Genomic DNA, 144,179 nt, shown 5'->3' on the forward strand with positions numbered 1-144,179 from the left:
GTCTTGTTTCATACGTCTGTGTGCAGAAATCCAGTTTTTCCAGCTCTATTTATTGAAGATTCTGTACTTGATCCAGAAATTGATTTTAGCTCCTTTGTCAAGTATTAGTTGGTTACAGACGCATGAATTGATTTCTGGAGATTCTATTCGATTGCATTGGTTTACCTGTCTATTTTTGTGCCAATACCAGGCTGTTTTGATTATAACTGCCCTGTAGTATGTCTTGAAATGTGGTATTGTGATGTCTTGGCTTTGTTTTTTTTGTATAAGAAAGCTTTAGCTATTCAGGGTCTCTTGTTTTCATATGAATTTTAACATCATTTTTCTAATCTAAGAAAGTTGCCATTGGTATTTTGATTGAAATACATATATATGTATATATATGTATTTGTTTCATACTTTTAAAAAATCACTCAATTAAAAGCAATCTGAAAATAAGAATTCTATCTGTTTCATTTACTGTTATTATGCTAGGTTTCAGAACAGTCCTTGGCACATAGTAGGCAGACAAGAAATATTTGTTGAATGAGTGAGTTAATTAGTGGATCAAGTCACACCCAGTGATATGTAACTATTTGTATATCTGTCATCATTTGGCCTGCAGAGTTATCAAGCATTCCCTTGTTCCCTGCTTGAATCCCTGCTTGCTTCATTCTTGGAAGAAGTTAATGAGACTATAACTGAATAAGCAGAACCATCCACTGGGCTGACATTAGTCCCTTTTTCGTCTGCTCTGTTGAGATACATGCTAGCTAAATAGACTCTAGTTTTTATCTGGAAGAATCAGTAATCCTGGTAACCAATAAACCATTTGACCAAGTGGTCATGTTCCAGCTGTGATATACACTTATAGCTTGATTTACTCTGAGGCTCCTAGAATACAATTTGATAGATTTTTATTAAAAACATCTTACAGGAACTTAAGGAGTCTTTCACAAGCCCAGAAGTTCCTTCATTTGTAAAACAGTAGTCAGGAAATGCAACTAACGAAACGTACAAGAGTACTAAAGCTCACAAAGGCAAGATCAGAGTTTGATGGGAAGGATATAAATGAACTTTATAGGTATGGTTTTGAAAACCATATGTTGGCACAGCACGCTCTTGGGTACTCCAAAATGAGAGTAAATCATTTAACCACAGTAGCATAATTAGCCTGGCTTCAGAGAACCTATAAGCTAATAACCATCTCTGACACCAGACGGTAAGCCAAGCAATATGTGTTTTCCCTTCATTCTCTCTTTAATGCAGGTGCATGAAAAAGGTAACTTAACTTAATGGTGCTTTGCAGTACTAATTATTTGGTAATAATCAAAAGACTTCATGATCTGAAAAAGTTGTTTCAGTACAGCCCATTAAACAAAATGAAGAGCTATTATTCCATCACACTGCCTACCTGCCACTCAGGTGTTCATTTGCCAGATGCTTTCTAATTAAGAGCATATCAAATGAGAATAACATGAAATGCACAATCAGGTGAGCTTATCAAGTCCAATTTCAGTGCCAGTAACAAATATTATCTTTTTTTAGTTTTCCAAGATAGTTACTTCTTAATCTTCGTATTGCTACTATTCTATGTCACAAAAAAATTCCTCTGATCCCAATTGACAGTGTGAATTATGGAGATGAATGATCCTTCTTAACTTGAGATAAATAACAGCATAAATTTCTATTCTTATGATGTACGGAGTTATTTAAAATTTGTATTAAAGTCATTTATAATAAATCAATTTTCTGATGGAAAATATAATCTCATGATTACTTGATCATGTACTTATGTTTGCTGTGGACCAGGAGTCTTTTTAACATCTGTAAGTCAGAAAAACAGCGATGGAGTGGGGGTGGAAAGAGGGAGGAGAAGGGAGAGAGAACAGAGAGAAGCTAAAAAGAGAAAAGAAATAGATATTGAAGTTGTTGCCCAAAGATATTTTCTTATTTCCTCTCTTTTACTATCCTTTTACAGTTGAGAAATTGATTTTGGACTTGTTCCAAAGTTGTTAGAAAAAAAGTAAATTATCTTTCCCTTGGTTTCTCTGATGCAGGGAGTTAGTAACTCAAAATTGTTAGGAGAATGCATACCTTTTGCTCATTGTTAGAATGTATTTCTGAAGCCAGAGCTTAAAACAACTTTGTACAGGTGCAGAAGTAAGTTGTTAAGAAAATAGCTATCAATTCCATTACATGCTGTATAACAGTTTGAATGTCACCAAGTAAATACTTGAAAACCAACATTTTTTGCCATGTAGGTACAAAAGCACCACCTTGGTTTAAATATTGTGCTGTGGCTTCTGTCCAAAACACTGCTGTTTGTTAAGGCAGATATATTTTTATTATTTTGGAGAACACATTCCTGAATGCTAGGAATGTATTGAATAGTGTAAGGGAGATAATTTCAAGAGGCAGCATTGTGTAGAGGCTGTGATCCTGTCTGCATAGGCTGGAAATCTGGCTACCACCTGGGACCCTCTCTTTTGCTTCATGTGTGTCTGTGTCCTCATCTATAAAATGTAATTAGCAGTTGGCCATTTGCATGTATTTGTATGGAATTATCTATAAAAATCCTTTTGTGCTGTCTTTTTATTATTGACTTGCAATAGTTATAGTTAGTTATATACTCTAGGTACAAATCATGTACCAGATGCAAATCCAGTTTTCCCCCTCCTAGACTGCTGTGAAGATTAGATGATTTATAACCTGCAGAGTGCCCAGGATCAGATTGAGCATGCAGTATGTACGAAGGAAGCTATTATTATGAACCTTGAACTAGACTCACTTAGTACTCTTAAAGGCTTCTCTTCTGATATCAGAATGATTTTTATCTATTAAAGAACAATTGGTATGTCATAGATCCCAGGAGTTTAAAACATAATTTTCTCAGAAGAAAACAAAGAAAGAAGAACATTATAGTTAAAGATGTGATGCCTGTTCCATCACAGGAAGCCACATTAGCCACAACGAAACTGCCCATGTACCTTTACCCTCATCTCTCTGCTGTAATTGCCAAATAGCCATACTGTTTTCGTACACTTTCTTTCTATTGACTTAAGTAAATTTAGTTTAAAATGAACTTGCATCATTTTATTCTTTCAACTTGAACATATATCAAATCTGTTTTTTTTTTTTTTTGCCATCTTTTAATTTGATATGCATACATTGTCTACATTATTTGACCACTAAGAAAAGAGTTTCTTTAACTGCCAATTGGGCCAGAAGGTTGATAGTCATTAATTGAAGCTAAGTATCTGAAAAATTTTTCTTAAGATATTTATTTGAAAGTTAAAGTTACAGAAAGAGAGGGAGAGCCAGACACACACACACACAGAGAAAGAGAGAGAGAATGAGAGAGATATCTATCTTCCATTCTCTGGTTCATCCTTCAAATGGATGCAAGAGCCGGGACTGGGCCAGACCGAAGCCAGAAATCAGGAGCTTTATCCAGGTCTCCCATGCAGCTATCATGGGCCCAAACAGTAGGGTTATCTTCCACTGCTTTCCCCAGGCCACCAGCAGGGAGCTGTATTGGAAGTGAAAGATCTGGGTCATGAAGCGGTGCCCTTATGGGATGCGGTGTTGCCAGTGGCAGCTTTACCCGCTATGCCACGATGTTGGCTCCTGAAACAATTTCCATGATCACTTTCAAACAGAGGAACTTTCAGAAGTAGAAAGCACCACGATTATTAGATGCAAATTAATATTTATTAATCCAGATAGTAATTTGTTGATAGTTTAAAGCTAAACACAGGGAATATGATACTGATGAAACTTGTGTCATATCAGGGATATTTACAAGGTTTTTTTTTTATCTACAAAGGCATGGTATTCTTTTTTTCTATCAACATAAAAGTGAACAATAAAACTAGCAGGCTAGATACTCCCAATTCTTAGGAATAATCAGAACTGGGTTATTTGGGGGGATCGTTAAAGGGGATTACCTACTTCAACAAGCTTTTAATAAGATGAACTTAGTCTATCTGGTAAAACAGACTCATAGAAGAATTTGTGTGAGGAACGGTCAGAAAAGCTTGGTTTTTAATACTTTACAAGACTCAGAAGCCTAAATCCCTTTTAGTATCTTCAAGCTTATAAAACTACTAGACACTGAACGGCCTTTCCAATGTAGAAGAGCTTACACAGTAATGCTTTGTCATCTGTTAAGCTGAAATCCAAGACGTGTTCTTCAATATAACTTACAAGGAAATGGCCTTTTTTCCTTCCAGGGATGATTCTTCCCTACTGAAGATTAGCTTTTGGCCCCAAGTTACTTACTCTGTACTCTGCAGAAAATTATTCTTTTATTTTGAAAGGTTGGGAGGAGGGACACACATTTGAACTTTTAAAATCAAACCTCAGGTGTGAGAAATGGATTACAAATTAATCTTAACCATTGGTGCATGACATTCTAGTCATTGGCCCGTAGATGGCCTGCTTTCATTTAACAGCTTATTTGTAATAATTAAATAAGCACCTGTGAGTACACTATGAAAACAAAAGTGAGGGCCTAGACCTTTACCTTGCATTTTACTGTAACATTTGCTGTAACCCGAGCCCAACTGCCCCACCACTTCTCCTCATCCTGCAATAGATTTCCCCATTCCATTGCTTTCCTTTCGTATGTAGTGTTAGTGCATCCAGATGCATTCCCAAAATATATGTTGTTAAGTATTAGGGATTTTTGTTTAACTTTAGAAAGTATATCATGATATATATATATATATATATATATATATATAATCTAGAAAACCTTCTGTTTGAAATAATATGTATCCTTAACTTGAATGCTATCAAGTATTTCATTTTGAGAATAAAATGTTTGTTGATTTACTTTTTTATGGTTGGGCACTTGAATTTGTTCTAGGGCTCTGCTATTTTGAACAACACCTCTATGACCATTTCTATGCTTATTTGTTATAGTGTATGCAAACAATTTTTGGGTTGCATAAATTACTGTGTCTTAGCATATAGAAATGTGAATCCATAGAACTTCTACATTTACATTAAAGGAGTACAAAATACTGTTGCCCTGTTGTCTTGATTTGCATTTTACTGATTGCATATTATTAGTTACGTTTTTCTCCAGGGACATCCACTTTTCCATTTGTGATTTTTCTGAATAATTTATGGAGTTCTGTAAATATACTTGATATTAATCCAGTTTTCTGTACCAAGAATATCTATGGGGCTGACACTGGTGTAGTGGGTAAAGCTGCCACCTGCAGTGCTGGGATCCCATATTGGTGCTGGTTCAAATCCCAGTTGCTCCTTTTCTGATCCAGCTCTCAGCTATGGCCTGAGAAAGCAGTAGAAGATGGCCCAGATACTTGGGCCCCTGCACACACTTGGGAGCCACAGAAGAAGCTCCTGGCTCCTGGCTCGTGGCTTTGGATTGGCCCAGCTCCAGCGGTAGCAGCTATTTGCATAGCAAATCAGCAGATGGAAGACTTCTCTCTCTCTGCCTCTGTCTTTCTATAACTCTTTCAAGTAAGTAAATAAATCTTAAAAAAATTCTTTTGTCTTTCTTTTATTAAAGTGTCCATTTGTGAATATTTGTTCTTAATTTGCATAATATATTTTTAAAGATTTATTTGTATTTACTTGAAAGACAGAGTTACAGAGAGAGGTAAAGAGAGAGACAGAGACAGAGAGGGCTTCCATCCACTAGTTCACTCCCCAGATGGCCGCAATGGCTGGAGCTGAGCCAATCTGAAGCCAGGAGCCAGGAGCTGCTTCTGGGCCTCCCACATGGGTGCAGGGGCCCAAGGACTTGGGCCGTCTTCTACTGCTATCCCAGGCCACAGTAGAGAGCTGGGTCAGAAGAGGAGAAGCCAGGACTAGAACTGGTGCCCATATGGGATGCCAGCGCTTCAAGCCAGGGCTTTAACCCAATGCGCCACAACACTGGCACTTGCATAATATATTTTAATTCAATTTTATAACACCGTATTATTCAAGTTTTGTACCTTATTTAAGAAATATTTCTCGGGGGCTGGTGCTGTGGTGCAGTGGGTTAAAGCCCTGCCTGAAGTGCTGGCACTGGTTCAAGTCCCAGCTTCTCCTCTTCTGTTCTTTTTGAGAATTTCAAAGTTACTGAATTTCTCTCCTTTTCCTCTACTTTTTCATATTTTTTTCTAATTTGTCCTATTTTTGAAATGGAGCTGGAAATATGAATCTAATTTTGTCTTTATTCTTATAGGTGACAATGTTTTCCAGTTTTATTTATTGAAGAGTTTATCTTTCCCCACCTATATCTATATCAAAGTTCCATAAATGACTGACTGCAGCTTTTCTATGATATTCCAAGAACAACTGCTTTTTCTACCAATATCCCACTCTACCACAAATATTTTAACTTCATAATAGGTACTGGCAGTTGACTGGGCAAGTCCTTATTATTTGGCCTTAAGGTCGAGAATCTTAGGCCCAGAGAATCAGCCACTCATTTCTCAGTCTATGAAATAAATCAAAAGGTTGGAACTGTACTCTTGGATTTCCAAGGAGAGGCCCTTAGATACTTCTCAGATTATGACCCATCTGCCTTGGGGCTTTGGAGGGGAGGGATTGGAAAGAAGATGTGAGAGAAGAATTAATGTGTTCTCCCTTTGATAGGATCTTTGTACACAGGTATTCATCTCAAGATATAGATGGAGTGACAGTGACTTGATCAGCCCTTGTCCTGACTGTTGATGAAGAACTTAATACTTTATCCCTTTTGGTATTTTTTTTTTTTTGGTCCTACTTAATACTATTGGTTGAACTCTACAATTAACACACAATTATTCTTAGGTGTTTAAATTTAACTGAAAAGTGACCTCTGTTAAATATAAGAGTGTGAATAAGAGAGGGAGGAGATGTACAATTTGGGACATGCTCAATCTGACTTGCTCCAAATGGTAGAGTTAGAAATGTGCCAGGGGATTCCAATTCAATCCCATCAAGGCGGAATGTACCAATGCCATCTCACTAGTCCCAGTGATCAATTTCAGTTCACATTTGATCCTACTGATAGGTCTAAGAGTCAAAGGGATCACATAAACAAGAATAGTGTCTGCAAATACTAGCTGATAGGATAAAAAAAGGGAGAGAACGATCCAACATGGGAAGCGGGATACACAGCAGACTCATAGAAGGGCAGATGTCCTAAGCAGCACTCTGGCCTCAGAATCAGCCCTTAGGGCATTTGGATCTGGCTAAAAAGCCCATGAGAGTATTTCAGGGATGGAAAGCCAAGACACTCTGGCAAAAAAAAAAAAAAAAAAAAAAAAACAACAAAAAACAAAACAAAACAAAAAAACACCTATATGAAAGATCTCTGTGAGTGAGATCCCAGTGGAAAGAACGGGCCATCAAAGAAGGAGGTACCTTTCTCTGAAGGGAGGAGAGAACTTCCACTTTGACCATGGCCTTGTCTAAATAAGATCGGAGTCAGCGAACTCATAAGGCTTCCATAATCTTGGCAACTCATGACAAGAGCCTAGGGTGATTACTGATGTCATAAACAAGAGCGTCAATTGTTAATTCAACAACAGGATTCACTGTGCACTTACCCCCCATGTAGGATCTCTGTCCTTAATGTGTTGAACAATGTGAATTAATGCTATAACTAGTACTGAAACAATATTTTACACTTTGTGTTTCTGTGTGGGTGTAAACTGTTGAAATCTTTACTTTGAAATCTTTACTTACTATATACTAAACTGATCTTCTGTATATAAAGAGAATTGAAAATGAATCTTGATGTGAATGGAATGGGAGAGGAAGCGGGAGATGGGAGGGGTACGGGTAGGAGGGAAGTTATGGGGGGGAGCCATTGTAATCCATAAACTGTACTTTGGAAATTTATATTTATTAAATAAAAATTAAAAAAATATTTCATTACAGTAAAAAAAAAAAAAGGTATAGAGGAAGGAAGATAAGAATGACCTCCAAAGCATAATTGACTTCCTTCTATCCTGCCTTTGAGTCTCTCCCATGTCTGAAGTTAAAGTTATCACCTTAACCAATAATTTCAAAATGCCTTGTCCATATACTTCTCCTTATACTAACGTTCCCTCATAGCTTTCTTGGTACTTTTTGTCATTAATTCTGCCAAGATTCATCTTGGACGAGGGAGTCAGTAGTAGCTTCTAGGAACATATTCTGAAATTTTAAACTAAAAAAGGTCACAATTTAAAACTTTAGGTGAATTTGGATTTTATACCTAAAAATTAAAGTTCAATAAGAAAAAATACACACAAGGTAACTGGCATGCCTACATAAATCGCTGATTAAATCATATCCCGACACATTTAGGCTATAAGCTTCTAAAACACCTCTGCCTACTTAGCTCTTCGAATTGTGCAGGCAAGTTCAATATCTCCTTTCCAAAAGTCTTTGGTTACATAATATGCATGTGTAAGGGTTCCATTTGAGTTAGAGAAATATTTGATTGATTTTATAATGTTAGAGGAACCCTAAGAGAAGCAAAAGTACATTGAGCCACAGAAAGTTCTGTTCATGATTACAGAAGGAATAGAAATAAATAGCTGATTGGAAATCAGTGCAACATTGATATCTGACAGAAACTAGGCATAACAAATATACTTTCAGCTAAATATAACTTATACGTAATGTATAGATCCACACTGGAAACTGATAGTCACCTTATTCCTGAGAACTAGTTTGCTGTGTAATTTTACAAAGCGTTCATCCTAAGTAGGATGTTCTATGAATATATTTAAGTCCTGTTTGTCTACTTTTTGGCTATTGAAGAAATTCATGCATTTATGCATGTGCTGAAAATGTGGCAGTCATAGCTAATGAAACTGCAACTGGATGGGAAAAGGAGGTGATTTGCTAAATGCTTCGTAGCAGTTGCATCAAGTCAATTTGCACAAGTTGACAAGAGTCAAATGTCTGATGGAAAATCACCACTTTTTCATGTAAGATGCTGACAGGAGAGAAGCCAGGAGCTACTTGCTATTTTAATGGCGCTATCCAAGTAAGCAGACTATGCTGTTTACAGTTAATGAATATTGAATAAATATATATATATAAAACAGTTCTTCGACTTATTTTTTAGTGCTTAGGGAGAAGAGTATTGATTTCATGATCTGTGGACATTATTAAAATTTGAAATGATTATGATCAAGAATAATCATTAACTTACTCCTCTAACGTCACATGGACTAACATAACACAAAAATATTGTCTCAGTTGGCAGTTCTTGAGCATTCATACATAAGCTGTGTTTTGGCCTTTACAAAAAGAAAATGGTTATATCTGGTCATGCTGGTCTAGGTATTGAAATCTCCAAAATATCTGTATATTATGCCTTATCCTAGACACTAGCTCTAGATAAATAATTGTCAGTGTACTCTAGTGTTCTTTCTTGAAAAGAAAGATATGTTTTGTCTTCTCTTAAAACTTTAGAAGGTTGCAAAATTTTAGTAGATATCATGTACAATTGACAAATTGCTACTATCTCTGGATGAAAAAAGTAATTTCCATATGCACTTGATTAAAAATATTAGGAACTACTTGTGCTTTGCCTTCATTAATGGATCTTTTGATATTTAACTTATTAGCTCATCCAGATCCCACATTTGGCTTTGAAAAACATGATATGTAAACTAAGAACTCAAAACACTAAACAGGCTAAAAAAAAAGTGAGAAGTTATAAAAGGAAATATTCCATCGTTGACAAATTTTTCTTTCTGGAAACAAAACTGACACTCTGTTTGTGTATCACACTCATGGTTAAGAAACAAGTCCTGAACTGGGCACTCGGCACAGTAGCTGAGATGCTGCTTGTAATGCCTGTATACCATATCAGGGTACCTGGGTTCCAGTCCCAGGAATGCTTCCTATTCTACTTTCCTGCTAATGTACACCCTCGGAAACAGCCAGTCATGGCTCAAGTAGTTGAGTCTCTCTACACAGGAGATCCAGACCAATTTCCTAGATCCTGGCTTCAACATGGCCAGGCCTGTCAATCAACAAATAGAAAATCTCTTTCTGTCTGTATGTCTCTCTCTATCTCTGTTTCTCTGCATTTCAAATGAAATAAAGGAAGCAAGGGAAGGAGGGAGGGGGGCAGGGAGGGAGGGAGGGAAGGAGGGAGGGAGAGAGGAAGGAAGGAAGGAAGGAAGGAAGGAAGGAAGGAAGGAAGGAAGGAAGGAAGGAAGGAAAAAAATAAAAGAAACAAATCCACAGTTTCAATAAACTGAAACAAACAAAAATGTGCCTAGGTCCATCATGAGCAGCACTGCTGGTAAGTCAGACAGCTTCCACGGATTGCAAAGTGGTAGATTTGTCTTCCCACCCTGTTTATTAATGGTGTGGAAAGATACTCTCAAAGGTCTGAGTAAGAGTAAATGTGCACATTCCCATACCGACAGCACAGATGAGTTGTCTGTAGGAGACAAGCCCAGTCTCAGAGTTCGCAGTCTGAGCTCTGGAACCGGCTTTCCTGGATCAATATCCTGTGACACCACTCATTGGCTCTATGACACTGAGCAATTTTCCTAAGTTCTCTGTGGCTATAATTAGGAGGCTCTTAGGAACTACTTGAGATAACCTTTGTTAAACACTTTAGTAAATGTCTTTTACAAACCTAGCACTTGATAATTTCATGGTCTTCATGGTTCAAGTCAAGGGAAACAGCGTTACATTAAATCCCACCAAGAAGTATGGTGTTGAGGAATGGACTTGGAGAGAGGCAGCCAGAGGCAATGGTGCTAAGAACTTTCACTCTGCTCTTGTGAGACAGCGCCACCCTTACAGCTGTCTATCATTCAGAACGATCGCATGTGATAAAAACTGGGGATGCCACTCTAGAGGATGAAACAAATGCATTGCTTTTTTTTTTTTTTTTTGGACAGGCAGAGTGGACAGTGAGAGAGAGAGACTGAGAGAAAGGTCTTCCTTTGCCGTTGGTTCACCCTCCAATGGCCGCCGCGGCTGGCATGCTGCGGCCGGCGCACCGCGCTGATCCGAAGGCAGGAGCCAGGTGCTTCTCCTGGTCTCCCATGGGGTGCAGGGCCCAAGGACTTGGGCCATCCTCCACTGCACTCCCGGGCCACAGCAGAGAGCTGGCCTGGAAGAGGGGCAACCGGGACAGAATCCGGCGCCCCGACCGGGACTAGAACCTGGTGTATCGGTGCTGCTAGGCAGAGGATTAGCCTATTGAGCCGTGGCGCCGGCCCGCATTGCTTTTTTTATACCCTAACAAAACACTATTGGTCACCACAGTGTGTGTGGAGTTTCCCCTCCACTGCTGTGCAGACACTGGTTGGGTGTCCTATAATTTAACTCAGTCCTGACACTAGTCATCTGGAGACAGCATCAGACTAGAGGTTAAGGGCTTAGTCCCAAGACTGACCCTACTTCAGGTGTCAGTTACATGCCGGGGTTGTCACCCCTGCCTCTGAGCGATCAGCTGTCAATCAGTGTTCAGAGGTTCCCACAACCCCTACTCAAAATTGCGATTATGTTCTAGAGCAGCTCACAGAGCTCTGGCAAGCAGTTTGTTTATTATGGTCTGTTTATCACAAAAGGGTAGAACTCAGGAACAGTCAGATGAAAGGGAAGCATAGGGTGAGGCATGGGGAAGAGGAATGGGGTTTCTGTGCCCTCTGCAGGTGCATCACTTTCCCAGAATCTCCACCTGATCGGCAACCTAGAGCTCTCCAGTACCTGTCCTTTAGGGTTTTGTGGAGGTTTCATTGTGACTGACTAAATCGTTAGCCATTGGTGACTGCTTCAGATCAGACCTCTCCACTCCCTCTGAAGATCAGAGGGTGTGGCTAAAAGTTCCATCCCTCTAATCACAGTTGTTCCACCATCACCCAGTCCCATCCTGAGCCTATCAAGGAGCCCCCAGTCAACAGTCATTTCATTAGCATAAAAAAGACACTTACCAAGTCAGAAATTCCCAGCGTTTTAAGAGCTGTGCTTTTTAGGAGTCAGGAAGCTGGAAGACACAACAAAATATGTTAAATATGTTAAATCCAAGACAACTTCATAGCTACATACATGATTCTCTAGAGTAGTTCTGAAGAAAGGATGCAAGCCCATAAGCGATAGTATGTACTGGGTTTTAAATCAAGAGCTAGTGGTGCTGAGGAAGAAGAGTTTCTAGACACCTGTGTGGCTGTGACTGTTCTCACTCTGGACTCCTGGCGGTGCTAGCCATGGTGCTGGACTTGTTTCCGATGTAGGTTTGCTGATGCTGTAGCACAAAAAATAATCTGTGACACTGGTCTTCTGGGAAAAGAAACATTTTATCTGTGCGACTGACCAACATGGAAACAGAATCTGTCCCTTCAACTGGGATTCCAGAGAAAGCTTTATGAGGTCAGGAAAAAGAAGTCTACATGGACACCTCAGCAGGGCAATTTCATAGGGTCAGTATGGGAAGGATGTGAAGGTCTTCTGGGTCCCTGGAAATAAAGAAACCCCCAGGAAAACTTCCCAGCAGTAAGGAAATCAATGACAGAAAAAACCCTCGCCAGCAGCACTCTTCCTGAGATACCTACCTCCAGATTACAATCCTGGTGGCAGCATTTTCAGCTTCCACCTTTCCTGCTTGCCTGCTGCTTCCTTGCTGTGTACTTTAATAAATCTAACTCTTTTCATTGTGTCTCACTGCTGGTGAATTCCTCCACCACCTGCCATGCTGGTCTTAATTGGTTGCTTCCCATGGCAGGAATCTGATGAGGGGAGGTTGTAATTTTCTGACCCCTCACTTCTAAAGCCATCTGGCTCTATTATTTCTGTTCATTCTCTAATTTTTGGTTACTTGAGCAGAGAGGGGTGTATTTGGTCCTGGGTGTCATCTGTTGGTCACAATTCTCCTTTTCTCTTAAAAGAAAAACTTATTTGAAACCCACACTCACACACAGAGACAGAGACACAGAAAGCTTCCATCTTTCTATACACTGGTTCACTCCCCAAATGCCAAAAACAGCTGAGGCTGGGCAAGGCTAGAGCTGGGAGCTGGGAATACAATCCAGTCCCCACTGTGAGTGGCAGAATCATTCACTTGAATCATCAGTGCTTCCTCCCAAGATCTGCATGAACAGAAAGCTGGAGTTAGAAGCCAGAGCCCAAAATTGAACCCATACATATTGTCAGAAGGGCTGCCACAGAAGAAGAAACAGAGTTAATCTTATGTGTATAAAGTTAATTGAAAATAGACCTTAGTTAAAAAAAAAAAAAAAGAATGGGAATAGGAGAGGGAGGAGGAAGAGAGGTGGGAGTGCGGGTAGGAGGGCGGGTATGGTGGGAGGAATCACTGTTTCTAAAGTTATATTTATGAAACGCATGAAGTTTGTATTAAAAAAAAAAAACGGATTGCCCCCTCTTGGCTTAGACTGGGGTTTTATGAGTATGGAGCGAACTTCGTGCTGCCATTTTTCCTCCCTCTGTCTCTTCTGGCATATTGCAGGGAGGAAGGCCAGCAGGAGGACCCACCCCCCCGCCAGGGGGTGTTACTGAGCAGTGTTATTGGACACACAGGCCTCAGGGTGCTGGGCCCAGAAGAGTCCCCTGGGATTGGGGTCGGGGAGGATGGGGGGAGACGATGGGAGGGGCAGACCTGCAGTGTTATTGAACTGGGTGCAGGAACTCACCCACAACATTGACGGGTTACAGATGTGCAGTTCCTTTCAAGGCATCTAGGTCCCTGTTCTCTTCCCTCATTCAACTGCATGAACGTCTTGGTTTTAGACAGACACCACACACACACACACACACACACACACACACACACAGAGGCTCCTGTCTTCGTGCCTAACAGACCCAGTCATCTCACCTGCCAGGCCAAACACCAGCCCCTGGGATCCTCCTTTGTGTTCAGATTCAGCCCCCAACTAGTTGAAATTGATGTAGACTACAAGGTGGTGGTGCTTGTAAAAACTACTTAAAAACAGTGATTTAGTGACCTTGTAAGGCTAGAACCTATTGTTAAAGAGCAGGTGTGGGAGGCTTTGCTTGGGAGTAAATGGGGACACAGCCAGGGGCTTTTGTGCTTCTGAGCTGTCAAGCCGACAAAGGGAGAGCCCGCTGGTTTCAGGGTCACCACCCCGGTGGGCAGCTCCCAAGCAACCAGATTCAGAACTCAGCTGTCTCCTCCCAGTGGGGAGTCTCGGGAACTGCCTCTTTCTGCCTGGGGAGAGTCCAGGGCTCTGCCCGTGCCCCGGGCTTGCACAAGCCATCTATTATCCTTTCACTGTGCTTCTTTTCTGCTGCAGACAGTCAGCCAGAGACGGCTTCTTTTTATGTGCCATGAAGCCCTGACTGCTAGGACTTACTGACGCTCTCTCCACCACGGCATATTAATTGTCTACTTGGAAAAGACCATTTTGAAAGTATGCCTCTACTGTGTATAAAGTGGTAGTTCACGAAGTCATTTTCAGCAATACTTTCAGAGCTGGTTACACAAGTGTAACCTGGCTATTCTAAAATGAGATAATGTACAATAGGGATAAGCAGAGGAACACACACACATGTAAAATTCCCTCATCAAGAGAAAAATAATGTTAAGAGTAATCTTTCCAAAATTTTCTGTACATATGTATATGTATTTGGAACCTGAAATTTTTGTTTTGGATTTTTCAGGATTTTCAATTTTTTCATATTTGAAATATTTGCACATCTGTAATGAGGTATCTTAGAGAGGGAACATAATTATAAATGTGAAGTTCACCTATGTATCATACACACCTTATATGCACAGTTTGAATAAAGTCTTAGTTTGTGGAATTTTCCAAGTATGTCATCTTGATACTTAAAAACTTTGGATTTTAGAGCATTTTGATTCAGAATCATTAAATTTTGTGTGTGTGCTACTTTTTTTATTTACAAAGTATTAAGAATGTCTTTTAGTTTCAGGTATAAGCTTAAATCAAGATTTTCATGCTTGTTGTCTAGGCTTTGTGTTAGATACAGTATATAAACAATGCTGAAATATTATTGGGAATGTATTGTCTTCAATAATGTGATATTTTAAGTACTATACTGACAATCCCTCGTGGACTTTTACAAAATGTATTTGCCCTATTATTTTCTAATAGCAGAATATGTGAAAGAATCAGTGAAGGTCCATCTGTGAAAAAGAAAAACAGAGGTGTATTTTGCCTCTTACTGGTAAAAATTCCCTCTTTAATTGTGCTGTGCAAGACAATTTCTGCCACGATGGAGATGTTTTATATCTACGCTGGTCCACATAGCAGTCACTAACCAAACACGGCTCTCCATCACTTGAAATGGTGCTAGTGTGACTGAGGAAACAACTTTTAATTTTAATTAACTTTAACTTAAATGCCCACAGATAGCCAGGAGCTGCCATGCGGAGCAATGCATCTCTACAACCTCTAGGATTTCCCTTTAGATTAGACATCCTGTTTTAAAAACATGATGAGGCAGTCTCTGTTTATGGATTGTTTTTCCTTTGGTTTGCTGTTATAGTTGTGCATGATATCCCTTACTGTTTCTTTTTGTAATGCTTTTCTGACTTTCACATCCTGTACACTTAATTTCCCACAGAGAAGTGGGGAATAACTTCTACTAAATAAGAAAATTGAAAATAACTGAATAACTCAATTACCTTTATGATTTTCCATGGTAATCATTAGCCCATATTTCTGAAACATGTTAATACCAAGAGTGTCAAAAATGACAGCATCTTTAAGGTAAATCTATTTTAAACATAGCATTTGGCACATTTTTATTGCTTCTTTTCATTGTTCCTTAGCCACCAGATTTTTAGTCTTTGAGTGTTTTAATTCAGAAACATTTTATTTTATTTAAAACTTCTTCCTAGAAAACTTTTTAACATTTGCCGTTAGTTTTATAATGAAGTATAAAAGAGGAATTTAAATATATGCCTTTAATCTCCATTAATGTCATATCTCTCTCATTCCTGTGCTTTCATTTATTTTTAATTTTTGTCTTTGTTTTTTTTTTTTGACAGCAGAAGTACTAGCATGCATACAAATTAATTGAGTTATAAGGTTTACCTTCAAAACTCCTTAGATCTTGTTCTACTGTCTTCTGGATTTTAAGGTTGCATTATTGGAACATGACACGAGTTGTTTTGAGGTTTTTCTGAAACCTGTTTTACCTTGGATTAATATTCTTGAGAATTTTATTTGTGCTTTTTCGTAAGCTAGTTTTAGGAACATCTTCATGCAAATGAACACTATATATTTGTCATTTTTTCAAATATTTATTTATTATTTATTTGAAAGGCAAGGCCATGGGGGTTTGGGCAGGGGAAGAGATTCATCTTCTGGTTCACTCTGAAAAGGCCTACAATAGTTGGGGCTGGGTCATACCAAAGCCAGGAGCTAGGAATTCCATCCGGGTCTCCCACATGGGTAGCAGAAATCCAAGCAACCTGAATTATCATCTGCTATTTCCTAGGTGCATCAGTAGGTGGCTGGATTGGAAGTAGAGGCAGAGGTGAGATTCCATCCCAGGTACTCCTATATGGGATGTGGGCATCCAGTGACTTAACCTGCTATGCCACAATGCTGGCCCCCTACCATCTTATTATTATTTTAGTCTCATTTTTCCCCCTTTGCATTTGGGAAACAGTATTAAAGTAGTATTCCACATCAATATTAACTTTCCATTCTTTACTGCCAGTAAGTGTGAATTTCCATTTTAATATTGCTTTTCTTAATTCTTATTGACTTCATGTATTCCATCCTTGTGTTCTGTTCTATAACCCACTAGTCCCTTTTGTTCATTTTTATTTCCTTTAATCCTCTCCACCTAAATTTCTGCCTCTCTTCAGAAGAGGGTGTGTCTTTATTATGAAGATACTCAAATTTTTCTGGAATTTTTGAAACAGATATTGGAGGAGGTCAGTTTTAGAGTCTTCTCTTCCCTGGAGTCGCAGAAAAGGTTAGGCTCTCCTCCTTATTCTGCAGTTATTTTAGCAGCCTTCCCTTGGTTGCTGTCACTGGCCTCTGGGCAGATGAGAACCCTCTGGATGCAGAGAGAGCGCCTTGTCCTCCGTGCTTATTCTGCTTCCCACCCAGGCGTTTGGAAATAAGCGCAGGTCTGCAGAGCAGACCGCTGCTGTTCGCAGGTTCTTGTTTTTAATAAGCTTTGTCCTAATCTCTCTTCTCCAGTTCTCTGGTGTGGGGAGCAACTCGGACTATACTGTTACTGGAATTAAGACTTATTCTATGCATCTGCTCTCCCACAATATGGCGCTGGGAGAGAAGAAAACAGCTTCTACACAGCTGCCTCCAGTTCAGCCAATAGACTGTAGGACTTGCTCCTGATTGGAGGAGAGCAGCGTACTCGGCGTGTAGGCAGCCGAGTTGGGATTGGCGGAGGAGGACTATAAAGGAGGAGAGAGACGGCATGCACCAGGAACATCTAAGAGGAACATCTAAGGGGAACATCTAAGGGGAACATCTAAGGGAACACCTGTGCAGCCCCCGAGAGAGCCAGCCGGCGGTGTGCCGCTCCCCCGCGGAAGTGGGGAATGTGGCAGGGGGAACCGCCCTTCCACGGAGGTGGAAGGGACAGTAGCCAACCCGGGAAGAACCAGCAGCAAACCCGGGGAGGGCCGAGCAGACGAAAGAACAGCGCAGGGTCCTGTGTTGTTCCTCCACGAAGACGGGGAGCGACATAATGGTGCCGTGACTCGGATATGAAGCCTAGGCAGGGTTCTGTGTCGTTCCTCCATGAAGACGGGGAGCGACACTCTGGTACCTAACTGGCCTAAGCACAGAAAAAATAATTTCCCAGCATGCCCTTCTCCCCCATCTGCAGTTCTCAGATACACTGCTGCAGCACTGTTCCTACTTCCTTCCCGAGTAATTTCCTACGACTGTGACATTTCTCACAAGATGAAAACTAATACAGAGAGACACGTGGGAAAGAGGAAATAGTGCCTACCTGCTTCACTTGTGTGAAAAGTGAAAGAAAATTATAATGAAAGCAACATCAGAATGGAGTTGGGAGGACATTAGGAAACCGTGCTTGTGCGCAATCCCAGCTGCTACCTAGGAATGAGAACTTTGGTCACCTCTTCCCTTTGACCACAGGTATTGGAATGACCTGAAGGACTGCCACTCCCATGAGAGACCTGGTTTGAGTCCCTTGCTCCTGGCTTCACCTGGCTCAATGGTAGCTGCTGTGGTTTATGGGTAAATGGGGAGGGAAACAGTGGATGGAAAGACTTTATCTGTCTCTGTCTCTCTACCTTTCAAATAAAATGAAAATAAAAATTTAAAAAGATGCATAGCAAGAAATTCTCATTGAATTATTATTTTCATTAAAATAAGAATTTAGTCTGTTAGTCTCTGCTTTAAATTCTTCAATTGCTTTCTATTCCACTTGGAAAAAATACCAAAATCTTACACAAATCCTCAGGATTCTGTCCAAATTTTAGATATCCACTGGAACTTACATAATAGCTTTGTTCTCACCTGAATATTCTGCTTGTAGACATGCTTAGAAGGGAACAGGATTCATTCTTATTGTTCAAATAATGTACCTCACCATTGTGTTTTGTTAATTCCTAGTACAGCTTTGTGTGACGCCTGCTAGCCTTTCAGGCTTAGGTGGAGTATCACATTCTCAGGGAAGCGGTCCCACAAATGTCAGGTCACAATCACGCGAGTGTTTCCTTTTCTCAGAGCACTTAGCTTGTCGGTATACATTCATTAGTGTAATCATCTGATGGAAGTTTATCTTGCAACTTCAGGGCAGCAGGGACCATGTGTGCTTTTACTTACTTGTGTGTCTGGTACACAGTAGGCCATCACTATATAGTTGTTAAATGAACAAATAGTAAATGGAGGAATTAATCCAACTGGTATCTATTGAATTATTTCTAGTGAGCAAATGATTTTATGATTCCAAAAGAAAGCTGCTTGTTGCTAATAAACTAACAGACCAGTTAGAAGGGTTAGAAGTATGCAGAAATGTATGGGACAGGAGACTGCAAGTTAGAAATGAATAAAGATATTTAAAAAGGGCAAACACAAGAACATACTTTTTTTTAAGATTTCTTTTATTTGAAAAACAGAGTTACAGAGAGGGAGGGAGGGAGAGAGAGAGAGAGAGGTCTTCCCCTGGTTCACTCCCCAACTGGCTGCAATGGCCGGAGTTTCACCAATCTGAAGCGCGGAGCTAGGAGTTTCTTCCGAGTCTCCCATGCAGGTGCAGGGTCCCAAGGACTTGGGCCATCCTCCACTGCTCTCCCAGGCCACAGCAGAGAGCAGCTGGAACCCTAATTGGCACCCATATGGGGTACTGGCACTGCATGCAGCGGCTTTACCCACTACGCCACAGCACTGGCCCCGGAACATAGTTTTTAAGATAAAGAGATATAACAGTATGGTTAAAAAATAAAAAGAACTAGTCTGCCATCCACGGCACCTGTTTAGTCCTCATGCTTGAATTTTCATAATCATAGCTAAATGCATTTGGTTATGTGAAAACATAGTGTGGTAGAGCATTTCCATTTGTTCCTTCCAGGCACACTCCCTGCTCCCTTTTGTTTGGTCCTTCACCATCCTGCACTGTGATTCAGTTGGTTGATTATTGTAAATTGTATTAATGGGCTTCCTTGACTGATGGCAGAGTCAAAAGAAGATAGGGAAGGTCAGGTGTTGATCCTCCTGGCTTCATTCCTACTCAATCTGTGTGTACTGGCTGCATTCCTGATGTAGTCGAAGTGCAGTCAGGCAGCCCTTGCAATCTGGGTTCAAATAATTCCTCCAACCTGCCTCCAACAGACTGGAGAGTACCAAATGCCTATGGCAATACCCGGGTAATGATACTGGGGTGCTGTATTATCTTATGTAGTTTCTTTCTGTGGTAATCACACTATTGCAGTGTTCTTATTTAACCCTGCTACATTACCACAATCGAATGTACAATGTGTTTCCTGCCAGGACTCTGAATACATATGCAATTTTATCATCTTTGCAATGGAGATAATAATAGGTGCTTTGTGCAACTCCTGGGATTGTCAGGAGATGTTCACATAATATAATGTTTTCACTGCAGTTTGAAAACTGTACTAAATGAAGCCCTTTAAAAGGCAGACTGTTACTACACACATCATGCCTGGCATGTAGGGTAGCATTTAGCTTGCTCGTGTATTCCATTTACTCAATGTGTTAGGGATGTAAAGTAACTTTGGGCATCCCAAGGTGGTTTTATCAACAGAATGAACAGACTGGCATTTAGGAGCACCCAAAATACCTTATCTACTAGCTTAGCTCAAGTTCCTGAGATCCTCAACAACAACAACAAATAACCTCCAGAGATTACATGCCTTGGAATGCACCAGACACTACCTTGGCACTTTACACCTTGTTACTTCCATGTATACAATTCCGTTCTGCAGATGAGGACATTGCTATTCAGAAAAATCTAACAACTTTCTAGGAAGGGCTGGAAAGAGTTGAAAACAAAGACTCATCCAGTTCCAAACGCTTTATTCTGTCCACCTTTCACACTACCATTTTGGGGTAACTTTTGCAAGTTACAACATGTTATTCAAATAAAGTGCGTTCATTTTCATGCATGAGCAGAGCTGAATTTCAGTCTGGTGTTTCAGTGCAGGTGTTCTCTCCTGAGTTCTTGAGGACATGCCTGTAAGAGAAATTACGAAACTTGAGGTATGGATACTGATTCCCATGAGCAAACGAGATGTCTGCCTTCTGGGTCTGTCCGAAGTACATGACTAGAAGAATGTTGACACAAATCCTGCCCCTTTTTGTTATCTCAAAGCCAGTCCTGCCTTTAGCTCTGCACATAACGTTTTGATATCCAGGTATAGGTTGAGATCTTAATATAATATGATTACTTTAATGTGTTTCATCTGTGCTACATTTCCTTAATGCTTTTGGAATTCTAAAGTAGTACAAAAGTTAAAAATCTGTATCCAAAGGAAAGCAAAATAGTGAGGCTCTAAAGACCATAAAAATCATGAACTTTCAGAATCACATTACCCATAAAAAATTAAGAAACATGTCAGAAACATTAGGAAAAAATGAAATTGCTCAAAGCAGGAACACTTACTGACTAGAGTGGGCAGCCTCAAGTTTTCACCACCATTTGCTTTTATCTGATGAAATAAGTGGTACACGCCACATGTGGGAAACATCTTGCCCTTCAAACTTTTCAGATCTCTACTATCCTTTGCTCATGGGATGCAATTAATATAATTATAATTGTACTAATGATTAGTGCAATGCTTTAAGGCAAACACAGAACTTTTCAAGATTCTGGAATTTTAGGCACATTTTAATAGGTCACCTCAAAAGGCCATTTTAATATAAATATTTAAGAGAGGGTAAACAGATATTTTTAAAAAGTCTGGGAGTTTTTCAAGATGACATCATAGGGAGGGAGCTTACTGCTCTAGTCTAAGGGAGGATAGTTTAAAAAAAGTGGATAGAGTGCAATCTCAGGGAAAGGTGACAGAGAAAATGGCAGAGGAAACTCCAAGCAAATTGGGGCGACACTGTGGACCTACATGGAGGGTGTGGACATGCACAGTTTGGGACCCCAGCAGCCAAGAGCCTCAACACCAGCTTTGGAGTGAGGTGAGACCAGATTGCAACAGCCCAAACCACGGGTGATAAAGCTGCCAGTGACTTGGGCTCAATTCACAATAGCTAAGATATGGAATCAACCCAAATGCCCATCAAGTGAAGTCTGCATAAAGAATTTATGGGATATATACAACATGGACTACTACACAGTGGTAAAAAATGAAACCCTGTCATTTACAACAAAATGGATGAAACTGGACAACATTAGACTTAGTAAAATAAGCCAGTCTCAAAAGGACAAATACCAAATGTTTTCCCTGATCTGTGATAACTAATAGAGCACCTAAAAGGTAATTTGTACAAATGGAATTAATACTTCAAGATGCAATGACTTTGAATAGCCTTTGTCTCAACTGTTGAAGATCATTTTTTTTTTCATACAACTTGTGGAACTCTTTACTTAATATAGAGTTAATCATATGTGTATAAAGTTAATTGAAAATAGATCTTTGTAAAAAATAAGAATGGGAATATGAGAGGGAGGAGGAAGAGGGGTGGGAGTGTGGGTGGGAGGGTGAGTGTGGTTGGAAAAATCACTATATTACTAAAGTTGTGTTTATGAAAGAAAATAAATTGCTACACATTAAAAAAAATAAAATGTTCTCCCACTCTCTGTGTTTTTTCACCCATTTGCAATGACAAATTGATACTATTAAAATTTCTGGGGCTGGTATTGTGGCATAGTGGGTTGTTGGCATTCCATATGGGTACCAATTTGATTGCCAGCTGCTCCACTTCCAATCCAGCTCCATGCTGATGTACCCAGCAAAGCAGAATAAGATGGTCCAAGTGTTTGAGCTCCTACCTTCCAAATGGGAGATGCAGATGACTCCATATCTATTATGAATTGAGCTGCAATAAACATCAGGGTAAAAATAATTCTTTCAGGTGCTGCATTCATTACCTTTAGGTAAATTCCCAGGAGTGGGATGGGTGAGTCATATAGTAGATCTATTTTCAGATTTCTAAGGAACCTCCATACTGTCTTCCCTAATGGTGGTACCAGTCTGCACTCCCACCAACAGTGTATTAGGTTACCTTTTTCTTTACTTCCTCACCAGCATTTGTGGTTTTTTGATTTTTGGATGACAGCCATACTAACTGGGGTGATGTCAAACTTCACTGTGATTTTTATTTGCATTTCATTGATGACTAGTCACCTTGAGCATTTTTTCATGTGTGTTGGCCATTAGAATACCCTCTTTTGAAAGTGCCTGTTCAAGTCCTTTGCCCATTTCTTAACTGGATTGATTGTTTTGTTGTTGTTGTGTTTCTTGAGTCATTTATATATTCTGATATTAATCCTTTGTCAGTTGCATAGTTTTCAAATATTTTCTCCCGTTATGTCAGTTGCCTCTTTGCTGAGTATAAGGTTCTCTGCTTGAAGTAATCCCATTTGAAAATTTTGGTTTTGATTGTCTGTGCCTCTAGAGTTTTTACCAAGAACTATTTGCCTAATGCCAATGTCTTGCAGGATTTCCCCAAGGTTGTGTAATATTTGATGGTATTGGATCATAGATTTAGGTGTTTGATCTATTTTGAGGGATTTTTGTGTAAGGTGTAAGGTAGGGATCTTGCTTTATACTTCTGCATGCAGAGATCCAATTTTCCCAGCACCATTTGTTGAAAAGATTGTCCTTGCTTCCAGGGATTTATTTTAGCTCCTTTGTCAAAGATAAGTTGGTTGTAGACGTGTGGGTTGATTTCTGGAGTTTCTATTTTGTTCCATTGGTCTATATGTCTGTTTTTGTGCCAGTTTCAGGGTGTTTTGATTATAACTGTCCTGCAGTATGTCTTGAAATCTGGTATTATGATGCCTCTAGCTTTGTTTTTGTTGTTTAAAATTGCTTTAGCTATTTGAGGTTTCTTATATTTCTGTAAGAATTTCAGCATCCTTTGTTCTATACCTGAGAAGAATGTTGTTGGCATTTTGATTGCGAGTGCATTAAATCTGGGAATTGCTTTTGAGAGTATGTACATTTTGATTATATTGATTCTTCTAATCCATGAACATGGAAGATTTTTCCATTTTTAATGTCTTCTTTCTTTAATGTTTTGTAATTTAAATCTTAGAGATCTTTGACATCCTTGGTTACATTCCAAGGTTTTTAAATTTTTGTAGCTATTATGAATGGGATTGATCTTAAAAATTTCTTTCTCAGCCATGGCATTATCTGTGTATACAAAGGCAATTGAGTTTTGTGTGTTGATTTTATATCCTGTCATGTTTCCACACTCTTTTATGAGTTCCAATAGTCTCAGTGGATTCTTTTGTATTCCTCTATTTATAGAATCATGTCATCTGCAAATAGGGATAGTTAAACTTCCTGTTTCCAATTTGTATCCCTTTGATTTATTTATTTTGCCTAATGGCTCTGGCTAAAACTTCCACGACTGTATTAAAAAGCAGTGGTGAGAACGGGCATCCTTGCCTGGTTCTGGATCTTAGGCGGAATGCTTCCAGCTTTTCCCCATTCTATAGGATGCTAGCCATGGGTTTTTCATAAATCGCCTTGATCGTGTTGAGGGATGTTCCTTTTATACCTAATTTGTTTAAGGTTTTCAGAAGATTGGGTCTTGAGACTTAATTCCCTTGATAACTCCTTCTAGTCTCTAAAGATATAAAGGAAAATTTTACATTGTACATCAACCGTCAGGACAAGAGCTGATCAAGTCACTGTTTCTCATAGTGTCCATTTCACTTCAACAAGTTTCCCCTTTGGTGATCAGTTAGTTGTCGCCAATCAGGGAGAACATATGATATTTGTCCCTTTGGGACTGGCTTAATTCACTCAGCATGATGTTTTCCAAATTCCTCCATATAGGCAAATAATTTGTACTTTTGTCAGGGGAAGGGAAAAAGAACTATTTTGAAATCTACCAGAGCACTCTGTTCTTAGGTAAGTCTGCCCTGGGGAGAAATATTTATCTAGAGCCTGACCTGCTGGGGTTTCATTGAAGCTTAACTGACCTGGGAAGATAAAACACCCAATGGCACTAGCTTTAGCATTATACATGGAGAAGGTGACAACTACAGCTTCCTCCCTCTCTAGTTACCATGACTCACTTGAGTATGTGTTTGTGTGATGCACACATGAATTTCACAATTCAGAGGCACATAAAAGAGTGTGGGATGATATAGTCAAGGTTTTAAGAGAAAAAAATATTTCAACCAAGAATATTATATCGAGTGAAGCTATCTTTACAAGTGTAGGAGACGGGCTGGCTCTGTGGTGTAGTGGGCTAAGGCTCTGCCTGCAGTGCCAGTATCCCATATGGGCTATTGTTCATGTCCTGGCTGCTCCTCTTCTGACCAGCTCTCTGCTATGGCCTGGGAAAGCAGGAAGATGGCCCAAGTGCTTGAGCCCCTGCACCCTCATGGGTGACCCAGAAGAAGGTCTTGGCTCCAGGTTTCAGATCAGTTCAGCTCAGTTTCAGCCATTTATGGAGTGAATGGATAGATCTTTCTCTCTGTCTCTCCTCACCCCGACTCTGTCTGTAACTCTACCACTCAAATAAATAAAATATTAAAAAAAAAAAAAAGAAAAGAAAGAAAGTGAAGGAGAAAGAAAGTGTTTTCCAGATAAGCAAAAACAGAGAGAATTCACCACCTCCAGACTAGCCTCATAAGAAATTTAAGCCAGTCCAAAAGACAAATACCATATGCTTTCCCTGATCTGGGGTCACTAATAGAGTACCTAAAATGTAATGTGTTGGAGTGAAATTGACATTTTGTCTTTACTGTCGAGGAACAGTCTTTTCTTTTTCTTCATTTGTTCAAGTCTTTACTTAATGTAGGGTTAATCTTATGAGGATAAAGTAAACTGAAACTATGTTTTTGTAAAAATCAAGAGTTGGATAGGAGAAGGAGGAGGAAGAAGAGGGGAGCATGATTGGGAGGGAGGATAAGGTGGGAATTATCATTATGTTCCTAAATCTGTACATATGACACATGAAATTGGTATACCTTAAATAAAATTTTAAAAAATGAAATTCTGAAGAGCTTCCTATATTAGAAGTAAACATCATGAAAACACATGACACCACCCAATTCCCTAACAGAGCAAGTAGAATCATTATCCAATCAACAAAATGACAAGACTTAGTTCTTATCTATCAATACTAACCCTCAATATTAATGGATTAAATTTACTGATCAAAATAACTTAGATTTACTGAATAGATTAAAAAACACGACACCAACTATATCATGCCTTCAAGAAACTCATTTCACAAACAAAGATACATATAATCTGAAAGTGAAGGGTTGGAAAAAGATATATCAGGCAAATGTGAGCAGATGGAGCTTTCTTAATATCAGATAAAATAGGCTTTAAATCAAAAACTGTAAAAAGAGATAAAGAAAGACATTACATTTGATAAAAGGCTCAATTCAGCAAGAAGACATAATAATCATAAATATATATGCACAAAAGACAACCTAGATATATACAGAAAATATTATTAGACCTAAAGTGAGAGATATACTCCAATACCATAATAGTGGATGACTTCAATACCCATCCTCACAAATGGGCAAACCATACAGACAAAAAGTCAATAAAGGTGAATCAGAGTTGATATCATACTATTGAGCAAATGAACCTAACAGATATTTATAGGACATTTTATGCAATAGCTACAGAATACACACTCTTCTCATCAACACATGGAATATTTTCTAGGACAGACCATATGTTAGGCCACAAATCAAGTCTCAGCACATTTAAAAAGGTTGAAATAATATTATGTATCTTCACAAACATTAAAGGAACAATACTAGAGAGCACCAAGAAGAATAGTAAAACACTCATAATATTTGGATATTAAGCAACATGATACTAAGTGATCAATGGGTCACTGAAGAAACTTAAAAGGATATCAAAAACTTTCTTGAAATAAATTAAAATGAAAATGCAACATATAAAAGCCTGTGGGATACAGGAAAAGCATTATTTTGAGGGAAGTTTATAGCATTAAGTGCTTATATTAGAAAAAGACAAATCTCTCAAATTAAAGATCTCATGATACATCTCGAAGATTTAGCAAAACAAGAACAAATAAAGCCCAAATCAACAGGAGGCAAGAAATAATAAAGATCAGAGCAGAAATATAAGAAATTGAGACTAAATAAAAAAATAAAATCAATAAACAAAAAGTTGGTTTTTTGAGAATATAAACAAAATAGATAAACCTATAGGCAGACTAACAAAGAAAAACAGAAAAAACTTAATAAAATTAGAGATGTAAAAGGAGACATTAAAACTGACACCCCTGAATACAAAGGTCATAAGAAACTTCTATGAAGTAATAAACTGGAAAACCTCAAAGAAATGGATAAATTTATGAACTTATAGAGCCTCCCAAGATTAAATCAAGAAGATACAGACCATCTAAACAGACCAATAACAAGCAATGAGATTGAAGTAGGAATCAAAACTCTGCATCAAGGAAAAGTCCAGGACCTGATGGCTTTACTACATGCAAAGAGGAAGTAAATCCAGTACTCTTCAAACTACTCTAAAATGTTGAACAAGATGAACTCTGCCAAACTCTTTTTATGAGGCCAGCATTACTTTGGTACCAAAACTAAATAAAGATGTGACACAAAAAGACAACTACAGAAATATATCCTTAACATATATGCAAAGATTCTCAAGAAAATACTAGAAATTCAAATCCAAAACCATTTCAAAAAGATCATACATCATGATAAAATGGTATTTATTCCAGAAACACAAGTGTGCTTCAATATTTGCAAATCAATAAATGTCAGAAATCTCACCAATAGAATGAAGAAGAAAACCATGGGGTCATCTCAATAGATGCAGAGAAAGCATTTGATAAGACTCAATAAAACTTCATAATAAAAAAAAAAACTCTCCACAAATTAGGCTTAGAAAACATTCCTCAAAATTATAAAGGCTATAGATCACAAACCAAAAGCCAATATCATACTGAATAGAGAAATACTGAAAGCATTTTCTCTCAGATCTGGAACAAGACAAGGATGCCCACTTCATGACCCTTAATCAATACAGTACTGAAAGTCTGAGCAACAGCAGTTAGTGAGGAGAAAAAAAAAAAAAATAAGAGGCAACAAAATTGGACAAAGAGGAAGTCAAATTATACATGTTTGCAGATGACATGATGTTGTACATGGAAAAACCTAAACATTCCATCAAAAAACTAGTAGAATTGATAAATCAATTCAGTAAAGTTGCAGGTCATAAAATAAACATACATAAAAAAAAACATTAGCTTTACTAATTATGAACTCAGAGAAAGAGAAATCAAAAAAGAAAGCCCACTCACAACAGCCACAAAAATAAAATGTTTATGAATAAATTTAACGAAAGAAGTAAAGATCTCTACAATGAAAATCATCAAGCACTGATGAAAGAAACCATCAAGGACATAAAAAATGGAAATAATCTTTGCTCATGGATCAGAAGATTCAACATCATTAAAATGTCTATACTACCTAAAGCAGTTTATGGGTTCAATGCAATCTCTATCAAAATACCAAGGGCATTCTTTACAGTTAGAAAAACAATCCTAAATTCACATGGAATAAGAAAAGACCCAGACTAGCCAAAGCGACCATGAGCAAGAAAAACAAGAATGGAGGCATCACAATACCTGATTTCAAAGCACACTACAGAGCTTTAGTAATGAAAACAGCTTGGTGCTGGCATAAAAACTGAAACACTGATCACTGGAGCAGAATAGAGAGAGCCAGAAATTAATCCATGCACATACAGCCAACTGATTTCAGACAAAAGTGCTCAGACCATTTAGTGGTGTAAGGATAATTTCTTCAGCAAATTGTGCTGGCAATATGTATACATATATGTATACATATATATATATGCTGAAAAATGAAATCAAATCAAGACTTTCACCATATACAAAAAGCAACTCAAGATGGATCAAAGACCTAAACTGAAGACATGAGAGTATGAAGTTATTGGAAGAAAATGTAAGAGAAACACTTTAGGACATTTGTGTAGGGAATGACTTCTTGAACAAGACCCTAAAAGCATAGGCAACAAAAACAAGACTGAACAAATGGATCTATACCCAACTCAGAAGCTTTTGCACAGCAAAGGAAACAATCAATAGATTGAAGAGACATCCAACAGAATAGGAAGAAATATTTGTAAACCACCTGTCTGATGAAGAAGTGATACCCCAAAATATCAGCAACTTTAAAAACTCAACAGCAAAAAAGAACCAATCCAGTTGAGAAATGCGCAAAGAACCTCAATAGGTAGCTTTCAAAAAAAGAAATACAAATGGCTGGAAATATATGAAAGAATGCTCAACATCACCAGCCATCAGGGAAATGCAAATCAAAACACAATGGCAAAAATCTAAAACATGGAGAGTACCAATTGTAGGCAAGGATGTGGACAAAGTGACCACTTATACACTGCAAGTGAAAATGTAGATTAGTGTAGCCACTGTGAAAAGAGGTATGGATATTTCTTAAAAAACTGGAAAAAGACTTGCAATATGATCCAGCAATCCCCACTATCGGATACATATACCCAAATGACTTTAACACAATGTATCAAAGAGACACCTGCACCACCATGCTTATAGCAGCACTGTTCACAGTAGCCAAAATTTGGAACGAACCAGGGTTTCAATCATCAGATAAATGGATAAAGAAAATGTGGTATATACACACAATGGAATATTGTTCAGCTGTAAAAAAGAATGAAATTCTACCATTTACAACAAAATGGATGCAACTGGAGGACATCATTTTGACTGAAATAAGCTGGACCCAGAAAGACAAATACCACATGTTCTGTCTTATATGTGGGAGCTAAAATTTAAAAAACAAACAAAAGAGAAAGGAAAAAAAAATTCTTGTGTGTCAGTATTGCTGCAAATATCATTATGAGATATTTTGTTTTATAGCTTTGTCAGACCAATGGTTAAGGATGTTGGCCTATATTATAGTTTTAATGATCTGTGATTACTTTAAAAAGTACTGTTTATTGGTGAAAGAGCCACTTTCCCATTCAGTTATTATTATAGCCATTGTCTATCTTCCCACTAAACTACAATCTTTTTTGCTTTTCACTTGCTAAACCTCTTATCTGGTGAAGTGTTTAGCCTTTTTACTGTAATGTAATTTTAAAATGTGTTATCTCAAAAAACTAAAAAAAAAAAGAAAGAAAGGGAGAAAAAACAGGGTGGGAGGGGGTGAGGTGGAGGGAAGGTGGGAAGAAGGAAATAGTATGTTTTGAGAACTGCATCTACAAATCACATTGAATCTGTTAAAACTAATAAAAAGAGGGCCGGTGCCGTGGCTCACTTGGTTAATCCTCCGCCTGCAGCGCCGACATCCCATAAGGGATTCTGTCCCGGTTGCTCCTCTTCCAGTCCAGCTCTCTGCTGTGGCCCAGGAAGGCACTGGAGGATGGCCCAAGTGCTTGGGCCCCTGCACCCGCATAGGAGACCAGGAGGAAACGCCTGGCTCCTGGCTTCAGATTGGCGCAGCGCGCCGGCCTTAGAAGCCACTTAGGGGGTGAACCAACAGAAGGAAGACCTTTCTTTGTCTCTCTGTCTCTCTGTCTCTCTCTCTCACTGTCTAACTCTGTCAAATAAAAAAAAAACTAATAAAAATTGAAAGTAAAAAATAAATAGTAGACAATGAAGACAGTTGTAAACAGGCCATCCACCGCCCCCTTCCCTGCCAATAAATAGTAGGACCTGCTATCCCAAACTTGAACACATACCAAAGAAAATGAAATCAGTGTATGAAAAAGTCACCTGCACTCCCATGTTTACAATGGCTTAATACATAGTAGCTATGATATAGAATCAACCTAGGGGCCAGCGCTGTGGTGCAGGGAGTAGGGCCACCACCTGCAGTGCTGGCATCTCATATGGGCACCGGTTCAAGTCCTGGCTGCTCCACTTCCGATCCAGCTCTCTTCTGTGGCCTAGGAAAGCAGCAGAGGGTGGCTCAAGTCCTTGGGCCCCTGCACCTGTGTGGGAGACCTGGAAGAGGCTCTTGGCTCCTAGCTTTGAATCAGCACAGCTCTGGCCATTGTGGCCAACTGGGGAGTGAACCAGCAGATGGAAGATCCCTCTCTCTCTAGCTCTCTCACTCTCTTGCTCTGACTCTCCTTCTCTCTCTCTTTCAAATAAATAAATAAGTCTTTTAAAAAAATCAACCTAGATATCCATTAATGGATGGATAAAAATGTGGCATATATACACTATAGAATATTACTCAGCCATAAAGAAAGAATGAAATCCTGACTTTCTGAAACAAAATGGGTGCAACTGGAAATTTATTCCAGCTTCCTGATAACAGCCTGAGAAAGCAACAGAGGATTGTGCGAGTGCCTGGGCCCCTGCACTCAGGTGAGAGCACTAGATGTTCCTGGCTCCCGAGTTTGGCCTGACCCAGGCCCATCCATTGCAGACACCTGGGGAGTGAACCAACAGATGGAAGGTATTCTCTCTCTCTCTCTCTCTCTCTCTCTCTCTCTCTCTCTCTGTTTTTCTTTTTCTCTTTTTCTCTCTCCTTCTGTCTCTTCTGTCTATAACTGCCTTTCAAATAAATAAATAAATCTAAAAAAAAAAGAAAGTGAAAATAGAGTTACCATATTGTTGATGGGGATATATACCACTCCTGGCTATATACCCAGAGGAATTGAAATCAAGATCTTGATGAAATTTCTGCACCCATATTCACTACACTGTCATTCACATGTCAAAGATAAGGAAATATCCTTACTGTCCATCAACAGATGAGTAGATAAGTAAAATGTATTATATACAAAGAGCATTTTCAATTTTAAAAAAATCCAGAAATACTGCCATTTGTGATGAGGTGGAAGAATTTGGAGCTTATTACACTAAATGAAATAAGCTAGTCACAAAAGGACAAATACTGCAAGATTCCACTTATATGAGGTATCTATACTAGTCAAGTCATGGAAGTTGAGAATACAATGCTGGTTTCCATAGGCTGGGGTGGTGGTGACAGAAATGGGGAATTACGTAATGGAGATGAAGTCTCAGTTACTCTAGATGAGTAAGACCTAGAAATCTGCTAGACAACATAAAGCTTATAGCAAACGATGGGGTGCTGTGTACTCTAAAATCTGTTGAGAGGGTAGATGTCATGCTAAATTCACTTACCACACACACACACACACACACACACACAACAAAGCCAAAACAAAGGGATGTAAGAAAACTTGGAGAGTTTCTGACTATCACCTTCATTGTAGTGATGGTACCATGGGAGTTATTTTTTAAATGTCTGAAGTCATCAAGCATATACTGAGTCATTGTTCACAAAATTTTTACCCACGTGATCAAGTCCATGCCAGATTTGTCTGAGTAGACGTAAAGAATATCACAATCTTCGAATCGGGTCCAAAAGTCCTCAGCATAAAAGCCCTTGAATTTCATGCACTGATGGCTCAGACTCAGGACCACCTTGAACTTAACCTGCATCCCCAAGGCTGTCCCCAGTGCCTGAGAGATGAGTTCTGCAGACAACATGCACACTGTTCTTGCAAAACCATGTCTCTTGCCTCTGCATCTTCTTTTACCAAAATAAAGAAATGTCTCCCTCGCACTCTGCCCTTAGTTTGCATCATAGGAGTTCAGTGCTTCTTTTAGGAAGAAATCTCATGTTCCTACATATGGTATGTTTTTACCAATCCTACACGAGGCTATCAAAGCCTTCTTAAGGGCAAAAATAATGACACAACTGTGGGGATTGATACTGTCACACATTTTCAGTTTCTAGCTTCCACTAGGCCTTGAATACAATTTTCCACTTTTAATTCCAACTCTGCTCATTGCAAATTAAAAACTTTATTACTGCATTTGGTCCCCAATTTCCTTGCTGGAAAAAAATGACTCTTTTTTTTTCTCAAATATGCATGCTTTTTCTTTGACTACCTATAAAAGATTACTTTCTTCTAAAGAAATATCGGATTTTTATTTCTTCTTTCCAGGATTTCTCACGTTCACAAGCAGAGTTGAGCACTTGCATTCCTATGCAAATAGCATGATTTAAATTCTTCTGTTATAACACTATTATTGATATAACTTTGTATATATCTGCCCACTCCCTAAAACTAGTCATTGAGAAGGGCACTAATCACTTTTTATCTGATTTTGCATCCCTAGGACTGAACATTAGCATGCTGGTACTTAGAAAGCTATGGTGGGCAGGTGTCACTTATGTTGATCTAGAAACTTCCAACTGGGAAACCACATGTATTCTATTTCCTATTGGCTTTGTGTATTATTTTTCAGAGTATCCTACTTTTCACCTTGTCCTCTCTAGAAGTAGTTTGAATTTGGTTAGTTACAGCCTATTTTGAAATTGATAAATACAGACAAGGGGGAGATCTCTACCATACTCTAAGATTTGCCACGGTGGAATGATGTAATCACGGAGCTGCCAGTGATTAACTTCTCTTACTGTGTGAAGTCTGATGCAATAGGAGAAAGATACAAAGGTTTGCAGAAGTATCTGAGATCAGTAAGATACCCTAAACCACAGAGGTAAGCCCACCCTTCCCCAACAAAGAGAAGCCTGAGCCTCATGCGTGAGATTTCTAGTCCTTTCCCTGGTACTCACGTGGGCATGCAGGTGGCAAGCACAGAGAAGCTAAGGTTTGATGCCACTACTTCTCTGCCAGCCAGTGCAGCACCCTGGAGGGACAGCTGCAGCTGACCGGCCCCGTGCCAGCACTGTGGTAGACCCCGGTGTGACAGCCCAACGCACCCCATGTGATATCTTGGTCTCCAGCATCCAAAACCCCTTTCCATGTACTGACAACCTAAATGCCTCTCTGCCCAGGATCCAAACTTCCCTTTCTGTGCACTGTCCAAACCTACCTTCCCTGCACTGCAAACTGCTCCCCACTCACAACTTGTGTGTAGCAGAAACCACAGTTCTGCAACATTACAAACTCAGAACCTGCGCCAGCTTGAAATATCCACTATGACTGCCGGCAATGTCCCCTTGGTGACCATTAAGTTATGGCATCATTAAAATAAAATTGCCATGGCTAGCATTCCCACTGTCTTCATACACTTCTGAGATTTCCAAAAAAAGAGAACAACAATAGGAGGCACTCAAAGCCCTGAACCAAATAAAGCCCCCATTGAATAATCAATTAGGCTCCACCCCAAACACCATCCCCTATGCCTCCAGATAGCATCAAAGGACAGTCTGAACCATGATGGGTTGTGTTGTTGTTTATTCTCTCTCTTTCTCTCTCTCCCTCTCTCCTCTTCCCTCCCCCTCATGCTTCCGGCACTTGTTTCTTGAATGTGTACTTTTCCTTTGCGTTAAATAAATCCTCCTTTCCTGTTCACTTTTTCCTAGGTTTACTCTTTGAGTTCCTCATTACCACGGAGAGAAGAAGCTGAGCCAGGGCTAATCATGGGTCACTCCACAACACCCTGAGGCCTGCAGAGGGCAGGAAGGGCCTTGGAGCTCAGAAGAACAAACATTTGCTTTAGGCATATTTCATGAAGAAAAGGCTGAAGGTGAGCCTCTCATGTGACTTCCTGCTGGAAAACAGCCCACTGTTCTCCGCTAGGAGAGTCCAGAATAAACTGTTCTACTTTCCTGCTGAGAGCAACTAGAAAAACGGATTAAAATTTGATAATTACTTGGAGATAACAAGGACTGGAAGGATTTGAATGTTAACTTTGTGAAGAAGGTGAAAATTGAAACAAAATTGGAGTTTAAAGCGGGTGTTCCTGGGGCCTGGCATCATGGTGTAATTGGTAAAGATGCCACCTGCAACAACACATCCCTTATGGATGCCAGTTCATGTCCCAGATGCTCCCCTTACTGTTTAGTTCACTGCTGATGACCTGGGAGAACTGTGGAAAATGGCCCGTGTGATTGGGCCCCTGCCACCAATGTGGGAGACTTGGATGAAGCTCCTGGCTCCTGGTTCCAGCCTGGGTCTTCCCTGGCAATTGAGGCCTTGTGGGGAATGAACCAGCAGGTGGAAGACCTCTCTCTTTGCCTCTTCTCTCTTTGTAACTCTGACTTTTGGATAAATAAATACAAATATTACAGGAAGGAAGGAAGAAGGGTGGGGAGGGGGGATGGAGGAAGAGGATGTTCCCCTGGGTGTATTAGCAGATTCCCAAAGAGACTGAACTTGGGGTAGACTTTTGGGACTCAGTAACTAGGTAAAACCTAATCAAAATCACCCTACAAGTAAGAATGAGTTTGAAATAGAAATATACATAATCCAATTCATTTTAAGCTAAGCAAAGGAAATTTGGGAAAGATCATTCAGTAAAAGATAATTAACCTACCATTTTTTCTCGCATTCATAGAGGCAGAATTATTAGCAAAATAAATCTACATATAAACACATATCTGCACATGTTTGTATCTGTGTAAGTGCAAATTGACAGACCAAGTATAAAATGGAATGGAAAAACCCAGAACCAACATTATGTGGTAAATATTTCTTTTTTTAACATTAGCATTTTCCATTTAAGTTCTTTAATTAATGGAAATTTCATTTATCTATTTGACAAATAAATATATATATGTGTGTATGAATATATATGTATGTATATATACATATATGTATATATATGGGTATGTATATATATATATATACATACACACACACTGTGGGATACTACTCAGCTGTAAAAAAAGAATGCAGTCCTATCTTTTGCAACAAAATGGATGCAATTGGAAACCATTATACTTAGCAAAATAAACCAGTCCCAAAAGACAAATACATATGTTTTCCCTGATCTGTGGTAATTAATAGAGTACCAAAAATGTAATGCATAGGATGAAATTGACATTTTGAGCATCGATGATTGTTTACAGCTCTTGTTACTACAGTTGAAGAATAGTGTTTTTCTCTTCATACTATTTGGTGAACTCTTTACTTAGTGTAGGGTTAATTTTGTAAATATAAAGAAAACCATTGTAAAAATTAAGAGTGGGACTAGGAGAGGAAGAAGGAGGAAGGGTGGGAGTGTGGGCTGGACAGTAGAGTGGGAAGTCTCACTATGTTCCTAAATCTGTATACATGAAACACATGAAATTTGTATACCTTATATAAAATTATATATATCTATATATAGGTGAATATATATATATATATATATGAATCCAGAGAAAGTCAGGGGTCAGGCTTGCTTTTCATATAACAACTTAGTCTTATGAGACTAATCACGGTCTCAGAAGAACTACGTTAATCCTTACTGGGGGCTGTGACCTAATTACTCTGCACAAAGGCCTAGCTCAAAAAATTCCAGCATTTCTTAATACTGCCACATTAGGCACCTAGCTTCCAATTAAGTAACATTGGGGATAAACCACTTCCAAATCATAACAGAGCCTTTGGAGGGGCACAGAAGTAACTATTTAGCTTTTGCTTTTAGAGAATCTCTGTGGGTATGGGCATTTAAACAAGTGGTTCAGGTGCCCAGTTGGGATGTCTGGACCCAATATTGGAGTATCTGGGGTTGATTCCTGCCTCTGGCTCCTGATTACAGCTTCCTTCTCATGCACACACTGCGAGGCAGCAGCAATTACTTAGTAAGTTGGGTCCCTGCCAGCCATATGGAAGACCTGAATTGTGTTTCCAGCTTCTGGCTCCTGTCTCAGCTGTTAAGCCCATTTTAGAAGTGAACCAGATAATGTGAGCTCTCTCTCTCTCTCTCGCTCCCCCTCATAAGTTAATCATTAATTTTTTTTTAAAGGGATTACTCTGGCTGCTAAGATGGAGTCAATTTTGGAAGCAGGGAAATTATTTGACAGTTAGTGTGTAATTCAATAAATGATGGTCTGAATTCCAACTACAAAGCTGGTGAAAGAATTGATGAAGAGATATCCTATGCATGGCATGAAGGATCTTATGACCGAGTTGGTAGTAAATATATGAAAGTCTTTGAGGATGATTTAAGAATTTTGTTTTATGGAAATGTATGGATAGAGCTGCTATCAACTAAGATAAGGAAGATTATAAATGGGATACTCAGAATGAGCAGTTCAGTGTTGGACATATTAAGTTGAACACGGCCTTGCTTCATTGTGGCATAGCTACTGAGTAGGTCAAAGGATACAAGTTGACAGTGTGGGAAAGAGGTCAGGAGGTCAAAATTTAGTGTCCTTTTCATATAAAGAGACTTAAAGAGAACAGGGGAAATCACCAAAAAACTGTGTGTTGTTAAAAATAGAAGATAAAACATTGAGTCTTGGGTCACTTCAAAGTCAGGATACTAGGGAAAAGAGTCAGCATGAGAGACCACAGCTGAATGGCTGGTGAAGCAAGGGAAAGAAATGCAGTATAATACAAAGTAAAGCAGAGGTATGAATGAGGAAAGAGCAGATGCCATGGCTAAAAGATGCTGATAAATTGGCAACCTTGACGGAGGTAAACTTAAGAGGTGAGGAAAAGAAGCTTGATTGGAAATGATTAGTGAAAACTTGGGAAGAAATTAAGTAAAGAGAGAAGTTGAGTAAGAGCAGGAAAGGGGGATTAGAAAAAGTGGTTGGAGATGGAGGGAGAAACAAGGGCAGAGGAGGTTCTGTTTGGTTCAGGAGCAGATTCTACATGACTGAAAATTCAAAGTGAGCTTTGTAAAAGCAATGATGCACCACTAAAATATCTTTAAGTTGGTTAAAATGTTGTCTTCTACAACATTGCATTTTTAAAAATTAGTACATTGATTAGATGCCACCAAGCTAAATATTGTTTGGTGACAAAAAGAATACTTAAAGTCTGTATTTGGAATAAATTATTTGAAATGTATTGACCTTTACCTGCTGATTTTATCTACATATCTGAAACACTTTCAGAAACCTAATAATATGGATTTATAAAATTATAAACACTTTGGAAAATATAGGTGTTTTCAGTATGTTGATGATGCATTGGACTAAATTATTTTCTTCCATTGTACTTTCCACAAAATTCATTGAGAAATATTTAATAGTAAATGCACATCCTCATTTTGCAAATGAGAAAATTATTGCTTATTAGTACAAAAGCAAAATCGTATGAGGTTATACAAGTACTCCCTCTTCTTTTGATTTCTCTGTTTTTTTTTTTTTTTTACTTTTTATTTTTTTATTTTTTGACAGGCAGAGTGGACAGTGAGAGAGAGAGACAGAGAGAAAGGTCTTCCTTTTTGCCATTGGTTCACCCTCCAATGGCTGCCACAGCCGGCGCACTGTGGCCGGCACACAGCGCTGATCCGATGGCAGGAGCCAGGTGCTTCCCCTGGTCTCCCATGGGGTGCAGGGCCCAAGCACTTGGGCCATCCTCCACTGCACTCCCTGGCCACAGCAGAGAGCTGGCCTGGAAGAGGAGCAACCGGGACAGAATCCGGCTCCCTGACCGGGACTAGAACCCTGTGTGCCGGTACCGCAAGGCGGAGGATTAGCCTAGTGAGCCGCAGCGCCGGCTTACTTTTTAAATTTATATAAAGTGAACAAATATCATGTATTTCATATATATAATTTTAAGACACAAAGATACTCCCCACTGTATCCCCTCTCCTTCTTTTCTCATTTTTATTTTAATTTTTACAATGACTTACTCAGTTAAATTTTAAGTGTGAAGGATGAATACTTTAAGTTTTTAGCTTTACATTATTCCATTGAATTCACTGACTTGTAGTTTCATTTTTAAATATTTATTTATTTACTTGAAACAGTTACAGAGATAGAGGGAGAGACTGAAAGAGATCTTCCATCTGCTTGTTCCCTCCCCAAATGGCCTCCATGGCCAGGGCTAGGCCAGATTAAAGTCAGGAGCCAGGAGCTTCATCCAGTCTCCTATCTGGACAGTAAGCACCTAAACACTTGATCATCTTCAGTTGCTTTTCCCAGGCCATTGGCTGGAAGCTGGATTGCCAATGGAGCGACTGGGACATGAACTGGCAGCCATATGGGATGCCAGTAACTTAGGTATTCGTTTTACTCACAGTGCCACAACACTGGCCCCCTGACTGGGAACATTTTAAGAACAAGAATTGTATTGCTATTTTTTTCCTATGCACGTATCCCAGTAAATTTGGAATCACATGTGTTCAACAAATACTCAATACATTTCTGAATAAGCATTCTAAAATATTATGATTGCTATTTCCTCAAGTAAGCAGAGTAAAAGTCAGGAGATAGCTGACTTTAGTGATAAGATATGCCAAACTCAAGCTGTCTTCCTTGACATTTAGTGCATCACAAATTATGCAACAGCTAAAATAATGCGAGTTCCGTCTTCACTATTGGCTGTTTTTCTCCCTACTGTAAATAAAACAAAGGTGGGATGCATTTTAATCTATTCATGCCAAATGTTTGTCACGGGACAGAAACATTTTTCTCTTTTTTCAGTTTCTCTGGTCTCTTTAACCACAGGGATGAGACAAAATAAATTTATGTACGTGGAGAAGTCAGTGGGATTATTTGGAGACAGAGAAGCATATTATCATTGTCTCATGATGTCCAGATGAAACTGGGCTACAACAAACTTTTGCTGTTCATTTATTTATTTGAAAGGCACAGTTTACAGAAAGAGAGAATCAGAGACAGACACAGACAGAGAGATATCTTTCATCCACCGGTTCACTCCCCAAATGACCGCAACAGCAGGAGTCCAAAACTGGGAGCCAGGAGTTTCTTCAGGGTTTCCCACTTGGGTGCAGGGGCCGAAGCACTTGGGCCATCCTCTGCTGCTTTCCTGGGCACACTAGCAGGGAGCTGGATCAGAAATGGAGCATCTGGGACACAAACCAGCACCCATATGGGATGCAGGTGTGGCAGGCAGTGATGTTCCCACTGGGCCACAATGCCAGTCCTTTAATGACAATTCTGTTCAGCAAACATTTCACATACATCAGTTTTTTTGAGAAAAATTGCCTAAAGCAAGTACTTGTAAAGACCTAAAACTTTTAGGACTTCAGGCAGATGAAAACATTTTTATTAGAAAAATTGCATAACCTATGCTAGGAGAGTATATATAATAAAATAACTTTTTGTTTATATTATCCATGCAGCCCAGATATGAATTTCAGCTATCTATGTAACAGAGGCAGCAAGCTTTATGCATTTCACTGATATGCTATCCTAGGAGCCGACAAAATTGCCCGTGTCCTAAATGCATTTAATGAAGGATTTCATAGTAGGTACTCAATGTCTTTTGATTAGCTGACTTGTGCTTATTTGTTATTGATTCTTGGTTCCAGCTTTTTCAATATAACAGTCCATTGCTTTATACTTTATTGAGTCAGAAATTCTTATAATTATCTATCTAACAGAACAGTTACCTGAAAAGTTCTTGCTTTCAAATGTTATAAAATGTCACAGTTTCCCAGGCATACAGAATTTTAATAATTGTTCCTGTAATGTCGTTAAGAACTTTCCTGTAGCTCATTAGTATTGGCAGGCTTCTGCACCTCCCTTCCTTTCCTTGACTTAATTAAGACTGCACCATACTGAGTGTGGAAGAGAAAGGCCACAGCACTATTTAGCTGCACAACAACAGCACCACCAGCTAACGCTAATCAGGAACAATAACTGTAAAATATTACACCTGCCTATTCCATAGAACATCTCACCAAGTGCACATACCTTTTCTTTTAAGACCTGAGAGGATGAGTTCTTAGAAATTTTATGCATGAACGGGTAGCAGTATTTTCCTTTTTGTATAAATTTACCCTAAAGCATTCTTTACAATGTTCCCTGTAGCAAGTACTTAAAGTCCAAATTAAATGAAAGTCTCTCAGTATCTTGCCATCGTATGGCCTCTTCAGAATTTGGCAGATGAGGAGACCTAAGTTCCAGCCTCACTTTTAGACCTCATTTAGTCCATGTATCATGAGAATGAGCTCTGCACAGGGACTTTTTATAGTTTGTTACCTTTGCCTATGCTATGGTTTGAATGTGTGCCCCAAAGTGCATCTATTGGAGACGTAACACCCCATGCAACAGTGCTGTGAAGTGGGACTTTTAAGATGTAATGAAGTCCCGAGAGCAGAGCGCTCAGGAATGAATTAATGCTGTTACCTAGGGACCAGGTCTTGGGGACCAGGTTAGTTGTCTTGGGAGCAGATGTCCAACAAAAGGATGTTTGGTCCCCATCCCTTGCCTCTCTCTTATGTGCATTTTACTTATTTTTTGCATTCTTCTCTCCAACAATGTTATCTTATGGCATGGAGACCCTACTCAGATGCAGGCCCTGCAACTGTAGACTTCCTAATCTCCAGAATTTCAAGAAATAAATCTCTGTTTTCGTAAATTACGCAGGCTCAAGTGTAGTGTTGGCGCAGTGTAAAAATGGAGCTAATGTATTCTCCTTCTCTTCTCGTTGGCTAATTTTTGATAATTTATAGGTCAACTTTTCATGCCCCTATGAAGCCTTTTTCACCATGAAGAGTTAATCATTCTCGATCTCCTGTCACCATGCATATGCCCTGTATAATATCACTTGTCATAATTAGCTATTTTCCTGTTTCTCTCTCTTCATCGGTGAACATTAGGAGATTTGAGCTCATATTTTGTCCACTTCTAGTGTATATACTATGCATGCTCCATTAATATTTTGCATGGCCATTCCCAATATTCTTGTTTTGCTATTTTATTTCATAAAATACTACTCCTTTATATATGGATGCCTTCCTCAAAATTTTTATTAAACAAAATGGCATATAATTTGGAACGCTGAACAATTTATTATGTGAGTGTGGATATTCTGCATAGGACTACACTGTCCATGAAACCTGTGAGAGACTTCAGTTCTCTAGAGAAGTAATATAATACTCTTTTCTGGTAGTAAGTCACAAAAGTCTCCTTATGAGCTGAATGAAATCTTGCTTAATGAAGTTTAATTCTGCTTCTTAGTTGAGTTCTCAAGGGTAATTGATAGTGGCCCAATATCATCAATCAGTTACCAAAATCTCATCAATCAATTACAAAATCATGTACTACTTATTGACTTTCTTATCAAATGGTCAACACTATAATACAAAATTGATAATGAGAAGAATAAAACATTGTGATTATCGTTTTGCAGTTTTATAAAACGCTTCATGGAAAAATCATTTATGTCTTGATTAAAAATTATTGAGACCCTAATTTGTTCCAGGGACTGGACAACAGATTTGAGTTAAAATAAGAAGTTGACTTTCTACAAAAATGCAAAACTACAATATATCCCTTCTCAAAATATATCCAATTATGAGTGCTTGCTCCAAACTGTCATAAGTTTTAAGAATTGATGTTGACAATATTCTGTAGTTGTGGTAAAATTTGTAAGTGTTAGAATGGCATTGGATATTATTTGTATCAGTTACCTGTTGCCACAATAATACTTCACAGAAAAAATTTACTTAAGTTAGTAAATAAAGAAGCAATCATCTGTTATTTTACACAAATTTGTATGGAAAGTTGGTTTTGCTGAGCTGGGCTTGATAAGGCTTACTCGTGTGTCTATGGTGAGTTGTGGGTTGACTTGCTGGCTTTGCTAACCTTGGGTGGGCTCTCTCAATTGTCTAAGGTGTCACTAGGGATAGATAGCTGGTTACACTTTGTTTTTTTAATTAATTAATTTATTTGAAAGAGTTACAGAGAGGCAGAGAGGCAGAGAAAGAGAGAGAGAGAGAGGTCTTTAATCCACTGGTTCACTTCTCAGATGGCCACAATGGCCAGAGCTGCGCTGATCTGAAGCCAGGAAGCAGGAGCTTCTTCCAGGTCTCGCATGATGGTGCAGGGGCCCAAGGACTTGAGCCATCTTCTACTGCTTTCCAAGGCCATAGCAGAGAGCTGGATTGGAAGTGGGGCAGCCGGGACTCGAACCAGCGCCCATATGGGATGCCAGCACTGAAGGCAGCAGCTTTACCCGCTACAACACAGCGCCAGCGCCTAGACTTTTCTTAACATATCTTGTCATCTGGTAATCCATCATGGGTATATTGCCATGTTCTCAAGGCAAAGTCAGAAAAGCAAAATGGAGATACAGCATAAATATTCTACAGTTTTTTCAAGCTTCAAGCAATTTTGCTATGACTGCATTTGTGTAATCCAGTGACTTGTCCAAACCCAGAATCTGAATATATACTAAAGGATATTGCTACAGAAAGACATGAAAAATTTGATCCGTTTTTATAATCAATCTGCCATACTTGAGAAATCCACTATGGTGTAGATTTCAAGCTAAAGTAATAACTAAAACTAAAGGTTTTTCAATTCCTGGCACTCTAGATGCAGAAGGTAGGGGAGATGTGCATGATTCTGATTGACCAAATGATGATCTGATGAACACGACCACAGGTCACTAATTACACATAAGATCATTGCAACAAATGAGTCTTTCTGGGCAAAAGGGAATATGAAGAACCTCCTCCCTCTCTACCATGAAGCTTTTCTTAAAATCTTTGTCTGTTCCAACTGCTGCCTTGTGACTTTTTGGAAGAGTTCTCTCTCATCACACTTAATTAATGGGACAGCGTGTCTTGGAGGCCTGAATTCTTTGCATTGTTTTTGTTTTTTACTTTTGTGAACTGAATTACATGTTTCTGAAAATGATATGTTGAAGTCTAATCATCAGCGCTTTAGAATGTTTACTTATTTGAAAATAGGATGGCCTGTGCCGCAGCTCAATAGGCTAATCCTCCGCCTGCGGTGCCGGCACACCGGGTTCTAGTCCTGGTCGGGGTGCCCGATTCTGTCCCTATTGCTCCTCTTCCAGTTCAGCTCTCTGCTGTGGCCCGGGAAGGCAGTGGAGGATGGCCCAAGTGCTTGGGCCCTGCACCCGCATGGGAGACCAGGAGAACCACATGGCTCCTGGCTTCAGATCAGCGCAGTACACTGGCTGCAGCGCTCTGGCCGCAGCGGCCATTACGGGGGTGAACCAACGGCAAAGGAAGACCTTTCTCTCTGTCTCTCTCTCTCTCTCACTGTCTACTCTGCCTGTCAAAAAAATAATAAAATAAAAATTAAAAAAAAATAGGATGATAATGCAATTAGATAAGCTAAAGTTATATCCTTCAGTAAGCTGGAAACAGTATTTCTGGTGCCCATATAAAAAGAAAGGAGGCATGATAATGTCATGTAGAAGCACAAAGAAATGCAAGGAGCAGATGGTGATAAGAATATGGAGACAGAGATTGAAATGGTGCAATTATAAGCCAAGGAATGTCAAGAATTGCTGATAACTACCAGAAGCTAAGGTAGTTAATTTGATATCATGGAATAGATTGTCCTGAATTGGCCCTCCAAAAGACCCAACCCTGAAAACAACTGCATTTCAGATATCTATCCTCCAGAGCTGTGAGATAATGAATTGCTGTTTGATGTAATTTGTTATGGCAATTTTAGGGAAACATACAAATTTTGTTTCCAGAAATTTGGTGCTATTCTAACAAATGTCTAAAAACGTAGTAGTGACTTTGAAATTCAGCAATGAGTAGAGGATAAAAGAATTTTGAGTTTCATTACAGAAAAGTTTAGGTTTCCTTTAAGAGTCTCCCAGTAGGAATGTGGACAGCGGCCACTTGGGGGGTGAACCATCGGAAAAAGGAAGACCTTTCTCTCTGTCTCTCTCTCTCTCTCTCTCTCTCTCACTGTCTACCTGTCCAAAAAAAAAGGCAATTTTGGATTCTGAAAGAAGTGAGGCTGCAGAAAAGCTTCTGTCATTTTAGGGAGTATGCACACTGTATGAACAAAATGTTATTATGAAGGGTGAAGATGCTTTTAGTAATGTTGCAGTCAGCAATGAAGAGCATGTTATTAGAAAGTAGAAGCAACATGGCCTGTGTTATGAGTTCAGAGAACTTGAAGGAACTCTGTCCTGTTGTCAAGTGTTGAAAAGTAAAATCTCTAAGTAAAAAACTTGGTTATTTAGCCACAAAATTTTACAACCAAATTAAGGAATATACAGCCTGATTTTTTTCCTTGCTGGTTATAAAAAAAGTGAGAAAAAGGTAAATAAGTTTTCAGTCTATCCAGGTAGCATGTTCTAGTAAAGTGGCTAGACAGCAATTTACTGATTGGTTGGTGTCCAGTAGTCATCCATGCATATTAGCATAGGCTGGGAATAGACATGCTATTATGGAGGAAGTACTGTTGAGCTCTTGTAATTAACAGTGTGGACCCTTAATAAGGCAACAGTAACTGGAGACAACCAATAGATTTGAAGATAAAATTTTGAAACAGCACCAGTCTACAATGAATGGCATGGAGATGGGATGAAATGCTGGAAGAATGACTCCAAGGACAAGACTGTGAATGCAGAGTAAGAAGAAATGCGAAGGCCGGCGCCGCGGCTCACTAGGCTAATCCTCCGCCTTGCGGCGCCGGCACACCAGGTTCTAGTCCCGGTCGGGGCGCTGGATTCTGTCCCGGTTGCCCCTCTTCCAGGCCAGCTCTCTGCTGTGGCCAGGGGAGGCAGTGGAGGATGGCCCAAGTGCTTGGGCCCTGCACTCCATGGGAGACCAGGAGAAGCACCTGGCTCCTGCCATGGGATCGGCGTGGTGCGCTGGCCGCGGTGGCCATTGGAGGGTGAACCAATAGCAAAGGAAGACCTTTCTCTCTGTCTCTCTCTCACTGTCCACTCTTCCTGTAAAAAAAAAAAAAAAAAAAAAAAAAAAAAAAAAAAAAAAAAAAAAAAAAGAAGAAGAAATGCGAACCCAGGGGAAGGACTGCTCCCTGAGAAATTCCAGATGATTAGGCAACAGAACAGAATTTAAGAGCGGGGCCTCCTCAGTGATCCCACTAGACAGAACATCATGCAACAGTGAATTGTTCTCAAACATTGGAACCCAGTAAGTGCCCTGCTGGTTTGAAAACTTGCTTTAAACCACTACCCATACCTTTGCCTCCAATTTTCCCTTGTGGAATGGAAATATCTTCCTCTAAGGCCAGGCAACAGCCAGGCTTCCCCTTGTCTGACAACTTCAAGGGGAAAACTCAGAAAGGAATTTTTCGTATTTACATCCAAAAAGTCCTTTGTCCCAGGAGGAGAAGAGGGGAAGGCAAGGTCCATCCCCTTAAAAACGCCCAGCCTCAACTGGACTGTGCGCTCAGCCCTCTGCCTCTCTGCCTCTCTGCTGGGCAGGCCAGGCGTATTCTCTCCACTCAACCATGTAACCCCACTCTCCTCCAGTCTGAGCGACTGGGCACTCTCCCTCAGGTTCTGTCTGGAGAGGTGCCCATCCGTTCTTACGGATGTCCCTGCCCTAATAAACCTTGCTATTTGCTTTCCACTTACTCTCTATCTCACACCTGAATTCTTTCTTGCGTGAAGACAAGAACCCTGCAGTTCTCCGGTAACACTGCCACCCTCATCTTGGACTTCCAGCCTACAGAACTGTGAAAAATAGATTTTGTTATTTAAGGCAACTGGTTGCTGGTAGCTTTGTTTTTGTTGGTACAGCAGGTTGAACTAAGACAACTGGTACTTTCCAGAGGAGAGAGATAGAGAGGATACATCCTTGTGAATATACAGAGAAGCAGAGGAAGAAGACAACCACATGACAAATGAGGCAGAGGTTGGATCAACACCTCACAGGACAAAGAACAAGCATTGTAAGCCATTGCCGAAGCTAAGAAGAGATACGGAACAGATTCTCCCTCAGATCCCTCTGAAGAATCTGAGGACACCTTGATTTTGGATTTTTAGCTTCCAGAACTGCGGGAAGATAAATTTCCATGTCTTGGGCCATTAAGTTTGTGGAAGATGCTTTGCAATTGGGTAATGGGCAGGACTTGCCCCAGGAGAGCCATTCTGTGTATTGTATCAGTGTCTAAAGTTTCCCCTGAACTAGAACCACCATTGGTTCTTCCTTCTCTGTAATCAACTCTCTAAGTATGGCATAGCTTAGAAATAAAGAAAGGAATGAAGGAAGAAAAAAGAAAGAGATCAAGAGGGGCCAGCATTGTGGTACAGCAGGTGAAGCTGCCGCCTGCAGTGCTGACATCCCATATGGGCACCTGTTAGAGTCCCAGTTGCTCCACTTCCTATCAAGCTCTCTGCTATGGCCTGGGAAAGCAGTGGAAGATGGCCCAAATCCTTGGGCCCCTACACTCATGTGGGAGACCCAGAAAAGGTACCTGGCTCCTGGTTGCCAATAGGCCCAGCTCTGGCTGTTGTAGCCATTTGGGGGAGTGGAGCAGTGGATGGAAGACTCTCTCTCTCTCTCTCTCTCTCTCTGCCTCTACCTCTCTGTAACTCTGCTCTTTCAAATAAATAAATAAATCTTAAAAAAAAGTTTGCAGTGAGGCAATGGCACCCCTTTAGAAAGAAAGAAAGGAAGAAAGAGAGGAAGGAAGGAAGGAAGGAAGGAAGGAAGGAAGAGAGGAAGGAAGAAAGAAAGGAAGAAAGAGAGGAAGGAAGAAAGAAAGAAAGAAAGAAAGGAAGAAAGAAAGGAAGGAAGGAAGGAAGGAAGGAAGGAAGGAAGGAAGGAAGAAAGAGAGGAAGGAAGAAAAAAGAAAGGAAGAAAGAGAGGAAGGAAGAAAGAAAGGAAGAAAGAGAGGAAGGAAGAAAAAAGAAAGGAAGAAAGAGAGGAAGGAAGAAAGAAAGAAAGAAAGAAAGAGAGGAAGGAAGAAAGAAAGAAAGGAAGAAAGAGAGGAAGGAAGAAAGAAAGAAAGGAAGAAAGAAAGGAAGGAAGGAAGGAAGGAAGGAAGGAAGAAAGAGAGGAAGGAAGAAAAAAGAAAGGAAGAAAGAGAGGAAGGAAGAAAGAAAGGAAGAAAGAGAGGAAGGAAGAAAAAAGAAAGGAAGAAAGAGAGGAAGGAAGAAAGAAAGAAAGAAAGAGAGGAAGGAAGAAAGAAAGAAAGGAAGAAAGAGAGGAAGGAAGGAAGGAAGGAAGAAAGAGAGGAAGGAAGAAAGAAAGAAAGGAAGAAAGAGAGGAAGGAAGAAAGAAAGAAAGAGAGGAAGGAAGAAAGAAAGGAAGGAAGCAAGAGAGGAAGGAAGAAAGAAAGAAAGGAAGAAAGAGAGGAAGGAAGAAAGAAAGAAAGGAAGAAAAAGAGGAAGGAAGAAAGAAAGAAAGGAAGAAAGAGAGGAAGGAAGAAAGAAAGAAAGGAAGAAAGAGAGGAAGGAAGAAAGAAAGAAAGAGAGGAAGGAAGAAAGAAAGAAAGAGAGGAAGGAAGAAAGAGAGGAAGGAAGAAAGAAAGAAAGAAAGAGAGGAAGGAAGAAAAAAGAAAGGAAGAAAGAGAGGAAGGAAGAAAGACAGAAAGGAAGAAAGAGAGGAAGGAAGAAAGAAAGAAAGGAAGAAAGAGAGGAAGGAAGAAAGAAAGAAAGGAAGAAAGAGAGGAAGGAAGAAAGAAAGAAAGAAAGAGAGGAAGAAAGAAAGACAGAAAGGAAGAAAGAGAGGAAGGAAGAAAGAAAGAAAGGAAGAAAGAGAGGAAGAAAGAAAGAGAGGAAGGAAGGAAGGAAGGAAGGGAGAGAGGAAGGAAGGAAGAAAGAAAGAAAGAGAGGAAGAAAGAAAGACAGAAAGGAAGAAAGAGAGGAAGGAAGAAAGAAAGGAAGAAAGAGAGGAAGAAAGAAAGAGAGGAAGGAAGGAAGGAAGGAAGGAAGGAAGGAAGGAAGAGAGAGAGGAAGGAAGGAAGGAAGAAAGAAAGAGAGGAAGGAAGGAAGGAAGGAAGAAAGAGAGGAAGGAAGAAAGAAAGAAAGGAAGAAAGAGAGGAAGGAAGAAAGAAAGAAAGGAAGAAAGAGAGGAAGGAAGAAAGAAAGAAAGAAAGAGAGGAAGGAAGAAAGAAAGGAAGGGAGAAAGGAAGGAAGGAGGAAGGGAGGGAGGGAGGAAGGGAATATCACTATATTTTTAGAATTTTATCTATGAACTACATTCAATCTGGTACTAACATTACATTAACATTAAAAAGTTAATTATCAGTAAAAAAAGAATTCTCAAAACTCACTCACTTTAGACCATACTCCCAAAATTCTTGAGCTATTCACTTTTCACCTGTGCGTCTCAGTGTGCCAACCCTAGTGATTCCACAGCGATGGGTTCACTGTATTTTAACAGTGACTTTTGGACAATATCCCCAGCTTTAAAAATCATACATTTAATCTCTGAGCATCTCTTGGGTAAGGTCAATTGCTAAATATTCATCCAAATAATTTTACCTCTTGAGACTTTGAATAAATTCCACCTCCTCTTGAATTGCTTCAAGTGTTACAACCTCTACAGATTACATATGCATGTCTGTATGCCCAAACTCTTCTTTAACTCTTCAGTATTTACTCCAAGTTTTCTTAGGAAATCCTGCCTTCCTATGTTATTCTCTGGTTATCGTTAGATGTTCAGATTCTTGCTCTATACCCAGTGTAAACTTTCACTTCTTTCGTTTCCCCAAGGTGCCTAGCACATTGTAAGGGATACATTGGTGCTGTTACCTTTCTAATTAACTTGTTATTGACCTTTTTATCAGATAAGTGCCTGATATAAATCCATGGAGAAAATTCTCTGGAGGTTTATTATAGGTGGGGCTGAAGTTGGGGAAGTGAGTAAAATGAAGGAAAAAAATTACACAGAACTGGCAAAGCAGCCGTCTCTATGATCCAAGTGCTCTCTGTCCCAGGAATCTCCCTGAGGTTCTGCATGACTTCCATTAGAATCATGCTGATTTTTGAGACACACAAAATTCTATCTGGTAAATGGGAGATCTAAAATATTAGAAAGTAGCATAGAAGGAAGGTTACTAGTTAAGTCTGAATTAATTGTTTCAGTTGTGAAGTATAGAGCCCAAAGGGAATAGAGGCTGATGGGGCAAGTTTTAGTTGTTGAGAAGAAGGTATCTGGCAAAAAGTATCTCCCTTTGTTCCAGAATGTGACTCTTGAATGACAAGAAGCAGTACAGGTGCCCCTAGTGTTAGGAAACTGGTGCAGTTGTAGCCAGGTGGCCGCATGGCCCAGCTACCTGAGCCAGGCTCCACCCCCATCCTAGTGGGATTCGCTGCTCCTGCTTCCCTGCCAGCCCTCAGGCAAAGTTTTAAAAGGGCCTGTTCCTGAACACTGCTCTCTTGGCTCTGCTCCCTGCTCTCTTGGCTCTTCTCTCTTGGTTCTGCTTTCTTGGTTCTTCTCTCTAGCCTCCTCCTCTGGTCTCTTGGCTCTCTCTTGGCTCCTCTTATCTCTCTTCTCTCCTTGCTAGCTCCTCTCCTCTCTGTTTCTTTCTTATATTCTCTTTCTCTCTCTTTTTCTTTCGCCGCCCCTTCACTCCTGTCTGTTGGGTATTCCCCAATAAACCCTTTCCCTTACTCTGGTGTTCGGTGTGTTTTGCGATGGCTAACATTAATATATAACACCAAGGGAGAGTGGTGACTCAGAGGTATGATGGCAAAGTTGAAGAAGTAGAATGAGAAGATGTGAGAGAATTAATTTTGCCAGTATCTTAAAGCTGATCCTTGTGAACAAATTGAGTGGCCCACAGTTAATGTTAAGACAGTGAGGCATATTTAGCCTATGTGCATAACAGGGGCGGGAGAAAATGAGTTAAAAAAAATAAACTTATGTACAATGGAACGAGGAAATAACTACAGGAAGCAGGATGCAGCCTCTTGACTGTCTTCCCTAACCAAGGTGTCTTTGCCTGTCCTTATCAACAGAAATTCACTGAATCAAGGTCACAATCAGTGGGCTGAATGAGTCACTCATTTCCCCAGTAGTTAGGAAGCTTGATGTCCAATATTGTCTGAAGGGGTTTCTTTAGGGGAATTCTACATCCAGAAATCGCCCACCCAGACTTTCCAAGAAGAGGGAGGAGGGATAAGTAACAGAGGACTCATCCTCATGTCCACAAAAACCCCAGTCTCAATGCAGACTGGGCACTCAGCCCTTTACTGAGATGCCTTCCTGGCCTGTCAGGTGTAGCAATTTCTGTCTTCACTTTTTCCAATAAAATTCCTTGCTGATTGCCTTCTCATCTGTTTGTTCAGAAGCCCCAATATATTCATCCTCAATAGAACAATTTCCTGGGGTTCAATTCAGTGGTTACATTAAGACTGTTTTCTCTCCTTTGTTGTGGTTCCCACAGGTGTGACAGGTGGGCACACACATCTGCACTCTTGTTTCATTGGTGAGAGCTTTCACATCACATCAAATGAATGAATTCATTTGTTATTATTATATATTAACATCGCCCAGGGACCTTTCCATAGAAGTAAGTAGAATCATTTCCAGCTTTGAGTCACCCCTTTGTAGTATTTTGGTTATAATCTGACACTGAAGTCCTCTCTGAAAGGCAAATTCCACAACCCCAAATAGATATTTTAAAGTATAGATGCCTTCTCTCTCCCCCGAGGTACACTTCTTTTTATTAATATAAAGAGACAGTTCCAAGAAGACAACCACACTTCCCTCTTCTCCCCCTCCCCCAATCCTCATCCCTCCCTCTCTCTTCCTTTCATTAGTTTTTGCAACTACATAATTTTAATCCACTCTATATTCACAGGCTTAATTCACCACTAAGAATGATGTGTTTAGTTCCAGTTTGTGTGCTAGAAAAGCCCATATAAATTATGGATATATTTGATTTTAGATTATCAAATTATTTTAAAATAAATACAAGTATTTTTATACCAATATGAAGCTTTGCTATGAATAAAAGTACTTTTTGGGCTGGTGTTGTGGCATAGCTGGTAAACCTGCCACCTGTGATGCTGGCATCCCATATGGGTGCTGGTTCAATTATTTTTTTAAAAAAAGATTTATTTATTTATTTATTTGAAAGTCAGAGTTACACACAGAGAGAAGGAGAGGCAGAGAGAGAGAGAGAGAAAGAGAGAGAGGTTTTCCACCCACTGGTTCACTCCCTGATTGGCTGCAACAGCTTCCTCTGGTTCCCCCACATGGGTGCAGGGACCCAAGGACTTGGGCCTTTTTCCATTGCTTTCCCAGGCCACAGCAGAGCTGGACCTGAAGTAGAGCAGCTGTGACTTGAACAGCACTCATATGGGACGCTGGCACTCCAGGTGGCGGTTTTATCTACTATGCCACAGCACTGGACCTGCTGGTTCAATTCTTGGCTTTTCCACTTCTGATCCAGCTCCCTGTTAAAGTACCTGGGAAAGCAGAGGAAGATGTCCCAAGTGCTTGGGATCCTGCACTCAAGTGGGAGACCCAGATGAAGTTCCTGGCTTTACCCTGTCCCAACCTTGGCAATTTGAGGAGTGAACCAGTAGATGGAAGATTTTTCTCTCTCTGTCTCTCCCTCTCTCTCTCTGTAACTTGTCTTTTGAATAAATAGAATGTATATTTTCAAAAAAGAAATGAAAGGTACTTTTTTATGTCAATGCTTTTTTCATGTCAAATAGGAAGAAAAACAAGATCTTTGAAATGGCAAGTGACTAACTAAATGGCTAACACCATTGGGTAGGAAGTTCAAAATTAGCCTTTGTGTGTTTGAGAAGGGCCTGAACAAACCAGTACCTACTGTGGAAGCTCCAGAAGCCCAGTATGTTGCACTTCAAAGTCCTGATGACCTTCCAGGTGGTCCCAGACCTTCCCCCAAGGGAAGCTCTCAGGAGAATTCTCTCTCCTCAGGACCACATGGGTAACCTGATAACATGGGGCAATAAAGCCTTCACAGACTCCCCTCTGCCCAGCTCAACCAGAGCCAACAAACCTAGGGAAGAATTTGCTAATTTACTTTCCACAAAACCCTTTATCCAAAAGGAGAAGGGGGAGGGGCTAAAGAGACACCTTTAAAAACCAGGGGTCTAAACAAAGAATCCAAGCTCAGCTCTCTGCTCTCTGCTGAGCCACCAGCCTGTCCTTCCAGGTGTATTCTCTCCATTTGACCATGTAACGTGGCTCTCCCCCAGTCCGAGTGACAAAGCACTCACTCTCTCTCTCTCTCTCTCTCTCTCTCTGTCCCTTCCTTTCTGATGATGCCCTGTCCCCTTATTACTTTTCTCTCTGTCTCACACCTGAATTCTTACTTGAGTGAAGACAAGAACCCATGGCTTTTTCTCTGGTGACAACACTACTACCAAGGAAAATATCCAGGAAAAGCAAAGGGTCCTTGTCTTCCCGCAAGAAAGAATTCAGACGTGAGACAGAGAGCAGTGGTAAGCAGAATAACAAGATTTATTAGGGTAGGGACATCTGTAAGAATGGATGGGCTCCTCTCCAGACAGAACCTGAGAGAGAGAGTGCACAGTGCACATTTAGGCTGGGGCTTTTAAGGGGATGGGTATTGCCTTCCTGCCTTTTCTCTCCCCCTCTCCTTCTTCTCCTCCCGAACAAAGGACCTGTTGGGTGTAAATAGAAAAAATTCCTTTCTGAGTTTTTCCCCTGAAGTTATCGGACAGGGGAGGCCTGGCTGGCATCAGCCAAGGGGGTTTCTCTCTAGGGTGCCCGCCTTAGTGGAAGGATGTTTATCAGGCCAGGTAGAAGGGTCAGGATTCCCTGGAAGGTCATCAGGACCTGGGCAGGACTTTGAAGTACAAGATGCTGGGCTTCTGGAGCTTCCTCAGTAGGTACTGGTTTGTTCAGGCCTTTCTCACACACACATAGGCTCAATTTCTGAATCCTTACCTAACATAGACCCCCTCAAGAAAAAAATACCCATAATTCTTTTATCTGGATAAATGGGTGGAGTTCCATCTTCTATGGCTTTTGAAGCTGACAAGTGGGTGTTGAGATGGAAATGGTTCTTTTTCTCTTGCTATCTGTCCTAGGTGCTTGAGAGTGGCCTCAGGAAGCATTGTCCTGCTTGGTCCAGAGGGTAGGCTGGAAGCCATGTCTTAGAAGCACCAGGAGCCAGATGGCTTGTCTTCTGTTAGAGACAGAACAAATGAAGATGTTAAGGTTAAGGCACAATATGGGGCCAGCGCCATGGCTCACTTGGTTAATCCTCCACCTGCAGTGCCGGCATCCCATATGGGTGCCGGGTTCTAGTCCTGATTGCTCCTCTTCCAGTCCAGCTCTCTGCTGTGGCCCAGGAAGGCAGTGGAGGATGGCCCAAGTACTTGAGCCCCTGCACCTGCATGGGAGACCAGGAGGAAGCACCTGGCTCCTGGCTTCAGATCGGCGCAGTGCTGGCCGTAGCAGCCATTTGGGGGGTGAACCAATGGAAGGAAGACCTTTCTCTCTGTCCTCTTTCTCACTGTCTATAACTGTACCTGTCAAATAAAAAAAATTCTTAAAAAAAGGCACAATAGTCTGCAGAGAGCAGAAAGAATGTGGACATTATGTCACCAAGGAGAGGCAATGACTAGCATTTCCATGACCAGATGTGATGTTAGGCCAGATATTTTAGCCTTGTCTGACCTGGTCCTGGAGTTGTCTGGCCTTGTCCAAGAAAGCATGAACATGATTTTATACCTCTTTAGTTGGACCCTAGTTTGGGGCACATTCTTGGGCAGCAGGTAGCAGGTCTAGGGCCTGCCTGCTTGAAGGACTGAATTAGCAATCCCTTTGTGAGAGCCCTAGTCAAGGTAGCTTTTCAAAGGATGAAAGCTGTACATTATTTGTTTTTCCCAAAGGTGGGGGCTCTGCTTTGGCTCCCTGTTGAGAGCCTGGGTTAGGAACTGTGCTATTTCCCTGTATCTAGGAATCCATAACCTGTTAGGGAAAAGCTGGAACTGCCTGAAGTTTGCAGAAGTAGGAATTTGCTGCATGGCCCATATCTTCTCTGGGCTGGTTTTCTCTCCCCAGGGGTGAGGATAGCGGTTAAATAGTTAACTCTCTAGTGGACTGGCTATGCTTTTTTTTTCCTCTGGATACCTAGTAGCTAGTTTACTAGGAAGTTAAGCCAATGTACAAGAGTCTCAGTCTGGGAAAGGAAACAGACTAATCAGTCATTTACATTTAACCATCTACATTTTGGATTATTGTGCACCCCCCTCAAGAGATAGGCCCTTTAAGTCCTCAGTGAGGATCTGTCCAAAAAGGTGCAGGGCTATCTAAAGTGTTACTGAAAGCCCTGTTTTCAGGAACTGGAAGGGAGGGGTTTCTAAGCTTAATAATATTTGGATAGACTTTAAAGCCTGGCTGGGTGTGTGAGGCCCAGACCTATCCATGGGGTGCTGGAAGAGGATTACAAGAGAGATATGAATCTCCTTAAGGGAGGCACCTGGTTGACTTGCTTTACATGGCTGGACTAGGAGTAGAGCTGAATAGGAGGCTGGTGCAAATAGGTAACTTACGTTTCACTGACCCTAGGCCATCCCCTCAATAGCAGTGGTTAGAGCTGGAAGCTAGGCAGAGGCTGGGCAGAGCCAAAGGTTTTTAGCTCAGGGCACAGGGTCTGCAGTTCTGAACAAGGAGACCTTCGACAACCAGGGCAGTTCCATGTCCAGTAGCCTTACTCTTGGCAGAGCTGACAGAAGCTGGTTTCTGTCACGATAGCTGCTTGCCCAAAGCCCTGGCTCATCATCAGATACAGGTGCCATTTGGCCTTGTTGGGTCAACTTGGTGGCAGATCACCGTGCCAAGCAGCCATTGATTGGCCTGTTGCCTATTCTTACATTGCTCTTCCTGCTAGCTAGCTCCTCATTCTCCTGGTCTCTAATAAAGTAGATCATGGAGGCAGCCTCTATGATGTCAGTCAAGGGGGAGCTCAACCCTGGTTTGTTTGTTTGTTTCTTTTTTTTTTTTTTTCAGGCAGAATTAGACAGTGTGAGAGAGAGAGAGACAGAGAGAAAGGTCTTCCTTTCCATTGGTTCACCCCCAAAATGGCTGCTACAGCCAGCGCACTGCACCGATCTGAAGCCAGGAGCCAGGTGCTTCCTCCTGGTCTCCATGTGGGTGCAGGGCCCAAGCACTTGGGCCATCCTCCACTGCACTCCCGGGCCACAGCAGAGAGCTGGACTGGAAGAGGAGCAACTGGGACAGAACCGGCACCCTAACCGGGACTAGAACCCAGAGTGCCAGTGCCGCAGGTGGAGGATTAGCCTATTGAGCCACGGCGCCGGCCCCAACCCTGATTTTCAAAGATTTCTTTAATATCAGCAGAGTGAGCTAGAAAACTATGGTCATGGGCAAATTCTGACACTTGGTAAAAGTTCAAAGTTAAAAACCATGTTAAAACTGTGCCCATGAGAAAAACAATAACCTTTTAAGTAAGATTAACCATGGTGACCTGTTTGTATACTTTGAGGTCATAGTACAACTGAATGGAAAGCAAAATAGCAAGTTTTATTAAGGTAGGGATATCTGTAAGAACGGATGGGCACCTCTCCAGACAGAACCTGAGAGAGAGTGCCCAGACGCTCAGACTGGGGGAGAGTGAGGTTACATGGTTGAGTGGAGAGAATACACCTGGGCAGGCCAGGCGGGCAGCTCAGCGGAGAGGCAGAGGGCTGAGCGTGCAGTCCAGTTGAGGCCGGGGTTTTTAAGGGGTTGGGTCCTGCCTTCCTGCTTCTTCTCCTCCTGGAACAAAGGACTTTTTGGATGTAAATACGAAAGATTCCTTTCTGAGTTTTCCCCCTTAAGTTATTAGACAGGAGGAAGCCTGACCCTGGTTAGAGGAAGGATGGGCAGGACCCTCTGGAAGATCAGGATCTGGGCAGGATGTTTGAGGTGCAGATATTGGTCTGCACCTGGAAGATTATCGGGATGACTTTGAGATGTAGATGCTGGACCTGGATGCCAATTCCTCAGGCCTTTGTCACACACACATAAGCTCATTTCTGACTTCCTACCTAACATAACCAGTGCTCACTGTGTAGCCTGGCTTAGAGGAGTAGTTGTGTCTCTGCCATCCTTTGGCTTCTGGATATTTACTGTGTAGCCAGTGGGTTATGGGCCTGGGTTGCCGGGTTTAACTAGTGTTACCGTGTAGCACATAAGTTTAAGTTTTTGGGCTTATGGGTTTTCACCGTGTAGCCCGTGGACACTAGAGCTTTCCTGGACTCCTGGAACCCAGGTCTCTAGTATCTGCCACATAACCATCTCCAATCGTCTCCAAGTCTCTTTTGGAACACTTTCTCACTTTAGGCTGGACCTCCATTTGATCCACATTTGAACTAGCAATACATTTGAACTAACAATGCCTGGTTATTCAGCATTAGCTGGATGGAGACGCTGTCAGTTCCTCTTTAAAGAATCTGGCTTCTGGCCAGAGGCTGGAGCAGCTAGAAAGAAACATGTTTATAGCTGAAGTTTCGCATCATTTTACATCTTGGCAACACCTTTAATCTAAATAGCCCAATTAGTTGTTATCTCTGCAAGATGAGAGATCTCTTTTGACATCTCCAGGGACCCCTCTGGAGATATCAAAAGTCCAGAGCTTTGATTTTCAGAAAGTCTGTTAAAGGTGCCAAGAGAACTTAAAGTATCTGGTCAAAATAGAATTCCTTAACATCCTGAAATGATATCCATCCATTTAGTCAGGGCGATTTTAACACTTTTAGACTAGATTTAATCATAATGATATTTAAAATAACTTAAACTTTTAAGACTCAATGCTTTTCATCAATCATAACTTAATAGAGACAGTAGAGTACACAATAGGTTACTTTGGCAGAACACAAATTCTATGTCTCTTATTGTCAAATAAACTAGTAATAAAAAACAAAAACCTTGAACATAAGAATTAGCACACGAAATCACGCATAACTTGAAACAATTTAGCAGAGTTTAGCGGACCTAATTCTAGAAATGGCACAGAGTAACCAATTAAACAGAAACTGTTAAAAGGAGATGTTGTAGTTTTTACAAAAGCAGATTTTAAGATTTAGAATAAAGAATATTTCCAGATATTTACTAACATATTAATATGCATTTTTCAAAAACCCCATTGTTCTAACAGAATATTGGACTTCAATTTTAGGTCAGTGTAACTTCGGCATATCAACTTGCAAAAAACTATAAACAATATTTTAAAATCGTAAACTCTTCTTAAACTTCTTTGTGTCTAGCTCACAGCTTGTGAAATTTACACCCATAGTTACTTTTACATAGTCTTGAATTGTCATGTATGGATAACCTATGAGAATGCATGCTAACAAACTCAAACAGTGTCCCTTACAGCATTTAAGATGTTAAAAGTTCACATAATACATTTTCTCATGTTTTACTTAACAACAATGCCTAGATGACTTAACACACTGAGATATTAATGAATACCACATTATTATCTGAATTATTTTTAAAATCAAAATTACATTTCCATGTTCTTAAGTAACTAATAAGGTTAACACCTCCTGAAAAGCAAACACAGACACTAGTGCATGCTTACAACTTTGAAAAGATCTTCATCTTTTAAAGAAACAAGTTAAAGCATGTCAAAGACACGTAAAACTGAGCGAGGGAACTAAGCAAACTGAAGGGCATTTGGATTTTCTGAATCAATCCTATTGGCTTACTTTAGTTAACAACATAAAGGCGTGTATACACAGAATTTAATTTCATTTTTGTAAAACCACTCTAGCTGGAAAGCAATAGCATGAATGCAACATAGGTCTGACATCATTTACAACAGTTTAATGTACTTCACATAATCTGAATTTACTCAAACAGCTGTTATTTTAACAAATTCAGAGTCTCAACCTTTGAGAGTTCCAGGCATCCAACTGGAAGCTTCAAAGTCAGAGGACTTGGTTTAGAACTTAAAACTGCCAGAGTCAGAGTGTTTAGTCAAAATATACATTTAACCTGAGCATTTTAACCAAGGCTGTGGCTAGATCTGACCAGAGTTAAGGGAATTACTCAAACATTAAAAACAAATAACAGAAACAACTTTGGGTTGCAGTTCTCCCAATCAAGACTCAGTACTGGCAATAGAAAACACGAAACCTTCAAGACACGCAAAAACTCTCATCAGCTAGGTCAGTTACAGCAGCACAGAAAAGCTGATCATCAGTGTATGAGCCCATTGCTTAGGACACTGTACCACATCACAAAACAAAGCGGCAGAGAATCAGAGACTCCTGTAGAGCTGAAGGAAATGTTTCTATCAATTGCAAAGAGAAAAACCCATCCATCAGGGAAGACTACGCATGCCTGGGCCTAGCGGGACTGGCCATGGGGTTGGGTAGGTGCACTGTTTCACCTAGTGCTCACCGTTTTACCGAGTGCTTGGAACCTCCTATTGATATTGGAAATGACGCCCTGAAATATATACGAAAATGTGGCCCCTTAAAATTCCCCAGAAGTGCCATCTGGGGTGCCAATTGTTTCCAGAATTTGGGGTGCCATACGAAATCACAATATGCTTATTAATAAATCCCCAATATTAATAAGCCCAAGACGGTTCTTGCCTAATATTTAGAGAAGAATTCTAAATACTGGCATAAATAAACGAGGCAGCATGGTACATTTTAAGCTTTTATTTAATGAGAAAGATTCATAGGAGAGTGAGAGCTTTATCTAAGAGAGAGAGGTAAATCTGGGTTCATACTGAGCACCAGGAACCAGCCACAAGGAGGAGCATCTAGGCCAGGAAGCCTAGGGCGGGTGGCCCAAAGGCCACGTGCCCTGGAGGCGCAGGGTTACAACAAGCCCCCTCCTGGTAAGAGGCCAGGGAAAATAAGAAAAGGAGGGACACACTGTGTCCTAGGCTTTTAACCCACTTCTAAAGGGGAGTGGCTAACTTGATGGGCTGGTGGGCACCCAGGTGTGGCCAGGTAGGGGCATAAGGTCACACAGGGGCATGATGAAGGCGTGGTCTTCCAGCTCACAAACCTAATTGATTTTGCCCTGTATGCCTGCCTACTTCACTATCGCTCATGATTGCTCAATATCTCTAGTCTGTGTTTACCTGGAGGGCCAATATTAGCCTTGACTGAAGCTAAGCCCACTCCTGTAGCAGTAGGCAGCGTGACCAGGTGTCCCTCCAAGAGAGAGGCAAGGTCCTCAGGTTGCAGTCAGGCCCCTGGGAAGCCAGAGCAAGCTCCGGGGTCTCCAGGCTCTCAGCCGACTGCCCTTCCTAGTTGCCCTCCCGTTTCTCACAATCCCTCTGGAGTTTTGGCTGTAGCTAAGCTGTGGCTGGGAGGACTCCTCATTCTCAGAGAGCTGTGGGATGCCGGACGATCAATGATCAATGGTCATTCCCACAGATCCGGTCCCACTTGAGGGAAGGAATACTGACCTTCGATGTCTTCTTAAAATCCCTTTGTGGTTATCAGAAATACTAGCAGAGAAGCAAAAGGTCCTTGTCTTCATGCAGGAAAGAATTCAGGCGTGAGACAGAGCGCAGGGGAAAGCAACATAGCAAGGTTTATTAGGGTAGGGCCACCCGTGAGAACGGATGAGTACCTATCCAGACAGGACCTGAGAGAGAGTGCACAGTGCACATCTAGGCTGGGGCTTTAAGGGGATGGGTCTTGCCTTCTTGCCTTTTCTCTCCCCCTCTCCTTCTCCTCCTGAATAAAGGACTTGTTGGGTGTAAATAGGAAAGATTCCTTCCTGAGTTTTTCCCCTGAAGTTATCAGACAGGAGAAGCCTGGCTGGCATCGCCCGCCTTAGAGAAAGGATGTTTATCAGGCCAGGCAGAAGGGTCAGGACTCCCTGGAAGGTCATCAGGATCTGGGCAGGACTTTGAAGTGCAAGATGCTGGGCTGCTGGGGCTTCCTCAGTAGGTGCTGGTCTTCAGGCCTTTCTCACACACACATAGACTCAATTTCTGACTTCCTGCCTAACACAGTTATCTCAGGTTTGGGGTGTTCAGAATGAATCTCGTATGTTTAAGGACTCTGAAAAGGAATTTAGTGAGTGTTTGCCAGATTCCTTTGATTTGTGGAAACTGTAGTCTAAAACAAAACTATGGTAAACAAAGTAGAAAATCTGAAATTTGTCAACCCCAGGTAGTTGAGAATCATTTTTTTCCTATTGATGCCCTGATCCTAGCAAGTATCTTACCTGAATACTTACAGGAAATAGGAAAACAACACTGAACACTTTATTCTTCTGTGATAGCATTCAACCACCACCCTAGAGAAGGAAGTTCATTTGAAGACGTATAGTTAAAATTGCTTTAATAATCTAAGTCTCAAAATATTACATTATGGATCACTTAGAACATGAACGTGCCTTGTTTTAGAAACTATGAAATGTGATGTGAATATATAATAGCACACACGAGCCTCAGCAACTCCGGCCCCTTTGCTATCACGAACCTGCTGATGCTAAATGGGTATGCCATTTCCATTGCAAGGAAGCCAGGCAGCTCACTAGAAGAATCCCTCCTGGCTATTTTGTAAGCCTAATACAATTCTCTCTGTTTTCTTGACATTTGCTTTTGACACCCCAACCAGTTTCTTGTCTTGTTTAGGATCCCCGTGGAGTCAATCTAAAGGCAGAATGAGAGGAGAAAGGAGTCCAGTTGTTAGGCAGTGACCAATAAAGATGACCTACATTCCTGCTCCTGATTGTTAGGCCTATAAAGTTGGGATGGCTGTGCAGCAGTGCTTGCCAGGAGAGCAAGACAAAGAACTCCTCTACAAGAAAGGAATTTTCAAGAGGCTTTGGGAATAGTTTCTCTTACAGCAAGAAAGAAGTCATTGCTGAAAGAAAGAAAAGAGAAAGCTTTAGAAATAAAGTCTAAACTCCCTCTTGTACATTTAGATGCTAAAGTCGGCAGGTAAACAAGGCAGCAGGGAGCACTTCCACACAGTGTGAGAGGAGAGACAAGCAGGGGGAGATTACCACTTGTTCCAGTACTTGACATTAATTAAACCTGTTTTAAATAAAGAAGGTGTTAGATTATTTCTTCTATTGCATGCAATGTTTACATTAATTATGCCAGACCCTGGAATTGTTTTCTATAACCAACTCATTTGTACTCTTAATAAATCCATGCATTTTGGAGACCAATAGCAAATGTTAGTCAAGGATTTTGGCATGGCTTCACTCTGTGCATGTGAAATTAAAATGCCCTGCTGGAGATAGCTAGTCCTTCGTTTCCATATCAGATACTGCTCCTGTTTTTTCTCCCCTGTGAAATCATTAGTGGGCAAGACTCTTCTGTAGCACACTGGGGTAAGGAGTCATCCTTACTATTCTCTCAGCTTGTGACCTGGAATGCTATTTCCAGGGGCTGAAATCTGACCGGGGCAACTTCCTGTTTCTTATTGGTCCCCTCTTATATATCGATTTCCAGTGCTTCTAATTATCAGGCTGGTAAGATGGCAATAGATCTCATCCTACAGGACCTGTGCTTCCCTGCCCCTCCTCCACCCCTGCATTTAGACGCTCCTCGGGGCACTTGCACCTGCCTCCTTCCTTGTGCCCATGGATCCATACATGGTTTGACCTGGAGAATGCTTCCTTCTCCTCTTTGCTTAATTAGACCTTATTCCCTCCCTCTCTTGATCTATGATATCTTACCATAGCTCTATGAACCTTTATGTACATAACACAGCTCAGTGCTAATTACATATTTGTGGGTATGCTTGTTTCCCTGAAGGGAAAACATAGAAAAATGTACATGCAGAATTAACGAGCAGATGAATCAATGAAGCAAATGAATAGATAAAATAAAAACCACAACTACTGAACGTCTTTTGCCTCAAATCGTTCTGCTTGTAATGTCCCCTGGTTTTTCCATCTTTTGAAAGCCTTCTTCCGTCTTAGAATAGTCAAGTTCAGTGAAGGACTTCTTAACTGGAAAAAAATCTCAATATAATCATCTCTTTCTCCACTGTTACACAAAATGGATATACGTAACTTCGCATTTTATTGTAGTTTTTCTCTCCTAGTTAAAAAAATGTGCCCCAAGTAGATTTAGGTTTCTGATGACACAAAGGTAACTTCCTACTATGGTGAATTTGGCACTTGACACTCAGAAGATGCATAGGTAAATATGGTTTACTTTTGAAATTCTCTGAGATTCTATCACAACCTATAAGAAACAATGCATAGGAGCTATTTGGATGACTGATCCATTGTTTAAAAAAAATGGATTGTTTTGGGTTATGGAGGGAAAGATGGGAATAGTGGTACAGTGAGAGAGTGCACTTGGTTAGATTTTGCCAGGAAAACAAACAAAATCAGTTATTTTAACAAAGAATTTAATACAGGGATTTGATAAAAAAAAAAGAAAACCAAGAATGAGATAATTAAAAAAGTGAAAAGGTGGCTACAAGGGAGCATCAAAGTAGTCAACACAGGAGGTAACTCCATCCTCAGGGTTGAGAACAAATGAAGAGGTTGTGGTCACTGGGATCTAGGAGCTTGGAGGAGGTGGCCTGGGCAGCACACGCTCAGGTCTCTGGGAGGTTATGCTCCTCAGCTGAAACAACAGCGAGGCTGCTCTAGGAGTAAGAAAGGCTAGAATCTAGTCCTGACTGCTCCTGGAACAAGCTAGCACTGAGGGGGTCACGCTGATAGGAATAGGAGGCATGGACGGGTCCCTCTCCCTCCATCTGCCTTTCAGTCTTCATCCCAGTGGCCGAACTGCAAGTCTGAAAAGGGAAAAACGTAGCTTAAAGAATTCTCAGGCCCGACACCACTGAGCAGAGCATAAATGGGAGTGTTTAGAGCTGAGAGATAATAGCATAATAACTGGCATGGGGTTAGAGGAAGAATAAAACCTCCTGTTATAATAAACTGCCAAGAATAGCACAGATATTTGGCAAAACCTATGGCACAGAGTAGCGCTTATTTAAATGAAAATGTAGTATAATATGACCTTTTATATTAGCTGGCTTTATAAAGGAACACTCCATGTAATGATTATTTGGGGACTAGTTTATTACTCTTCCCACAGAATCATAATTATTAAATTACCTCAAGTTGAAATACTCTAGGGAAGAAAAGTTTCTGGTAGGTAAAACAAAATAACTGTTTCTTTTAGTCAGAGAAAGGTTATTAGCAGAACACTTCAGGATTTGGAATAACTGCAAAAATTAAGATAATGCAAAATATAACATTAAACATTATAACTGTATGAAGCTTAAGTGACAATTCTTGTACTGGATATTTGTCATGGTGCTAACATCGTCCTCCTGAGTGCCTTGGTGACATGGTAGGGTGGGGAGCCAATCAATCTCTAGCACTACGTTGTTCTGCCCTCCAGGTCTCCCTGGTATTCTGAGTTCCATTTCTCCTATTTCCTCCACTCAACATACACAGTCAAAAACCAAATCTCAGTCTTTCTCTGTCCTACTTGTGTCCCTGGAAGCTGACACCTAGGGACTGAATCATTGCTATGATTTGACTGTTACTCCCCACTCCCATCCTGCTACATAGGGCCCAAGGTAATAGTATTAAGATGTAGGGACCTCTGGGAGGTGATTGGATCACAAGAACATTCATGTCTTTACACTTGATCTTAGCCAAAAGGTGGAGAAGCAATGGAGGACATTCATGTCCTCCATTCATTCTAGGTGCAAAGGAGGTGGATGTTTAGCACAGCTGTTGAGCTGTTAGGTGGAGTGCCCACATCCCATACTGAAATACTTGGCCCTGCTTCCAGTTATAGCGCTTGCTAATTTGTGCACTGGGAGGCAGCATGGGATGGTTTAATTTGGATCCCTACCACCCATTCAGGTGCAGGAGACTTGCCTGGGTCAGTACTGGCTGCTGTGGGCATTTGTGGAGCGAATCGGAAGATTAAAGAGTGTTCTCTCTCTCTCAGATAAAAATAGTTTTGAAGTGCAAGGGAGCTTGCTTCATTTTCTACTATATGAGGATACATCAGGGAGGCACTCAGTAGATTCTGAACTTGTAAGCACTTTGATCTTGGACTTCCCAGTGTCCAGAACTGTGAGAAATAAATTTCTCTCCTTTGTAAAATATCTATGTTAACTAGGCTATGGTATTTTGTTTTAGCAACCAGAATGGATTTAGATAATATTTTATTTTGCCTTGCAACTTAGATTACAGTTAAATTTGGCCTTTAGAATGCACTAGCAATAGATTCAAGGAAAAGAAGAGAGGGATGTTGGGATACATCTTCCTGACTCCAACTCCTATTTGGCTGTGGTTTTTCCAGTAGCTATCATTTCTTATATATTGATACACCTGCTATGTAACCTCTTTCCATGACTTCAGTGTTCCTTGGATTCCCATAATGCTATTTACTACCCTTAACCCTAAGGGTTGCAATGTTTTTTTTTTTTTTTTTTTTGTTTGTTTTTTTTTTTTTGATCTTGGTGGTCCCTGAGCATCTCAACTTCTTTGTCCATTCCCTTAGCACCTTTCACACCTCTGTGAGTTTTTCTTTCTTTGAAGTCTCTGGAATGATTGGAGCTGGGTTATACGTCTTGTTAGAAACCTGGTGGGCTGCACTCTAGCATCTTCTAGAGGCCACCTGCAGCATCTGAAATAAAGGAGTGGTTTTTTTTATTTATTTGTGTAACTTTTTGGTTTATCCTTTTTTCAATCACTTGACTGTGATCCACATGAGGGCAGAAACACGACTATTGTACTCCTCACAATAGACCCAGGTAATATGGTATCACATACACAATGGCTGGTAAATATCAGTTAATGAGAGATTTAAGACATCTGGTAAGTATTTACTGTGATTATTATATACTTTGTATACTTCTTGATATTGGGTTACTATAGAGGGGAAACAAACGACTTTGAGAAAAAGGCATCACCATCAGGGGAAAGAGAATTACAGTGGAATAACTGGATGTGTTTGTGGTTGCTTTGGTGGGGCGGTCAGTGAATCTCTTTATTAAAAGTACTATTTGAGCAAATTATCTTAAATAAAAGCTAAGTAAACTAAATGAAGGGAGAGAGAAAAATAATAACACCTACAATTAGTAAGATAGGCTTAGGGCATTTTTTAAAAAGTGTGGGACAGGCATTTGACACAGTTGTTAAGATGCCACTTGAGGGGCCAGTGCCGTGGTGTAGCAGGTAAAGCCATCACCTGCAATGCCGGAATTCCATAAGGGCACTGGTTTGAGACCTGTCTGCTCCACTTCCAATTTGGCTCTCTGCTGTGGCCTGGGAGGGCAGTGGAGGATAGCCTGAGTCCTTGGGTCCCTGCACCTGCATAGGAGACCCAGAGGAAACCCCTGGCTTTGGATCAGCACAGCTCCAGACGTTGTGGCCAATGGGGGAGTGAACCAGCAGACTGAAGACCTCTCTCTCTCTCTCTCTCTGTCTCTCCCCTGTGTAACTCTGACTTTCAAATAAATAAATAAATAAATCTTTAAAAAAATATGCCACTTGAGATATTCACATCTCATTTCAGAGTACATGGGTTCTGCTTCCTATTAGAAGACCACAGACAATGGTCCCTTGTACCTACATGTGAGGCCCAGATAGAGTTCGAGGCTCCTGTCTTCAGCCTGGTCCAGTCATGACTGTTTTGAGGACTTGAGGTAAATCAGTAGATGGGGGATTCTCTTTCTCTCCTCTCTCTCTCCTCACCCAAATGAAGCATAAATAAATAAAAACCCATTGAATTTTTTTAAAGTTTAAGAAATGCATGGCTAGCAATTTGAACAAGAATTATCCTACAAAGGCAACATTAAAGGTTCCTTAAAGGTATGTGAAAGGTAATGGGTACTGAAGGAGTCTAAAGGAGGCACGAGGGTTGGAGAAATGTCTTCAGCAGAGGTGGCATTGGACTTATACACGAAGGTCAAGAATAACATCAAAGGTAAAATCCAGAACACCCAGTAATGGAAATCCTGGTTTTGTTGCTATAGAGAGCTAATGAAGGGAGGTAGAAAGGCAGGCACACAGACAAGAAGTCCCCTGCCTTCAATTTAATTGTACATATTCCTTCTTGATGTGGAATGCAGAGGAATTACTTGGCAGCTTACTGACAATTCTGCCTTAATTCTTCGTTGTCTCAATCCTATTTGTATTGTTCTAGCTCTTCTTTGCAGATAGAAAGTACATTAGGAAATCTAGAATAGCAAAAAGAAGGGAGAAACACAGGAAGGAATCAAAGCAGTCTCCAAGAGAGAACACAAAATGAGGAAACCAAGGAGAAAGAGCAGGCTTGAAGGCTGGACTCAAAGCCAAGAAGATCAACAGCCAGGTTATGCTGGTGCTACAGTCTTGTCCAGTACCATTATGCCCCTTTCAGAACCTGGTCACTAATTTCCCCAGTTTCCTGTTCTGTTGACTGCTGACTGCTAACTTCTCAATGTGAATTCCTCTCTGGACTTTTCCTTTCTGAAGGGGATTGCGGCAGTTGTATCTCACCTCTTTGCATGCTGGTGGTCTGTAGCTAATGACTAGTTAATGCCAGGTACAAAGTCTCATCTCCCTCTGATTCAGCATGACCATCAGATTCGTTCTCCCACCAAAGGACTAATCAAGCCTGGCCCTCCTTAGCTTCTGAGATGATATTGGGTGCACTGAGGGAGATATGGCCACAGACAAGAGCAATTCTAATTACAGAGATCTCTCTAGTATATACTGAGAACTCTGTTAGAACAGCATTGCCATTCAATCTCTCTTCTTTGTTAAGTTTTGCTCAGAAGAGCTCCTACTTGTAAACTTCCATCATGCAAATCCACATCTCATACTTTTTCTGGCAAACCTGACCCACAGAAATAGGCTGATACAGGAATCAAATAGGGACACAAGAAACACAATCAATTAAAATGCAAAGTCTAAGCAAGTTGCAAGGGCTATGATGATGTTGCATTTTGTGGGCCATCTGCTGGTTATAAGATGGGTAGAGGTGGCTTTAAGACCCAGAATTAGAATGGGAAATATTTTTTTAGAGACCAGATTGTCCTAAGAGGCTGCACAGAGTTGTTCCATGTATTTGCATCACACTTCCACAGAAGTAATCACTCATGGGATGTTTGGGCCAGCAAATGGTTTCAGTGCCTACCTAGTCTTGATCTTCTCAGACTTCTTGTAGAAATATCCTGGGTGGCAAGTGGCGTAACTCACCTTACACAGGGAGAAATTTATCATTCTAAAGATTCCTAGGTTTTTAAACATTTATAATTTTTATGTTGAAAATACTGAAATCCTTTCTTCTAGTTCTGTTTTTAAAAATATGCACTGCAGAATTGTTTTCTTTAGTCATACTCCTGAGTAGAACACCAGAACTACATTGTTTACCTAGCTATAATGTAGTTCTCTTAGTCAATCTTTCTTCACCCCTGCCTCTCTCCAGCATCTGATAACCACAATTCTGCTTTCAATTTCTGTGAAATCAATTATTTTAGAGTCTGCATGAGTGAGATCATGTAGTACTTCTCTTTCTGTGCCTGACTTATTTCACTTAACATAATGACCCCCGTGCCATCCGTGTTGTTGCACATGGCGGGAGTTCATTCCTTTATGATGGAACAGTATTCCAACATGTATATCCATTACATTTTCTTGATCCATTCCTCAGTTGATGGACATTTTGGTTATTTCCGTTCCTTGACTATTGTGAATAGTGCTGAAATAACCATGGCAGTGCAGATGCCTCTTTGACAGACCAATTTCATTTCCATACACCCAGTAATAGGATTGTTGGCACCTATAGTAGGTCTATTTTTAATTTCTTCAGGAAGAGTCACACTGTTTTCCACAATTTCTTTACTAATTTATATTCTCACCAATAATTTGTAAGTGTTCTCTCTGAACAGCCTCATTAGTGGTTACAGTCCTTTGTCTTTTTGATAATAGCCAATCTAACTGGAGTTGGGTAGTATCTCATTATGATTTTGATTTGCACTTCCCTGCTGATTAGTGATTTGAGCATTACTTCATATACCTGTTGGCAATTTGCATGTTTTCTTTTGAGAAATATGTTTATGGTTTATTGGCCATTTTAAAGTCAGGGTTTTTTTCCCATTAAGTAGGGGTCCTTGTGTATTCTGGTTATTAGCCCTTGTTTGAAATGTAGTTTACTTTTTGGCACATGATGAGAGACAGAAGTATAATTTCATTCTTTTGCATGTGGCTATCCAATTTTCTCAGTACCATTTTTTGAGAAGATTTTCCTTTGGCCAATGTTTGTTCTTAGCAATTTTGTCAAAGATCAGGGGCTTCGGAGTATGAGATCACTTCTAGACTTTCTATTGTTACATTGGCCAATGTGTCTGCTTTGATGCTGATACCATACTTTGCTGTATAATTATTGTTAACTTTGCAGTTTTATATGGTCGTTGGAAATGTTAGGTAGGAAGTCAGAAATGAGCTTATGTGTGTGTGACAAGGGCCTAAGGAATTGAAAGCAGCATCTCAAAGTCACCCTGATAACCTTCCAGGTGCAGCCCAGTATCTGCACTTCAAAGTCCTGCCCAGATCCTGATGACCTTCCAGGGAGTCCTGACCCTTCTACCTGGCCTGATAAACATCCTTCCACTAAGGCAGGCACCCTAGAGAGAAGCCCCCTTGGCTTATGCCAGCCAGGCTTCCCCTGTCTGATAACTTCAGGGGAAAAACTCAGAAAGGAATTTTTCTTTTTTACACCCAACAAGTTCTTCGTTCGAGAAGAGAAGAAGGAGAGGGGGAGAGAAAAGGCAGGAAGGCAAGACCCATCCTCTTAAAAACCCCAGCCTAAATGTGAACTAGGTACTCTTTCTCAGGTCTCATCTAGAGAGGTACCCATGTGTTCTTACAGATGTCCCTACTCTAATAATCCTTGCATTTTGCTTCCACTGCTCTCTGTCTCACACCTGAATTCTTTCCTGCACGAAGACAAGAACCCTTTGCTTCTGCAGTAGCAGATAATGTAGGAGCTGGTATTGTGGTAAAGTTGGTTAAGCCACCATCCCACATAAACACAAATTAAAGTCTTGGATGCTCCACTTCTAATCCAGCTCCCTGCTAATGCATCTGGAAAAGCAACAGCAGATGACCCAGGTGCTTGGGGCCCTGCCATCCACATGGGAGACCCAGATAGAGTTCCTGGCTCCTGGCTTCAACCTGGCCCAGCTCTTGCGACCATTTAGGAGACTTAACCAGCAGATTGAATATTCTCTCTCCCACTCTCTCTCTCTGTAACTCTGCCTTTCAAATAAATGTCTTATAAAAAAAGTCAAATACTGCAGACATTGATTTAAGCTATCTGTAGTTTTGAAACTCAGCTCTGTTTCTCTGTTACTACCTACCTTAGTTTAGATGTAGATTTTTAAAATTTAAAAAATTTCTTTAAGGCTTAATTTCATTATCTGTGAAATGGACTAAATAACAGTTGTGAATATCAAATGGGGTACTGTGTTGTCTTCTAAGATCTGCAGATCTAATAAGTCACTAAAATTACACTTAAAGTGGGAGCAAGGAGAACAACAAAGATTTGCCAGGAAAGATCATCTACTATTGTCTCAATTTTATGAGAGAAATTATATTTTATCACCGAAACCTGAATTTAGGTCTTTACTTACAGAGAGAAAAAAAAAAAAAAACCCAACAACTTACACAGCTATTTCTCCTTCTGTCAAATGTTTATTTTCTTTGTATTATGAAGAAGGCTTTCTCTAAATTCTACATTTGCTGGATTGCATGACGTTTTGGCATTATCATGACCCTTGGGTTTGGATATCTCCTGAGGTATTCTGAGTTCCAGATAACACACTTCTGGAACTAGCCTTCATCAAAATTCATCTTAGTACAAGTAGCTCTAGGTCTTCCAAAACTGGGCCTCAAATTTAAAAGAGCATGAAGATGAGAACTTAGTTTTTTTTTGTTTTTGTTTTTGTTTTTTCTTTTTTTTTTTTTTTTTTTTTTTTTTTTGACAGGCAGAGTTAGACAGTGAGAGAGAGAGAGAGACAGAGACAAAGGTCTTCCTCCCGTTGGTTCACCCCCCAAATGGCTGCTACGGCCAGCGTGCTGCGCTGACCCAAAGCCAGGAGCCAGGTGCTTCCTCCTGGTCTCCCATGCGGGTGCGAGGCCCAAGCACTTGGACCATCCTCCGCTGCCTTCCCAGGCCACAGCAGACAGCTTGACTGGAAGAGGAGCAACCAGGACAGAATCTGGCACCCCAACTGGGACTAGAACCTGCGGTGCTGGTGCCGCAGGCAGAGGATTAGCCTAGTGAGCCACGGTGCCAGCTGAGAACTTAGTTTTGCCAACTGCTCTAAATTTTCAAACCTACATCATTGTTTTAGGCACTATGGATGGTACATAATTTCATCATCTTTCTTACCACAGTGGCAGTGATATAAGGCTCTATATACTTGGATGAAAGGCAGACCTAGATTTTAAAACTAGATAGGGAAAAAGCTTAATTGTGTTTAAGGCATAAATCATAGGCATGGTCTAGATATCGATAATGCATCAATTTACTTTCTAATAAATAAAAGTGCTTAGAGGTGATAGAGTGTTTTTCATCTTGAGAGCATTTCATGAACACTGACCAATTTATCATTATTTACAAGCCTATTAATTTTCATTGCCCTAAGGTAGGAATTGTAATTATGCCAGCATGTCAGATGGGGAAAAAGAAACTGGGAGAGAATAAAAGAATTGTGAATTTGATAGTTCTGAATTAAATGGATGTTTACTGTTCAATTTAAATACCATAAAGTAAAATCTGCCCTGGACATTTTTACATGACACTATCCCAAATACTACTAGGCTTCTCATTTGTTCCCTCTCATCTTCACTTTCCCCTTGATTCACTGATTTATGCATCCAATTTATCTTTTTAACAAGTGTTTGTTGAACATTGACAAGATATATGTAATTATATATATATTAGCATTCTTAATAAGTTCGTGATTACCTAAAGGAAACTATTATATAAGTGAATAATGGCAAAAAGTGTTTTTATAGAGACTCTAAATATTTCTTTTTTTGATTACAGAGTTACTGTAATCAAGAATGAAGGAGGCAAATGTTAGAATTATTTCCAAAGAATTGACAGGATATTGGGACTAGTCAGAGATAGTTGATGAGGACAAAGGACAAAGGACAAAGCTAATATCTCAAGATAAATATTGGAAAGAAATGTGGAATTAGTTATGAAGCAGAGTAATGGGTAAGAAGAGTGGATTAAGGATTGAGGGAGCAGTTGGATTTACTTTTGGAAAGAAAGACATGGAGTTGATGGTTGGATATTCGAGGGACTGGAAACAAACTGGCACTTGATGCTACCCAACTAGACCTCAAATGAGAACTTCTGGATAATCTGAGCTGACTTGGACCCTTAATTATGACACTGCCTAAGGATGAAAAACTGGAGCTACCATCAGTGACCACATGGTGGCCAGTTAGTTTGTGGTTTATCTGAGGGCACCGCTATTTAGAACATTGGAAACTTTGCCTCCTCTTGGTCTTTTACCGATGGCTGAAATAAGAATAGTACAGAATATTAATCAAGTATATGTCTGTAGCATTTTTGGAGGTGAATCATTTCTTATTTTTTATAGAAAGCCTGTAACTCAAAGTTCTTATTTGTCTTTTGTATTCCATCAGCAGCAGTAACTGAATAACCGCCTTCAAAAAGATCTGTGAGTTTAGATGAGTTCTTCAAGGTAAAAGTTATCCTCAAACCTACAGGGATAAACCTCAAATAATTTCCTGTTTCAAATAAAAGAAAAGGTTGAGAGTCTTATCTAGGCACAGGTCTTTAGGGTGTACTTACATAAGAATATAAACACGGTTTTATTCACTTCTAATTTCTTTGCCTTAAAAAATTATGTTCATCCTAATGCCAACTTAAAACACCTATCCTACACAGATTGAGATGATAAAAGATTGCTGCCAGGATCTCATTAGCAATTATGCAGCCTGGGACAGAAGTTTGAGAGAGGCTATTTCATTGCTACCTTGTCCACCCACCACCCTTAGAAGGATGCCAACTCTGCTCTCGAGCCAGTGAAATATTTACAGTGCAAAGATACAGTTGTACTTGGGCTTGCTAGAGATCAAATCTACTCCAGTGAATTCCAATGATTCTTTCCAGACTATTTTGCAAAAAAAAAAAAAAAAAAAAAAAAGACAATCTGTTTCATAGTCTCCGTGTTTCAAAAGTGGTTTCTGCAAATTTATTTCCACCTAGATTAAAGCTTCTTGACCTGAATGTGCTGGGATGCTATCATTTTTGCTCCTTCAGATGGCCAAGGGGTGCCATTGCTCGCACTTTGATTAGTGGACTAAAATCAATTACTGTGAACTTTAAAGCTTTAACTGTTTTCTCTCTGAAGAATTTCTACAAATCAACCATCAAAAGACTTTCTGAAAACACCAGCTGAGCAAGTGGTACATGTTTATTCTCTGTGACATCTCAACCTGACACCTGCTACGAGAAATCTACACATTGACCAAGACCTAGAATTCACTGTCTACAATCATGGGCTTATTAATTGATCACATTCTGTTTTATCTATTGGAGTAGTATTTCCAGTTTGGTTCCTAACTGAATCCGCTCCATTTAATATTTAAAGAATTTTTCATCTTTTTTGGATTTCATTTTGTTACACAATTTGATACAAACTTCTAAATTGGTGAGAAAGCAATGACAAGAATATCTTATTTTACTTTCATATTATAGAGTATAACATTTTCACACGCATGATCTCATTTACCCACTAACTTGGTGCCAGATATCTTTAATAATATCAGTGCTAATAAATTTATATTCCACTAAATTTATATTACACACTAATAAATTTGTATTCCAAATGTTTTCCACTGCTTCATAAACGTCACAAGATGATTACAAATGTTCACTGTAGCATTAATCACTAAGCCATTAATCTTAATAATTTTGTTGTGTTGTCACTGCATGTCAAACAGATAAAACAATGGTGAAGACCACTTAATATACAATAGCATTTTGCTAATCATGTCTTATAGGCTCTATCTGACAATTTTTTTAGTCATGAATTCAGATTGGAGATTCTTAGCATTTGAAAGAGAAGGGAATACTGTATTACCCACTTGTAACTAAGTAGATAATGATTAAATTTAATGTGGTCATTCTTTACAGATTAGCTAAATCTAAAAAATGAAATTTGCCAGAGTTTTCTTGGATATATGTTTATTAGGCACAAATGATGTTTCCTTTTAAACTTCTTACAGTTTTCCTTGATGTAGACTACAACAGTGGAGCATCTTTAGCATGATGGGAAAGATAAAATAGAATAGACTTCTTATATATTTTAGGTATTTTTTCCCTGTGTACTGTATAAACTCCAAATTTTGAGATAACCAGTATTCTTATCTTGGAATCCACAGGTGATATTCATGGATCTGTAAAATCCCTGAAATTGTGTACAAAATATTTTCTATATATAGAAGTATTGTTTCCTAAGAGTATTATTTCATCAATCATCTAAAGCTATTTTTAACCCTAAAGGGGTTGAGAACTACTGAACTAGATATATAATTCCCTCATCTAAAACAGGAAATGACTCCTTCTTGGCCTCAATGGATTTGGTAATATGATCTAAATTAATTTAAATCAGTAATATCTAAAATTTCTGATGCATAATGCCCTGTCAGAGAGCTCAGATCTCAATTTTCTTTCAATTTGTCTGTCATTTGTTCAGTTCTTATTGGCCTGGCTAGAGTATTCACTGTCAAATTTCACAAATCTGCTCTTTTTCTAGGAAAAATATATGGTACAGTCATCTATGTCATTGATTTGATTCACATCAATTCAGCATTCCATTTTTAAAATGAAACCCAGGAGGCAGAGCTAGATGGTGTGTTGGTTGAGTAAGGGGATTAGGCAAGCATCTCCACTCACAGACAGTAATTTTAAGAGCTGTTTGAAAAACTAACACCAATTTTCAAACTATTCCAAAAATTTTAAAATCGGGGAACCCTTTTAATCTCACTATCTTAGACTAGCATTACCTTACTTCTAAAACCAGATGAGGACAGAATGAATGAAGCAAGCAAGCAAACAAGCAAGCTGGAAACCAATATCCCTGTTGGACAGAGATGTGAAATACCAGCAAATGTAACACAAAGTTCAAAAAGATCATTGATGATGATCAAGGTGGATTTGTCTCAGATGCGTAGGGACGTTTCAACGTACACAGATTCATAAATGTAATACATCACATCAACAGAATGAAGGATAAAAAACGTATGATCACAAGATACAGAGGAGGAAACATTCAATAAAATTCAGAATTCATTCATGATTAAACCAAAAGCTGAATACATTAGGTGGAAAAGCACATACTTCAACATGACAATGGCTATATCTGACAAACCTACAAACAACATCAGGTTGAATTGGGAAAAGCTGAAACATTTTCCTAAGAAAAGGGTATCTACTCTCACCACTCATACAATGTAACACTGGAAGCTTTAGTCAGAGCCATCAAGCAAGAGAAAGAAATAAAAGATGTGCAAACAGAAAAGGAGGAAGTCAAATATTCATGTTTTCAGATGTGGTCCTATATAGGCATAAACCTGAAGACACTACTAAAAAACTACTGGAATTAAAAAAAAAAACTCAGTAAATCTGTGGAGTACAAAAATCAACATGCAAAACTCAGCAGCCTTTATATATATATATATATATATATATATATATATATATATAAAGAGAGAGAGAGAGAGTATATATATATATGTCGATAACCAATTCACTAAGAAAGAAATTATAAGATCAATAAAACACATGAAAAAAAGAAAGAAACCCACGTCCATGGATCAGGAGTATTAGTATTAACAAAATGGCCCTATTGGCCATGTGATTTTGGATTTAATGCAATCACTATAAAAATATCTATAACATTCTTCATAAAATTAGACAAAACAATGTTAAAATTCATATGTAAGCACATAGCAAGAGCTGTCTTAAGAAAAAGAATACAGCTGGAGGCAGCCAACTATCAGATTTCAAGATATGCAGCATCTATCGTATGATACCAATAAGCAGGCAGAGTTGTAGCCAATGGAACAATGCACGGATTTCAGGAACTGATCCAACATCTACAGTCCACTAATCTTCAACAAAGATGCCAAAACTGTATACATAAAGAGGACTGTCTTCCAAAAATGCTCCTGGGAAAACTGGGTAGTCATGTACGGAAGATGGGCTCTTGACTCCTATCTCACTCTGTACAAAAACCAAGTCAAAATGAGTCATGTTTGTAAATTTAAGACTTCAAACCATGAAACTACTAGGAGAAACATAGGGGAAACACTTCTAGACACTGGAAATGATATTTGGATAAGATGACAAAAGCACGTTCCACAAAGCCAAAGTTGATAAATGGGATTATGGCAAACTAAAATGCTTAGTTTTAGTATAGCAAAAGAAACAACCAACAGAATGAAAATACAACTGACAGAACGGGAGAAAATATTTATAAACTATGAATCTGCAAAAGGATATTTACAACCATGATATTGAAGGAACTAAAACAACTCAACTGAAACCAAACAATCCAATAAAGAAATGGGCAAAAATCTGAACAAACAATTCCCAGAAGAAATGCAAACAGTGAACAAATACAAGAAATGTTGATTATTAGTAGCACTAGACTTCAGGGAAATATAAATCAAAACCACAATGAGATATCATTTTCATTCAAAGCACTTGAATGGGAGATCCTATGGGCTCCTGGCTTTGGCCTTAGCCAGTCTTGGCTGTTTAAAAGTTTTGGGGATTGAATCAGTAGAAGGAATATCTCTTTGTCTCTCTGCCTTCCACAAAAAATAAATAACTTTCAAAAATTTTAGAAGTTCACTTTCCAAATGGCCACAACAGCCAGGGCTGGGCCAGGCTGAAGCCAAGAACAGGAACTCCATCCAGGGCTCCCACATGGGTTGCAAGAACCCAAGTACTTGGAGCATCTTCTTCTACCTTCTCAGGAATATTAGCAGGGAGCTGGGTAGGAAGCAGTGTATTCAGGACTCTAACTTGGCCTGCAATATGGGATGCAGATGTCTCAAGTGATGAGTTAAACTGCTGCACCACAACTCCTGTCCCTAAATAAAATTTATTTTGGGGGTCCATGTTGTGATGTAGTATGTAAAGCTGCTGCCTAAAACACTGGCATCCCATATAGCATCTGGTTCCTGTATTGGCTGCTCCACTTCTGATCTAGCTCCTTGCAAATGGTCTGGGACAAGCAGATGAAAGTAGCACAAGTACTTGGGCCCCTGCCAGACATGTGGGAGACTCGGATAAGGCTCCTGGCTCCCAGCTTTGGCTTGGCTCAGTCCTGGCTAATGTGGCCATTTGGGGAGTGAACCAACAGAAGGAAGATCGCTCTCTGCTGCTGTTTCTCCCTCTAACTCTTTTAGATAAATAAAGAATTCCTTAAATATTTTTAAATGAGATATGAACTCACTCTAGCTCAAATGGTCATTATCAAAAAAAGAAAAAAAATCACAAACTCAGGTGGAATGTGGAGAAAAAGGAATATTTATACACTGTTGATGGGGATGCAAGTTCTTACAGCCATTGTAGAGAACATTCTTCAAAAACCTAAAAATAGATTTATCATATAACCCAGCTATCCCATTTCAGGTATATATATATACACACACACACACACACACACACACACATATATATATATATATAAATTTAATCAGAGAGATTCAGAGAGATACTTGCATTCTCTTGTTCATTGCAACTTTATTCACAATTGCCAAGAAGATATGAAATTAATTGAAATGTTCATTGATGGATCAAAGAATAAAAAAACTTGATGTGTATACAAATAGAAATTATTCATCCATAAAAAAACAATCAAATCCCAGCACTTCTAGCAAAATGGGTAGAATTGGAGATCATTGTGTTAAGTGAAAAAAATCAGACACAGAAAGACAAATACCATGTATTTACTCTCATAGGTGGAAGTTTAAAAGTAATAGTTGATCTGAACTTTGAATAGTGACTACCAGAGTTTTGGGGATGGGGGATAGAGTAAGGCTGGGTCCAGGTTCCAAAATACAATCAGAAGTAACAACTCCTAATCTTTGACAACACCATGGGCTGACTATGGTTCACTATAACGTATCATGTGATGTGTAAAAAGCTGGAAGAGAGCAGCAGGTAGGCTCCAAGTACAAATAAAATATAAGGAAAAAGAAAGGGTCTTTGCCTGATTTGATTGATTGATTCTGTGTATATGTATTGAAATGTTGAACTGTATCCCATGAAAATGTGTATGTTTTACAAGTTAATACAACAATGTAGCAAATAGAATAATTTTTAAAATCCACAGGCCCATATTCTGTTTAAACAAGCACAAAAATACGGTTTCAGTTTCAGTATAATTAAAACAAATTTCACAAGAGTTTATTCATGAATAAAGAATAAGTTTCTGCTTCCAGATATGGATGCTGGTCACTTAGGTGAATTTACTCATTAACTGAGTAATTTACTTGGACAAATCAGTCTTAGAAGTTCTGAGAACTGCCCACGTTTTTACCTTAAAAAATAGTATATCATACAAGTTACAAATTTACTCTGTCACACACAATAGTTGGAATTATTTAAAAAAATGCTAAATTCAGGAAGACTACAGTCTATTGCAGTACTAAGTCATGATGTAGTTACAATAGTCAAATGACAGCTGATATTAAAATATTAGAAGGAATGTCTTTTGATTTTCAAATTGCTTTGAAGGTAATTCCAAAGTAGAGTTAAAAAAAAGTTTTAAGCAATGATAACCTCGTTTCAATAAATATATAGACACTCCTAAGATTTTACTTTGAAGAAAAGTACATATTTGCATATGCAAATTTTGCTTCTTTGGTGAAAAGAAAAGTATCCTCAAAAGGTTATGAAAATGTGACATGGAATTTCAGAGGTTTGGAGGTGACTTACATGTTATGGTTAATAAGAGTGGTAAATATAATATGGGTGGTAAATATAACAAGATGCAGTTCAACCCATTTTTAAAATGGTTTGAATAGTTAAGATAGAAAAGAGTCAGAAATGTTTTTCAAGAGTTATGTACAACATAGGTTCCTGCCTAGAGAATATTCCAGGGACTTCCACATGACAACAAGTTGATTTTGAGCTAACTAGGTGGGAAAGTGAAAACACTAATTTTGGAAAACTAGGTTGAGGTCAGGTTATAAATGTTCAAATTCCAAGTCATTTGGTTTCTTTTGTCATCCACCAAACTCAAGATCTTTTTTTCTTTGACCTCTAGAAACCTTTATATCTGTATTTTAGATAGGTATTTATTATTTGTAGTTTTTGCCACCAGCTATCTTTTCATATATATTTGCCATTTCTTCAAGTAGACTGAATTCTTTAAAGGAAAAGCCCTTTTATCTTTCACTACAAGCTATGTGGCACTTAGTTAAGTTTTTGTAATATTATAGTTAACCCAAAAACCATGTAGGAATAGAAAGCTGCCTTGTACTTCCAAAAGCTTATCAATTTTGTGGAATCAATCTACAAACACAATCCCTGCTTAACCTCTGCAAATCATAGGCAGGAACAAGTGAAACATTGCACAGCGTAGGATAAAGATTACTGGCTTAGGTTTAAATTCAGGGTCCTAATTCCAGTTATATTGCTGGCTTTCTTTTGGACCTGGCTTATCAGATTCTCCTCTGCCATCTCATTTATAAAACTGGGTTATTACTTCCGGCCCTTTGTTTCAGAAGAATTTTTTCACAGTTAGGGCTGACTAGTAATAAGATAGATAAAATACTTTAAACAACAGAGAGATGACCACATGCTTGAGAAGATATAGAAAGGATTGCATTGTGTAGGAGGTAATGTCTGGAGTCCTCCTGAACTTAAAGCTCTCAAAATTGAATGATTTTAAGTGATAAACAATGAAAGTTCATCAAATAGTGACAGTAGCTGTAAATCAAAGGCTGATCTTTAATCCAGTACTGGGAAGAGCACACCCTGGGCTGTTGAGCCACATTGGCACAAAGACAGCAGTCATAAAAATACATATAATACAAGGGACAGTAATGATTAACCTCTCCAGAGGGCAGCTTCTTCATTTGTAAAATAAGGAGGTGGAGTGACAACCTTCAGAGATGCTTCCAGTTCTAAGTTTCTGGAACTCTTTCACTTCACGATCATTCCTGGTGCAGAAATGGAGGAAAGTCTAAATTTTGCCCCTTTTTTGATGAAATAGCAGATCCAGCTCCTTTAAATTGGTAAGAGGAAATTGTTAGATATTCAAAAATTTAGTGAGCCAGCCAACATCACTTTGGTAGCTGGAAATCAGCCAGATATTTTTTCCTCAGAAATCAGCAACTCTACACATCAGGACCCCTCCCAAGAATTGCTGGTTTTAGCAGCCCATCACTGGTACTACTTGATCAAGCCATCCTGAGTTGTGAGAATTATACAGCTGTGGACAGTGAAAAGAATGGAGAAGACTGAGGTGGCAGCCTGGTTGTCTAAAAGGACTGTGCTCAGAAAACTTCAGGCGGGACCAGCATTATGGCACAGCTTGTAATGCCAATATCCCAAATCAGAGTGCTGGTTCAAGACCCAGGTGTTCTACTTACAATTCAGCTTCTTGCTAATGCCTGTGGGAAAGCAGTGGAGGATAACCCAGGTACTCAGGCTCCTGCTACCCACGTTGGGAGCCTAGGATGCAGCTCTCGGCTCCTGGCTTTGGCTTGCCCAAACCCAGTCCTCGTTGTTGTGGCCACTTGGGGGAGTGAACCAGCTGATCAAAGATTTATTATCCCCATCTTCTCCCTCCCTCTCTCTCTCTCACTGTTGTCCCTCACTTTCTTTCTCACTCTGTAGCTCTGCCTTTCAAATTAATTTAATAACTGAATAAAGTAAATCTTAAGGAAAAAGAGAGCAGCATGAACTCAGGTAGTTGAAGCATGGACTTGTGGTTTAAATGACTGGAAAGTGTAGACTTCCATCAGAATCCATTAAATTGTAGTCTAAGCCAGCCTAATGTAAATTGTGCAGTGGTCACTGACTCTCCGCAGCCAATATAATTGACAATAGGTAATTGCATTTAAGTAAAAAGATTCCATTGTTATTCATCTAGGATAGGTATAATTCTTTAAATATATTTTTAAAAATCATTCTGGTTAGAAGCTATTGTTGGTATTTAACAAAACTCTTTGCGATGGCAGCACTGCCCCTTGCTCTTGCTTCCTCCATATCCAACTTTGTTAGTTGTTAAGAAATTGAACATCATAACAACAGAAGTGTTTGAAGTGGTGAGTGTGATATAGCCCATTCATGAACAGAATGACAAAGTACAAGTTTTTAGGGTGAAAGTTTGACATTTTCAATTCATGTTCATCTACTATTCATCTCTAGGTATTGAATCTATCTTAACTTTCTTTCCTGCTTAAAAAAAGAGCCTCTTCATTAGCTGGTATTTACACTTTGCCGTTTAAAGTGATATTTATGCCATGATTAACTCCAAGACAGTCAATCCATTACCTGCTTTTCAAAGATTCTGATTTCCAGTTAATTTAGCCTATTTTCTTTTTGATGATTTCATTGATTGCCATAATAATTGTAATAGGAGGTTGATATATGGAAGAATATGAGCATATAATATTAAAGATTATCCCCCCCAATGACTGGTGTATAAAGATTATATATTCAACTGTTTAGGAACTGAATCTTTTATAATTTGCTTTTTAAAGCATGCTGGAGTAAAATAGAGAAGTGCTAATGATTTTCAGCATGACTTCAAGATTGCCACATTTAGTAAGCTTGTGAATTTTTTCTCAATATCCACTTCTTTATCACAAAATTCTAATATTTCTCATATTTTTCTTATAATTTATATCACTTTCACAGATATTTGAGTTTCTACTAAAAACATTAGAAACATTACATTTGCAAATGCATATAATCTAGGTCAGTATAAATTAAAAAGAAAACCTGACTTTAAATATATTTCCTATTTCATTCTAGACCTTGTGCTAAATCTTGTATGAATCTATTTTATTTAATCTGCATGGCAACCCTGTGAGGTAGATGCTCGCTAAGGGTTGAATTGTGTCCCCTGCCAGATCGTATTTGAAATCCTAACCTCACGATGTGAGTGTATTTGGAGATAGGGTGTTTAAAGGGGTAATTAAAATGAGGTTGTTTGGCTGGATCCCAGCCCAAGAGAACATATGTCCCTTATAAGAGAAGATTAGGACACAGAAAACACAGATGACCATGTGAAGACAGATGGAGAAGATGGTCATGTACAAGCTAACAAGATGCCTCATAATGAACCTGCCTGCGGACCCGAGTGATAATTTTCTGATGTTTAAGTCACTTACTCTGTGGTATTTTGTTATGGCAACTGCTAGAAGACCCAGCAGTACTGTAATCCTTTGCACTTTACATATGGATAATCTGAGGTTTTAAAAACATTAATCTGAGGTTTTAAAAACATTATACAATGCACCTAAGCCACATAGATAGTAAATGGATTAACTGACACTCAGTCTCCAGTGATTGATTCAACAAGTATCTCTCTACTATACACCAGGTACTAGGCAAGAGAAAACAATTCCAAAAGCAAAACAAGACCAAGAGCTCCAAATGCTAAGAATAATTAAGTGGTCTGTGCATCAAAGCTGAACATTGAAAATATTCCACAGGTGGCTAGTGGCACGAGTGTTATCTCAGGACTCCTGACCAACATGGGTCAAGATAATGCTATTGCAGGCACAGTCCTTCCCCCAGAGTCAGGTCTGAGAAACACAGGCCTGTGATTGTTTCTCAAAAAGCAAAATGAAAACCAAAACCAAAAACTGTGGTTTTCTACTTACTACTTGTTGAAATCTTTATTTAGTGGAGCATTAAGCTGGTGATGATAAAATAAACTGAAGGTATGCCATTTTAAAAATTAATAGAAAAAATGAGAAAGTCATTATGCTCTCAAATATGTTATTTGAAATACATGAAATGTGTAAAAAAGCAAACCAGACAGAGCCTGCCTTGTGATGCAGCTGGTTAAAGCACCACTTGTGACAACAGCATCCTATATCAGAGCACCTGCTGGAGTCCCAGCTAATCTACTTCCCATCTAGCTGCCTGCTATGGTGGTCAGGAAGGCAGAAAAAGATGGCCCAAGTGCAGCTCCTGACTTCAGCCTGGCCCAGACCTGGCTATTGTTGCCATTTGAAAAGTGAACCAGCAGATGGAAGATTCTCTCTCTCTCTCTCTTTCTCTCTCTTCTGTCACTCTGTTTTTCGAATCAATCAATCTAAAAACAATGAAAACAAAAATGAAAGATAAAAATAGAGTTCTTAACAAAGTTGAGAAGTATTCTTTATTTCTCTTTCACAGTTTCTTATTGTATAATAGTATAAATTTTCTATAGTAAAAAAAAAGCCTTTACAAATGTCTAATCCTGCATTAGTAATTAACTGATCACGAGACTTAAATTCAGCATACCTTTACAAAATGTACTCATAAGCCATAGGCCGTCTGAATTAAAAGGATGTTAATGGTAAATTCTGTGTTTTATATTTGATTATTTAAATTGAATTTTAGAAATTGCAAACAGTTACAATTTACATCAGTTTTAAAAATCTCAGACGTCAAGCATACAATCTAAATTAAGGACTTCTAAAGAGCAGTATAAATATAAATAGGAGAAATATTAAGAAAGGTTACATGTAATACAAATTTGTTTTAACAAAACAAACATATCTATGTTTTAAAAATTAGTTGTGTCTAGGTGGGTGTCATGGTGTAGCAGGTTAATCTGCTACCTAAGATGCCCACCTCTCTTATGGGAGAGCCAGTTTGAATCCAGGCTACTCTGCTTTCCATCTAGCTTCCTACAAATGCACCCTTGGAAGCAACATCTGATGGTTCAAGTACTTGGGTCCCTGCCACCCAAGTGGAAGACCCAGACCGAGTCCCAGGCTCCTGGCTTCAGGCTGAACCAACTTCATCTGTTGTGGACATTTTGGGAATGAACTGGTTGATCAAAGATATTCTCTCTCTCTCTCTCTCACTTTCTCTTGTAGATGAAAATAATCATTAAAAAAGAATTAGTTGTATCAAACTCATTAATTTTATTTATTTATTTATTTGACAGATAGAGTTAGATAGTGAGAGAGAGAACAGAGAGAAAGGTCTTCCTTCCATTGGTTCACTCCCCAAATGGCCATAACGGCCGGAGTTACGCTGATCTGAAGCCAGGAGCCAGGTGCTTCCTCCTGGTCTCCCATCGGGTGCAGGAGCCCAAGCACTTGGGCCATCCTCCACTGCCCTGCTAGGCCACAGCAGAGAGCTGGACTGGAAGAGGAGCAGCCAGGACTAGAACCCAGCGCCCATATGGGATGTTGGTGCCACAGGCAGAGGATTAACCAAGTGAGCCATGGTACCGGCCCCAAACTCATTAATTTGAATGAAAAACTTCCAGAATTCACAACATAATTTTCATGTTTTTCCACTGTACCTGAGATAATGCTACCTCTGTCAGAGAATGAGAAGTACATATTTTGTTGAAGATCTGAATACAGTGAAGGTATATAGGTACTATCTGGCATCTCCTGGCTTACCTGTTAATTTTTACAGAAAATATGTATACTAAGGATGGCTTCCAGGCCATCACATATTAGGGTCAGCTAGGGAAAAACCCAGATGGATTGGAAAATTTTTGTAAACTGGAGATACCATGTACTACTTAATTTCCTGCTTGTATGTCCTTCAAGTGCCAACCCTATCAGCCAGGCCCCAAGTTGCATCCTCCTAACTTGGTGTACCTGGCATCAGCGCATGTGTTCAATGACTTATAGGGGAAGTTGGCACATGTGCCTCATTTAAGAAAACTCAGACTTTCAAAGGGAGAAATTAAAATTCCAGTTTACTAAGACACTGAAGACTTTAGAAATAACTTTTTTAGAGATACCAGTTGTCAGTTTCCCCTCAGATCCTTTCAAGTATAGTTCCAACATGGTTAAAAGAGTTAACATACAACTGGGGCGAGCATTTGGCCTGGAGGTCAAGGCACCACCTTGGGATGACTGCATTCCGTATCAGAGTGCTGGGGTTCAGCTCCCAGCTCTGCTCCCAATTTCAGTTTCCTAGTATTGCACACCCTGAGAGGCAGTAGTTGGTGGCTCAAGAAGTTGATTCCTGCCTCCCATTGGAGAGACCACAGTGGAGTCCCTGGCTCCTGACTTTGGTCTTCCTCAGCCCCAGCTGCTAAGGGCATTTGGGGAATGAAGCGATGGATGCTCTGTATATCTCTCTGTTTCTCAAACTAAAATTACAGAAAGTTTTTTTTTTTTTATTTACACCCAATATTCCAAAACAGTATTTGTTACATAGGGAATAATACATTTGCATAATATTAGATTTTCTCCAATAATTTTTGTCCTTAAATTCTATTATAATTTATATTTAACCTGTAGGACACAGAAATTTATTTAGATCCTTTTTAAATTATAATTTTTTATCTCATGTATAAAATATTAATTGGAGAAGCAAATATAGTATAATTATGACTTTTATTATATGATTACATATTTTAGAGAGGAACAAATTTTAAAGTATTTCAAAATAAATATCTTAATGAATTTGAGATAATTTATGTATATACCAGAAGCTAAAGCCTTCCAATAAACTGGATTTTCTTTTGATCAGAGGATTTTAATACTGTAGTACTAACTGTAAACAATTCTCTTATACTTATTAATGATCCATAATAAGAAGATAAGGTTGAATTTTTTGGAACGGTGCTTTCTTTGTCATATAATGCTTACATACAAGGAATAATTAATTTTTAAAACTTGTTTTGAGGTACATTTCTTTAAAGAAATGTTAAGCCTACTTTTTATTTTTTGAGATCTCTAAAACTTTATTAATGTACTTACTTAAACTTTAATCTAGCTACATGTAGGCAAAGAGACATGTAAGTGAAAAATATCTCTCGAGTTGACAGGACTTGATATCAAAATAAGTTCTGTGTAAACTTAATTACACTTTATAATGGAATGTTACTAAAAATGTGGAAGAAATTTTGTTACAGTAAGTTTGCTTTGCCAAGGAAAAGAGCTATGATCTTTTGCTTAATATGTGTCTATACTTAGCTTTTTTTCTGATACTGCAAGAATTGTTTAAAATATTATTTATTTTTTGGTTTAAAATTTTTTGGAAACATTTCTGAAGGGACGTTTTATCAATTTGAAAATGTAATATTTTAATAAAGATGTTTTAAGTGTTTTTCTAGGGATTGAATTTGAGAAAACTCACAAAGAAACCAAAGTCCCATGATTCTAAGGTGTTGCTTAGTTCTGGAGTAGATATAAATGTCACCTCTTACCCTCTCTAGAGACAGCATGTGTAGTTGACAGGGCTTGGTGGTATACTCTGTGCGTTATCCCCCAGGGTCCTGGGGATGGGCCTTAACCTAGACCTGCCCTAAACAGAGCAGCACCTCCCCTGCTCCAAGGGTATGGCCAGTTCGACTGGTTCCTTAATTGAGCCAGACCCTGTCTCACCCGGGGCTTCTGATTTCTGGGCTCCCTCCAGTGGAGAAAGCTTCCTTGAGAACAAAGTCACAGAGAGAGAAGCAGAGAAAAGAGAAAGAATTTAAGGCTTGTTGCCCTACTTTTGAGTATCTGGATTCAACTGAATCCAAAACTAGTGCAAATTGTATATCATCTCCAAACACGAACAGAACTGAGCTGAACCGAACCAGGCCAAACCAAACCCGACAGAAACCATGACCAAACAAAGAAGCAAACCATTCGTACTTGAGTTGGTTCAAATTGGGCTTGTCTCACATCACAGATGGTATAAATACATTATTCTATCTTTGAGATTTGAGAATAAATGAAGTATATTTAAGAAATATCTATTGGGTTTCAAATATGTTTCAGGTACTGTTGTAGGTGCATGGGATTAAAAATAAATCCATCAACTGCTGTCCTTTCGAAATCTACATTTTGGCTGGGGCCAATAACCAATAAAACATAATATAGTAAATGAGTAAATTTGAATGTAAACTAGAAAATTATGTAATTAATAAATTATGTAAATTTGAAAATTATGAATAATACAGAAAAATTTTTGGAGCATGCTAGGGAGTTAAGGAGATGTGGGAAGCAGCAATGGGCCCCAGTTCTGCTTCCAGTTTGAAATAGGGTAGCATAAGGAGGCTTCCCTGAGCGCGTGATTGAACAAGTCCTTGTCAAGGGTGAGGGAGTTAGCTAGGGTGATACCTCGAAGTAGAGGATTCCAGAAAGAGCAAAGAGCAAATTCAATATTCAGAATTGTGCCTGCTGAAGACAAGGAGATGTAGAGAGAAAAGGGCTTTATAGAATAACAGGAATAGTCAGTAGCTAATAGGGAATTAGGATCAAGAAAATAGTTTTGAGAATGCACCAAGGTAGAAGGGAAAGCTAATGAAGCATGTCGGAGAGGGCAGAGCTGGACACTGAGAAGAGAACAGATTAGGGTTAGACCAGCCCCGGACAGGAGATGGAGCAGTCGGGAACGCAGGGCGTGCAGGTGCAACGCAGCTAGGTGAGTGTTGCATGTTGTTAGGGGAGAGACAGGGTGGAGGTGGGAGGAGTGGGTTCAAGATCCTGACCGAAGTGTAAAACAGCGTATAGGAGGTTTTGAGAGCAAATGCAGTAAGTGTTTTAGTCTGTTTTGTGCTGCTATAAACAAAATACTCGATAATGTATAAAGAACAGAAATGATTTCTCAACAGCTCTAGAGGCTGCGCAGCCCAGGACCAAGGTGCTGGCAGGCACGGTGTCTGTGTCGTGCGAGAGCCTGAGTGGTGTCCTCACCGGCAGAAAGCGGAAGCCCACAAAGGGGTGAACTTACGCCCTCAAGCCCTTTGATAAGGGTGCTGCTCGGATCCATAAAGAAGGAACACTCGTGATCCTATCACCCTGGAGAAGTTTCACCTGCTAATACCATGGCCTCGACGATTAGGTTTCAGCATATGCACTTGCAAGGGCCCTGCACGGTCAGCCCACAGCAGCCGAGTAGCGTGCGTGCTGTAACTGCGGGCTCTACGAGGCCTGCCTACAGTTCTGGACTGAATGTGGGAACAGCTGATGTCGCTGTTTTCTTCCAGCTCTGCTCAGCTGGAGGGGTGCAGGCATGGTGAAGGCAGAACGTTGAATTCAACCCGTGGTGTGGTTTTGCAAAGGAAGAATGGCAAATTGAGGAAAAGTAAGAGATTTCGGGGTGTATGCAAGGAATGATTACGATATTTGGCAGTGAATTTTGAGCTGAGGAAGGAGGTTTCCAGTGGCTTGAGGGAACTGAGAGTAATTGGTAGGACCGGGAGAGTGGAGATGCTGGTCAGGGATCAGAGGGCCTACTGGAGAGTTGGGCAGTGGAAGCCAGGATGCAACTGAGATCATGGAGTGGCTGCAGGTGTCTATAATGACAAGGCCTAGGATATGGCCATCAGAGTGTGACTGGGTGTTGGGGGGAAGTATGGAGAGTGTGTTCACTCGAAGGGAGGCATGCAAAAAGGTGAGAGGCGTATATTGAAACTGTCTCTTGTTTCGGCTAGAAGGCAAAAATATTTTGAAAGATCTACCTCATTTGAACCTGCAGGCGACCTTTGTAACGGCATCCATTTAAAGCAAAGCAACCACAGAGAAGGATCCTAAGTCCCCGAGGACGTCAGGGAGCAGGACTGCTGTATGAGTCTGAGACCGCGTGCCCGTTTAAGCGGCTGTTTATTGATGCCTGTTACAGCTGAGCCTAATTCTAATTGATATACTACAAGCCAAATGCTCTCCTTGACACTGCTTTCTCCCTCATCTCCCTTTATCCTTCTCATTAGCTTAAAAGCCAGAATTAGCTTTAAAAAAAATCTCTTTCATCCTTAAAGACCCAGAGTAAGAGTCAAGCACTCCTTAAAGCTTCACTTGGGTCCCTCAGGCAGAATTAACCACTTCATCCTCCACTTGTTTATGTGTCTCTAAATTCTGAATTTTATAATTTTGCATTCTGAATTCATTGTAGGGCATCTTTGCATACGTCCCGCTGTGAGGGTTAGCAGATAGTAAGCTCTCAAATTCTGTTTATCCTGTTAAAAAAAAAAAAAAGCTTCCTGATCTGACCCTAGTCAAGCAGAATGAACTCACCATAAATCTCGGATAGAATAAAGGACAGCTGGGAGACAGACCTGCAACAGCTCTCACCAGTGCGAGCAGATCAAACGGGGAACAGACTCTGACTTCAGAGATGCATATCAGAGAGATCTCAGGGCGAGGACAACTTCAAAAGAACCAAAGACATCACTGAGCTTTGCTTCTGAACCATGACAACTCTAGTCTGTCCCAGAAATAAAAAAGTCTAGCTGTGATGAAATGCCGGTGTGGAACTTGACCAAGGGCATTGCTGAACTTGTAACTTTTTCTTAGTAGGGTGGTTAGTATAAAAGCAAGCACAGCATAGCACTCTCAGTGGGATCCTATGAAAAGCCAGCTGGTAATGGGTGTGTTAGAGAAACGCTGTTCTGAGACTGGGCAGAAAAGCCGGTGCCATAATCCTTCATCTGAGACTACCCAGCTCAGGAGCCAAAGGCACCGACAAAAGTATGTTATCGGCAGGAGATGGGCCTCAAGTTACAGTTCCCAGGATGTCCTGCCCCAGCAACACGATTTGAATGATACTCAGGCTTATCATGAGACTCTAGCCTTTAGCAGTTTATTCTGAGATACAACCACCGACCACTGGTGGTGGATACAGACAAAGCTCGATACTGAGTTCTCATCAATGAGTGCGTTTCCTGTAACACTTAGCAACAAATAACACTGCTTGTGAATAAATTTAACATATTCTTCTCCCATTCAGGGAGAATAATTACAATTGTTAATTCATACCGATTGTAATACAGAAATGAATAAATTGGCATCAGGATATGAGAGGAAAACTATGAGTCTAGTGTACATGTTTACAATACTCAGCTTTGTACCATGGTAGTTTCAGAAGTTCATGGAAAATGCACTTTTATGTTTATTTCCGTGTCAAAAAAACCTTTGAATCCATGTGTAGTTTTTCATAAGAATTTTCCATGAACTTTTGGAAGTCCCCTTGTATATGTGCAATAATGATGGGGGAGTTTTGTTCGGGGTGGGTAATGAATGCTCAAAGAATATTTTTTCCTAGATAACTTGATTCCTCCCCACCCACTGCTCCCTGCACCACTTCCTTTATAGTTTTATTTGAAAATTGCTTAATTCTCTCATTTCATTTTACCTTCTTTCATATGACAGCCCAGGTAATTGAAGTTCAATTTCAAAATACTTTCATCATAATGATGTCTCTGGTATTGAGTGACTCAGTGTGCACAGTATTACATTACACATATGCTAGGAGTGGGGAGGGTATTTAGGATTGTGGTAAGACAGTCTTACTTTTGCCAAGAGGCCTAGAGTTCACCACAAGCGTACTGACATAGAGGGAAAGGTCGAGAAAAAGACTACCACCTATAACTCTGATCATAGCATTTTGAATGTTGTGCTGGAAAGGGAGATAAGTTTGGTAGCATGGCACAATTTGATCCAGATCTTCCGAATAGCTAAGGAATTCTAAATGGATATTTTCTACAATACATATTCAGCCTATCTTGCATTTTAACACAGTCTTAATTTTCCTTCAGCCTAATCATTTGATGCTCCAGAAACCATTCAGTTACCAGGAAACAAACCAACAAATCACAAGCAGGCAGATTTTTTGAGAATATCACCTACCCACAATTGATGACAGTTTTGTAAAAACATTCCCTATTCTTTAAAGATTTCATTTATAGCAAGCTGTAATAAAATTAATGGGAATTATTCTCATATCTCTAATAAAGGATATGCAAATCACAAAATAAATACTAATAATATCAATATCTTTCTGAAGTTACAATAGAAATAAAACAACTAAGGAACCAACCTGCCAACTACTGCCACCACACTCTCATAAACACAAATGCACGTGTATGACAGATGAACGCAGATTCTGTTGAAATTATAATCTCCCTCAGTGAATAAATTTGCTAGGGCAGCTATAACAAATACCATAGACTAAGAGGTTTAACCAGCTTAATTGCTGATAGTTCTATGGGCTGTAAGTTCAAGTTCAAAGTGCCAACAGGTTTGGTTTCTCCTAAGGCCTTTGTCCTTGGCTTGTAGACAGCTGCCTTCTGGCTGTGTCCTCACACAACCCTTGCTCTGCACTACAGCATCCCTGGTATCTCTTCCTAAATCAGTCCTATTGGATTAGGGCCCCACCTCTAAGTTCCAAATGCAGCCACATTCTGAGCTCCTAGGGGTTAAGGCTGCCACATAAAAATTTGCGGGGAGACACAATTCAGTCTCTAACACTGGTAGTTGCTGTGGACTAGTAAATTGCCTGGTATTTCCAGGCACTTTAAAAACCTTCCATTGTGATATTACATTGCAGTGTGCTGCCAAGGCCATGCTGAAGTGCCAAGGAGAGTGAATAATCCTTTGAAATGCATGACCTTTCCCTTAGCCTACAAACACTTTGCATCAAAGGAGATGAGGTTCTTCATTTCTAAAAGAAAAGTTCATTGTGGCTTATAGCTGAAATAATTTGCATATACAACATCCATCCTAAAATTTACTAATTATGTCCAGCATATACAGTCAGCCCTTTGTACCTGTAGATTTTGTACTCACAGATTCAACAAAACATGTGTTGAATGTGTATTTTTTTTGAAAGGCAGAGTTACAGAGAGGCAGAGGCAGAGAGAGAGAGAGAGAGAGAGAGAGAGAGGGAAGAAAGAGAAAGAGAGGTCTTCCATCTGCTAGTTCACTCCCCAAATGGCTGCAGTACCTAGAGCTGTGTGGATCCAAAGCCCGGAGCTTCTTCTGGGTCTCCCACAAGGGTGCAGGAGCCCAACAGTTGGGCCATCTTCCACTGCTTATCCAGGCCATAGCAGAGAGCTGGATTGGAAGTGGAGCAGCAGGGATTCGAGCTGGCATCCATATGGGATGTCAGCACTGCAGGTGGTGGCTTTACCCACTACACCACAGCACCAGCCCTGGAAAAAATATATATATATATATAATTTTAAAGTTGTGCCTGTACTAAACATGTATGTACTTTTTATCTTACCATTATTTCCTAGATAATGCAGTGTAACAGCTATTTCCATAGCATTTACATCTTATTCGATATTATAAGTAATCTAATGATGACTTACAGGATGCAGGAGAATGTGCATAGGTTTTATGCAAACACCATGCCATTTTATATAAGGGCTGGAGCATCTGTGGATTTTGATGCCAACAGGGATCCTGCAACTAATCGCCTGTGGGTTTAGAGGGTCAACTGTATTTACTTGCTAAGGGGAGGAGGTAGGGAGATAATAGAGCTATTGATCTAAGAAGAACTTGTGGAATTTGGTGAAGGATGAAGCCGTTGCATAGGATGTGAGTGAACACTTGGTATGGTGGGATATAGAATGAGAGGGGGCAGGGGAAGGTTACAGACAGATTAGTCTAAATCCTCATTCTCCATGCTTGCCTGCGCTTTATCAAACCAAGTTTCAGGGGCTGGCACTGTGGCGCAGCGGGTTAAACCCCTGGTCGGAAGTACCAGCATCCCATATGAGTGCCAGCTCTAGTTCCGGCTGCTCCTCTTCTGATCCAGCTCTCTGCTATGGCCTGGGAACTTCTTAAAAAAATAAAATATTTTAAAATAAAACTAAGTTCCAATCTTTATTTTATCACACCAATATGAGAAGTGATAAATTTATATAACAGTAATCATACCCCATATTTAAAAGTAAGCTTACTACTTCACCTACCTCCATACTAATGACAATATTTATTTTTACTTTTTCACATATTTTATGTTTTCAATAATTTTGCATATTCTGTTGCTAAAAAGGACATATGGATATTTTTGCACATATTACTTGCATTTAGCATTTGCATATAGTAATAAATTAAATTCAAATAACTCAATAAATTTTGAGTTTCTACTCTATGCCTTATGATGGAAGCCAGGGTTATAAATGTGTGGTTCTTCAAGAAAAATTAGTGACCTTGTTCTTACTGAAAGCACTTGCCTTGCAAATTAAAGCAACATTTACATTCACATATGTCAGAGAGTTTGTCCTCTCTTCATATATGATGTGTAGTTTTATCAAATTTATAACAGAGTAATTGGTATTCTGAATATATCTAAAAGTCTATAGCTAGATATAATAAAAATTGGCACTGCAATCAACCACATAATTTTATAAAATTCTTTTAAGAATTTCATGGTATCTCATAGTGTTAAGATATTTATAAATTCCATTACATTTCTGGTTATTTTCATTTTATACAGATTTGCTTCCAAATAAATCCATGGACCACTATAATAGAAACTAACAGTGCTTTCAGTTAGTCAATATGTTTCATTCAGATTATAATTTAAAGAAACCATTTTTTGCCATAGGATGTATGTCCAAGAATGACTTCTTGGGTACAGTGATATCATTCATTCATTCACTCATTAATTCAGCCATTCAACAAATACTTCTTGAGTACTTACTATTCGTGGAAACTATGCCTAGGTGCTGTCTTCTAGTGCCTGAAAAACCAAAAAAAAAAAATAGGAAGCATTATTTTCTTTCTCTAAAAACGACCATAAATGTAGGGTTACTGGAAGAGAATATTTAATAATTTAACATAAACTATTAAAATTATGGGATCCATTTAAAAATTAGCGTTTTCGAGTTAACTTACTCCGTTTCTTTCCGCCTCAGCTAAGCAAGCTGGTAGGCCTGTGCAAAACTACAGGGCCGAGCTTCCCAGCAGATGGCGATGTAGAGTAATGACAGCGGCACTCAAGCCAAGCATCCCATCTCAGCCTTCATTCCAACTCGTGTGCTTCTAACAAGGCTATGAAATTATCTCAGAAACGGACGAAAAACCCGAAATAAATGGGACTGACCTCATGGGGCTTATAGACCTTTGTTTACAACCATAACGTCATGTGTTTGATGAGTCTAATATGAGAAAAGGGAGTTAAAGAAAGATTTTTCTTTAATTTCCATGGTTGTGTGAGAGAATGTGTATATTCAAAGTTTATTTGGTTAAAATTAAAATGAAAACTTCTCATACAATTTGTTTTAAAGGTGTGTCATAATTTGCTTCTGTTCTAACAGCCCAGATTCATACAAGAAATGATAAATATCGTGGTGGTTAGCATAAAAGTCAGGTAATTTTGTTTGGGAGAGAAATATTGAATGACATTAATCAAAGAGCTATAAAGTAAATATTATGAGTAAAGAGTAGCTATTTGATTAGAAATTGATCTTAGAAGGTTTGACCTACTTTGCTCTGAATAAGTTCAGCCCCCTGAAGGTATTTTGAACACATACAGCATTTTCATTTAAGATATTTAACTTAGTGCAATTTTCTTAAAATGCTATAATTTGAATTCTGTACTCTTTTTTTTTTAATTTTATTTTTTGACAGGCAGAGTGGACAGTGAGAGAGAGAGACAGAGAGAAAGGTCTTCCTTTTGCCGTTGGTTCACCCTCCAATGGCCGCCGTGGCCGGTGCGCTGTGGCTGGCGCACCGCGCTGTTCCAAAGCCAGGAGCCAGGTGCTTCTCCTGGTCTCCCATGGGGTGCAGGGCCCAAGCACTTGGGCCAAACTCCACTGCACTCCCGGGCCATAGCAGAGAGCTGGCCTGGAAGAGGGGCAACCGGGACTGAATCCGGCGCCCCGACCGGGACTAGAACCCGGTGTGCCGGCGCCGCAGATGGAGGATTAGCCTAGTGAGCCGCGGTGCCGGCCTTGAATTCTGTACCCTTAAAATTCTCTCTTAGACAACAGTAGACAGGAAAAGAGAATGAGTAGATTATGGAAAATAAGATTATTTCTTATAAATGAGAAACGCTAATAAATATCTGGGAGGATTTGTATTATCTTTTTGCTGTCTTATTCCATCTGCCCACATTTGGGGGCATACGATTTAGATATTTTGCATGTTCAAACAGGAAAGTGAGGCTCTTGTTTGATCCTGCTCACGGTTGAAAAGCAGCGTGTGCCTGTCTGTGGAAGGCTGCCTGCTTGCCTCTCAAGAGGCCTCATGAGTTGGAATTCATTACCTGATTTTATCAACACACCAAAAAGAGATCTATCTCTTTGAGATAGACTCATTAACCAAACCCTGGGGACAGACATATAAAAACATAATGCCAATTTGGTTCATGCAGAATGAGAAGTCCAATTGTTACAGTAGCTGGACTGGTTGTGCTGGATCATGTAATTTTCTCCCTGTAGGCAGAATTTCTTCTTAAGAGGCCAAATTATAATCAAAAGGTTTCTCGGTGATTGTGTGTTTTAAGACATTGTTTAAATCAGAAGTAGTCCTAATCTTGGTTCTTCCAAAATAGTACGTGAAGTCTCATCACACCAAGAAACAAAAATCAGATAAACTACAATCATACTGCTCCTTCATTGTGTATTCAAAACCATTATTTCAAATATGAATCAACAATAAAATAGACTGTCACAATTTGTGCTGTAAATGATTACACATAATGAGATTGAAATGAGCCAAAGCCACATGCAACACATGATGAGCCTCCCAAGACACAACATAGTACATGTATTATGATTCCATCTTTATAAGAGTAAAAGCAGGGAAAACTATGTATTTTTAAGCTTAGATATTATAGCTTCTTTGTAGGTAAGACGAGGGAGAAAGTAATCATAACAAACATGGAAACAGTATTTCTAGGAAGAAGGATATATAGTGGGTTTGTATGCTGGTGTCACACTAATGTTTGCTGGAAAATGAAACAGAACTTAAAAATACATTTATTTTGGTACAATCATGGAAATTAGGTGTAATTTTTCCTAATTACACTTTCCATGAACTCTTTGGAGTCTTTTTCACACATGAGAAACAGATGTAAATAAATTAAGGATTTGGCTCAAATGATTGGGAGGCTGACAAGTGACAGGCTCTTCCATTGGCAAGCCGGAGACCGATGGGAGCTGTTGGTGCAGTTCTGATCCCTACCTGAAGTCCTAAGACCAAGTTCAAATCCAAATACAGAGGAAAGAGAAATCAATGACATAGGTGGAAAGGCAGGTAGGAGGAAGGAATTCCTTTTTATTTTGAAAAAGTAGCATTTTGTAGTATTCAGGACTTCTGATTAGATGACATCCATCCCAAGTAGGAAGGGCCATTTACTTCACTAGATCTATTGATTTAAATGTGGATCTCATTCGAAACACCCTCACAGAAAATGTTTGACCAAATAGCTAGGAACCTGTGGCTCAGTAAAGTTGGCACACAAAATTAGTCATCATCTGTGCAGAGCTGGAGGAGATGAAGGTCGGTACAGATGGATGCAGCAGGCGAGAGTCCTGGAACAGCTGAATTGACCTATGGTGAAGAAAGTACAAAGTGGATAATGGAAGAGGAAAATGATGAATATCAATTATGGTTTTGGGATTGGCAAGGAAAGTTAGTCATTTGTGAGTTCAAGTCCTCTTAGGTGCTGTGGCTGGCCACCACCTGATTGAACATAATAGCAGGTGCAAGGCCAGCGCCGCAGCTCAATAGGCTAATCCTCCACCTGTGGTGCAGGCACCCCAGGTTCTCGTCTTGGTCGGGGCGCAGGATTCTGTCCCGGTTGCTACTCTTCCTGTCCAGCTCTCTGCTGTGGCCTAGCAGGGCAGTGGAGGATGGCCCAGGTCCTTGGGCCCTGCACCCCATGGGAGACCAGGAGAAGCACCTGGCTCCTGGCTTCGGAACAGCGCGGTGCGCCGGCCGCAGCGCACTGGCCACAGCAGCCATTGGAGGGTCAACCAACAGCAAAAGGAAGACCTTTCTCTCTGTCTCTCTCTCTCACTGTCCACTCTGCCTGTCAAAAAAAAAAATAGCAGGTGCAAGTGGATCTGAAACATGAAAGGAATTATGCATTACATCGAATCCTCTTAGGTCTGACTGACCATGAGCCTTGTTGCAGAGAGGGGTATCACAGAGGTTCACTGCATGGCACAGCCTTGGAGTTTCCTTGTTGGCACAGCTTGGAAGGCTAATAGCAACCCACATGGCACCAACATGTGTATAAACTATAAGAAATGGGAACTAATGCCCAAAGGGTCTCCTTGACCAGTGGAGCATGGAAACTGGTAGATAAAGGCTTCTCCCTTTTTTCCACTCTGAGATGTACTTCCTAAGGCTCCTTAGCAGGATTCTCAGGTTTAAACATTCATCCTTTTTCTGTATACCATGGCTCTTACGCTTTCCCATGAAATCAATTTCCACATTCCCTAAAGCACATTTTTGTCTCAGGCTCTGCTTTTAGGGAAGCCAGGCTAAGACACCACCTTAATTCTCGTAACTCTCTGCAGAACAAAACTGGTTTCCTTGTTGTTTTCTGACCGTGCTTGTCCTGCTCTGCTCCAGGTGCCCCACCATCTTTATATTTCTTCAGTTTTCTGTCGATAAATAGAATCTACACCTAAGTAAAATTGATCCAAAGAAGATTAGATTGAAGCAAGAGCCATTACCTTCATGGGTCTTTTTCCAATTGACCTTTCTACCAGCTTAGAATCATTTGTGGCAGAAATTACATAAATCCTCTTGCTTTTCTCCAGAGAGGCCACTTTCTAAGCTTCTGATATCTTTTAAAATTTTCTTCCCCTAATAAGGTTGGATCTGATGAATCTGTCGTTTCAGGCTTTCTCTTACCCAGATGGCCTTGGTATTATTCTCAGACTCCAGAATTAAGAAATGTAGGTGTGGTGCAGGTTCCCTCTGTACTGCTTACTGACTTGTCTGAGTCCTGGGAGACAGAACAAGTTATATTAAGTGGGTTTATTACTTGCAGATAGACATCAAGGGACAACAGAAGCCTGGGACTTATGACAAGCTATGCCCTCAAGGCTCAGGAAAGCTGTCTGGGACTGATGGAGTCCCATCTGTGTGTATCTTACTTGCCTTGCAGTTGAAGGACCTTGGAAAACAGCCTGCCCTTGGTTTTATACTCTAAGGTGATATGAGTCCCTGGGCTAAAGCACTGAAGAACATTTTGTGTCTTAGAGGGACTTAAACAGAGCCTGAGCTATTCTAATCATTCCTTTCTTATCTCAGGATGCTGCACATTCTTGTTATTCTTGAGGAGAACTATTGGTGAGTCAAGGAGACAACTGGATTGATCCAGGTCACTAGGAGAACTGTCTTGTAGTAGGGTTGATCTTCAATGTTTGATAGTGTTCTCTTTCAGGAAGCTACTATCTACTTTATATTCCCAGACATCTTTACAAAATGATTGCCGTTGTCAAATGATGATTAACATCAATATTTAGAGCAAATAGCCAAAATAGAATTCCATTATGTAACCACTTGGAGTGAAGATGGCATAAATTTCAGATTTGAGAAATCCCTAAGTGTAAATGCCTCATATTTATTCTGTAAGTGAAATACTCTTTCATGAGGAATTCTGTGCAAATGAATAGCTCATCTGCAATGTATGCATGTAAAATTGACTCATGTATAGCATAATTATTGTAAATATGTCATATCCAAAGTGATTACCTCTAAATGTAGTATCAAATTCCGAATGCTCCCAAATCAACTTTCTCAACTGGCTCTTTACACTTATAAGACATTATTGACTTGATGCTTGGGAAAGGAAGGCAGAAACTGACATTGAGTTAACCAGTACTGAATCAGTGAAAATGAAAACTCTAAAATTTATAACTACTTAGATGTCCAGTGAAGTCCATCACTGTAGGTTTAGGGACATCAAGGCAAAAGCAGATCAATAAAAGAATGAAAATACATTGCTATCTTTTTGTACTTTGGAAAGCCATCCCACTTTATGTCAAAAGTTATGTCTGGCAATATCTAATCTAAATATTCCAGGTAATAAGCTGAATATTTTTGGATTTTTAAATGAGAATAATTGTAGTTACAAATTTCTTGACTTAACACTAGACTTTAAAACATTAGTAAAAGCTATTTAAAAGAATCATATCGGAACATTTGAAACTCGAGTTTTAATTAAATATTAAATTCTAACTTAAGGGAAAAGAGCTTGTGAAAGTTGAGCATTACTGTGATCTATGAATGGGAAATTTAGCAAACTCGATTTTTCTCCTTCTTCTCTGTTCTCCCTTCATTTCTGTTGAGTGAAATTGTGCCCCTGTTATGATATATTAGGTCCCTTTGGCTACTTTAACAAAATACCACAGACAGGGTGGCTTAAAACACAGAAAGTTTTTTCCTCAAAGCTCTGGGGCTGAAAGTCCAAGTTCAAGTGTTGGCAGATTTGGTTTCTCCTGAGATCTCATCTGGATTATAGATGACTGCCTTCCCTTTGTGTTCTGCAGCCCTGCCATCTCTTCCTCTTATTGAAAGGGCACTGGTCATATTGCCATGGGGGGGGGACACCATGAAGACATCATTTGAATTAATATCCTCTTCAAAGCTTCTGTTTCCAATTACAGTTCCATATTGGGATTGTAGGAGTTAGGGCTTCAGTATATGAATTTGGGGAGTACGTAATTGAGTCCATAGTATATAAAGAGAGAGACACAGGATTTCATTGATTAATTCTTTTATATGGCTGAGTAGTATTTCACAGTGTATATATACCACATTTTTTATGAAATTATTGGTTGATGGACACCTCAGTTGATGCCATAGTTTAGCTATTATGAATTGAGCTGCAATAAACACAGGGGCGGAACAGATAATTCTTTCATATTCTGATTTCATTTCCTTGGGGTAAATTTCCAGGATTGGGATGGCTAGGTCATAAATAAGATTTGTTTTCAGTTTCCGAGTTATCACCATATTGTCCTCCACAATGGTCGTATGGTTTGCATTCCTACCAACAGTGGATTAAAGCACCTTTTTCTGACATACTCACAAGCATTTATTGTTTTTTCATTTCTGTATGAAAGCCATTCTAACTGGGGTGAAGTGAAAGCTTGTTGTGGTTTTGATTTGCATTTCCCTCATGGCTAGTTATCGTGAGAATTGTTTCATGTGTCTGTTGGCCATTTGAATTTCACCCTTGGAAAAATACCTGTTCATACCCTTTGCTCATTTCTTAATTGCACTGTTTGATTTGTGGTTGTGTTTCTTGAGTTTTTTTTTTTTAATATTCTGGGTATCAATTCATTATCAATTCCACAGTTTGCAAATATTTTCTCCCATCCTGTCAGTTGCCTCTCCACTTTGCTGAGTGTTTCTTTGGCAGTGCAGAAGCTTCTCAACTTGATACAATCCCATTGATCTGTTTTGGCTTTGATTGTCAGTGCTTCTGGGGTATTTTCCAAGAAGTCTTTGCCTATGCCCATGTCTTGGAGAGTTTCTCCAATGTTCTCCCCTAGTAATTTGATGGTATCAGGTCATAGATTTATATTCTTGATTGATTTTGTGTTGATTTTCCTATAAGGTTTAAGGTAGGGATCTTATTTCATACTTCTGTACACAGATCCAATTTTCCCAGCATCATTTGTTGAAGAGGTTGTCCTTTCTCCAGGGATTGCTTTTAGCTCAGTTATCAAAGATTAGTTGGTCATGGGAAGTGAGATACTCAGCAGACTCATAGAATGGCGGATGTCCTAAATAGCACTCTGGCCTCAGAATCAGCCCTAAAGGCACTCGGATCTGGCTGAAAAGCCCATGAGAGTATTTCAGGCATGGAAAGCCAAGACACTCTGGCAAAAAGATCTCTGTGAGTGAGATCCCAGTGGAAAGAACAGGTCTTCAAAGAGGGAGGTGCCTTTCTCTGAAGGGAGGAGAGAACCTCCACTTTGACTATGACCTTGTCTAAACAAGATAAGAGTCGGAGAACTCAAGGGGCTTCCATAGCCTTGGAAACTCATGACTGGTGCATAGGGAGATTACTGATGCCATAAACAGGAGTGTCAATTTGCACAGTCAACAACAGGAGTCACTGTGCACTTACTCCTCATGTAGGATCTCTGTCCTTAATGTGCTGTACACTGAGGCTTAATGCTATAACGAGTACTCAAACAGTATATTTCACTTTGTGTTTCTATGGGGGTGCAAACGACTGAAATCTTTACTTAATGTACACTAAACTGATCTTCTGTTAAAAAAAAAAAAAAAAGAAACTATCAATTCCCAACTTGACTCTCACTGGGATTAAACATGACAATAGGTCTGATCTGATTTCATCATCATTTAAAAAAAATCATCTATTATTTTTCACTTTATGTTTCTGTGTGGGAACAAACTGTTGAAATCCTTACTTAAGGTATACTAAGCTGATCTTCTGTATACTAAGATAATCGAAAATGTATCTTGATGTGAATGGAAGGGGAGAGGGAGTGGGAAAGGGGAGGGTGGTGGGTGGGAGGGACGGTATGGGGGGGAAAGCCATTGTAACCCATGAGACGTACTTTGGAAATTTATATTCATTAAATAAAAGATAAAAAAAAAGATTAGTTGGTTGTAGATAGGTGTATAGATTTCTGCGGTTATAATTCTATTTCATTGGTCTACCTGTCTATTTAAGTGTCAGTACCCACCTGTTTTAATTATAACTTCCCTGAAGTATGTCTTGAAATTTGATATTGTGATGCCTCTGGCTTTGTTTTTGTTGCTTAGGATTGCTTTAACTATTTCGGGTCTGTTTTGTTTCTGTGTGAATCTTAGCATCATTTTTTCTAAATTTGAGAATAATGTCATTGATATTTTGATTGGAATCCCATTGAATCTGTAAATTGATTTCTGTAGTATGGACATTTTGATAATATTAATTCTTCCAATCCACAAACATGGAATATTTTTCCATTTTTTGTTTCTTCTTCTTTTTCTTTTTTTAATGTTTTGCAATTTTTATCGTAGAGATCTTTCACCTCCTTAATTAAGTTCATTCCAAGGTATTTAATATTTTTGTAGCTATTGCCAATGAGACTGATCTTAGAATTGCATTTTCAGCCATGGCATTGTCTGTGTCTACCAAGGCTATTAATTTTTGTGTGTCAATTTTATCTCCTGCAAACTCTTTTATGCGTTCCAGTAGTCTCTTGGTGGAATCTTTCAGGTTCCCTGTATGTGGAAACATGTCATCTGCAAACAGGGATAATTTGACTTCCTCATTTCCACTTTGTATTTCTTTGATTTCCTTTTTCTTTCCTAATGGCTCTGGCTAAATCATCCAGGACTATATTGAATAGCAATGGTGAAAGTAAGCATTCCTGTCTGGTTCTGTATCTTAGCAAAAATTCTTCCAACTTAACCCCATTCAATAAGATGCTGACTGTGGGTTGGTCATATATTGCCTTGATTGTGGTGTGTAATGTTTCATCTGTATTCAGTTTGCTTAAGGTTTCTATCATGAAAGGATATTGTATATTATCAACTGCTTTTTCTGCATCTATTGAAATAATCATAGGTTTTTATTCTCCAGATAATTAATGTGATGTATCATGTTTACTGATTGGCATATGTTGAGTCATCCCTGCACACCATGTATAAACTCCACTAGGTCTGGGTGATTGATGTTTCTGATGTGTTGCTTGATGTATTTATATATAGCTAGTATTTTGTTGAGAATTTTTACATCTATGTTCATCAGGGATATTAGTCTGTAGTTCTCTTTCTTTGTTGTATTTTTTTCTAGTTTTGGAATTAAGGTGATGTTGGCCTCATAGAATGAGTTTTGAATGATTCCCTCTCTTTAAATTGTTGAATAGCTTGAAAAGAATTGGAATTAGTTCTTCTTTAAAAGTCTGGAAGGATTCAGTAGTGAAGTCATCCAGTCTGTGCTTTTCTTTGTTTCAGGGTGTTTATTATTGGCTCAATCTTTGTGTTGGTTATTGGCCTATTTAGGTTTTCTATGTCTTTGTGCCTCATTTTTGGTGGATTCTCTGTGTCCAGAAATATATCCATTTATTCTAGATTTTTCCAATTTGTTGGCATATAACTGTTGCAATTCCTGATGATTATAATGTGTTGTGGTTAAGAGCTTATCATGTGTATTTGGTGTTCTATATACTGCCTGTACTTGCATGTGCCTTTGTTTCTCCAAATTAGAGACATTTTCTCTTGTCGTTTCACCAAATAGGTATTCTAACCATTTTTTCTTTTTATACATTCAGGAACTGCGAAGACCCACCCATATTTTGGTCTTATGATAGTATCCCATAAATCCTGAGCACTGTTTTTAATTTGTCTAATTTCTTCTTTTTCTGTCTGAGATATTTCCAAAGACTTGTCTTCTGATTCACATAGTCTTTCTTTTGTCTCACAAGCTCTGTTGTTAAGGCTTTCCACTGCATTTTTAATTTGACATATTGAATTCTTCTTTTCAGCTTGATTTATCTTCAAAATCTCTGTCATGGAAAAATTTTCATCAGTGTCATGTATGGATTTCTTTATCATGAATTTGTTTCTCTTTGCTTCTGAGTAATACTATGATTCTTTTTTTTTGCATTCCCTTTCAGGCATTTCATCAATGTCTTCATCTTCAAATTCTAATATTGAACTAAAGTTGTGTTCCTTTGATAGAGTCATGTTGACTTCCTTATTCTTGTTCCTTGAATCTCTGTGTTTATTTTTAGGTATTTGTGAAAACAGTTGTTGGTTTTCTCCTCAGATTTGAACTATGCCTTTGTGGCTTAGTGGAGTGTGTGCTCCTTCAGTGACCCCAAAGTGTAGGTTGCCTGGGGCCAGCATGCCATGGTCAGAGCTCAAGAGTGGAGTGAGAATGCATGGTGATACCCAGATGGTGCCTGGTACATCTCCTCTATTGTCAGCAGTGGGGAGGTTATGTTTATAACTGTTGTTGTAGTACCAGACACACTCCACACCCTATTATTCAGTCTCACAGTTCCCACTATCATAGCACACAGGGCTCCCAGAGTCATGGGCCACAGAAGATGCCTTTCAGCCCCACGAGCCTGCCCCATCCCGAGAGAGAGCAGAGACTTTCACAGAGCCAGCTGCCAGTGGGTGCTCTGCCCTGGCAGTTTGAGCTCCAGAGCCTGTGAAAGGTTGAGAGGATGGGAGCACCTCACAATCTTAAGTGGGTGCCCAGCCCTCTTCAGCCCTCCCAGCCAAACTCAAGGTGAGTGGGAAACATAGATTTTTCCCTCTGGCAAAATCCGCTGTCCGTCCCTGCGAGAGCCACCACAGCCTCTACTGGTGTGAAGATGGTGCCTTCTTCCTATTGGTTTTGGGAGCTCTTGTGGGAGTATGGGGAGAAAAAATGCGCTTTTCCTCGGCTGGATTAGGCGGTACCCTACCCTGGGTTAGGGCTCCAGGCCAGACTCAAAGTCAGTGTGGTCCACCAGCATTTCCCTCATGTAATGTCACCAGTGGTACAGGCTGCTGCAGCCTGCTCTCATCTTGTTCTCAGCAGCTGGCAACTCCTCCAGCTCCTGGCTGTGGGAGTCGTGTGTGGTGTCCCTGCTCGCTCCTGTGTGTCTGTTCTCCAAGCGTCTGCCCTCCATGCTGCTCCATGGTATCCCTCTTCTTTCTGTAGACTTTCCACTGTTAACTTCTCTCCAGCTTTCCTCTGGGAATATGCTTGTTCTGCTTTTCTTCTGCTATTTTCCCCTGGACAAAATGAGCATGTCTTTTCCATATTCAATCATCTTGGAAATCTTTTCAGCGCATATATAAAGAAGAGTCTCAAGTTACGACAAGGGGCATTATAGGCTTCTGCTGGACCCTCTGGTGACAGTTGTGTGAGCCACAGTGTACATTTCTTGTAACAGTGCAGCCATTTGGTTTCTCTATATTTTGAAAGTGCCAAAACACCTACATTTTAAGATACTGAGAAAGGTGTCCACTGCATGCATGGCTAGTGATGGGAAGAAGATGGAACAGGAACAACGTGACACAGGAGTGCCCTAGCAGGATGAGGAGGTCACGTGGACAGGCTGAAGGCACAGATGATGCCCTGCATGATCTTGTTTTCTGGTGGTATGTTGCAGCTCCCATCAGGAGAGCTGTCCTAGAAGCAAGAACTCCCTGTATGGGCCCAGCTCAGTTCTTCTGCATGATGACGTAGGTCACAATGTATTTGAATGGTTTCCCCAGCTTTGTGAGTTGGCTTCAAGTCTTTGTGAGTTTGCTGCATCCTGGTTCACCTGCCTGACCATTTATTTACCTATCCTGTCTCACTGAGCCAGCTGTCTGCCATGCCTCAGTAGACCAGATAGCCTTATAACTTTGAGAAACGCAAACTTAACTTTTCTCCATTTTGTCTGCCACTTCCTATGTCTGTCATGGGTCCTGGAGACTTTCCCATGGCTCACTAGCCATCAGGGCTACCCCCCCCCCCCCCAGACTCAGCATCTACCCTTAAACTGAAAGGATCTTTCTAAAGTGAAATTCTGAACTGATACATTTTAATGACTTTCTGTTGCTCAGGAAATAGAAACTAGACTCTTTTCTGCAGCTTCTGAGGTTTTGCATCAATTTAGCCTATGTAGGCTGATCCGCTCATCATTCAATACTGTCTTTATGCCGCTTTCTCATTGTAGACTCATGGAATTGTTTCCAGTGGCTCAAGCATGCTTTTGATCTGTTCTCAGAAACATCACACTCAAGTACACCACCCCCACTTCCCGGTCCCTTGGCTGACTTTTACTTACCTCTCAGCTTTCAATTTAGACGTTGGTGGACCTTTGATGAAATTCCCCTAACCTCCTCCAGTCTAGGTTAAAGACACCTCTTCCGTAACATTTGTTATTCCCCACCCAGCATTTGCCTGTTTGAATTGCCTATTTTCTGTAGAACAAGATAAATTGTATATTTATTAGTATGATTTGTGTTTTCTCTGCCTCATTTCTCTTCTCCCTGTATGGAGTGAGCTCCTTTGCATATTCTTTGCATTGGGCAATTTTTCAGGGCTAAAAGAGTTTATCTTTTACAACAACCTAAATTCACAGAAGAAGTTAGGATAGAAATGACTGTAGGTTAGACTTGGAAATGAAGGGAATTTCCCAGTGTAGATGCTGCAAGAATTGAGAACACATTCCTTTTTCTCTGAAAGCATCTAAGAAAAATACCAAGATTTCAGAAGCTTCCACTGGCATACCTAACAGAGGTGTGTCCCAGACGCAGAGCCCCTGCCTCGTCCAGAATTCTAGGGTCCCAAGAATGATAGATACAAATGCATCAGAGAGGATGGCATGGGATGGGAATCAGACAATTGTGCCTACTGTTCTTAGATGAAGACAAGAGGGTTACTCTGGAGATAAGCGTTTATAGCTGGATGAGAATAATGACTGATACCCAGCTTCTTGAGAGACAGGTAAGATGAAGACATGTTCAGCCTGATTTAAAGAAAATTCAGAAATGCCATCTTACTTTCACCTTGTCCTCTGATTGGTTTCTTGTGCCCTTACATCTGGACTTCCCATCCACTGTCATGGCCACCTCTAGGTTCTCTGAGATATAGCCAAAGCCTATACCATGCTGTTTGGACCTTGAACTTCCTGAACTGGCAGAACAAATCGTCCACTGAATAAAACACCATGGTCATCTCCCTGCGGAGACAGTGATTTGAACAGCTACTCACAGACAAGTCACATTTGTAAGAGCTTCAGAAGCTAGGTGACAGATCACAGTGCCAGGTTTCTGCATAATAAGAAAAGATGCATTGAGCAAAGTAGGAAGGAGTTGCCTGCCTCACTCCTCTGCCAGCTCCAAGTGCCAGAGTGCGGAAAGAGGGATTGGAAGAAGGAGAGAGTATGAAATTCAGGGGCCAGCACTGTGGTGTAGCAGGTAAAGACGCTGCCTATAGTGCAGGCATCCAATATGGATGCCGGTTCAAATTCCGGCTGCTCTACTTCCAATCCAGCTCTCCACTGTGGCCTGGGAAAGCAGTAGAAGATGGCCTAAGTCCTTAGGACCCCGCACATCTATGGAAGACCCAGAAGAAGCTCCTGGATCCCGGATTTAGATCAGCCCGGCTCTGGCCACTGCGGTGATTTAGGGGGTAAACCAGCAGATGGAAGACCTCTATCTCTCTCTCCCTGTGCCTCTGCCTCTCTGTAACTCTACCTTTCAAATAAATAAATGAATCTTTAAAAAAATAAAATACTGGGCCAACCATAATAAAATAACAAACAAAAAAAAACCCAAAATCTACGGCATTTTTAATAGAAGTCCACATCCCCTACCCTCAGGCACAAATATGAAGACTGAAACTTTAGATCTTAGCCAGGCAGCTAGGGATTGACTGCACAACCGCTCATCCAACCTCCAGCAACAGTAGAGCCAGATTTCAGTCTCTGGGGAGTGACCCAGGAAAGGGAACTTAGGATCTTACCATGGATCTCAGGGCCAGGCTGCCACTGTGAGACCCCGCACCTCATTAAGCCTAAAGGCTTCTACCCCCAGGCCAGTGCTCACAGAGGGCACCTCTAGAGCTGCCCCAACACTGCAGTTCCACAATGGCATGAATCACTGAGATTCTTCAGGACGTGGAAACTCTAAGACCCACTTGTGATCCAGCTTAGTGCCAGCCTTGGTAGCCTAGGGCCTGCTGTCATACCCCTCCCCCAACATTGGGCAGACAGCCAGGAACCATTGGACCCTGTCTTAGGAATGAATGCTGGATACATCCTAACAGCCTCTGTCCTCAGGTGACAGAGGGGTTTAGCCTCTGGACTTGTCCAGTTATCAAGTAGAGCCACATGGCCCTAGCTCATTGGTCTTATTTTCTAGCAGTCTCACTGGTGGCTAGCTGCAGAAGCCTTGGGTTGTGAGTCCATCTCAGCAGATGACAGACCATAGCAGTGTGGGTGTTGGTCCTATCCCCATTTTCTGTGCTAGTCTGGGGGAGGCTGTAGACTCCAGGTATGATCTGGTCTTGTGACACTGGTGGCCACAGAGTCCTGTGGGGAGGGCCCTATAGGGATGGACTGCCCATTTTTGCATACTTTTCTAGGTCATTCTGAGCAGCACACCAACTGTGGATTTGGGACAAATCTGAACTCAGGGCATCTTCTGGGACTCAGGCTGTGACAGCACACAGGCTGACTTGTAACAATCTTCACCTTAGGGTGCCACCTAGTGCTGAAGTAGTGCAAGTGAGTTTCAGAGAGAACGAGTAGACTGCTTAGAATTTCTGGAGGGGCAGTCACAAAGACCGATTAAAATTCAGGAAGCAACAATGTGTAGACAATGTCATGTGCTGACAACCATCAAGAAATCTTAAGGAATTACGAACTAACCTAGTGAAAAAAGAGTCAAAAGCCAGCCACCTAGGATCTGACATTGTCAAATGATCAGATAAAGAATTTAGAACAGATGTTTTAAGAAAACTCGATGAACTTCAAGGGAATGCAGAGATGAGTTAATACTCTAATGGACTTGACAAAAAGACAAAGGCAGAATTAATTTTTAAAACATCAAATAGATATCCTTCCACTGAAAAGTCACTAAGTGAAATGAGCAATGTGATAGAAGGCATCAATGGCAGAATAAATCATACAGAAGAAAAGAATCGGTGGACCTGTAGGCAGGATACTTGCGAAGACGCAAGCCGGGAAGAAGAATCAACAGGAATGGAGAAAGCTTGGGAACATTGCGGTGCATGAAATGAGTTAATTACTGAGTAACTGACATTCAAGAGGGACATGAGAATGCCAACTGGGCAGAACACAGATAATAGCACAACACTTTCCAACTCCAGATAAAGATACAATTATGCAAGTAGAGAAATGGCAGAAGTCACCAGTTAGAATCTACTTAGCCAAATTTACCCCAAGATATAATCAATCTCTCCGAAGCTAAAAATGGAAGACTCTCAAATCATCAAGAGAAAAGAAAAAAAAATAACATGTAAAGTGATCTCCATTCACTTGAATGAGAACTTAAATGCCAGGAGAGCATGGATGAAACTTTCACAGAATTGAAGAGAGAGAAAAAACTCTTAGCCAAAAGTATTGTACCCAGAACAATTATCCTTTAAAAATGAAAGAGAGAGAAGGACATTCCCAAAGAAAATCTCAGAAAATTTGTCATCACCAGACATGCCTTACAAGAAATGCTAAAGGAAATTCCTCAAAGTGAGGTAAGAAGGAAATATCAGAAGAGAGAATATTCAAATAAGTATGATCAGAGATAAAAAAGCAGACATTGTGCCTGGAACCATGGAAATACAAAGGATTATTAGAAGTTATTGTGAACAATTACACAGTAACAAATGTGACAACATGGAAGAAATGAACAAATTCCTGGACACATACAACTTACCAACATTGAATCAAGAATACCTAAGCAGACAACAATGAGTAGTGACGTTAATTCACTAATAATTTCTCATCAAATAAAACCCAGGATTAGATAGTTTCACTGATTAACTCTACTAAACATAAATTAACATCCATTCTCTTTAAATTACCCTCAAAATATGAAAGAGTAAGGGATTCTTCACATTTACTTTACAGGACAATAATTATCTTGGTACCAAAGCTAGACAGACACAAGAAAGAAAGGAAATCTGCCAACCAATATCCTTGTTGAACAAAGATGCAAAACTCTTCAACAAAATAGTAGTAAGCTGAATCTAAAAAACATTGAAAATATTATTCAATATGATCAAATGAGATTCATCGAGAGAAGCCAAAGTATTCAACATGTACAAATCAGTAAATGTGGCCCACCACATTAACAGAAAGAAGGTTTAAAAATCTTATGATCATCCTAATAGATGCATAAAAGGCATGGTAAAACTCAACATCACTAACTTTATTGTGTGTATCAGGGTCTTTCAACAATCCTTTAGTGTATTTATAGGTTGAATTAAATATTTCCTGATTTTCATTTGGTTAAACAATATCTATTCCTAGAAGAGATCACACTTTGAGATGGTAAAAACAAACAGAAAACTCAACATCTTTTTTGACAAAGCCTTTGAACAAATTAGACATAGAAGGAATGTACTACCAAATAATGAAGTCCATATATAACAAACAAGCCACTAATATAATGAGTGGAGCAAAGCTGAAGGCTTTCCTTTAAGATCTGGAAAAAGGCATAGATGTTGGCTTTCACGACTTTTATTTAACATAGTACTGGAAGTCTTAGCCAAAACAATTAGACAAGGGAAAGAAAGAAAGGGCATGAATAGGAGGAAGTCAAATTATCACTGTTACAAATGACATGATTTATAATATATAAAACTCCAAAGACTCCTTCAAAAAAAAAAGGTAACAGCTAATAAATATAGCGAAGTTGCAGAACACAAAGTCAACATACAACAATTAGTAGCATTGTTACGTACTAATATTGAATTTCTGAAAAAGAAATCAAGAAAGCAATTGCATTTCAAATAGCAACAAGAAAAATAAAATATCTGGGAATAAATTTAACCAAAGAGGTGAAAGGTATCTATGACAAAACCAATAAAACAGTGATGAATGAATGAAAGAGGACAGAGCCATGAAATGCCATCTTGTGTCCATGGACTGTAAGCATCAATATTGTTAAAATGTCCAGACTACCCCAAGCAATCTGCTGATTCAAAGCTATCCATTCAAAATATGGATGAGATTTTTTTTTCACAGAATGCAAATCAAAAGCATAATGAAATATATCACTCTAGCCAGACTGTCTATTTTCAAAAAGCTAAGACAACAAGTGCTGGCAAAGAAAGAGGAATCCTCACACACTATTGGTTGGGTTCTTATTTAATAAGTATGGGAGACTACATGACTTTAAAGCAAACTGTAAAGCTACATGAAAACATAAAACTGCATAGCACTGGAATAAAGATGGACATAAAGACCACTGGAGCAGAATAGACTACCTAGAAGTAAAGCCACACATCTGAGACAATGACGCTGAGAATATGCACTGGACAAAAGACAGTATTTTCAATAAGTGATGCTAGAAATCCTGGACATACACAGACAAAAAATGAAACTATACCCCTATCTAATTCTGGATACAAAAATCAATGTGGGGGCCGGTGCTGTGGCATAGCGGGTAAAGCCACCACCTGCAGTGCCAGCATCCCATATGGGCTCTGTCTTCAAGTCCCTGCTGCTCCACTTCCAATCTAGCTCTCTGCTGTGGCCTGAGAAAGCAGTAAAAGATGGCCCAAGTTCTTGGGCCCCTGCACCTGCGTGGGTAGACCCGGAGGCAGTTCCTGGCTCCTGGTTTCCATTCAGTGCAGCTCTGGCCATTGAAGCAATTGGGGAGTGAACCAGCAGGTGGAAGACTTCTCTCTCTGCTTCTCCTTCTCTCTCTATGTAACTCTGACTTTCAAATAAAATAAATAAATCCTTAAAAAATCAAAGTGGATGGAAGATCTAAATGTAGAATTGAAATTTTAAAACTTCTAGAAGAAGATAATTCATGCCATTTGTGTTTGATGTATTTTGGGTGTAAGATTCCAAAAGCATGGGAAACAAGAAACATAGACAAACAAGATTTCATGAAATGAGGAGTTTCTATACAACAAAGGAAACAATAAACATAGTGAAGAGACAACCTATAGAATGGGACAAAATATTTGCAATCTATGTATCTGAAAATGAGTTAGTAACCAGAAATATAACAAACTCAAAGCACTCAATAGCAAACCCAAAACAAGTATTCCCATTTAGCAAATGGGCAGTTAATTTAAACAGACTGCTCAAAAAGAAGACATACAGATGGCCAAGACATACATAAAAAAAATGCTCCGTATCACTAATTATCAGGGAAATGCTAAAACTATGATGAGTTATCACCTCGCTCAAGTTAGGTCAGCTATTATACAAAAAAAGATCACAAGCTGGTGGAAATATAAATGAGCAGAATTGTTATGGAAAAAATATGAGGTTCCTCAAAAAACTGCAAATAAAACTGCTGTACAATCCAGCAATTCTACTCCTGGGTATATTTGCAAGGGAAATCAGTCTGTCAAAGAGACATCTCTACTGCCATGAAGCACTATTCACAATAGTCAAGCAATGGAAATCATTTAAGTGTTCATTAACTGATGAATAGATAAGGAAAAGGTGGTACACATATATTGTAGAATACTATTCAGTCTTAAAAAGGATGCGATCTTGTCATTTGCAACAATATGGTGGAACTGGATGTCAGTGTATCAAGTGGGAAAAAGCCAAGCACAGATGATAAGTACCAATGTCCTCACTCATACGGGGAAGGCAAAAAACCAATCTCAATGAAGTTAAGAGTACCATGGTGGTTGCCAGAGAATGGGAGAGAAGTGGGGGGCGGGATTGAGGAGAGCTTGTTCAGTGGGCTCTGAATTATAGTTATACAGGAGTAAGGACACCTGATGGTCTACTGCACCATAGGATGACTATAGATAATGAGAATGTACGCTGATTTTCTCTTAACAATCCTAGAAGAAAGGATTTTAATGTTTTCCCCATAAATAAATGTTAAATGTTTGGGGAGATTAGTATGTTTACCCTGAATGAACATTACACAATGTATAAGTGTATTGAAGCATAAATATAACTTTATGTGACAATTCATAGCAGTGAGTAGTAAATAAACAATTACAAAGGTTGCATAGAAACGACTCCATGTGTGTAACATACTTGAAATTACAAAACTGAAAGGGAGAACAAATGAATATTTGCTGGATATTAAGAATGGGAAAGAAAGAAATTGGGAAGAAATAGATATAGCTACAAAATGACAACCTAAGGGACCTTGGTGGCAGTGAAAGCATTCTGAATCTTGAGTGTTTTACCGATAATATCCTGATGGTAAGATGGCATTACTGTTTTCATGATGTTAGTATTGGGGCAGCATGAGAAAGAGGGATGTAAGATTTTTCTCTATTCTTACAAGTGCATGTGAATATATAGTTATCTCAAAATAGAAAAGTTTTTTTTTCCCTTAAAGAAATTCTATGTTGCATGGCCACACTTTTGGATTGAGACTTAAGCTCATGGTATCAGTGTCCTCCACTATACTTTTGGGACTATAGGGCATGTTTTCTGCTCCTCTATCTTGAGAGATTTTCCTTCCCTTTTATATTTCTATTCTTTCCTCTTCACCACCAAGAATTTTGTCATCCTTAGTCTCTGAGTTGTGAAACATTTTAAAAGATTGAGACGATGTGCATGGTTTGAATGTGCTTTCCTATGTCTGGAATTGATAGTAAAATAGAAATGGACATTAGTGCAAGACTGGTAAATTTGAATAAGGTGTACAGTTTAATCAATACTACTGAGCCAATATTAATGTCCTAGTTTTGATAATTATACTAAGGCTGTGTAAACTGTTAATATTAAGAGAAGCTGAATAAATGGTATATATTCTGCACTATTTGCTCTTTTACATTTTTTGGTGGATATAGAGCTTTCTCAATTTCCTAGGTACTAGAATTTGTGTCATTTTGTTTTTTAAATAACAAATTTATTGACGTATAATTCAAATTCTAGAAAATTCACTCCCTTAAAATACACAATTCAGAATTAGGCAATCATCATCACTAACTATCTTCAGAGCATTTCATCAGTCTCCAGGAGAAATTCCATGCCCATAGCACCATTCCTCATTCTTTTTTTTTTTTTTTCTTTTTGACAGGCAGAGTGGATAGTGAGAGAGAGAGAGAGAGACAGAGAGAAAGGTCTTCCTTTGCCGTTGGTTCACCCTCCAATGGCCGCGCTGATCCGAAGGCAGGAGCCAGGTGCTTCTTCTGGCCTCCCATGGGGTGCAGGGCCCAAGCACTTGGGCCATCCTCCACTGCACTCCCTGGCCACAGCAGAGAGCTGGCCTGGAAGAGGGGCAACCGGGACAGAATCCGGCACCCCGACTGGGACTAGAACCTGGTGTGCCGGCGCCGCAAGGTGGAGGATTAGCCTAGTGAGCTGCGGCGCCGGCCCATCCATTCCTCATTCTTTTTCCCCCTTTCCCACTCTCAGCCCTGGTAAATATTAATCAACTTTCTGTCTATATGCATTTACCTGTTCTGTACCTTTTCTATAAATGAAATCATATGTGGCTTTTTGTGACTGATTTCTTTCACTTAGGGTAATGCTTTTGGGGCTCATTAATGTTATAACATGCACCGGTACTTTGTTCTTTTTATGGCTGAGACATATTTTACTGTGTGGTTATACTGCTTTTATCCATTCACCATTTGATGGCCGTTGGATTGTCTCCATATTTTGGTATTATGGGTAATGCTGATATCAACGCTCATGTGACCATTTTATGTAAATAGATGTTTTTCGCTGTTTTGTTATATACTTGGATGTGGAATTTCTAAGTTCAAATGGTAACTTGGTTTAACAATTTGAGGGACTGCCAAATTCTCTTCCAAAATGGTTGTACCATTTAATATTTCCACCAGTGATATTAAAGTTCCAAATTCTATATATCATCTAAACACTTTGTACTGTCTACTTTTTCAATCATAGTCATCCTCATGGGTGATACCTCATTGTGGCTGTGAATGTATATTTATCTAAGGAATAATGATGTTGAGCACGTCTCATTTGCCAATTAGCCATTTGCATATCTGTTTTTGGAATCGTATCTATATGCATTCTTTGCCCAATTTTAATTGGATTATTTATACTTTCACAGTTCTAGAAACTATTCATATATTCAGGATGAAAAGATCTTACATGATTTGCAGATAGTTTCTGTCAGTCCCCTGTTAGGTTAGGTTTTCACTTTCTTTTTATTTTTATTTTTTTACAATTTTTTTTTTGACAGGCAGAGTTAGACAGTGAGAGAGAGAGAGAGAAAGAGAAAGGTCTTCGTTTTTCCATTGGTTCACCCCCCAAGTGCGCCTACGGCCGGAGAGCTGTGCCGATCCAAAGCCAGGAGCCAGGTGCTTCCTCCTGGTCTCCTATGTGGGTGCAGGGCCCAAGCACTTGGGCCATCCTCCACTGCCCTCCTGGGCCACAACAGAGAGCTGGCCTGGAAGAGGAGCAACCGGGACAGAATCCGGCGCCCCGACCGGGACTAGAACCCGATGTGCTGGCGCTGCAGGTGGAGGATTAGCCAAGTGAGTGTGGTGCTGGCCTCGGTTTTCACTTTCTTGATGGTGTCCTTTGAAGCACCAAAGTTTGTAAATTTGAAAATGTATGATTTATTTATTTTTATTGATTGAGCTTTTGGTGTCATATCTTAGAAGCCATTCCTTGATCCAATGCTAATTTAATTTACTTCAGTTTTCTTCTGAGATAGCTTAAGCTATCTTTGTCATTGATTTATTTTGGTGTAATTTTTGCATAGTGTTAAGTAAAGATCCAATTTCATTGTTTTGAATGTAAATATATACTTTTTTCCAAAATACTGTTGGAAAAATCTCTGTACTATGTTCTCATTTTTTTCTTCAAGTTTAAGATTATTTTAATGGGAAAATAAACAGTGCCAGCTCTTGGCTCTGGCATTCTGGATTCCTGTCTCCCATGTGACCCAAAGGTGTCCATTGTCATGAAAGTTTATTCTATTGGAAATTTCAGAAGGCTACTGTCACTAAGCTTTCCAAAGATGCTAGTGTCAATTTTACTCATATAACCTTTATTGCCACAAGGCCATCTCAGGAAACATAGGTCTCAAGTTTCCCATCTGAATCCACTCTAATAACCCTGCCTTTCTGATACTTTCAATCTGTTTATCAGAGCTCTGCCAAAGCAGTTCTATAATTTCTACCTCATTTTCTATAAACCATTGTCATGCTCAAGATTCAAAAGACCGTATCAGTAAAGTATCAGTCTATATTGCAAATATTTATTCCATAATATTGAAAACTGACTTATTTCAATAAATTCTCCCCACACCAACCTACATCTGCCCCACCCTAGGTCAAAGCCATGGCACAAATAGTCTCAAGGATCCTCCTGGTATTTATCTTCAGATTCCTTATTTCCTTCATCTTGTAAGTATTTCCTCCTGCTTCATGGACTCTTTTGTTTAGAGTGTGCTAATCTGGAGCCTTGGTTATGTTTCTGGAGGCAATGAAGAATGCTGGGAGCATGTTTGGGTAGGATGAACATTATGCCTCAAGATACATTTGGCCCTCCATATCTATATCTATTAATTCAACCAATCACAGATAGCAAACATTTATTAAAAAAAAAAAGTTCTTTTTTTACTGAACACATCCAGACTTTTCTCCTCATCATTATTCTCTAAACAACATAATATAATAAGTATTTATGTAATGCTTATACTGTATTTGGCATTCGAAGTAATATAGAGATGATTTAAAGTATACAGGAACATATACATGAGTTATATATAATATTACACTGTTTTAAGATTTATTTATTTGAAAGGAAGAATTACAGAGAGGCAGAGAGCTAGAGAGCGAGAGAGAGAGAGAGAGAATCTTCCATCTGTTGGTTCACTCCCTAGATGGCCTCAATGGCTAGAGCTCCACACATCAGAAACCAGGAGTCAGGAACTTCTTCTGGGTCTCCCATGTGGTGCAGGGACCCAAGGACTTGGGTCTTCTTCTACTGCTTTCCCAGGCCACAGCAAAGAGCTGGATCAGAAGTGGAACAGCTGAAACTGGAACCGGCACCCTTATGGGATGCTGGCACGGTAGGCAGTGGCTTTACCCACAGCACCGGCCCCTATTACACTGTTTTATGTAGGGAACTTGAGCATCTATGGACCTCAAACCAATCCTCTGTAGATACTGAAGAATGCCCGTATGAGGGAATGACTCGATTTTGCTAGATGTTACATTTCCAGACAAAGAGAGGCTGCTTGCCTTTGTCAGGAACCAGGTGACTTACATAATTACATACGTAATTCATTTAGGTGATGAGTATGTTTGAACAATTACTACTCCAAGAACTTCTGCTTGTCTCTGTTTTCTGGAGATTCACATCTGCTGTTGACCGTAACAACACTTTCCCCCCTGCCTGTCAAAAATGCCCAAGGAAAATTAACTAGTGATTTCATCTTCTCTGTGTATCGTTCATTTTGTTAAACTTTAAGGTTAAGGTAGCACTTATAAGAGAACAGGAAATCAAAGAGAACTTCGATTTTTATCAGTAGAGTTAACATGACCTTTCTCCTGATCAACCTGTAGCTATTGTTGTTAACTCAGAGTGAATGCCATGTTCATAAAGGAAGTAATCAAGGAACAAGGGAACACTGGGTGAAGAAAAGAAAGGACACCTATATCCTTTTAAACAAACAGTTACTGGGCAAATAAAGAAAAGAGGTTGCAGCCAAGATTGGATACTGATAACAAAGGGGTTGTGCTCTCACCTTATGTCTAGGATTGCTCTCACATAGAGCAGAAAAAAGATGTGGAGGGAAAATATCATTCTGTTAGCCTTCTTATATTAGAGAAACAAACAGCTGAATTAAGAAAGGAAAACATAACATTGTCCTTGCTTTTCCTCAAAAACCCAAGAACAATGATCATGTTAATAAGGGTCAGTATCCTTGACTGATATTTGACCCAGGGGAAAAATTTTCCTTTAGTACAGTGCACAAACGCATTTTACCCTGTGTATCTAAATTTGAAAATGAATCATAACCTATGCAATAAGTAGTTTTTATGTTTTGAGCCAAGGAGTGCGTCTGTGGCTGTATTTTGAGTTCAAAATATTCATTTTTCTGTTTTTGCTCCTGGTTATCAGAATAGCTCTTTTTACCATTTAGTTGCTTATACTAGAGTTTTCAACCAAGTTTTTTTTTAACTTTTATTTAATGAATATAAATTTCCAAAGTACAGCATATGGATTACAATGGCTCCCCACCCCCAACTTCCCTCCCACCCGCAATCCTCCCCTTTCCCGCTCCCTCCCCCCTTCAATTCACATCAGGATTCATTTTCTTTTCTTTTCTTTTTTTTTTAATAATTGTTTTTATTTATTTATTTATTTTTTATTTTTTGACAGGCAAAGTGGACAGTGAGAGAGAGAGACAGAGAGAAAGGTCTTCCTTTGCCGTTGGTTCACCCTCCAATGGCCACCGCGGCCGGTGCGCTGCAGCTGGCACACCACACTGATCCGAAGGCAGGAGCCAGGTGTTTCTCCTGGTCTCCCATGGGGTGCAGGGCCCAAGTACTTGGGCCATCCTCCACTGCACTCCCTGGCCACAGCAGAGAGCTGGCCTGGAAGAGGGGCAACCGGGACAGAATCCAGCACCCCAACCGGGACTAGAACCCGTGTGCCGGCACCGCAAGGCGGAGGATTAGCCTAGTGAGCTGCGGCGCTGGCCATCAGGATTCATTTTCAATTCTCTTTATATACAGAAGATCAGTTTAGTATATATTAAGTAAAGATTTCAACAGTTTGCACCCACATAGAAACACAAAGTGAAAAATACTGTTTGAGTACTAGTTATAGCATTAAATCACAATGTACAGCACATTAAGGACAGAGATCCTACATGAGGAGTAAGTGCGCAGTGACTCCTGTTGTTGACTTAACAAATTGACACTCTTGTTTATGGCGACAGTAATCACCCTAGGCTCTAGTCATGAGTTGCCAAGGCTATGGAAGCCTTTTGAGTTCACCGACTCTGATCATATTTAGACAAGGTCATAGTCAGAGTGGAAGTTCTCTCCTCCCTTCAGAGAAAGGTACTTCCTTCTTTGAAGACCTGTTCTTTACACTGGGATCTCACTCTCGGAGATCTTTCATTTAGGGTTTTTTTTTTTTTTTTTTTTTTTTTTTTTTTGCCAGAGTGTCTTGGCTTTCCATGCCTGAAATACTCTCATGGGCTTTTCAGCCAGATCCGCATGCCTTAAGTACTGATTCTGAGGCCAGAGTGCTGTTTAGGACATCTGCCATTCTATGAGTCTGCTGTGTATCTCGCTTCCCATGTTGGATCGTTCTCTCCCTTTTTTATTCTTTCGGTTAGTATTTGCAGACACTATTCTTGTTTATGTGATCCCTTTGGTTCTTAGTCCTATCATTATGATCAATTGTGAACAGAAATTGATGACTGGGACTAGTGAGATGGCATTGGTACATGCCACCTTGATGGGATTAAATTGGAGTCCCCTGGTGTGTTTCTAACTCTACCGTTTGGGGAAGTCAGCTTGAGCATGTCCCAAATTGCACATCTCTTCCCTCTCTTATTCCCACTCTTATATTTAACAGTGATCACTTTTCAGTTAAGTTTCAACACTTAAGAAGAATTGTGTATTGATTACAGTATTCAGCCAAAAGTATTAAGTAGAACAAACAAACAAAAATACTAAGAGGGATAACATATTAAGTTGTTCATCAACAGTCAGGGCAAGGGCTGACTGTTGAAAACTTGGTGGAAGAGCAGCAAGGTTAACTAAGCCAGTTTATAGAGAAATACTCATAAATGCTGATGGCATCTCTCACTTCATAAGAAAGCCTATCTGGAGATTTTCTTTGTTTGTATCCTGTGCCTACAACACTTTACTCTTCTGGGTTATATGTTCTATTTGCAAGAAAGGAATACTTTTGGGTGGGTGTTTGGCATGGTTATTAAGACACTGCTTGGGATGCCGGCATTCTATGTCAGAGCTCCTGTAATTGAGTCCTGGCTTCTCCTCTTCCAGTCCAGTTTCCTACTAATGTGCACCTTGGGAGGCAGCAGGTAATGGCTCAAATACTTGTGTCCCTGAAACCCATGTAGGAGACCGAGATTGAGAACTGGGCTCTAGCTTTGGCCTGGCCCTACAACAGGTGTTGGGAACATTTAGTGAGTGAACCAGTGGGTAGATGATCTCTCTCTCTCTCTCTCCCTCTCTCTTTTTCCCTCTCTCTCCCTCCCTCTCTCTTTCCTGTGTAGTTCTTTCTCTCTTTCTCCTTCTCAGTCACTCCATCTTTCAGATAAACATAAATAAGTAAAAAAATTTTAAAATGTTAATGTTTGCTTTCACCAGGCTATACAATAGCGATCCAGAGAATTGGACCTGTGCCATTTGTTCCTTATCATGTACTAACTGAATAACTGAATGAATAACAAACAAGATTATAGTAGAATCCTAATTAACAGGAAGAAGCAAATTTGCTTATACATAATGCTGGAAGAAAGAAGTCTGTTAGTTCCAGTGGATCCTCTGGGGTACTTAGTAATTTTTCCATGCCAGGGAATGACAAATTCCAGCAGTCACAAGCAAACTAGTCTACCTACCCAAAGCTCACCTCCTTTAGAAAGAAAATCTGAGGTAGGTCTTTGAAATTACTCTGGCTGGTTGAGATGCTGACTGAAGACAATTGCAATGGGGATGCAAGGTAGAGGATAACAATAATTATTCTCAGCACTTATTCCAGATATTAGGAATCAGTGTCATCCTTGGGTTATTTGAAACTTAGATGATTTGTCCACATCTTCCATGTGGTTGGCAGTCACTGAGGTGACCCACAATGATTCATGCCCCTGGTGTTCATATTCCTCTGTAGCTTCCTTCCGTGTTGCACCATGCTTGGTATTGTGACCAACAGACTTTTGTAGAAGTGGTGCTACATAATTACCGCATTAGATTATTAAAATAATAATAAAAAGCTATGGCTTCTCTTTTGCTGACTCCTTTGGCACAGATCATTTGGTCTGGGCAAAGCCGTGTGGTAAGACCCCTAGGAAGAGGCCCATGTGGCAAGTGGCATCTCCTGCCAAAAGCCATGTGAGTGAGCTTGGACATCAAATTCTGCGGTCAAGGTCTCAGAACCTGCAGCCCAGTCCAACAGATTTTACTGCAGCCTAGAGAGAGACCACCTAGTGAGTACAGAGCTGGGTTTACAGCTGTCAGAAACCTTGTAGAGGGTCCAACATTGGTCACAGACAGTCAAGCTTCTGACTGTGACTACTAACTCAGGTTTCAGCTCTCTGCTTCTGATCCAACTCTGAGAATGTGACTTTGTTAAGCAGCAGACACTGGGCCCCTGTCTCCCACATGGGAGACACAGATGGGGTTCTGGGCTCCTGGCTTTGGTTATTTGCAGCCATTTGGAAAGTGAACCTGGATGGAAAATATCTCTCTTTTTCTCTCTTTCTCTCTCTCCTCTTCACATTCCCCTCCCCCTCCACTTCTTCCTTTCCTTATGCCACTGAGTCTTTCAACTAAATAGATAATTTTTTTTTTTAAAAAAAGAAATCTTGCAAGATAAAAAATAGGAAATAGGTGTTATTTTGCTGCTAAGGCTTGGGTAATTTTTTTGTAACAATCAATATATAAAAGTGTATGAGGGGACTTTGATAAGTGTGTGGAAAAATGAAATTAAAAGATAGATAATTCTCATTTCCATGAACTTTATGAGGTACTTTTATTTGCCTCCCCATAATATATAAGACAGTTATTTTTAAGAATAATAATTAAATGAAATAAGAAATATGAATTGTGAGAAAAGAAATCTAGAAAATGAGAATGTTCTACTTTTGAATATGCATTTATAATTGGGTCACTTAAAAATTTGAGAAACAAAATAAATATTACCATGTAAAAAATAAAGAAGGATAAATACTTTTTAATTATATTGATGATTTTTAGTAAAAGATGAATAATTTATATCTATGTGTTGACCTGATGAGGTAATGAGTGGTAACATTGTGATTTGCATTTTTTAGACTTCTGTAAATACGTCAATAATTTAAAAATTTATCTTCCTTCAATACTTATGTTCAATAGGTGCTATAAACATATGTGTATCTAGGCTTCATTGTTTGAAGAATGCTTATTAATTATAATTTTGAAAGTTATTTTTATACAATGCAGCAGTTGTAAAAATGGTTAAGGAAAGTTGTAGTTACTGGTTCCCTCCCCTTTAATATTATTATTTTTAACACTGTTGGCATGGAATCAAGCTTAGATTTCTTTCCTTTATTATTCAGTGTATAGGAAAAAATTACTCCTTGTCATCTTTCAGCCCTGTGTCATTATAATCTTATTTCGCTTTGAGTATATGGTCTCTGAATGTGCTAGCTTGCATTTTTCACAGAGTTTCTTTACTGTATGTGTTATGAAAGATATTATGTCTCCAAGAAGATCCAAGCACACTCATATATTTATTTTTATATTTTTTCTTTTTTAAAAGTTTTTTGCTTTATTAATTTAATTTTTTGTTTTTGAAATAACATATTGCTAATTTCCATTATAGTCAAAGGCTTAATGCTCGACTAAATAAAGAGTTCAACAGGTGAAATGTAAGAAGACCATAGTTCAGCAGGAATGCAGGCTGTGGTTATAACCAGTAATGAAATGAAGAAATGTCAATTTCAACCCACTTACAGTAAATTTTAAAAGCTTAATGCATCACTAACCCTAATGTTGAAAAAGTCTGAAGACCACTGTTCCACTCAAATCATAAAATGTCAGTTTCATTCTTATACAGTTTTTTTTTTGTGTGTGTGTTATGTATTAACTGCATGATACATGATACATCTTTTTCGGATGGGCTTATTTCAAACATAATGGTTTCTATTTGCATCATCTGATTGCAAAAAACAAGATTTTGAGTTTTTTTTTTTAATGGCTGAGAAGTATATATTTGTGCATATATACCACGTTTTCTTTATCCAGTCATCAGTTAATGGACATCTGGGCTGTTATAAACATGGAGGTACAAATAGCTCTTTCATATGCTGATTTCATTTCCTTTAGGTAACTTTCTACACTGGTTTGGTTGTTTTTTATTGCTTAGGGTTTTTTTTTTTGAGTTCAATTCTTTGCCAGGTAAGTAGCTTACAAATATGTTTTCCCAACCTGCTGGCTATCTCTTCCCTCTTTTCGTTGTTTGCTTTGCTATGCAAAAACTTCTGAATTTGGTATAATCCCATTTACTTAGTTTTCCTTTTCTTTCCTGTGCTTTGGAGGTCTTATCCAAGAAGTTACCAACCACGCCAGTGTCTTGAAGTGTTTTCCATACATTTACTTCCAGCAACTTCATAGTCTCAGGTCTTACATTTAGGTCTTTGTTCCATCTTGAGTTGATTATTGTATGATTGTGAGAGTTAGGGATCTAATTTCATTCTTCTCTCTCTCTCTAAGCACCATTTATTGAAAAGATTATCCTTTTTCTAACATATGATCTGGGCAATTTTGTCAAGATCAATTGGTTTTATATACATAGATCAATTTCTGGGCTCTCAATTCTGTTCCATTGATCAATACCTAAGCATGAAGTGGTGTTGAATCTTATCAAATGCTTTCTCTGCATTCATTGAGATGACTATATAGTTTTTTTTTTTTTTTTTTTTTTTGACAGGCAGAGTGGACAATGAGAGAGAGAGAGAGAAAGGTCCTCCTCCTCCGCTGGTTCACTCCCCCCCCTCGCCCCCAATGGCTGCTGCAGCCGGCGCGCTGTGCCGATCCGAAGCCAGGAGCCATGTGCTTCTCCTGGTCTCCTGTGCAGGTGCAGGGCCCAAGTACTTGGGCCATCCTCTACTGCACTCCCAGGCCACAGCAGAGAGCTGGACTGTAAAAGGAGCAATGGGGACAGAATCTGGCACCCCAACTGGGACTAGAACCCGGGGTGCCAGCGCCGTAGGCGGAGGATTATCTAGTGAGCCACGGTGCAGGCCAACTATATAGTTTTTGTTCTTCATTCTGTTGATGTGATTTATGATATTTATTGATTTGCAAATGTTGACCATCCTTGCAACCATAGGATAAATCCCACTTGATTGTGATGAAGGTTTTGTATTTGGTTTGCTATTATTTTCTTGAGAATTTTTGCATGTATGCTCATCAAAGATACTGTTTTGTAGAATTCAGTATTAATTGTATCAGGTCTTGAGCTTTTTTTGATGGGAGACTTTTAATTACTGTTTTAATCTTGTTGTTTGTTATAGATTTGTTTAGATTCTATATCTTTTTTTTTAAAGACTTATTTATTTTATTCGAAAGTCAGAGTTACATAGAGAGAGAAGGAGAGACAGAGAGAGATAGGTGTTCCATCCACTAGTTCACTCCTCAATTGGCTGCAATGCCCGGAGCTGTGCCAATCCGAAGCCAGGAGCCAGGAGATTCTTCTGGGTCTCCCACGTGGGTACAGGGGCCCAAGGACTTGGGCCATCTTCTGCTTTCCCAGGCCATTGCAAAGAGTTGGATCAGAAGTGGAGCAGCCAGGACTCGAACTGGCGCCCATATGGGATGCTGGCACTGAGGCAGCGGCTTTACCTGCTATGACACAGCACTGGCCCCTTCTATATCTTCTTGATTTAACCTTGGTAGGTTACATGTATTTAGAAATTTATCTTTTTTTTTTTAGTTTTCCAATTTGTTAGCCTATAGTCATTAGCCTATAGTTGTTAGAACTTGCTTAGGCCATCTTCTACTGCTTTCCCAGGCCATTAGCAGGAAGCCGGATTGGAAGTGGAGCAGCCACAACTCAAACCAACACTCCTGTGGAATCTTGGCATTGCAGGTGTTGCCCTTACTTGCTGTGGCACAGTGCTGGCCCCAGCATATATTTATTTAATCACATACTTTTTTTAAAAAAAGAAAGATATCTTTGTTGATTTCCACAATGGTTCGACCAAAGTAGTTCATATAGGCATATATACCAAACTTTTTTTTTTTTTTTTTTTTTTTGACAGGCAGAGTGGACAGTGAGAGAGAGAGAGACAGAGAGAAAGGTCTTCCTTTGCCATTGGTTCACCTTCCAATGGCCGCCGCGGCTGGCGCACCGCGCTGATCTGATGGCAGGAGCCAGGAGCCAGGTGCTTTTCCTGGTCTCCCATGGGGTGCAGGGCTCAAGCACTTGGGCCATCCTCCACTGCACTCCCTGGCCACAGCAGAGAGCTGGCCTGGAAGAGGGGCAACCAGGACAGAATCCGGCGCCCCGACCGGGACTAGAACCCGGTGTGCCGGCGCCTCTAGGCGGAGGATTAGCCTAGTGAGCTGCAGCGCCAGCCTATACCAAACTTTAATTTTTTTCAAGAAATCTTTTAGAAATATGATTGGTTGTTAAGTTTTCAGTAATAGGACAAAAAGCTAAATCCCTATGGTACAAAATAAAAACCACAACTGTTGTTTCCCATGGCTTTTATTTCCCATACTTTGAATTTGGGTTGGTTGGTAAGTCTTAAATTATTTGTATTCTATTAAAACCAAAATATCTGCAGAAGACACAGTTCAGGCAGTTAATAAATTGTGTAGCTGATGCAATATTTTTTCATGTTTTCTTCTTTAGCTTTAAAATGAAAAACTAAAATTACTGAAGAATAAATTTTAATTTTGAAGATGCTAAAATCAAATCAGTCAACCAGAGAAACATTAGCAGAGGGTCCATCTGTAAATGATTGACATAAAAAAAGCCACCAGGGTGGGCTTGGCTCCCTCTTACCTTCCAGTCTTTAGCTCACCTCTGACAGCCAGAACCCTGCACCTTCAAGGAAAATCCGGAGTTTCACTATCATAGTGACTTCCCTTGATCTTTAAAACTAGGCCTTCCTCAGCATGGAAATATTTTTGTGTATTAGATAAGTTTTTCTTCTGTTTAAATTTTTAAAATCCGCCGGCGCCGCGGCTCACTAGGCTAATCCTCTGCCTTGCGGCGCCGGCACACCGGGTTCTAGTCCCGGTCGGGGCACCGGATTCTGTCCCGGTTGCCCCTCTTCCAGGCCAGCTCTCTGCTGTGGCCCGGGAGTGCAGTGGAGGATGGCCCAGGTGCTTGGGCCCTGCACCCCATGGGAGACCAGGAGAAGTACCTGGCTCCTGCCAACGGATCAGCGCAGCGCGCCGGCCGTGGCTGCCACTGGAGGGTGAACCAACGGCAAAAAGGAAGACCTTCCTCTCTGTCTCTCTCTCACTGTCCACTCTGCCTGTCAAAAAAAAAAAAAAAAAAAAATTAAAATCCCTTCTCAGGAGCACTTGGGATCTGGATTGTCAAATAGCTATTGTTTCTTTTTGTATTTCTCATCCTCTTTTTAATTATTTTTATTATTAAAATATTTTATCTTGGCCGGTGCCCTGGCTCACTAGGCTAATCCTCCACCTTGCGGTGCCGGCACACCAGGTTCTAGTCCCGGTCGGGGTGCCGGATTCTGTCCCGGTTGCCCCTCTTCCAGGCCAGCTCTCTGCTGTGGCCCAGGAGTGCAGTGGAGGAAGGCCCAAGCCCCTGGGCCCTGCACCCCATGGGAGACCAGGAAAAGCACCTGGCTCCTGCCTTCGGATCAGCGCGATGCGCCAGCCGCAGTGCGCTGGCCGTGGCAGCCATTGGAGGGTGAACCAACGGCAAAAGGAAGACCTTCCTCTCTGTCTCTCTCTCTCTCACTGTCCACTCTGCAAAAAATATTTTATCTTGCAACCTGGGGAAAATGTGTAATAACCTACTGTTCTTTTTGCATGTGTAGTAACTCACAGTATAAATTCTTCCAGTATATTTATTTCACTTACTCTTTATCTCCTAATCTTCCATATGATTTCTGCTTAGTTTTTGTCATGCTTTTCCTTTAATATTTTTTCATATTTATTATTTCTCATGTCTAGCTCACAAATTTCATTCTTACAGAATTTTGTATGAATGTATGTGATTTATCCTATCATACTTATCACCATGGATTTGCAAACTGTGTGTCTGAATGGTCTTAGTATTTTCCTCCGCCAATTTTTATTATTAGCTTAGTGATTCAGAAACCGGATAAAAGAAAGGTTGGCCCCAGAATTCTGAGTGATCCTGGTAGTGAAGGGTCAGCTTGGCCCAACTTCTGTGTTTGGCAGATTCATTCAGATTTCCTTTGGAGCTCTGAAGTCAGAAACCAGGTAAACAGACTGAGATTTGACTCATCCTGCGAGCAGGGCAGCATCTTGCATCATGCTCCAGTCCTCACAGGTTGATTTGATGAGCACCTACTGGTTACATCAGTTACAGGTGACAATCCTGCAATTGGGAAACTCTTGAGATGTTATCGGATTGCGGGTGTACTTGCCTGCCTTTCTCTCTAGGGGAAGACACCACTTAGCACTGTGAAATCTCCCCCAAGACAGAGGGGAAGGACACTTTCAGTTTTATTACCCTGGAATACAAGCAAATGTGTGTTGAGAGGAAAGGGGCAAGCTCTGTTTTTACTGCCCTGCGTATCTCAGGAAAGTATATCACAAATCTCCCCAAATGGAAACCCTGTCTCTAGCATCCCAGACTACTTGGTTCTTAAACATGTCTTTCTTAGAAAGCCTGGACTGTGTAGGAACACAGTAAATCTAAGGAGAACGGGATGCCAACAAGAGCTGATCTGTAGATCAAGTTCAAGGTGTGGCTTTCTCTCGGCTCCTTCTATGCACGGATACCTTTTCCACCAGGTCCTGTCTTAGCTGGTCTTGGACAAATCCTGCCATATTCCTGATTTTCTGTTACCTGTGCCTGTGTAAAATCAGAAGCATCAAGAAGTATTGGTTCTGCATTCTGTTACTATGTTGTGGCTAAAGGCACCCTTGAATTTTATGGGAAATGGGATCTCCAGGTGGATTTCCAAGTTCTTGTCTTGGCCTGAGAGAAGATTTTTAAACAGAGGTGTAAAGGTATGTAAGAAAGCAGGATTTATTTAAAGAGATAGTACACATTCAGGCATGAGTGTGAGTAGCCCCCTTCACGAGGAACGAGGGACCTTCTGCTTCTACTACACCCAGTGAAGCACATTTCATGGGTAGGGGCTGGTGCCCTAGTTGAGTATACAGATGGGGCAGACTTCGTGCAGAGCTTCAGTGAGGGTGATGACCATGGCATCTCCACATGGAGCTCAGCATACAAGTGGACATTGTGGCGTCTTATGCAGGAGAGGAAGTGAGACTCCGGTGCTTGATGGGGAATGGGCAGGCTGGCCTACAGCCATACTGGGTGGCAGTTCAGCAGCACGTGGCTCCAGTAAAGAGACTGCTGAAGTTTCTCAGCTCCTTTGCTCCCTAACTAGCTCTATGCCTAGCCCATATCAGCCACGCCTCTTCTTGTTACTATCGTAAGAAAAGTCGCATTGAAGAAAGCAAGAAGAGTTGCTTGCATCCCCTCTTCCCCAGGTCCGAAGAGTACAGCATTTAAAGCTGCTTCCAGCTTGGGGGAGGGTGTATGAATGGAATGACAATGCCAGGCCCACAGCAAAAAACTTCAGCTGGATGGGATCCCCTTGCCCCTGCTGCCATGCTCGTACTTGAGGTTGAGTATTTGGAGCTACCACAGCCACGCGGACTCGGTCACTCCTCCCCAGTGCCAAGCTGTACTCACACCCTGAGTCCCTAGGCTGCCATGCATCAGGTGGAGACCTGCACTCCAGTGGCTCAGACTCATTCTGCTGTATGGCACTGCCAGCCTCTGGTGGGCCTTGAGGGCGCCCAAGCACTCAGGGGTAACCAGCCTAGGGCTGATTCTGGGAGCCAGATGGTTGTCTTTACCATCCTCCTGCAATCTTGATAGGGCGCCATCTAGTGCTGACATAGCAGAAGTACCCACAGGCTCAGAGACAAACAGGCCACTGTGAATTTCTAGGACAGCCATAGATGAAGCCAGATGACTAAACTTAATCCTTCAGTGCACACAAGACATTGTACACAAACCAGAATCAAGAACTTTCAGGGAACCATGAACTCATCTAAGAGCAAAAAAAGTGCCAGAAACCAAACGTATAGGAATTGAACAAAAACCAGTAAAATTCAGGAGCACATAGAGAAATAACTCAGTATTTTAACAGAGGGATTTGATAGATAGAAGTAAGTAAAATCAGCAGGAACCCTTTCACTGAAAATCACACTAAGGAAAATTTTTTAAATGTGATATAGGGTATCAATCAATAGCAGAGTAGATGTAATGGAAGAAAAATATCAGTGAGTCCAAAGGCAGGCTATTCACTACATAGTTGGAAGAGAAAAAAAAATAAGAGGAAATGAGAAGGCTTACAGGTAACAGGGGTGGAGTAGAAAGATCAAATATTCATGCTATTGGGATTTAACAAGGACTTGAAAATGCCAAAGGGGTTGGAAGCAGCATCTAAAAGAAAATGACAGAAAACTTCTGAAACCTAGAGAATTATCCAGCTATTTAGGTATAGGAGGGTTAGAGGTCGCCACTTAGATTCAACATAACCAAGTCTACCCAGTTATACTATAGCCAAACTCTCCAAGTTTAAAGAGACAGAAAGGATTCTCAAAGCTGCAAGAGAAAAGAAGCAAATAACACATGGAGGAGTCCCAGTTTACCTACCTAGAGATGTCTCAACAGAAGGCCAGGAAGCAGTGGGATAAGGCTTTTACAGTACCGAAGGAAAAAAGAAATCCCAGCCAAAAATATATTCAGAAAAGCTATCGTTCATGTATGAGGGGAAGGTAAAAACATTCCCAAACAAAAGCTGAGAGAAGTTTTCACCACCAAACCTGCCTTATAAGAAATGCTGAAGGGAGTTTTTCAAACTCAAAGAAAGAGAAGCTAACAAGTAAGAAAAAAATATCAGGAGGTAGAAAAGTCACTGATGAGAACCATACAAATTCAGAATGTTCTAATACTGTAAACAGTGGCTAAACCATTTATATACTTACTGTGATAAAAAGTTATGATTATTGTGTAAAAATAAAGAGGCAATATAGAAAGAGATCAAAGGCAACATCAAAACTTTAAGTGTGTGTGTTGAGGGGGGTAATGTTGTGACTCAATGTTAAACCACCGCTTGTGACACCAGCATCCCATATTGGAGTGCTGGATCTTTCCATGGCTACCAAGTTTTTGATCCACCTTCTTGGCAATGCACCTGGGAAAGTGGTGGATGGTGACCCAAATATTGAGGCCCCTGACACGTGTGGGAGACCAGGATGGAGCTCCTGGCTCCTGACTTCAGCTGCCCTAGACCTGGCTGTTCAGTTGTTACGCCATTACAGCCATTTGAGGAGTGAACTAGCAATGTTAGATTCATTCGCTCTCATTCTCCCTCCCCCCCGCCACCTCCTCTCTCATTCTGCCTTTCAAATAAATAAATCTTAAAAAATGGAAATGTAGACAGTGCCACAGCTCAGCGGGCTGATCCTCCGCCTGCGGCGCTGGCACCCTGGGTTCTCGTCCCGGTCGGGGCGCCGGATTCTGTCCCGGTTGCCCCTCTTCCAGGCCAGCTCTCTGCTGTGGCCCAGGAGTGCAGTGGAGGATGGCCCAAGTGCTTGGGCCCTGCACCCCATGGGAGACCAGGAGAAGCACCTGGCTCCTGGCTTTGTATCAGCACAGCGCACCGGCCACAGCGGTCATTGAGGGGTGAACAAATGGAAAAGGAAGACCTTTCTCTCTGTCTCTCTCTCTCACTCTCTCACTGTCCACTCTGCCTGTCTACAACAACAACAAAAAAATGGAAATGTAGAAAAAATGTAACACAAATATAGACTTTTTAAATTATGTTTTATCTTTCTGTTTTTTGTTTGTTTCTTTCCCTGTCCTTGTAATCGATGTTATCATTTCAAGACAACTTGTTAGAGCCAAACTTTTTTTGTAAGCCTCATGGTAACCACAACTAAAAATAACAAGCAAGGAAGCAAACTATAGTACTAGAAAAGAGCCTCTTAACCACGAATGAAGATTGTAAGAGACGGAGACAGAGTGAACTACAATGAGTAAGAACTTATCTATCAATAGTTACCTTAAATCCCTATGACTAAATTCTCCAATTAAAAGATGTAGAGCAACCAAATGGATTAAAAAACAGGATCCAAATACATGCTTCTTATGAGAAACTCACGTGACTTCTAAGTTCACATGTAAATTAGAAGTAAGCAGTGGAACTAGGTATTCCATACAAATGAAAGCAAGAGGAACCATACTTCTGTCAGATAAAATAGATTTTAAATCACGAGTAGTCATAAGAGACCAGGAAAGTCATTATATACTGATAAAAGTTTCAATCCAGCAAGAGGAAATGGCATTTGTAAATATATATGCACCCAATGTTGGAGCATATAAATACATAAAACAAATAGTAATAGACCTAAAAGGAGAGATGGACTCTCATAAAATAATAGTAGGTGACTTTAATTCCCCACTTGCAGATATCCACATATCTTCCCAGAAAACAACAGAGAACAGCAGAGTTAAATTGCACCCTACAAAATTGAACCTGACCGACGTCTTCAGAACTTTCCAACAGTACATATTCTTCTCCATAGCCTATGGAGCATTTTCCAAGAGAGATCACATGGGTATAAGTTGAACCAAAGATGTGAAATTATTAATGAAAGAAACTGAAGAGGACACAATGAAATAGAAAGACATTTTGCATTCATGGATCAGAAGAATCATTATGATTAAAATGTTCTCAGAATTTAAAGCAACTTTTAGATTTAATGCAATCTCTATCAAAATTCCAATGACATTTTTTTGACAGAACTACAAAAAAAAAAAAACACTGCTTAAATTTTTATGAAACCAAAAAGAACCCATATAGTTGAAGAAATCTCAAGTGAAAAGAAAAAAGCAGAAGTATTCAAGCACCTGACTTTAAATATATTACAAAGCAACAGTACTTAAAATAGCATGGCATGATATAAAAACAGATGTATGGATGACCTAAAATAAACCCACACATATACAGTCAACTGATCTTTGACAAAGGTAGTAAGAAGATACATAGGAAAAAGGATAGACTTCTTTTTTTAATTTCTGGGAAAATTGGATAGTCACATGCTAAAGAATGAAACTAGAAATCTCTTATCTTGTGCAAAAATCAGTTCAAAATGGATTAAAGACCTAAATGTGAAACCTGAAACTTTACAACTATTAGAAGAAAACATTGCCAAAGCATGTCAAGCCATTATAAAGGGCAAGGGTTTTCTGGATCAGATCAAAAATATTATGAATAAATGCAAAAATAGACAAATGGGGGTTTCACCAAACTAAATTGCTTTTTCACAGCAAAGGAAATGAGCAACAGAGTGAACAGATAAGCCAACAGAATGGGAGAAAATATTTGAAAACCATGTACGACAAGGAGTTAATTTTCAGAATATATAAAAACTCAAAGAATTCAATAGCCAGAAAAATCCAATTAAAACATGGGTAGTATATGTAAATAGACTTCTCAAAGGAAGACATAGAAATGACGGGTGGCTATATGAAACAATGCTCAATAGCACTAATCAGAGAAATGTAAATGAAAACTTCATTCAGGTACGATTAGCTGTCATCAATAATATAAGAGATAACCAGTGTTGGCAAGAATGTGGAGAAACGGGGTTCCTGGGGCCGGCGCCGTGGCTCACTTGGTTAATCCTCTGCCTGCAGCACTGGCATCTCATATGGGCGCTGGATTCTGTCCCGGTTGCTCCTCTTCCAGTCCAGCTCTCTGCTGTGGCCAGGGAGTGCAGTGGAGGATGGCCCAGGTGCTTGGGCCCTGCACCCCAGGGGAGACCAGGAAAAGCACCTGGCTCCTGGCTTTAGATCGGCGCAGCGCGCCTGCCATAGCAGCCATTTGGGGGGTGAACCAACGGAAGGAAGACCTTTCTCTCGGTCTCTCTCACTGTCTAACTCTATCTGTCAAATAAATTTAAAAAAAAAAAAAAAAAGAAAAGGGGTTCCTTTGACACTGTTGGAGGAATGCATTTGTCAACCACTGTGGAAAACAGTATGGAGTTTCCTCAAAAACAAACAAAACCGCCACCAAAACTAAAGATAGAACTGCCTTATCTCCACCTATCCCTCTTGTAGTGTATATCCACGGTAAATGAAATCCGTTTAGTGAAGAGACATCTGCTTAGTGAGCTACTGTTAATAGTAGCTAAGAAATGTAAACAGCATAATTGTCCATCCATTGATGAATGAATAAAGAAAATGTGGTACATGTACACAATAGGATATTACTTAGCCATAAAAATATATGAAATGTTGCTATTTTCAACAACATGGATAGAATTGGAGGTTATTCTGTTAAGTGAAAGAAGCTAAATGCAGAAAGACAAATATCACATTATCTTCATTTGTGGGGTCTAATAATTAGGCACTCATAGAAGTTAAAAATATAATGATGTTGGCCGGCGCCGCGGCTCACTAGGCTAATCCTCCGCCTTGCGGCGCCGGCACACCGGGTTCTAGTCCCGGTCGGGGCGCCGGATTCTGTCCCGGTTGCCCCTCTTCCAGGCCAGCCCTCTGCTGTGGCCAGGGAGTGCAGTGGAGGATGGCCCAGGTGCTTGGGCCCTGCACCCCATGGGAGACCAGGAAAAGCACCTGGCTCCTGGCTCCTGCCATCGGATCAGCGCGGTGCGCGGGTCGCAGCGCGCTGGCCGCGGCGGCCATTGGAGGGTGAACCAACGGCAAAGGAAGACCTTTCTCTCTGTCTCTCTCTCTCACTGTCCACTCTGCCTGTCAAAAAAAAAAAAATATATAATGATGTTTATATCTAAAAGGGAATAGGAAGTCTTGGAGTTATGTTGCACAGTAGAGTGACTAGATTATGTTAATGCACTATATAGTTGTTTGTTTAAAAAAAGAGGAGATGTAATTTATGAAGAAATATTAAATAGTTGAACTGGTACGTGTGTTTGCCTGACTGGACATTGCACAATGTTTATATGTAATGAAACATCATTTGGTGCCATGTGAATATGTACAATTAAAAAATAAAAAAATACATTTTTTCTTATTGCATTTCTTTTTACCACTTTAAAACAGATTTTCCATGGTTTTTTTTTTTTTTTTCAGTAGACATGCCTATGTATTTAGACTAACTTGATTAAGTATTATTTAGAACACTTGGAGGCCGTTGCCGCGGCTCACTAGGCTAATCCTCTGCCTTGCGGCGCCGGCACACCGGGTTCTAGTCCCGGTCGGGGCGCCGGATTCTGTCCCGGTTGCCCCTCTTCCAGGCCAGCTCTCTGCTGTGGCCCGGGAGTGCAGTGGAGGATGGCCCAAGTCCTTGGGCCCTGCACCCCATGGGAGACCAGGAAAAGCACCCGGCTCCTGGCTCCTGCCATCGGATCAGCACTGTGCGCTGGCCGCAGCGCTCCGGCTGCAGCGGCCGTTGGAGGGTGAACCAACGGCAAAGGAAGACCTTTCTCTTTGTCTCTCTCTCTCACTGTCCACTCTGCCTGTTAAAAAAAAAAAAAAAAAACACTTGGGTGATAAAGACTCCATACTGATGATAACTAGTTATATTGTGTTCCTTGTATGCTTCTAGGTCAAAAACACAAAGATAATAAAAATCCTGAAATGTATAATTCTATAAAGTTTGAAACTCCTTTGCAATGACAAAATAAGCACTAGAGGAAATACCTAATTATATGGACAGTACAGATGTCAAGCAAGGGAAGACAGAATTCAGACCATTTTCCATGGAGTAGAAAAGTGGAAGTTGCAGACTAACACATATTTTCAAAACATGAGATTTAGTCTTTGATTTATTTAACAGCACCATATGTTTATTGCGCTATAATAAATTCATAGAGGACATATCCAAAAGAACATTTATGTATAAACTACAAGAGGTTGTTATCATAGGAGACTGTAACTACATCATAATCAAGGAATATGAGTTCAGAATGCATGCATCAAGGATATCATTAATGTGCAATCCGAATAGAAATGGCAACTTATAAATGTTCATATTTCTTAAGTAGTAACAATTAGAGATGTTATTGCTGTGTTATTGCTAAAATGATGTTCCCATTTTAGAAGATTCAGTTTCTTACAAAATTCCACACAATCTTGCCATTTTATTTCTCTAAGATGTATTTGTACTCTAAGTTGCATGTTTAAAAATTATTTTTTACATAAAATTACAACAGCATCAGAACAAAGCTGTATCAAATTCCATGAACTAATTGGCAATTAAGTCCTAACATTTACCATAGTGGTAACAAAGTACGGCTATAACAAACAGGTATTTACTTGTATTTGGAAATACTTGTGAGGGTAAATTGGGAAGTGATTTGGCTTGATTCGTTTTTCTTCACAAGCACAAAACTGCACATTTCAGCATTTAATAAGAATACCCAACAAGTTAAATACTTTTTGGCAAACTGTAAATGATGGCAGTGACTATATGTATCCACTTGTTGCTGAGCTGTTTTCATCACTCCAACAGTTGAGCAGGTTGTGTATAAGCAGCAGTAGCGGAGTACCTCATCGTCCTTACTCAGTAAGACAGACAACGAAAGCCCCAATGCTTTCTGGTGTGTGTGTGTGTTCTGCAGAAACAAGAAGCTAAGGGAACTATGTTTTGTCTGTGCCTGGAATATCGCTGGATTTTTCTCAAGGGGTTTCTGGATTTGGTTTCATTTAATCCTTTAGTGTGCCTACCTCATTACATGATTTTTATAGATCAGGAAAGTGGAACTCAGATTGATCAGCCTAGAAAATGGAGGTCATCATGGGTTCTTGCTTCTGCTTCTCCCCACATCCAAACCGTTCTATCTTTATACCCTTGTGTGTTTTGAACCCCTCTCCTCTTCTACCCCTTGGAGGTTTTCACCTAATTTCATTTAGAGAAACGGACAAGCTTCCTATCTTTTCCTTTTGACTTCAGTCTTCATTTTCAATCAACCACAAAAGATGTTGATATAATATTGCATTGAAAATATGACAGAATATGCCATTTGCTTTCTTATAACTCTGTAATGTCACGCCCCAGGCCCTAACACAGCATGCAAGAACTTCTATTACAAGGCTCCCAGCAGTTTCTCCATAACCACCCTCTCACGTCGTATGCGTTAATAAAGCAGAGATGTTGGAGGTTCCATTCAGTACTGTGTTCTGCTTGTCTTTGCTATTCACTGCGTGACATCCCTTCTCATACGTTCTAGACTTAGATCATGATCACTCCTTGTTTACCATTATATTCTCTCCAGGAAAATGTTAGTCTTTTAAAAAATTCAAGTGTTCCTCAAATATGTTTCCATAGTGTCCTATGCATAGCTCTAAGATTACTTACTGATTGCAGCAAATTATTCTTTGGCAATCCTATACATAAAAAATGTGATTTAGAAATGTCTGTTTACGGTTATGAAGTAATTATTCATCCTGATTATGCATTTCTAAATCTGTCATGGTTTTTTATCAGAATCTCCTCTGGGTTTAGTAAATTTAAATCCTGACTACCTTACAACTACTCACATAAAAACATCAGTAACTCATAAAATTAATAAATCCTCCATTATGTAACACAAAGAGAAATAGAAGTTATTTCAACTTATAATTATGAAGAAATTGTATGGATTTTAAAAACACTGCCTATATCTCTAATTCTCCTATTTTTTCCAAATTACTATTTTGTTTGATTTTGTTTAAACCCAATATCTAAAACAGAATTTTTTTTTAACTTTTATTTAATGAATATAAATTTCCAGAGTACAGCTTATGGATTACAATGGCTTCCCCCCCATAACGTCCCTCCCACCCGCAACCCTCACCTTTCCCACTCCCTCTCCCCTTCCATTCACATCAAGATTCATTTTCAATTCTCTTTATATACAGAAGATCAGTTTAGCATACATTAAGTAAAGATTTCAACAGTCTGCTCCCACACAGAAACATAAAGTGAAAAATAATAGATGATTTTTTAAATGATGATGAAATCAGATCAGACCTATTGTCATGTTTAATCCCAGTGAGAGTCAAGTTGGGAATTGATAATTTCTTTTTAAAACAGAATTTGAAAAAAAAACATTTCTTTTGTTGGCTGCATAATTGGATGCCTTGGGCTTCTTTGTCTCCCATGGCTACCATGGATAACTTAACGTAACTCCTTCCTCACAAGTCTTCTGATTGCTGGGAAGTTCAAGAGCAGGCTGCTGGCAGAGAACACCTGTTTATTGTTTGTATATGTGACATTTCCATAGGGAGTACTCAGGGTTGGTGGAGGAGGGTGGGGTTGGGGCCACAATCCAGAGAGGAAGGGCCCTTGATCTCAACCTAAACAACTCCCAAAGACCCTGCCTCCAAATACCAACACCTTGGAGGTTAGCGACTCAACATGTGAACTTGAGGAAGAAAGTCAACTTAGAACAACTACTCACTTAAAAACACAGTAAAGAAGAAATGGCAGCAAAGACGTGGAGAATTTTAACATTATTGCCAAAGTCTCTAATTCTTCTCTTTTTGGACCTTTTCACTTTGGTGGGAATGAAAAAGCTGAATCTGCTGTGGAGAAGAGAACGGTAAGTCTTCAAATAAAACTGCAAATAGAATTACCCCGAGTTCCAAGAATTCTCCCTCTGAGAACTGGAAACAGAGTCCTGAGGAGCTGTTTCACACTCATGTTTATGCGGATTATTCTCAATGGCCAAAAGGTGGAAGTTTGTCCATTTGGAGTGTGAAGAAACAAAATATGGTCATCCATACCATGGGATGGCAGCAAGTCTTAAAAAGCAGAAATCCTGTCACATGCTACACAAGAGGGCACTGTGCTAAATGAAATACACTGAAATCACAATGATAACTGTTGTATGATTTCACTCATGTGAGGTATCTCGGGGAGTCAAATTCTAGAAAAACAAAACAAAAAGATGCTTACCAGAGGTTGAGGTAGGCAGAAATGGGGATTTGACCTTTAACAAGTATATGGTTTCAGTTATGAAAGATGAAGAAGTTCTAGAGATGAGTTGCACAATAATGAGAATATATTTATCACTGAAAATGGTTAACAGGGGGCTGGCACTGTGGTGTAGTGGGTTAAGCTATTGTCTTGAGTGCTGATATCCCATAAGGATGCCTGTTCAAGTCCTGGCTGCTCCATTTCTGATCCTGCTCCCTGCTAATGTGCCTGGGAAAGCAGTGGAAGATGGCCTAATTGCTTAGGCCCCTGCACTCATGTGGGAGACCTGGAAGAAACTCCTGGCTTAAGCCTGGTCCAGCCCTGGCCAAGTTCTCTCTCTCTCTTTCTCTCTTTTTCTCTGTCTCTCCCTTTCTCGCTGTAATTCTGACTTTAAATAAATAAAAATTTTTTAAAAAATGGTTAAGATGATAAGTTGTATGCTAGCATGTTTTTCCACAATTAAAATATGTTCAGATCCACATCGCGTGTGAAACCATAAATGTGTGAGAAATGATTACCACATTATTTATATATTCTGTACATAATTTATTCATAGAAATTAAACAAACCTTGAACAATATGCAATAGTTAGTATAATCTATTTCATATGGGTTTGGAGGTATATAAAGTAGCACTTACATTTCCAAATTTGTTAGTCTCCATTCACTTGAAAAGTGGTCATTGTTTTCTGCACTCTGGAATGTTCTTTGTGGCCATTTGATTTGGCCACTTCCTGATGGCACTCTGTGTTCAGATGGTTTCCCATTACTCATTCTCTGTACTCTACTCTGAATATTTAATGCTCTAACCTAGTGTTCTCACCTCCTCTTCTGCTCTACTCTCTCGTCACATGACAATATGTGACTTGAACTAATAGAAAATTTTCCTCTGTGTGGCTAAATGTCACCTAGACTTCAGTCACCTGGTTGTTCTTAAGTTCTGTATATTTATTCAGATGACTTTTACGCTCATATTTAAATGAAAATATTCCAGTTCCTCATCACACATGCGGTTGGAAGCCTAGTATTTTTTCAATAACCCCAGAGTCTTGTTGTCATTGTGATTTCCTAGACTCATCTTATCCTGGCCTCTAAAAGGTATCAAATCTCAGGGCCACTTCCGTGGTTTTAGGCATTGGTTCAGCAGCATTTCAGTTTTCGATACTAAAATCTGTTTAAGTTTGCTAGAGCTGTTGTAACAAAATATAATAGATTAGATGATTAAAATGACTAAATTTATTTCTCCTAATTCTGAAATTCTGAGAAGTCCAGGATCAAAGCTGTGGTCATTCAGTTTCCTTTGAGGCCCATCGCCCAGCTTGCAGATGGCTGCCCTTTCCCTGTGTCCCTGCAAGGCACAGAGAGAGAGCAAGCTCTCTGGAGTTAAGGACCTCACCCTATGACCTCATTTAAACTTTTTTTTAAAAAGATCTATTTATTTATTTGAAAGGCAGAATGACAGAACCAGAAGGGAAAAAGGAGGGGGAAATTAAGAGAGAGGGGGAGAGAGAAGGAGAAGGAGAGGGATCTTCATCTGATGGCTCACTCTTCTCAATGGCTGCAACAGCCAGGTCTGAGCCAGGCCACAGCAGGAGCCAGGAGCTGCATCCTGGTCTCCCACAGGAGTGGCAGGGCCTAAGTGCTTGTGCCATTATTTGCTATGATCCATCCAGGAGTGGGATGGGTGGATAAAAAGGTAATTTGTCATTATGCTTTTTTTTTTTAAGATTTATTTATTTATTTGAAAGTCAGAGTTACACAGACAGAAAAGGAGAGGCAGACAGAAAGAGAGGTCCTCCATCCACTGGTTCACTCCCCAGTTGGCCACAATGGCGAGAACTGTGCCGATCAGAAGCCAGGAGCCAGTAGCTTCTTCTGGGTGTCCCGTATGGGTGCAGGGGCCCAAACATTTGGCCATCTTCTACTGCTTTCCCAGGCCATAGCAGAGAGCTGGATCAGAAGTGGAGCAGTCAGGACATGAACCTACCCCCATATGGGATTCCAGCACTGCAGGCCAGGGCTTTAACCCACGCCAGTCCCAGTAGGTGACTTTAATTCCCCACTTTCAGATATCCACAGATCTTCACAGAAAGTCAACAGAGAAACAGCAGAGTTAAATTGTACCCTACATAAATTGAACCTGACAGACGTCTTCAGAACTTTCCAACAACAGCTGCAGAATACATATTCTTTTCAATAGCCTATGGAACATTTCCCAGGATAGATCATTTGGGAATAAATCCAACCAAAGAAGTGAAAGATCGCTACACTGAAAACTATTAATTATTAATTAAAGCAATTGAAGAGGACACAATGGAAAAGAAAGACATTGTATTCATGGATTAGAAGAATCATTATGGTTAAAATGTTCAAAGAATTTAAAGCAACTTTTAGATTTAATGCAATCCCTATCAAAATGCCAATGACATTTTTCACAAAACAAAAAAACCACTGCTTAAATTTTTGTGAAACCAAAAAAGAACCCATATAGCTGAAAAAATCTCAAAAAAAAAGAAAAAAAACAGGAAGTATTCAAGCACTTGACTTTAAATATATTACAAAGCAACAGTACTTAAAATGGCATGAAAACCATTTAGGACAACCTAAAATAAACCACACATATACAGTCAACTGATCTTTGACAAAGGTGGTAAGAAGCTGCATCGGAAAAAGGATAGTCTTTTTTAATGTTCTGGGAAAAACGGGTATTCATATGCTGAAGAATGAAACTAGAAATTTCTCTTATCCTGCCTGTACAAAAATCAATCCAAAATAGATTAAAGACCTAAATGTGAGACCTGAAACCTTGCAACTATTGAAATAAAACACTGGGAAAGCACTTCAGGCCTTGTAAATGAGGGTTTTCTGAATCAGACCACAAAAATACAATAAATAAATGCAAAAATAGGCAAGTAGGGGTTTCACCAAACTAAATTTGCTTTCTCACAGCAAAAGAGACAATCAAAAGGGTGAACAGACAGCTAAGAGAATGGGGGAAAATATTTGAAAACTATGCATATAACAGGGGTTGATTTTCAGAATATATAAGGAACCCAAACAATTTAATAGTAAAAAAAATCCAATTAAAATATGGGCAGAATGTCTAAACAGGCAATTCAAAAAGGGGGACATACAGATGGCCGATAGGTACATGGAACAGTGCTCAAGGTCACTAATCATCGGAGAAACGTCGGTGAAAGCTCCTGTGAGATACCACCACACTCAAGTACGATGAACCCTTTCACACTGGTGGAGGAAGGCAGATTTGTACAACACTGTGGAAAACAGTGCAAAGTTCCCAAAAAAAGGGTGGGGGGGGACTGCCGCCTGCAGTGCCGTCATCCTACATGGGCTCCCATTCGAGTCCTGGCTGCTCCATTTGCAATCCAGCTCTCTGCCGTGGCCTGGGAAAGCACTAGAAGATGGCCCAAGTCCTTTGGATCAGCTCAGCTCTGGCCCATGTGGTCATTTGGGGAGTAAACCAGTGGATGGAAGACCCCCCCCCCCTCTGATTTAACTCTCGCTGTAACTCTTTCAAATACATAAAATAAATCTTTTTAAAAAAGTCACCTACTATTTCATGGAAGTTTATCTCTCCTTTTAGGGCTATTCATATTTTATATTAATATATTTATATATATCTAACATTGGATATATATATATTTAAAATTGTATTTCCTCTTGCTGGATTGAAACTTTTATCATTATATAATTGCTTTCCTGGTCTCCTTTGACTACTTCTGAATTATTTTCCCCAGAAACCTTTTATTTAGGGAATACAAACTTCATGCATTTCATAAATACAACTTCAGGAATATAGTAATTCTTCCCACCATACCCGCCCTCCCACCCACACTCCCACCTCCCTCCCTCCTCCCTCTTCTATTCGTAATCATGTAATTTACTAAGATGTATTTTCCATTAACGTCATACACATATGATTAACTGTACTAAGTAAAGAGTTGAACAGCTACATTTGATTTAAAATCTATTTTATCTGATAGAAGTATGGATACTCCTGCTTGCTTTGGGGTTTCATTTGGATGGAATACACGTTCCATCCTTTACTTCTGGTATGTATGCGTCCTCTCAGGTGAGGTGAGTTTCTCGTAAGAAGCATGTATTTGTGTCCTGCTTTTTAATCCATTTGGTCACTCTGTGTCTTATTTGGAGAGTCCATAGGAATTTAAGGTAATTATTGATACAGAAGTTCTTACTAATATAATTTTGAAATTTATTCCATGTTTTTATTGTAGTTCACTCATTTCTTCTTCTTTCGCAATCTTCATTTGTGGTTATATGGTTCGTCTACAGTGGGATACTTTGATTTCTTGCTAACTGTTTTTAGTAAGTCTATGAATATTTTTTGATCTGTGGTTAACATGAGGCTTAAAAAAAGTTTGGCTCCACAAAAACCATCTTGAAATGATAACACCTTAACATTGATTGGAAGGACAGGGAAAGAGAAAAATAAAAAGCAATTTGTTAAATCAACAACAGGAGTCACTGTGCACTTACTCCTCATGTAGGATCTCTGTCCTTAATGTGCGGTACATCGTGATTTAATGCTATAGCTAGTACTCAAACAGTATTTTTCACTGTGTGTTTCTGTGTGGGTGCAAACTGTTGAAAGTTTTACTTAATATATGCTAAATTGATCTTCTGTATATAAAGATAATTGAAAATGAATCTTGATGTGAATGGAAGGGGAGAGAGAGTGGAAGAAGGGAGGGTTGCTGGTGGGAGGGAAGTTATGGGGAGAAAAGCCATTGTAATCCATAAACTGTACTTTGGAAATTTATATTCATTAAATAAAAGTTAAAAAAAAGCAAACAGATCCTAATTTAAAAAAAGTCTAAATTTGTATCACATTTTTCCACACATTTAAATTTTTTAAGATTTATTTATTAGAAATGCAAAATGACAGGGAGAAAGAAGGAGAGAGAGAGAGAGAGAGAGAGAGAGAGAGAATGAATGACTCTACCATCTGCTGGTTCGCTCCCCAAATGGCCACAACAGCCAGGTCTGGGGCAGACTGAAGTCAGGAGCTGGGAACTCCATCTGGTCTCCCACATGGAAGGCAGGGGCCTAAGTACTTTGGCCATCATCCACTGTCTTCCCAGGTGTGTCAGCAGGAAGTTGAATCAGAAGCAGGGTAGCCAGTACTCCAACCAGCACTATATAACATGGGATGATTGTGTCACATGCAGTAGCTTATCCAGGTGTACCACAATGCCAGTTCCCTCATTTAAACCTAATACCTTCTTACTCTAAAGAATGTCAAACTGTGGATTCAAGCTTCCCCTTATGCATTTTATGGTACAGAATTCAGTCGGCAGTAGCTATTGAGTTCACGGCTCTGCCTCGTGAATGTTTCACCTCTTGTAATTGGGTGTCCTGTTCACTAAGTGGGGGCAGGTGAACAAAGTTGTAGCCTTTCCCTAATCGTCACCAAATCATAGCACAAAGTACATTTGCAAGGCAGATTTTACCACTAACTTATGTGTAAATGAGATCCGATCACTTAAGTACTTTTTGTTATTTGTTTTCTTAAAATCTTGGTTGATTGTTCCTATTCAATAGAATTTGCTTTTGGAATTTGCTTTCTGCCCTTTCAGGGACAGAGCAACCTCTGCTTCTCACAGGTTTTTGTTTGTTTGTTTGTTTGTTTTTTACATTTTCTAACCTCTCCTGACTCTCAATATTTGGTTCTGACCACATCAGTTTGCTCCAATTTTTAGTATATGTGCTGCCGAAGCGAGCACAGACAACATCAGTTTGAATGGGACAAATACTTCCTCTCATCTTTAAATTTTCTACAGTGTTCAATTTTAGACATCACTGAAAAATAATGCTGAAATTATACATGCAAGCATGCGATAAAGTGCACACCTTTAAAGTATATCTCAATGAAATATCACACAATGGACATATCTGTGTGGTATGAAAATGGAATATTGCTAGTCCCCAGAAGACCTCATCATGTATCTGTCCGCATTACTCCCCATTTCTCTCTAGAGTTTACCACCATTTACAAGGACTTTGAGCCTTGTAAAAACTTTGCCTGTCTTGTTCTGACACTTTCTGAAGATGGAGTCATTACTCTCCTATGATGTCTGGATCTCTTTTGTCATCATTTTGTGAGTATTCCATGCTTTCTAGTATTCAATATAACTTACTTGGCCATCATCCTTTGATGGATATTGGACAGTTCTCACTTTGAGGCTATTGTGAATAATGATCCATGAGCATTCCCTTCTGTGTCTTTTGATGTCCTTTTTTTTTTTTTTTACTTGTTAGGAAATAGGATTTCTTTTTTTTTTCTGATTTTTTTAAACTTTTATTTAATGAATATAAATTTCCAAAGTACGGCTTATGGATTACAATGGCTTCCCCCCCATAACATCCCTCCCACCCGCAACCCTCACCTTTCCCATTCCCTCTCCCCTTCCATTCACATGAGGATTCATTTTCAATTCTCTTTATATACAGAAGATCAGTTTAGCATACATTAAGTAAAGATTTCAACAGTTTGCTCCCACACAGAAACATAAAGTGAAAAATAATAGATGATTTTTTAAATGATGATGAAATCAGATCAGACCTATTGTCATGTTTAATCCCAGTGACAGTAAAGTTGGGAATTGATAATTTCTTCTTCTTTTTTTTTTTTTTTTTTTTTTTTACAGAAGATCAGTTTAGTATACATTAAGTAAAGATTTCAACAGTTTGCACCCCCATAGAAACACAAAGTGAAATATATGGTTTGAGTACTAGTTATAGCATTAAATCTCAATGCACAGCACATTAAGGACAGAGATCCTACATGAGGAGTAAGTGCACAGTGACTCCTGTTGTTGACTTTACAAATTGACACTCCTGTTTATGGCATCAGTAATCTCCCTATGCACCAGTCATGAGTTTCCAAGGCTATGGAAGCCCCTGAGTTCTCCGACTCTTATCTTGTTTAGACAAGGTCATAGTCAAAGTGGAGGTTCTCTCCTCCCTTCAGAGAAAGGTACCTCTTTCTTTGAAGACCTGTTCTTTCCACTGGGATCTCACTCACAGAGATCTTTCATTTAGGGTTTTTTTTTTTTTTTTTTTTTTTTTTGCCAGAGTGTCTTGGCTTTCCATGCCTGAAATACTCTCATGGGCTTTTCAGCCAGATCGGAATGCCTTTAGGGCTGATTCTGAGGCGAGAGTGCTGTTTAGGACATCCGCCATTCTATGAGTCTGCTGAGTATCTCGCTTCCCATGTTGGATCACGCTCCCCTTTATTTATTCTATCAGTTAGTATTAGCAGGTACTAGACTTGTTTATGTGCTCCCTTTGACTCTTAGTCCTTTCATTATGATCAGTTGTGAACTGAAATTGATCACTTGGAATAGCGAGATGGCATTGGTACATGCCACCTTGATGGGATTGAATTGGAGTCCCCTGGTATGTTTCTAACTCTACCATTTGGGGCAAGTCAGCTTGAGCATGTCCCAAATTGTACATCTCTTCCATCTCTTATTCCCACTCTTATGTTTAACAGGGATCACATTTCAGTAAAATTTCAACACTTAAGAATAATTGTGTATTAATTACAGAATTAAACCAGTCATATTAAGTAGAACAGACAAAAAAAACTACTAAGAGG

The 144,179-nt window shown here is 39.8% G+C and overlaps 1 long non-coding RNA gene across 2 annotated transcripts; it reads right to left on the reverse strand.

The window, feature by feature from the left end:
* Nucleotides 1-20,436: 20,436 nt before the first annotated feature.
* LOC149127845 (uncharacterized) lies at nt 20,437-93,024 on the reverse strand. Of its 2 annotated transcripts, XR_016229600.1 has the most exons (4): nt 92,955-93,013; nt 92,761-92,799; nt 91,051-91,258; nt 20,437-20,604 (listed from the first exon to the last, which is right to left on the reverse strand). It is a non-coding gene; the product is annotated as an uncharacterized LOC149127845 (long non-coding RNA). The 2 variants fall into 2 exon arrangements; XR_016229601.1 differs by lacking the exon at nt 91,051-91,258 and having other exon boundaries at nt 92,955-93,024.
* Nucleotides 93,025-144,179: the final 51,155 nt, after the last annotated feature.

This window comes from Oryctolagus cuniculus, chromosome 2, assembly GCF_051225735.1.
Source record: "Oryctolagus cuniculus isolate XC-2025 breed Fujian yellow rabbit chromosome 2, ASM5122573v1, whole genome shotgun sequence".
Taxonomy (NCBI): domain Eukaryota; kingdom Metazoa; phylum Chordata; class Mammalia; order Lagomorpha; family Leporidae; genus Oryctolagus; species Oryctolagus cuniculus.